Here is a 144,179-nt window from a genome sequence, read left to right on the forward strand (position 1 = left end):
AGAGGTGGTCTTTGATCATACCAAGCTGGAGGATTTTCTTGATCAAATCAATCTACCACAGATCTCAGAAGATAGTGCTAGGTTGTTAGCTGCACCTATCACGCTGGTTGAACTTAGAGAGGCGATTGCGGATATGCAACGGGGCAAGGCTCCCGGATGGGACGGCATTCCACCGGAACTCTATCTTGCATTCTGGGATGTACTCGGCCCCTTATTACTCTCAATGATCTTACACTCAATCAAAGAGGGCAATTTTTCTAGAGATGTCAATATGGCGCTTATATCTGTTTTACTCAAGAAGGATAAGGACCCCACCGAATGTGGCAGCTACAGGCCCCTAAGTCTCCTCGGAGCCGATCTTAAGCTATATGCCAAGGTTCTAGCCACCAGACTTCAAAAGCACATGACATCTCTAGTTCACCCTGATCAGACCGGCTTCATAAGAGGCCGCCTGGTTACTGACAACATCAGACGGTTACTGCACGTGATTAATGCCAGCAAGGATATTGCAGCCCCTACAGCGGTCATATCCTTGGACGCAATGAAGGCATTTGACAGATTGGAGTGGTCTTACTTATGGGCAGTTCTCAGAAGGATGGGGTTGGGTGAGGGTTTCATTCATATGATCAAAGTTCTATACACTGAGCCTTCGGCCATGATCTTAACGGGAAAGTTCTGTTTGCCACTCTTCTCTGTCTCGCGTTCTTCCAGACAGGGTTGTCCTCTTAGTCCCGGACTCTTCGCTTTATCCCTCGAACCCCTAGCTCAATACATAAGACAATCCCAAATTATGTCTCCTATTTCAATTCAGGGCACACATCATCATATTAGCTTATACGCAGATGATGTACTCCTGTTTATGCAAAATCCCTCCGTCTCTCTACCTCATCTGCTCGGCGTGATACATGAATTCGGCAGCCTATCCGGCTTTAAGATCAACTGGCCAAAATCTGCTTTTCTTCCACTTAATGAGCCTGCGAAGGCTACCATCTTACATGGCAAACATGCTTATGGTGGAGCACTTTAAATGTCTCGGGATTGAAATATTCCCCACTATTGGCCAGACGGTAAAGTATAATTACTCCAGCTTGGGTGACAGGATTACGAATGACTTTAACAGATGGTCCAAATTAAAAAATTCATTACAGGCCCGTGCGTCAATAATTAAAATGAATATTTTACCCAGAATTAACTTTATCAGCTCCATGCTCCTGTTACCTCCTCCTGTTGGTTACTGGCAGAAATTGCACTCTGCCTCGTATAAATTCGTTTGGAACAATAAACGCCCGCGCTTGAAGAGATCAACTGCCCAAAGGAGTAAACTCGATGGGGGCTTAGCATTTCCAGACTTTAAATATTATTTTCAGGCTTTCTCTCTGAGACCTTTGATCACTTGGTTTGATGCTCAAGCAGCTGTATCTTGGCGACCATTGGAGGAGAAGTTGGTGTCCCCATATAGACTTCAGGATATTGTGTATACCAACATATCAATTAAACAATGTAAATTAAGATTTGGCCCTTTAATCACACATGTGATCCAAACTTGGCGTGACACTCAGAAAGTGGGTACAAACCGCCATCAATGGCACACGCATTCCCCTCTATTTAATAACAATCTTCTCCTTATTGGACAACAACCTATTAGGTATCCTAGATGGGAAAAGAAAGGCATCCACACATTGGGGGATATCTTTGATAACTCTGGCCTCCGATCTTTCCAGGATATATCCAACGGATATGATCTCCCCGGAACCTCCTTTTTCTTTTATTTACAAATAAGAGCAGCTCTGAAGGCTCATGGCGTGCCATGGGATGCTCCACTAGTGCATCACCGCTTTCACAAGTTATTTTATGACAAGGAGACATCGAGAGGCTTTGTCTCTGACTTTTATCGCCATTTACTCATGACCTCGTATAAAGAGCTCCCCCTGGATACGATTTGGAGAAAGGATGTTCCGGAGTTGGATGTAGATTTTGATTGGGATGCAGTCTGGGAAAATGTTCGGTTATCCTCACACAACCCAGATCACCAACAGATTCATCTAAATTTTATTCACAGGACTTATTTAACCCCTAGACGATTGAATTCAATGGGTCTCAGACCTGACTCTCTATGTACCTTGTGTCCAAATGGCGCCACAGGTACATTTATGCATATGTACTGGGAATGCCCTCCTGTTGTGATTTTTTGGGAAAATTTTACATATCAGCTCTCAGACATTTTCTCTCTAACCATACCTGCATCTCATTCTGTATTATTACTGAATGATCTCTCTAAATTACCGACCTCTATACAGGTGAAAAAACTCATTTTGGCCGGCCTCACAGCCGCAAAAAAATGTATTGCCTCACGTTGGTTTCATCCAGATAGACTCTGTCCAAAGGTATGGTTTCTCACCTACCTTGACGTGATCTATTTGGAGATATCCACGGCACGTGTTATAGGGGTTAGGGAATCTGATATCGTAATTTGGTTGGCTACAGTGGCAAAGTTGAGGGAACGCATATAAGTTTGGAAATGTTTGTTTTGATTCTTGTTTTTTTTTTTTGCTGAGTGATGTATTGTGATGTATTGTGAGTGTGACTCATGTTGAGGTCCTGGGTGAGCGGGGGGAGGGGGGGAGAGAACGAGCGAGTGTCCATGTTAGGATGATCACTGTACAGTTGTATCAGTTGTTGTCTTGTCATGTGGTGTTGAGTTACTGTCTTGGGAAGTCTTTTTATGTATTGTTGTTGTTGTATTGTGATATGTTTTGTTTCATGTTGGAAAAAAAGAAAAGAAAAAGAAAATAAAAATATTTGATAAAAAAAAAAGGATGTTGACCGTCCGACTCCTTCTGCTTGCTGTCAGGAGGGGGGACTGGTTCACCTCCATAGACCTGAAGGATGCGTATTTTCACATCCCCATTTTCCCTCCTCACAGGAAGTTCCTACGGTTCCTGTTTCAGGGCGTAGCGTACGAGTACCACAGAATGCCGTTCGGTTATTCTCTGGCTCCCCGCACATTCACCAAGTGCGTGGCGGCTGCTCTGGGGCCATTACGTCGTCGGGGGATACGAGTCCTGTTCTATCTCGACGACATTCTACTCCTCAGCCGTTCAGAGGAGGTTGCCAGGTCTCATACTCGGCTGGTGGTGGAATTCCTCACCAGCCTGGGTGTTACATCCCAATGTATATATTCCCCAGTGTGTGTCTCCATGTGTGTGTGTTCTCCATTTTGTTTGTTTCCTCCCTCCAGCCATTGTTCCCTTCACCATTGGTCAATTCTTCCATTATTGCAATACAGCACCGATTGGTGGATGGCTTCCGACTCCAACACTCAATCCACACCACCCAATCATGGATCACCCCACACCTGTTAAAACATGGCTTCTCACTTCAGTCTTTCTCTCTCTCTGGCATGAGGCTAGGCATGTTGTGTTTTTGGTAAACCTGTAACTTTGACAGTATTGCATTTCATTTATTGCCTTTGGTGCTTAGTAGTAATTTCCTTGTGTGTGTATGGCCACAGAGAGAGCATTGTTAGCCATAGTCTGTTTTTGTATATATTCTGCTTTTGTTTCTGTATAATTAATGTGTTTTTCTCTCTTTCTCAGGAAGCACAGATGGGGTGAGCTGCCATTTCCTTTGGACATTGTTTTCTCCTGTTTTGGTTAGGTAAGAGTAGTTTAGGTAATGTAATCTCTTTTACCATAGATTAGATTGTGTTTATTTGGAGTATAGTGGTGTTTGTTTGTTGTTTTGGCCTGGGCTCACCCCTGAGCTACATGTGCTTCCTTTGCCTCTATTCAATAAATATCATTGTTGTTTACAAACCTGGTCCATCTTTTCTGTCAACCAACTGTTATGTTACAGCCCTTTACCCTTAGACTCACAGGGGTCGTAACATAAATGGGGGCTCTGCCTGGATTTTGTAACCCGTGTTCAATTGTTGGTTGATGGATTTGGTGAACTGTGTTTGTTTACACTTGTATAGTTATTAATTACTTTGTGTAAAAATGGCATTTGTGTAAGAAAAAATAATGGCAGTTAGTACTTTTGATCTGGGGAGATTCTTGAGCAATCCTACTTGGGAAGCGCTAGATAGCTGCCGCAAGGCAGACTTAGTGGAGATTGCCACACATTTTAAACTCTCGGTTCAACAAAAGCATCTTAAGCAGGATATCAGGTGTCTTGTGGTAGATAAGCTGTTGGAGCAGGGGACGCTTGTTTTACCTGCGGTCTCTGATGAACATGCAAGTCCTCCTGGTGAACTTACAGAAGCACCGCCTTCTGAGGAGCAAGCCCATGGTGCTGAAAAGGCAGGTGTGAACGTCACATTGCCACATTTTCACTTGACCTCTCCTGTGTCAACTGGGTCTCGAGAAGGGGCCCAGGTCAAGGTTAGAATAGCCCGTCTCCAGATGGAGGCTCAGGAGAAGGCACAAGCACGTGAGGCGGAGTATCGGCTTCGTAAAATGGAGCTTGAGGCGGAAAATGAAAGGGCTATTAACATCCGTAGGTTGGAGCTTGAGGTGGAAAAAGAGCTCAGACTGCGGGAGTTGGAGCTGGGAGTCCAAAGGAGTGAATCCAACTCTGCTACACCGACTCCTCCACAAGGCCCGGGTATGTCCTCCTCCACAGCTTATTCATCACACCCTTTTGATATAAGTAAACACATTGCTTTGGTGCCTCCGTTCCGAGAGACAGAAGTTGATACTTATTTTAATGTGTTTGAGCGTATTGCTGCTTCATTGCGCTGGCCAAGAGAGGTCTGGCCTTTGTTGCTTCAATGCAAATTGACTGGTAAAGCCCAAGAGGTTTGTTCAACACTTTCCCTAGAAGATAGTCTATTGTATGATACTGTGAAGGCTGCCATCCTTCGTGCATATGAGCTTGTGCCCGAAGCTTATAGGCAGAGGTTTCGCAGTCACAAGAGAGCTGTCAACCAGACCTTTGTAGAGTTTGCTAGAGAGAAGGGAACTCTCTTTGATAAATGGTGTGCAGCAAGCAAGGCCTCAGATCTTAACTCTCTCAGAGAACTCATTCTATTAGAAGAGTTTAAGAATCGTTTGCCAGAGCGTATTGTAATTTACCTGAGTGAGCAGAAAGTGTCCACTCTGCAGCAAGCTGCTGTATTAGCTGATGAGTTTGCGCTAACCCATAAAACTGTGTTTGTAGACAGGCGTGACTCGTTTCCCCCCCATGATTTCTCTCAGAGACCTTCTGTCCCCAACCATTCAGAATTCACACACCCCCGACCAAAAATGTCACCTCCACGCTCAAAAGATGAGCGGACATGTTACTACTGTCATAAATCTGGTCATGTTATTTCTGACTGTTTAACATTGAAACGTAAGCAGCAACCGTCCTCTCAGAACTTTAGACAACCCAAAGGGGTTGGTCTGATTAAAATGGCACCTGATTCCGATCAACAGATGCACAATGATCAGGATGTTCTCGATCCTTGTTTCAGGCCATTTACTTCCAAGGGTTTAGTTTCCTTGACAGGGGATCCAAAAGATCAGTGTACAGTTCAGATCTTACGAGATACTGGAGCCTCACAATCCTTTATCCTCTCTGATGTACTACCTCTGTCTGAGAAATCTTCCTGTGGTTCTAGTGTCCTAGTTCAAGGTATTGAGATGGGTTTCGTGCCAGCCCCGTTACACTGTATTCATGTACAATCTGATTTGGTCACTGGTTTCTTTAAAATAGGGGTGAGACCTTCCTTGCCAGTTAAAGGCATTTCCTTTATCATGGGAAATGATTTAGCTGGAGGACAGGTGAACGCTGTGCTGGAAGTGTTGGATCACCCAGACACAGATTCTCTGCCTGATGACTTGTCACAGAACTTCCCTGAAGTTTTTTCTGCGAGTGTTGTCACTCGGGCTCAATTGAAAAAGAGAGGTGATGAAATTAATTTGTCTGACTCTGTTTTTGCTTCAGCCTTTGTCAGGGAGGAGTTGCTGGCTCCAACTTCTGATACCGCTGACAAACCACCGACTCATAGTAAGGTACCCCCACAGACAACTGTAACTAGTTCCGACGCATTGAAGTTACCCGTTACTCGTGAAATGCTAATTACTGCCCAGAAGGCTGACCCTTCTCTTGCAAAATGTTTCTCTTCTCTTGAAACAGAACAGAGGAGAGAGTTGCATTCTTATTTTGTAGATGAAGGAGTTTTGATGTGTACATGGAGGTCCCATGGTACTAGACTGGCAGAGCATGCACAATCGGAGATAGGGCTACCAGATCAGGTACCAGACTGGAGCACTGTTTATCAGATTGTTGTCCCTGCAGTTTATCGTCAGCATGTACTGTTCTTGGCCCATGACCACCCTTGATCTGGACACTTGGGAGTCACTAAAACATACAACAGAATACTTCAACATTTCTTTTGGCCCGGTTTGAAGTCCGATGTAGCACAGTACTGTCGTACCTGTAGTACTTGTCAGATCACCGGAAAGCCAAACCAGGTAATTCCACCTGCTCCCCTCTGTCCTATACCAGCGGTCGGTGAACCATTTGAACATGTCATAGTTGACTGTGTTGGTCCGTTGCCAAGGACCAAAGCCGGCAATCAGTTTTTGTTGACAATAATGTGTACCGCCACCCGTTTCCCTGAGGCTATCCCTCTTCGCAGAATTACAGCGCCTGTAATAATTAAGGCTTTGACGAAGTTCTTCTCCACGTTTGGACTGCCTAAGGTAGTACAAACGGACCAAGGCACCAACTTCCTGTCTAGGTTATTTGAGCAAGTGTTACAGTCCCTGGGTATCCGACATATAGTGTCCAGTGCCTACCACCCTGAAACTCAGGGGGCTCTAGAACGTTGGCATCAGACCTTAAAGTCCATGCTGCGTAAATATTGCTTAGACACAGAGAAAGATTGGGATGAGGGTGTCCCCCTTGTTCTATTTGCTGCGCGAGAGACCATACAGGAGTCTCTTGGTTTCAGTCCTGCTGAGCTCGTTTTTGGGCACACTGTTAGAGGGCCTCTGAAAGTTCTTAAAGAACGGTTCATGTCAAAGGGTGCCAGCACACCCACTAATGTTCTAGATTTTGTTAGCCAGTTTCGAGAGCGACTGCATCAGGCGTGCTCTCTCGCAAAAGAAGCGCTCTCTTCTTCCCAGAGAACTATGAAACGGCACTATGACGAGAAAGCTGTTTCTCGATCTTTCCAGCCAGGTGATAAGGTTCTAGTCCTGTTACCTATCCTTGGTTCTGCTCTTTCCGCTCGTTTTTCCGGACCGTATGCAATAGACAAGAAGATAAGTGATACAGACTATGTGGTTCGCACCCCTGATCGTAAACGTCACTCTCGTGTTTGCCACATCAATATGCTTAAACCATATTTTTCCAGAGATAGTGTGCAGGTGAAGACCTCAGACCAGACAGCCGGACTGGCCGTCTCTGCTGTTGCCTCAACTCCAATAGTTCCGGACTCTCCTGACGTTAGTGGTGAGGATGTAGATGGCTTGGAGTTGCGCAATGCAGCCCATCAGGGTGCTAGATTGTCCAACACTGAGATGTTATTGAACCTGCCCACTCACTTAGCACACTTACCTGAGGAGCAGCGAGAGGACATCACAAATTTGATTCAGGCCTACATGGCTCTGTTTGGTGATGTTCCCTCCTGTACTTCTGTATTGGCCCATGATATTAATGTTAACAATGCTGTGCCTATCAAGCAACATGCATACCGTGTTAACATCACCAAGAGGGCCATGATGCAACAGGAGGTTGACTATTTGTTAAAACATGGTTTAGCCAAGCCAAGTTGCAGTCCCTGGAGTTCACCTTGCTTGTTAGCTCCCAAATCGGATGGAACTCCTAGATTTTGTACTGATTTCCGAAAGGTAAATGCTGTCACCGTGCCTGATTCCTTCCCACTGCCCCGCATGGAAGATTGTATTGACAACCTTGGATCTGCCACCTATGTTAGCAAACTAGATTTGTTAAAGGGTTACTGGCAGGTCCCTTTGACCCCCGTGCCTCGGAAATCTCGGCGTTTGTTACTCCTGACAATTTTTTGCAATATACTGTAATGCCTTTTGGAATGCGTAATGCCCCGGCCACTTTCCAGCGACTGGTGACCCTAGTCCTGGCTGGTGTTCCAAATTGTAATGCCTATCTCGATGACCTGGTTGTCTATTCGACCAACTGGCGTGACCACATGACAACCTTGCAAACTGTCTTTGACCGCTTAGCTGGAGCCTCCCTGACCCTTAACCTTGCCAAGTGTGAGTTCGGCAAGGCTACGGTTACCTATCTTGGTAAGCAGGTAGGACAAGGCCAAGTGCGTCCGGTGGATGCAAAAATATCTGCAATCACAACTTTTCCAGTGCCTACTACTAGGCGGGAATTGCGTAGATTCCTTGGGATGGCTGGGTATTACCGTGGTTTTTGCCGGAACTTTTCTTCTGTCGTCACTTCTCTCACTAGCCTGTGTAGCCCGTCCAAACCATTCATTTGGACAGCTGGTTGTCAAAATGCATTTGATAGTGTTAAAGCTCTCTTATGCGGTTCCCCTGTTCTCTCTGCTCCAGATTTCTCCCTGCCGTTCCAGCTGGAGGTGGATGCCAGCGGGGTGGGAGCTGGAGGGGTGTTATTACAGGAAGATCATGATGGTGTCAGTCACCCGGTTTGTTATTTCTCCCGGAAATTTAACAAACATCAACTAAACTATTCCACTATTGAAAAGGAGACTTTGGCTATGTTGTATGCGTTGCAACATTTTGAGGTGTATGTCGGTTCGAGCGTATTACCAGTGGTAGTATGCACCGACCACAACCCATTGGTTTTTCTGTCGCGGATGTACAACCACAATCAGCGCCTCATGCGTTGGGCGCTCATAGTGCAAAATTATAACCTCAGCATAAAGCATAAGAAGGGGTCTGAGAATGTGTTGGCGGATGCTCTGTCTCGGAGTTAAATCTCTCGTGCTGTCGACTTGTTCTATTGTATATTGCTGTCGACTTGATCTATTTTTGCTGTCTACTCGGTCTATGTTGCTGTGGACTCGTTTTATGTTGCTGCTAGTTTTTTCATAGCTCTTTGTTTTGGAGTGCATGTTATCTCGGGGATGTTATCTCGTTGTTAAAGGGGGAAAAAAACATGTTTTTTGTCTTATGTATGGGGGTGTTACATCCCAATGTATATATTCCCCAGTGTGTGTCTCCATGTGTGTGTGTTCTCCATTTTGTTTGTTTCCTCCCTCCAGCCATTGTTCCCTTCACCATTGGTCAATTCTTCCATTATTGCAATACAGCACCGATTGGTGGATGGCTTCAGACTCCAACACTCAATCCACACCACCCAATCATGGATCACACCTGTTAAAACATGGCTTCTCACTTCAGTCTTTCTCTCTCTCTGGCATGAGGCTAGGCATGTTGTGTTTTTGGTAAACCTGTAACTTTGACAGTATTGCATTTCATTTATTGCCTTTGGTGCTTAGTAGTAATTTCCTTGTGTGTGTATGGCCACAGAGAGAGCATTGTTAGCCATAGTCTGTTTTTGTATATATTCTGCTTTTGTTTCTGTATAATTAATGTGTTTTTCTCTCTTTCTCAGGAAGCACAGATGGGGTGAGCTGCCATTTCCTTTGGACATTGTTTTCTCCTGTTTTGGTTAGGTAAGAGTAGTTTAGGTAATGTAATCTCTTTTACCATAGATTAGATTGTGTTTATTTGGAGTATAGTGGTGTTTGTTTGTTGTTTTGGCCTGGGCTCACCCCTGAGCTACATGTGCTTCCTTTGCCTCTATTCAATAAATATCATTGTTGTTTACAAACCTGGTCCATCTTTTCTGTCAACCAACTGTTATGTTACAGCCCTTTACCCTTAGACTCACAGGGGTCGTAACACTGGGTTTTGCTGTGAATTGGGAGAAGAGTACCCCTCTTCCCAGTCGACAGGTGGAGTACTTGGGCTTGACATTGAGGTCGAGGCCCATGATTGCGACCCTCTCGGAGCAGTGTCAGGGGGTTATCCGTCGCACGCTCTGGGGTTTCCGTCTGGGAGGGACGGTTACGGCGCTGCAGGTGATGCGTCTGCTGGGCCTTATGTCGGCTGCTCACATGGTGGTTCCTCTTGGCCTCCTCTTTATGAGGAGGATACAGAGGTGGTTTGTCTCTTTGAGAATAGATCCGGTGAGGGACAAAAGGAAACGGTTGACGGTTCCTTTGTCGATATGGGGAGATCTCGCCCACTGGGGGAGGCTGGGTACCCTCTCCATTGGGGTCCCCATGGGCAGCAGGGGCTCACACGTCACGGTCTTCACCGACGCCTCTCTCACGGGTTGGGGAGGGACGTGTCGGACCCATGCAGTGGGGGGCAGCTGGACAGGTCATGCTGGCTCGGCTGCCCTGCATATCAATGTGTTGGAGTTGAAGGCGGTCTTCCTGGTCCTCAAACGGTTCGACCACCTGTTGGTAGGCAAACACGTTTTGGTCAGGACAGACAGTATGACGGCGGCGGCGTATATCAACAGGCAGGGTGGGACTCGTTCCGCCCGCCTGCTCCGGGCGGCGCGCGATCTGTGGCTGTGGGCATCCCGCAGACTGCGCAGTCTGAGGGCGCTCCATATTCCTGGTACGGAGAATGTGGGGGCAGATATAATGTCTCGGGGCGGTCTTCGTCACAACGAGTGGGAACTCCGCCCCGACATAGTCAGGCAGATCTGGGATCGGTTCGGGGAGGCCTCGGTGGATCTGTTTGCGTGCCGACGCTCTCACAAGTGCCCCTTGTGGTTCTCACTCAGTCGGGCAGATCATCCCCCCTTGGGGGTGGATGCCTTCTTGACCTTTCCATGGCCGCCCGGTCTTCTGTACGCCTTTCCTCCTGTACAGCTGTTGAGTCAGCTGTTGGAGCGGATACGGAGGGAGCGCAGGACGGTGATCCTGGTCGCACCGGACCGGGGCACGTCAGTGTGGTTCCCGGTCTTAATCCAGCTTCTGGTCGCTCCTCCTTGGGTCATTCCGTGGTCAGCGACGGCCCTCTCACAGCGCAACGGATTGTTGTTCCAGCCTCCGGTGTTGGGTCAACGCCTGGTGGTGTGGCTGGTGGGAGGGTGAGTCTGGAGGGGATGGATCCCTCGGTGGTTGATACCATCCGGTGTGCGCATGCTCCCTCCACTGTCGCGGTTTACGCGGGCAGATGGCGTGCGTTCCAAGAGTGGTGTAAGGGGGGGGCTGGGACCCAGTCTCCTGCCCCTTGGATGCTGTTCTGAGTTATCTCCAGTCTCTTCTTGGTAGACTGTCGGCTTCGACGGTGAGGGTATATGCGGCAGCTATATCCTCCTATCATGAGGGTTTTGAGGGGACTGTTTTGTTCAGCCACCCTCTTGTGAAGCGTTTTCTGCTTGGCGCTCGACGCGTTAAGCCGGTGCAACGCTCCTTGGCTCCGACTTGGGATCTTCAATTGGTCCTCTGTCGGTTGTCCTTGGCCCTGTTTGAGCCGCTCGAGCAGGCGCCGTTGGGACAGCTGTCCTTCAAGACCGCGTTCCTACTGGCTGTCACTTCCGCTAAACGCGTAGGTGAGCTCTGTGCTCTCTCGGTACGTCCAGAGTGCCTGTCTTTTCTGACCGATTGCGGTGCCACTCTGCGACCTAATCCTGCTTTCGTGCCTAAGAATATCCGGAGTTCCTTCCGCTCCCGGGGATATTGTGGTTCAGGCGTTTCGTCCTCCTCCTCACACTAGTGAGTTAGATGCAGGCCTTCACCTGTCATGTCCAGTCCGTGCTTTGGGGATTTACCTCAGCCGTACTCAGGACTTCAGGGTTACCGACCAGCTTTTTGTCGAAGCAGCGCCTGTCCCATTGGTTGTGCGAGGGCATTACCCTCTGCTACACGTTGGCTGGGCAGGATCCCCCTGGGGGCGTCAGGGCGCACTCCACTCGTGGGGTGGCTGCTTCTGCCGCTCTCCTGGGTGGGGCCTCGGTGGAGGACATCTGTGCTGTGGCTTCATGGTCCTCCCCGGGCCCCTTTGTAAGGTTTTACCTCATGGACATGACCGGGGGTTCTGTCTCCCAGGCGGTTCTGGGGTCTGTGGCCTTTCCTGCTTCCCGTCCTTTGGTAGGGTAGCAGGAGTGTATGGGTATGGGCCACAGTGTGTTGAGTCACACGTGGTTCCGCCTGTACGGTGTGTTCAAGGGGTTCTAGTTCCCTCTTGTTCGCATTCAGGTGGAGTTGACTGCGCCCCCCCTTCATTAGGAAGGATGGGGTGACAGGGCTCCCCGCACCCCTTGATGTGGGCTTACGGGTCCTCAGGGGGTACATCTGTCGGGTCTCGCGTCCGCTCTTCCCCATATCTCATAAGGCTCAGAGCGGGACGCGATAAGCAAATACGATATATAACGATAGGTTATGTAGATAACCTAGTTATATTAGTATTGGCTGAGCGTCCCGCTCTGCGCGGCCCTGAGTTCCCTCTTGAGGGATCTTTTCCTGGAACGGGATTTGGCGAGGAAGGGTGTTTGGTGACCAGAGTCATGGTTATATGGGCTACGCCTCCATAGGGGCGGGGCCCCATACAGGTGTGGGGTGCATGTAGTTGTTCGTTGGGGATACAGTAGGTATCATAGGAGATAAGGGGTATCTCATAAGGCTCAGAGCGGGACGTTCAGCCAATACTAATATAACTAGGTTATCTACATAACCTATCGTTTTACCTTTTGAGGATATTAAAGAGGATTTTGGTATAGATAATAAAAACGTCTATAAATTCCTACAGATTAGACATTGTATATCGTCATCAATGGGAGGGCCAAAGTGTGGCGCGCTTATTGCAATTCAAGAAATATTTTGTAAAGGATGGCGTAGGAAAGGCGGTGCGTCAAGATTCTTTTTTTGTATTTTATTTTTTTATTATTTTTTAAACAAACATATAAACAAACATGACAACACACGATAAGATATACAAGCATTAATTGTCAGGGCACATCCAATGAGATCACCTTTTAGTTAGTTGTCTTATATAAGATATACCCATAATACCTGTTATCTAAAAAAAAAACTACACACATATGCTCAGCTCGAACCCCCCCCTCCCGGACCCCACCTTGAGAAGTACCTCCACTATCCCTCGCACCTAACCAGACACTACCATTATAAGCTAGCTTTTATTCTCTCCACCACTTCTAACCACATTGACATTTTGGATTCATTGAGACCCAGAATTCTTGCTGTAGATATTTCATGGTAAATTACATCGAGATATGTAAGATACCTTACATATGCGAGGTTTGATGCTGGTAATAACAACACCAGCTCACAAGCCTCGGCAATGGGGGGGGGGGGGGGTCGGCTGCTGATGGAGGCGCAGTGTTCAGGGTAACAGAGCATGAGGTGAGGCGGACCTTTAAAAAAGTGAATATCAGGAAGGCAGCAGGTCCAGACGGCATCCCCGGCCGCGTCCTAAAAGTCTGTGCCGACCAACTGGCCCCAGTATTCACTGACATATTTAACCTGTCCTTAGAACAGGCTGTCATCCCCACCTGCCTGAAGAAGTCCACTATTATCCCTGTACCCAAAAAATCCAAGCCTGCTTGCCTCAACGACTACCGCCCTGTAGCTCTCACCTCCATAGCCATGAAGTGCTTCGAGAAGCTAGTAAAGGGCTACATCTGCTCCTCCCTCCCCATCAACATGGACCCCCTGCAATTTGCATACCGCCCCAACAGGTCCACGGAGGACGCCATATCCCATGTGCTGCACACAGCAGCATCACACCTGGACAAGAGGCAGGGGAACTATGTGAGAATGCTATTCATCGACTACAGCTCGGCATTCAATACCATAGTCCCCTCCATACTCATAGCCAAGCTCAGGGACCTGGGCTTGGGCTATGACCTCTGCCAGTGGGTCTTGGACTTCCTGACTGGCAGACCCCAGGTGGTGAGAGCAGGCAACTGCACCTCCTCATCCATCACCCTCAACATAGGGGCCCCCCAGGGCTGTGTTCTGAGTCCCCTCCTCTACTCCCTGTACACACACGACTGTGTGGCTCAGCGGAGTAGCAATACAATCGTCAAATTTGCTGACGACACAGTGGTGGTGGGCCTGATCTCTGCCAACGACGAGAGGGCCTACCTGGAAGAGGTCAAGGTCCTGGCGGGATGGTGCCAGGAAAACAGCCTCTCCCTGAACGTCAGCAAAACAAAGGAGATGATTGTGGACTTCAGGAGGTCGGGGGTCAAGGACTACAGCCCCCTCAGCATCGACGGGGCACCGGTTGAGAGAGTCAACAGCTTCAAGTACCTCGGAGCCTACATATCCGAGGACTTGACATGGACCACACACATTAACAGTGTGGTGAAGAAGGCACGACAACGCCTCTACTTCCTCAGGCGCCTAAGGAAGTTCCAAGTCAGCCAGAAGATCCTTAAGAACTTCTACTCATGTACAATAGAGAGCATCTTGACCGGCAACATCACCTCCTGGTTTGGGAATAGCACTGCAAAAGACCGAAGCAGACTACAAAGAGTGACACGTGCAGCCGAACGCACAATTGGAGGGGGGCTCCCCACCCTCCAGAACATTTACTACAAGCGTTGCAAGGGCAAGGCTAAGAGAATCATTAAAGACTCCAGTCACCCGAACAACTGCCTCTTTGAACTGCTGCGGTCAGGCAAGCGATACCGGAGTCTCAAGGCGAGCACAGAAAGACTCAGAAGTAGCTTCTATCCCCAGGCCATCAGGCTGCTAAACGAACAATGAATGAACACTACACAACAACAACCACCAAACGCACATAGCACACACATCCACACGCACACACTCACTTTAAACAAACACACTGTAGCACCCACTCCACACACTTTATAGCACACACCCACTTTAAACAAACACACTGTAGCACCCACTCCCCACACTTTATATTTATGGACGAAGGATTGCACTACAACTCGTACACCTTACTGTAAATTGTACCTAAAATTGTACCTCATCCCATTTCTGCTTTGCACTAGATAGTACTGTACATTAGTACACTGCATAGTATTGTGTATTGTATATTATATGGTAACTCAGAACATTGTACATATGTCTATACCGAACACTGTGACCTCATTCTCTTCTTCTAAATTCATGCTATATTATGTTATTATGTTATTTGATACTATCTTGTCTAGCACAGTCTCTGGAGCGTAACAGTAAGAAGCATTTTGTATGAAAGTATTCTGTACTTCTGTATGACAACTATTAAAGAACTTGAACTTGAACTTGAAGAAACCAAACTTTACGGCAAATTTTTTCCGGTTGAAACCAGCGTGATGCGATCAGCTTTTTGGCTACTGTGATACCCGATAAAACCAATCTCTTTAGCTGTGGATTCACTGCAAACTCAAAAACATCATTCAACAGCAATACCGAGGGGTGTACAGGTATATTCCAAGATACGAGTTTTGATATTTGTTGGGTCACATCTTTCCAGAATGCCTTAACTGGTGAGCAGTCCCAATACATGTGCATAAATGTCCCTTCGTCCCCATTTGTACATTGGGTGCATTTGGAATCTTGTTTGAGCCCCATTCGGCACAGTCTTATAGGAGTCAAGTATGTCCTGTGAATATAGTTAAGATTGATTTGTTGATGATCCGGGTTCCTTGATGTAAGTCGGACATTTGCCCAGGCTCCTTGCCAATCAAAGTCATTTTCCAGGTCTGGTATATCCCTCCTCCAGACAGAGTCAAGTTGGAGGGTTTCATACGAGGACGTTAGTAATTGATGATAAAATTCTGAAACAAAACCTCTCGATGTCTCTCTTGCGTAGAAGAATTTGTGGTATCTGTGGTGTTCAATTGGTCTGTCTAATGGAACACCGTGAGACTTCAAACATAGCTCTAACTGTTTGTGAAAAAGCCATGTGGACTTGGTGAGATAAAAAAATTTGCGTATTTCTTTATCACTACAAAAACCCTGTTTGTTAAAAACATCCCCTAATGAGTGTATGCCTTGCTCTTCCCATATAGGGAATCTTATAGGTCGTTTTCCAATTAAGAGAGCATTGTTATTGAATAAGGGAGTATGATTGTGCCATTTTTGTGGGTTAGGATTTTTTTTTCAAAAGTATTCTACTCCGACTTATATAAATCAGAAATGACCTTCGATCAAAACAAAATGGACACATTTCTTAATCAAATTATTCTCCCTAAACTTTCAGAGGATGACGCTAAACAGTTAGAAATACCGATCACACTAGAGGAACTCAAGAAGGCCATAACCGCAATGAAAAGTGGTAAGGCTCCTGGAAGAGACGGTTTCCCATCAGAAATGTACCTTTCTTGTTGGGACATAATTGGCCCCTTATTACTAAATATGATCTTATACTCAGTCAAGGAGGGGAACTTCCATAAAAATGACAATATTGCACTCATAACAGTCCTCCTTAAAAAAGACAAAGACCCCAACGAGTGCGGTAGTTATAGACCTTTAAGCCTCCTCGGAACAGATATCAAACTGTACTCTAAGGTATTAGCCATCAGATTACAAAAGCATATGACGTCTTTAGTTCACCCGGACCAAACTGGCTTCATAGGAGGCCGCCTGATCACTGAGAACATAAGACGTATACTGCACGTACTTGATGCCGACAAGGAGGACACCATACCTAAGGCGATGCTGTCCCTGGATGCTATGAAGGCCTTTGACAGGCTGGAATGGTCGTATCTGTGGGCAGTGCTAGAAAGGATGGGGTTAGGAAAAGGATTCATCGATATGATTAAAGTATTATACAAAGACCCATCGGCCATGATTACAACAGGCACAATCATCTCTGAAATATTTCCGGTATCACGCTCTGCCAGACAGGGTTGTCCTCTTAGTCCCGGACTGTTCAATCTATCATTAGAGCCTTTAGCACAATATATAAGACAATCCCAATCCATAGAACCTATCGTAATCAAGGGCACACAACAAAAAATGTGTTTATATGCGGACGATGTAATATTGTTCATGAAAAACCCCAACACCACATTGCCTCATCTGCTCAAGTTGATTGAGGACTTTGGTGATTTATCAGGATTTAAGATAAATTGGCCGAAGTCGGCTTTCCTTCCACTTAACACCCCTGCAAAAAAAGATACAACCCTCCCAGGACAGATACCGATGGTAAAACATTTCAGATGCTTGGGAGTGGAAATATTCCCTACCATAAGACAAACGGTGAAGCACAACTACACAAAAATCCAAAACAAAATCAAAGACGACCTTGATAGATGGGCAAAACTTAAAAACACAGTACAAGCACGGATATCAATAGTTAAGATGGATGTACTACCTAAAATCAACTTCTTCTGTTCAATGCTACCATTACCCCCTCCAGAGGGTTACTGGAAAAGATTACACTCCTCCACATACAAATTTATTTGGAATAACAAACCACCACGTATAAAAAGATCCACCGCACAGAGAAATAAAGCAGATGGTGGCATGGCATTTCCAGATTTTTTCCTATATTTTAAGGCGTACTCATTAAGTCCATTGACAACATGGTTTGACTCCCAAGCATTAGCATCTTGGAGAAAAATAGAAGAAAACATAGTAGCCCCACATAGACTGAAGGACATAGCATACACTAAACTACCAATCAAGCACTGTGAACGAAAATTTGGCCCCATAATTACTCATGCGATCCGGATATGGTGCGTCAAGATTCTATGATGTTATAAGAGAATACAATGCACCCAAGTTGGCGGGTCTGAGGCTGAGCTGGGAGAACGATGTACGTGAGGATATTACTGAGGAAATGTGGGAGAAGCTGGTGTCCAAATGGGGTAAATTCTCTCGGGAGGCACAATCACAACTTATCTTTTACAAAGTGTTGAACAGAAGCTATTGGACGCCTAGTAAACTGGCCAGACTAAAATTAAGGGACAGTGACATCTGCTGGAGATGTGAGAAGGAGACAGGCACTTTACTATATATGCTATACGAATGTGAGAAGGTCCGGAAAATGTGGGATCAAATTGTGATATTCCTAATTAAGGTTCTGAATGTGAAGATAAATAACTCCCCAATGGCATGTGTTTTGGGTATAGTACCGAAAGGGATTAAACTGCCTAAATACCGGGGAATGTGGTATAGAATGGCCATGATATCAGGATGTAGAATTGCATTACGACATTGGAAATCACCCGTTGATATTACTTTTAAAGAATGGATGGAACTAATGTTCCGGACAGCATCATATGAAAGGGTGACATATAGAGTCGCAGGGAGAGAGGATATCTTCGCTGAGGTATGGGACAGTTTTCTACACCTGACTGAACGGTCTGGGGACAAATGATTAAGGTGGGATTACAATGGTATCAAGGATGAATGTGAAAAAGGGGATCTGATCTGATGGTACTTGTACTTTATATTGTATTATGTATGTATATGCATAGATTTTATGTCCGGATGGTGTATCTATGGAATGGCCACCGTCTCTATCACACTCTCATATGCGCATGTTTAGCCGCATACACGTATCTAGGATACACATATTCGTATGTAGATTTACACACACTCATATGCACAAGGCTGAGATATACATGCCAGGGGCACACATACATGCACATACTCATTTATAGGAAATAGGCATACACACACGTACATATACACATAGTTGAAGCATAGGCTCTCACTTACACATATGGGGGATATACACATACATAGGGGACACACACATACGTAGCTGAGACGTACATACATATACATACCTGAGATACACACTCACATAGGGGGCAGAGGCACACATGGATACGAGACACACACAAGAGGTAGGAGTACAGTCACACACCAGAAAGATGCACACACACACACGTATGAGGCATGCACACATACTTACGTGATGCACGTACCCACGTACATATATCTGAGACACACATGCATGCATGCTCTCATGCACACCTACATATATCTGAGACGCATTCTCTCACATGCAATATGGAGAAGGATGGCATCCCGATAGAAGATGCAGCACATACCTGCTCGCAGGTAGATCGGTCTACATGTAAAGTATGTGCATCAGGGATATATATGCACAATGTATAGTATTTTTTTTCGTAAGTCTTTTTTTAATTTCCATGTCAGTTTTTAATGTATTTGTATGAGTCTTTTACATGTTTTGTATGTTCTTACAAAAAAAGAAAAGGGCAAATCTTGGACGTTGCATATTGTGATGTGGAAAGATATGTGTTGAATATTGGAGAGATTTGTGCAAAAAATATATATAAAAAAAAAAAAAACAGATAAAACAAACAAACTAAAAAATAATACATGAGATAAACTAATCAAAACTACTAAAACAGATGACAAAATAAAGAGTTCGGCAAGGAGAGTGAGCGAGAGAGAGGTGAGCGTTCTTATACATAATGTCAACATGTAGATTATATATATATATATCTATAATGGATAATAAAATGTATCGTATTGTATAGAAAAGAGACCTGAATGTCTTCTTACTTGTTCTGACTTTACTAACTTACATTTCTGTCTTTACACTTTCATCAGGTCAAACTTCTTCTACAATCTTTTTTTTTTTTTTTTATGTTTTCTCAATGTTATCCTAGACCTTTAGCACTCAATAGCTTGCAGTGGGCAGTAGCCATTGGGACATCATCATTATAAATGTTTAGTCATACTGTATGTGAGGTGCTACACCTGAACTAGATCCAGAAATCCAGCTGGAGAACTAATGGCTGCAGAACTCGAGAACTATTAGAAATGTCCGACCACTAAGTGTGTCTGACTCTTAACCACCAAAACCTGCATGGACTATAATGTATGATGTATATCATGCCAGTTAGGGTACAGACCCTCATCTTGTCTATACTGTTTACTTTGAGTCATAGTATATATTCATAGTATATATGATGCCTATATGTATTGTAACATACATTATAACCGATAGGGCATACAGACCCTCACCTGCGCCTCTGTTTATTTTTCTCATATTTTTATATTCAGTTTATTATATTGTTTACACTGTTTATTTTTCGTATTCTTATATTCAGATCTAATTTGATTGCCTATGTATGTCTTTCTTCTATTACCTTGCCCTTACCTGTACCACCCCCCCCCCTTCCCCATGCTGCTATGATGCCCGAATTTCCCCAAGAGGATCAATAAAGTAATATCTTATCTTATGTAGCACCCACTTTACCCACTTTAGACACTTTAACACACTTTATATTTATTGGTAAAGAGATTTGCACTACAACTCATACCTCATTGCACCTTACCCTGGCCTAAGTTGTACCTCATCCCATTTCTGCATACTGTATATTGTATTGTAACTCAGTTACTGTCTCTCCACTCTGCATTGTATATTGTATATATGTATATTGAACACTTTTGTTTTGTTTACACTTGTTTACATTTACATTTAGTCATTTAGCTGATGCTTTTATCCAAAGCGACTTACAAGTTATGTACGACAAGTCATCAGGAAGGGTACAACTCTATGTAGGTTAGTTTATTAGGACAAGTGCATGACAGTAAGGTTAGTTAGGGTTAGATTTTTTAATTTTTTTTCATTATTTCAGATAATGGTTGAACAAGTGTGTCTTTAGTCGACGGCGAAAGATTGGACGGGATTCATCTGTCCTAACTGGGGTGGGTAGTTCATTCCACCATTGTGGGGCAAGGACTGAGAATAGGCGGCTTCTCTTTGATGAGCCTCCCGGAGCTTGGATAGGAGTAGGTCTGAGGCGGCCAGAAGATGCAGAGCGTAGGGGTCTTGAGGGTGTGTAGTTAGAGACCATTGACCGGAGGTAGGCGGGAGCGGTTCCCTTTGCGGCACGGTATGCCAGGTCGAGGGCCTTGAAGCGGATACGTGCAGCAATGGGGAGCCAGTGCAGGTCCCTAAGAAGTGGGGTGACATGGGCCGACTTCGGTAGGTTTGAGATCGTTTACGTACTTGACTTTCTATTTTATACTTATTTTATATTTTTATCTAGCACACTCTCAGGAGCAAAACTGAAAGAAGCATTTCATATAAAAGTATTCTGTATTTCTGCATGACAACTAATAAAGAAACTTGAAACTTATCATTAGACTGCACTGAGTGATATTCACTGACTGTCCTAAGCTGTCACTCAGGAGCCCAGCAATAGGGGGGGGGGGGGTGACTCCCTCAGGGGGTCGTGAGATGATGTTGGGAGGAAGGTTGGGGTCCCATTAATAAGATATGCAAATATATTATTCTTTATGTAAATCTTTGGTAAAGATGTATTTTAAATCCCTCCTGCAGTTATTAACACTTTGACTGCCTAAAAACGCTTTACAGCGTCATTGCTGGCCATGCTAAAGTTGCCGGGGGACGCTGTACAGCGTCCTTATATCAATATTTCAAAAATCTGGAATCGGATTCATATTCCCCCTCCGCTGGCCTGAGGTCCACCAGCAGGACCCACTGAGCTCTCTGGCGGTTCAGGAGCGCCATCTGGTGGCCGATCGGCGCAACCGCTTAACAGGAAGCGCAGTAGAGGTTTTGCTGGTCGGCCCTATTACTTCCGGGCACTCGGTATTGGTTCCGGCATTCTAGCTTGTCACTCTACATAGCGATCGATTGCCAATAACTCGATAAACAACATGATTTGGACGTATATACCATTATACAAGCTGGAGATGGACCGGGTAATAATATATCCCATAATGATAAAATTTCTACTCGACGATGATCGCCCAACGGCGCGCGGAGACTGGGGTGAGTTTCAGCGTGTAACGTTACCATCTTCGATACTAACTGCTTTTATCAACATTTGACCCACATTAGATGATTGGTATAACGCTGCCCACGGAATTATAAACGCCCCCTCGCCCATCCGGTCAACATCAGATGACGTGTAGTAACTTCTAGAAGTACGTCTAGTTGGAATTTTTTATATCGCGCTGATTGCCATCAAACTGTATTTCATCATCAATATAATGCATTTGGGGCTATATATCACGTTCTGGAGAAAGTTGCAGAAAGAGATGAAAACATACTTATACATTAGACCATACTTTACTATGAATATGTGAATGAAAAAGTTTAACGTTGCTACACAATGAACAATACATATAGGACTTTGAATGGGCCCTAATAATGGCAATGTAGCAATAGAATTAAAAAAGTTATAGCCCTGCAAAGAAGGGGACTTTCTCCATAGACAAATAGCGCTGGCAATCTATGGTATATCATTAATTTAACCAAAGGCAACCAAAGTGTTAATGAAGTTAGACAAGATTAATATAGAAATCATTCCTTGGTTGTTAATCAATTAGGGGTTAATTGTCTTGCTCAAGGACACTTTGACACACTACCCGGGAGGAGCGGGAATCTAACCGGGAACCTTGGGATTACCAGACGACTGCTCTATACCCCCTCGCATATATATTGCATATATTCAGATCCAGATTCTTTATTGCCTATATTTATTGTAGCGTATAATATAAACGACAGGGCATTCAGACCTTCATCTGCACCTTACAAGGTACGAGATCAAATTGTATTGCTATATTTATTAGTCTTTCTACTATTACTATACTACTATCATATGTATATATTTTCTGTTAGGATCTCTCTGGGTAACAGTACTGTATATTTGCATATCGTATGTCACAAATGTAACAGTACTATATACCTGTATGTCATGTATGTCCCTAGGGCCTATGCCATAAATGTCATGATGTCATGTATGTTGATATGTCATAAATGTCAAAAAAGTCTTTCTCTGGTCTGCATCCCCTTAACAATTGTGTGTATTGAGCCGTACTGTATTGTACCCATTCTGCAATCTGTTAAATAAAGTTTTCATTCATTCATTCACCCTGCCCATACCTGTACCTCCCCTCCCTCCCACGCTGCTATGACGCCCACATTTCCCCAAGGGGATCAATAAAGGAATATCTTATATTATCTTATTTTTGTAGGATTCTTTCTCATTGTGTTTTAAAGCCTTTCGGTGCACAAGGTATAATTTGGCCAGCCTTGTCACAGTGGGTGGGAGGCGAGCTCATGAATAGGCAACTCTGTTTAAGGGGCGATTTGGAAAAAAGGTTGAAAATCAATGAATCAGTATAGTTTTTGTGTTTGTTCTTTGATTTCTAGAACTCTACAGGTTTCAACGATCAGCAGCATTAAAGAAGCCAACAGCCCGCATAATCAATATAGAATAAAGTAACATGGATCCATACATTCAATGGTTAAATTAAGGCTAATTTACAATACATACACACACTATAAGCCTTGGAGGGCTTAGTTCCAGGCGTAATAGTTCTGTGAATGAGGAATCCCCATTGAAAGATTAATCCGTGGGGCTACACACACACACAGTGTTTGTACAGTGTCTCCTCCCCCCCCCCCCTCAATGTACAGTTTTGCTTGTTTATACAGTGTGCCCCCCCCCCCCCCAACCACCTCCAATGTAAATTACCCAGTATGGTTGTCAATATCCCAATGTACCCAACCCCCCCCCCCCCCCACCCAACCTCCTCCAATGTACAGTTTCTACGTCAAATGTATATACTCCCTTTTCTTGACTCCTTCTGTATCACAAACAGTACTGTATTTGCAAATCTGGTATGTCATAAATGTATAGATGTAGCAGTACTGACTATCTGTATGTCATGTATGTCATATATGTCCTGATGAATTGAAAATGGGGGACCCTGATGTAAACAAGACGAAAGTCTTTCTCTGGTCTGCATCCCCTTAACAATTGTGTGTATTGAGCTGTACTGTATTGTACCCATTCTGCAATCTGTTAATAAAGTTTTCAATCAATCAATCACACACGATTTGAATCCTAATTGAAAGCGCTATAATATATCTAACAATATTTTGAGTCCATGCAGCCATGTCGATGTATGACTGTGTCTGCATAGACGCCTTGGATGGATCGATATTCCCATTGATTCAATGTGATGCGCCACAACATCCCATTATCGACATATTTATTATACACCCCCCACCCCGCAGTTTAGGGAAACAATGATTGCGATTTACAAGCTCATAAGATGACCTCAGAATGTCATTATTTCCCCTCCTCTCCACGATCAACCAAGCTGAGGGTCTGGCTGCACCAACAACTGTGTGGATGGATGTGTGTCTCCTCGTTCATCAGGAATAACAGCAGCGACATTCACCGCGCAGGAGCAAAATGGACGCAAATTAATAAACGTCGGCGCTGGGATGATATAATAAACTATATATAAAAAATAGCTAGCTATATCTACCGAATTTGTTTAAAAAAAGGAAAAAAGAACAAGGTGTTTCGTGTTACTGTTTTGGTGAGATGTTATTCTGCGCATGATGACGCGCGGGCTCTGCGCTCCGCCCGGCCGCCGCGCTGCTGTGCAGGAAGTATGTTGTTGAATCTGTGGAGGAGAGGGGAGAGAAAAAAAGACCCAACGAAGACCCGGAGAAGAAGTGTCGGTGGTTGTTGATTATTTCGGGGGAAATAACAATAACCATGCCTTAATCCGCGAGCCTGCAGACGTTGCATCTTCAGATTCCGCGTCGTTCAGTCCGCGGGCGCAGAAGCCAATTGAGGGGTAAGTTTGAGCCGCGGAACGTGTTTTAAAACCGAGGTTTTCTTCCTCATCAATGGGCCGTGGCGTTACCCCAGTCGAGATCTTTGTGTGTCGCTCCGGTGCTAACGGGCTGTAGCGAGCGAGCTAACCCTCTGCTCGCTGTGTTTTTTTGGTGCCATGCACGGGGCGACATTTTAATGATTAGGAAATCCTAATATTTCCCGACTAAACACGCCTTTGGCCGGTGTTTTTTTGCAAATACATAGTAGTTTACCACTGTATTTGCGTGTTATTCGCAGTTATTATTGCTTTGGGGACTTCCGTTTTCCTCTCCTTTTTTTTTAGCATCGTGGGGGGTAGCTAGCTAGCTGCTAATGCTAACGTGAGCCCGGCCGCGGAACAAGCTGCAACACTTCACATCCACACCGTGCGTTATTGTTACCAGGGCCCGCCATGTCCCATTTTTCTATTTGCAGTTTTGAACAAGTTCTATACAACGATTACACACCGCATTGAATTGGACCAGTAATATGTATTAATTCAATGTGAATAATGTTCACACTTTACCTAGCTAGTAGCCAGTTAGCGGGCTTGTGTTTGCACAGCTAGAGGAGCTAACGTGCTAACTAGCCTTGATAGCATGGAAGCTAACTAGCCTGTTAGCATGGAAGCTAACTAGCCTGTTAGCATGGAAGCTAACTAGCCTGTTAGCATGGAAGCTAACTAGCCTTGATGGCATGGAAGCTAACTAGCCTGTTAGCATGGAGGCTAACGTGCTAACTAGCCTCTGTTAGCATGGAGGCTAACTAGCCTGATAGCATGGAGGGTACTAAAATGGCTCTCTCTCAGGAGCAAAGCCATTTTCAGATGGACGCGGGGTCTCAGTGAAAGTGTGGTTGAGGTCTGGAGGTGTTTTCGCGGCACATCGGGGGGCGTGGGGGTACATTGTCGGTAATATATCGAGGAAAAAGGTTGTATTACGGGTTATTAAAATGCTCACACCACCGATGGTGTTTCTCTGTTGCACCCTGGCCGGCCTTGGTCGCCTGTAACCGAGGCGGCCGCAGAGGGAGAGCCCTCGGTAATGTCGGCCGCCTCGACGGTGAAGATGCCCCGCTTTGTGTCCCGACTGTCTGACAAAATGCACGCTGTCGGGCTGAACCCGGTGGAGAGAAGAGACCAGCTTCAAGGTCAGAAGCCCTGCGTTTATGATCTATCTATCATCTGTGTCTATGATAAAGGGGGTATTTTTGGTCGTAATTGTCTTTTTTTGGTGTGCACTTTATATGAATACACGTTGAAGCCGGGGATCTCTCTCTCTTGATTCTCTGGAATCAAAACAACGCATGTGTAAACAGAAACGGGGGGCCCGGTTATTTATGCATCGAGGGGAAATATCACGAAAACCACTGCTTTTTTTTTTTTTTTTTTTTTGTAGATTTTAATCCACACAGGTATACTAATAATCAAGAGCACGGATTCGGAATCCAGTCGACTGTAAAATTGTGTCGAAATTAAATTAATTTCTGCTTATGCGTTTTTGAGCCAAACGGTTTGTTTACATTATCTTAAGCTGCAAGCTGGCAGGGAAAAAGTTGTAGGGGGGGGGGGGGGGCGAAAGGATCTTGATTGGTCGTTGGCGAGAGGCCTGATTCAAATCTGGTTTGTGAATGAAATGTTGTTGATGCAATTTAGGCCACAATTTGATTTTGAACGGTATCTCATTATTTTGTCAGTTTTTAATAGTTGGCACGTTTCTATTAACATTATTGCTTGCATTGATTTTACAATTTAAATTACTCACTCAAATGTATTCCATTATACATAACGCAGCAATGTTATTTCACCCTATAATTTTGTAATCAAGGATGCACTAGGCCTAACCTTGAGATGTGATGCATTTTGACAATGAGGTGTTGTTTGTATAGAAAGCTTTTTAATCAGATTGTATGGGCCTAGATGTGACCCCCGCTCTCTCAAGTGGGGAGTTGCAATTTTGTGGCATGTGGTCAATTCTTTTTGTGGTACCAGACCAGTACTGTGATAATATTCTCTTATTGCATCTGTTTCAAGCATGTTAATATGATCTATTGGTGAAAAATAAGTTTCTATTTCGGACACAGACCAGCTTGGGTTGATGCAGTCAAGAGTTGAATCAACCAGTCTGGAGCGTTGATGTATGGATGTGATTTTTATTGTTCTCCCTGCCTTTCATATCAAATTCCTGATCCAACTTCTGGATGTGCATACACTACTATCGTGTCTTTCTAAGTGACCCTGGATAAGGATGTCCGCTAAATGCTCCAAATGTGTAACTTAATCTGTGGCGAATTCCAGTTGAGTGGCAGCATTAGAACCATTCCAGTCCGGCAATACAGACCTGTGAGGGCAACCACATAGAGAGAAGATAAGAAACTCCCCAGAAGGCTTTAGGTAACGAGCATGTGTGCTGCTTTCTCACGTTTTACATGATTCAGAGCACTGCTATCAGTTTTTCCAGTCACAGGATCTGCTCTATGGGCAAGTTTTCCACCAAACTCTACATGCAGGGTGTACGGCACTGTGGTGATCCATATGGACTGGAATTTAGCCTAGATATTGTTGGCTTTTGTGGGGATATCCCTGTAGCTTGGGTGTCTGCCCATATGTGCTGCACTCCTCTGTAGCCTGAAGACAGATTTAGCCAGGGGGCCTGTCTGTCTGTGCTATGTTCAACTGTAGCTTACACACTCTTTTTAGCCAGGGGCCTGGCCTATCTGTCTGTCCTGCACCTCGTTGTAGCCCCACAGACTGTTTTAACCATGGTGCCAGACTGTAAGGTCCTGCCTGGTGTCTGATACTCTGTTTTAACCATAGTGCCAGACTGTAAGGTCCTGTCTGATGTCTGATACTCTGTTTTAACCATAGTGCCAGCCTGTAAGGTCCTGCCTGATGTCTGATACTCTGTTTTAACCATAGTGCCAGCCTGTAAGGTCCTGCCTGATGTCTGATACTCTGTTTTAACCATAGTGCCAGCCTGTAAGGTCCTGCCTGGTGTCTGATACTCTGTTTTAACCATAGTGCCAGCATGTAAGGTCCTGTCTGATACTCTGTTTTAACCATGGTGCCAGCCTGTAAGGTCCTGCCTGGTGTCTGATACTCTGTTTTAACCATAGTGCCAGCCTGTAAGGTCCTGCCTGATGTCTGATACTCTGTTTTAACCATAGTGCCAGCCTGTAAGGTCCTGCCTGGTGTCTGATGCTCTGTTTTAACCATAGTGCCAGCATGTAAGGTCCTGTCTGATACTCTGTTTTAACCATGGTGCCAGCCTGTAAGGTCCTGCCTGGTGTCTGAGGGTGCTTTCTCACTCACTCATTCGGGTCCGTTCCAGTCCGTACCGTCCTCATTCCGGGTCGGGTGCGAACTTCCCCTCTCCCTCTCCCCCCTCTAGTTTGTGTACACACTTCAGTCTTGGTTCGCTCCGGGTTCTGTTTTTACGGTTTGCGTTTTGAGCTGGTGTACGCTTGCCGTAGGCGATGATGTCACGCTCAAATGTAAACAGGAAGAGTGTTAACACGGCGGCGGAGTCTAGTATAGCCACTGTAGCACTTATTTTTCAGCAAAGAACGTGCAATAAACAAAACGGATACATTCACTGTGTGTTCTGCCTCATTTGTTGATGAAACAAAACTAACATCAACACAATTGAACACCAAAAACGGAGTTTAGTCTCATCGGCGCAGAGTTTGTTAGCTTACATGCTAACGTGAATGGAATATGCCAGTATAACAGTATAGCATTGTGGCTAGTAGCTAAACGCTAAGCTAACGGCTAACGCTAGTTAGCTTAGCCTGTTCAGCAGCTAACATCCCATCGCTCGTGGCAATTATATTGCATGTCATTGATCTACTGGTCGACCACGGCCGACTGGTTGGGCACCACTGGTCTAATAGAAATAAATGCATTCGAACAAGAAACCAATGTATAGACATAGCAATGGCAAACAAAATTGCCAGGCCTAATGCGAGCCAGGGAAGTCTTGTGCTTGTAACGTGGCTTCATGTTTTCATCCACTGAGCTGTGAGGCTCCACATGCTTGTTTTTGGTTGAGGTCTGAACTCTCAAATTGCCCATAAATATCGTTTTTGTGGGTATTGTCCAGTTGTTGCTGTGTGGTTTTATCTGCCCAAAATTCAAGCAAGCATGAAAAGCATTTCAGTAACAACGTTGTGTGTGTCATAGTGCCAGCCTGTAAGGTCCTGCCTGATGTCTGATACCCTGTTTTAACCATAGTGCCAGCCTGTAAGGTCCTGCCTGATGTCTGATACCCTGTTTTAACCATAGTGCCAGCCTGTAAGGTCCTGCCTGATGTCTGATACTCTGTTTTAACCATAGTGCCAGCATGTAAGGTCCTGCCTGGTGTCTGATACTAGAGCTGCCGCGGTATTGATTATTTCCTTACCGCACAAATTTGCAAAATATTTCCTACCGCCGCGGTTATTACCGCATGCACACAAAAAAAAAAAAAAAAAATTTGAATGCATTTTTTTTTAGTAGTAGTCTACTCTTTATAGCATATAGCCTGCCTCTAGTCTAAATGTCTATTTTTAGAGGATGACTTTGCAGCATGAATATTGTTTGGGATTCGGCAAGCACGCATTAGTTATTGAAAGTGAAACACTGATTAGAAGTTTACCCTCTGGTCGTGCGCCGTTCACTCGGTGTCGCGGGCAGGGGTGGTTACCCCTAACCCCCCCGACCCTTTCTTATTATTATTACTATAAAGTTACTACTTTATAATAAAGGCATTCGTTTTGTGGCATTAACATTATATAGTTATACGTTCAATAACATCAGCGTATTTACCGGACAATAGCAAGGCAAGCAATACTCTATTCATATCTCAGTTCCTTTCTTTGCTCAGAGCGTGCTGAGTTGTCTCATTCTGCGGTCTGTTAATAAAGTTTTCAATCAGACAAGTGTATAGAACGAAGGGCTTTTATTATAACATTCGTTGCAGACAGTAAAATCATTATGTCTCGTTTAGTACTCCTTAGGAGCGATCGTAGTCCACTCCGGCGGAGAGTTAAAGCTAACGTTATTAGCCGTGTTGTGATGATCTGACATTCAGGAAGTAAAAACCTAATACGCGCTTGCCGATTGGTGGTAACACACTGCATGACGCTACAACGTGTGACGCGTCTCTCTTCTGACCAATCAGTGGTCTGCAATGTTTCACGTGACTTTTCTGGTACCCAATAGGGTCGCTTGGAACCTCGATAGATGAGTAGGGTATATCTGCAGAGCCGCAAGCCCAACGAGAGGAGGGTAATTTATTATTATAAAAAACAGCGGTGACGCGGTATTCAGCCTACTCTGCGGTGGCCGTGATGTAACAGCGATACCGCGGTAATGCGGTAATCGCGGCAGCTCTATCTGATACTCTGTTTTAACCATAGTGCCAGCCTGTAAGGTCCTGCCTGATGTCTGATTAGGGATGCCCCCCGGACCCCGGTTTTAAACGGGAACCGGTACTATATTAGAAAATACCGGAGTATTTATAAGCTCTGACGTCCTCGGTACTGCTATCGATACTCTAGAGAAATTATTATTATTATTATTATTTAAAAGTTGCGAACGATCCTCTCTCTGTCTCTGCACGAGAAGCGAGCCGCAGCCAGCGAGTCTCCTCGCGAGTCGCTCGCTAGTGCTACACATAGACATACGGGTCCTACATACGGGTACTCCTTAATGAAAGTGTCCCCGACGCCCCGTGCTATAGCGCTCTGCACACAGACAGCAGCTCTGCATGCACTGAGTCGTGATCATGGCGGATAGAGCGAAGCGTTCTAAAGTATGGATATACTTTACAAGGGTCAATGCCGACAATGCACGTTGCCACAAGTGCAACAAAACATTTGCCAGTAAGGGTGGCAATACGAGCAAATCAATTTATCAAAACATCTGTTGGCAAAACATGATATTAGTGTGCAGAAATGCGCGTATTCGACTGCCTTGCGCGCAGTGTTCCATCTGCATCCACTGCAACCGTAACCGTAAGCCAAGATACGGAGTTGCCTAGGCTAATAACGAATTATTACAAATAGGCTAATAAACAAAACAATTGTTTAGCTACAAATACTACAATCTAAACTTTTTATAGATCGTCAAGCTGAGGCGTCAGCCACTATGTCCCAGGCCAGTGAGCCCAGGGCCACCACACGTCATCCTCCCTCTACCTCCCTCCACCACCCAAAGTCCTTTCTCCCTAGCAGCTAGAGGAAGGATGACAGAGGATAGGGTGAACGAGTGTCACAGTTCTGTTAGCATTTGTTGTTTATTATAAAAAGTCTATAATTCAGAGTCAGACACATTTAAAACATTGTTGCTGCTGTTGCTGAAGAAATTATATTAATTTATTATATTTATTTATAAAGTTATATAAAAGAACATTGCTGTTGCTGAAGAAATTATATTTATTTATAATACTTATTTATAAAGTTGTATTTATAAATAATAAAGCAATGTTGATTCTGTTCTTAATTAATTGTCTTTTTTTCTTGCAAAAAAAGAACCAAAAAGAACCGATAAGAGTATCGATAAAGTACCGAACCGTTAAGCAGTATCGATAAGAGTAGTAGTATCGATAAAATCCTAACGATACCCATCCCTATGTCTGATACCCTGTTTTAACCATAGTGCCAGCCTGTAAGGTCCTGCCTGATGTCTGATACCCTGTTTTAACCATAGTGCCAGCCTGTAAGGTCCTGCCTGATGTCTGATACTCTGTTTTAACCATGGTGCCAGCCTGTAAGGTCCTGCCTGGTGTTAAATACTCTGTTTTAACCATGGTGCCAGCCTGTAAGGTCCTGCCTGGTGTTAGATACTCTGTTTTAACCATAGTGCCAGCCTGTAAGGTCCTGCCTGGTGTTAGATACTCTGTTTTAACCTAGTGCCAGCCTGTAAGGTCCTGCCTGATGTTAGATACTCTGTTGTTTTAACCATGGTGCCAGCCTGTAAGGTCCTGCCTGATGTTAGATACTCTGTTTTAACCATAGTACCAGCCTGTAAGGTCCTGCCTGGTGTCTGATACTCTGTTTTAACCATAGTGCCAGCCTGTAAGGTCCTGCCTGGTGTCTGATACTCTGTTAACATAGTGCCAGCCTGTAAGGTCCTGCCTGATGTCGGATAGTACCATCTAACCTGGAGTTAGACAAGAAGATGCATACCTTTTTTCTTCTCTGTGCATGCAGTAGGAGTAGGAAGACGCGCACCGTTAGCCTAGCTTAGCGTCAGTCACTGGAAGTAGGTTCCTCCATTAGCCTAATTCCCAATGTCTTCCTACTCCTACTGCATGCACAGAGAAGAAAAAGGTATGCATCTTCTTGTCTAACTCCAGGTTAGATGGTACTATCCGACATCAGGCAGGACCTTACAGGCTGGCACTATGTTAACAGAGTATCAGACACCAGGCAGGACCTTACAGGCTGGCACTATGGTTAAAACAGAATTTCCCAAAATGTTGGAGTTTTCCTTTAAGACTTGCCTCTAGGCCTATATGCTGCACTGCAACCTACCTAAACCTAAAGGCGCTCCCATAGTCCAGCAGACTGTACACAGAGCAGACTCCGCGGAGGTCCGCGCGGACTCTTTGAGCCTTCATAGTCGAGCGGACCTCCGCGGACCAATTTCCTACATGTCACGCGCCAGTTTACACAATTGTCCCCACGCTGTTCAACTTCTGTCATGTCGTCGTCATCCGATGTCAAAATAAAGAGTTATCTCCGTTTCCAATATTTCGATAATAAAACGGGCAGTTTTACGCACTTGAATAACAGGTATATAGGCAGCGAGATGCAATGTACTGTATAGGCTTGAGGTGGACAGCGCTGGTGCTGAAATGACAAACACGCATTGCATGAAATAAAAGCACCAGTTTTATTTCAAAATATTGGAAACTGAGATAACATTCAGTAGAGTGAAGTGACTGGTTTCATGGGAAATAAAGCAAATGACCAATCGGAAGCTCTAATTTTTCTTGTTTACTTCCTGAAACTCCGCGATCAGGGCTCTCGTTTTCCGAGACACCAACTTATTATAGTCTCTCTTACCAATAGCAATAGATTTTAGAACACCTAGATTTATCGATAGCAATAGTAATATAACGTTAATGCAACAAAACGAATGCCTTTCTTTGTTAATCATAACGTTGATGCAGTAGCGTATGTCGGTGTGTTGGCTGTAACGGACATGACAATAACATAACGTGTACACATTAAAATTGCGATAATCTATTCTAACATTTTCAAATCGATGCAGTTGAATTTCCCCCTTAGGATCGATGCATTGTTACACCCCTACACCAAAGTCACTGGCCCACTGTGTATCTGTGTGTATAATAACTTGGCTAGCGTTATCAACAGCAGAGGTGGGCAATGGGTCCAGCTGCAGCACCGGAGTGCAAGCGATGTGATGTAATTGGCAGACTCGACTGTCAATCAATGGTCTACCTGACACGCAAACTCAAACAATGTTTCTGTACTGGAGGTGTGATTGATTGATTGATTGAAAACTTTATTAACAGATTGCAGAATGGGTACAATACAGTACAGCTCAATACACACAATTGTTAAGGGGATGTAGACCAGAGAAAGACTTTCGTCTTGTTTACATCAGGGTCCCCCATTTCAATTAATCAGGAAAGTGTACAGTAGGAAAGTGTACAGTATTTCAATAGGCAACCCTGAAAGGATTATTTTTCTAGAAGAGCAACACAGCCAAAACAGACAGTGGAGCTGTTTGCAGATAGCAAGCATTTTGACTTATTGCGTGGTGGCGATGTCTCGCAGATAATACAACTACAAGTATGATTATATAATATATATTTTATTTAAAAAAAAAATTGTATATATAAAATATATATTGGCAGGTAAGAAATATGCTTGGCGGGTAGACTCTTCCCATCTACCCGCCACTGGCCGGTGAGTCAAAAAGTTAATTTCGCTCCCTGATTATAACAGACTGCTGTTTAGTGTCGGACCGACTGCCCACATACGCGGTCTATTTTATTTCAAGTCAGCAGCAGCACGGAGTATCGAGGGACTTATTTTATTTGGAATATATTAATGACTGTATACGCAAAAGTAGCATAGTTTTAAGTAATACTATTATAAATCTACATGCCTTGAGGATGACATTCTTTATATAGCCTGCCTATCAATTGTTTTAAAGCTCAATAAACTATGACCGGAATTAATCTCATTTGTCCGGTAGATTGAAATCTTGCAGGTCACGGAGACCGGCAACAATTTTTTCTAACGGAAACCCTGGTACAACTTGATTGACAATAGTTTGAGATCAAGGTCTTAAATGGCAACAGTATATATATATATATATATATATGTATTACTTTTTCTTTTTACAGTGTAGTGTCTACGTGGCCCCATTTCCACCTGGTGTGCATCCAGATTGTTTAGATGGAGCTCCAAGCCAGTAAACAGTGTTTCCCATAGTTTGGGAAATAAATAAATAATGGGCCTAAAGGACATAAAGTGCTCTATTGCGAATATGTCAATTGTGTAACTAAAGGACTGAATACAACTTAAATACATATTCAATAACGAGCTGGGCTGGGCGATATGGCCAAAAATGATATCACGATATCGATAACTATATCATATCACTCGATATCTATAATTATCGATATGGTTATAAGTATTTAAAATTTATTTTTTATTTTTTAAACAGATGTATGTTTATTTTGCAGCAATTCTTTGTCGTTGCCGCCATCTTTAGTGTTACAGCCCCTCACACTCCAGTAGGGATGGGTACCGTTCACATTTGAACCGATACGGTACCGGTACCTGTGAATCGATACCGGTACCCAACGGTACGTTTTTTTCTAGGGGTGCACCGATATGAAAATTGGCCACCGATACCGATACCGATTGTTCAACTAACACAATCGGCCGATACCGATACTTGTGGCAAAAAATAAGTATTTGTAATTTTTTTTTAATATTTTTTTAATATATATATATATATATATTTTTTTTAAATATTTTTAATGAAACTACTGTATATTTGTATGTGTGTGTTTGTATTTGTAGGCCTCTTTACTTACTTAAAAAAAGGAAACATCAAGAAATATGTTTATGGTATCACTATCCCTCTCCCAGTATCGTCTGGCGGCCTGCAGAGGGATACTATTTTCTCAACCAGAGCTTTCAACCAATGCAATGGAACCATTTTGATTGACAGTCAATTCGGCCAATTACGCCACACCGCTAGCACCCACCTCCTGCTGTTCTTACCACCAATCGGCAAGCGTTTATTCATTTTCTACTTCGGGGCATGCCGCCTAGGCTTGGGCGGTATGACGGTATTACAATATACCGGGGTATTTCGAAATACCGACGGTATTGAAAATCAATACCGTTGTCACCGTCAAAATCACAGATGCGCTTCAGCTTCTATTACAGTGAAACTGAGTTTTGAGTGTAGTGCACACACTGAGTGTAGTGCACACACGCGCCAGCAGAGGGCGAGACCAGTCTAGTGGAGCGAGTGGGTCACAACGGTCTTCACGTTTTACGGTAATGTAAAGTGCTGTGAAAATACCGTAAAGCGTTGTGACGAGAGTTGATGTGTGTTGTTGTGGAGTGGTGCGCTGGTGGAGCAAGCAAATACTCTGTCCCTTATTATATGTGAACTAAAGAGTACAAGGTTTACACAACAGCCCCCACCCGCCTTTTTATTGTATTTGTATCGTCCTGTACTATCCGCTGTCGGCTGTTTATCTCTCTGTGAGCTTGATTAATTAGCGTTAGCTCACGCTAAGTAGCGTTAGCTCTGCGGCTAATCTTAGATTACCCTGAACTAAATCAATCATATCAATGACTAGGTATTCGAGTAGTTTTCACTGCACATATAAGTAGCCAAACAACGGGAGCATTTCGGGAGCATATGACCAAAACCCAGGCAATTTCTAGCCCTTAAGGAATCAAATAGTCTGCCATGGCTATAGGCTAAGATGCTAACGCTAAAATGGTGCGGGCTTCTACCGGTGCGGGACTACCATTCTGAGAGCTGACGATGATTTGTTTACTTGGTTACACGTAACCCCCCCCCCCCCGCTGATGAAAATGAACGTCATACCGTCAAATACCGTGCACCGGGGTGTTATAACATAAAGGTTTGCCGGTGTGAAAAAAAGGATACCGCCCAAGCCTAATGCCGCCATTGATCTGCTTGCGAGAATGCGAGTCAAACTCAGAACCACAACAAGCTAATACGTTAGCTGCCCGGCAGTGCCCGCCGACCAGCTCTACAGGATGGCCAAACGAGACACAATGATTTTACTGCAACAAATGTTATAATAAAACAAAGCCTTTCTATACATTTGTCTGGTTGAAAACTTTATTAACAGATTGCAGAATGGGTAGTTGGGTACGGAATGGAACCGAGCTATGAACGGCTTGCTTGCTATCTTCGGGTAAATACTATGCTGATGTAATTGAACGTGTAACTAACTATATAATGTTAATGCCACAAAACGAATGTTTGTGTCATTTTAACAGCAGATACTTTCTTAAATGCCATCCTCCCGACAGAGCGGTGTTGATGGGGAGCTCTGATGGGTTCGCTTGGTTGTGTTATTAGCATTGAACAGCTAACCGAAAGCTAGCGTTAACTAATGTTAAAGGTTTAGCCATAACGTTACGTTGGCTAAAGTTGGGGCTATTCATAATCCAGCAATAATGGCTGCAGACCTGCAAGCAAAGTACAGAAAGTTGGCAAAGGAGTATTCCAACGTAAATCACATTTTCACCAGTAATGTTAGTCTTCTGCCTCCCGGTAGCTCATGCTAGCGTCGTCACTGAGCGACCACCTCGCGTACACAATTAATGACATGTTGCGGACAGCCATATCGGTGACTATGTTTAGCTTTTAGTGCCAAATGATAAGAGTCTGAAGCGGAGTCTCAAAAGAGAATGTTGAATATTTAGTAGTAACTTTGATGCAGTAGCTTGTGTGGGGGTAGTTGGGTACGGAATGAGCAACGGAATGGAACTGAGCTATGAACGGACTCGGAGTAATGCCTTGCTGCTATGGGTAATAATAATATGCTGATGTTATTGTCTGTGTAACACTAACTATATAACGTTAATGCCACAAAACGAATGCCTTGTTAATCATAAGTAGTAACTTTGATGCAGTAGCTTGTGTGTGGGGGACGCCTATTGCTTAATAACAGCGGAGCAGTGCTGCTTTTGCTTCCGCGTTTTCCCTGATTGGCTGCGACACGCCCCGCGGCAACCGCAGAGCGGAGCGGCAGAGCTTGCGCAATTATGTAACCGCCCTAATCCGCCATGATTTTCATTTGGCGCTTCAGCTCACCTGGCAGAGCAGCGGTCCTGCGGTCCGTTGTTGACTAGTTCGAATCCCATCAAATTTCTTTTTTAACGTGATTTTTTTTTTAACGTGTATTCTTTCGCCGGTTAAGGTTAGGCATGGTTAAGGTTAAGGTTAGGCATTGTTTCGGAGTTGGTTAAGGTTAGAACGGTTAAGTTTAGGCGCTGTTAAGGAGCTGGTTAAGGTTAGAGTTTGTCTTAGAGACTGCCTATTTCCGCACTGCCGCTCTCCCGCGTTGCCGCGGTCACATGGTCAAATTGTCACATTCTTGCACTGCTCCGCTGTTAAAAAGCAACACGCGTGGGGGACGGCAGGCGTTGTGCAGGTAGGTCGCGAGTGAACTTTTTTTCTTTTGCCTTTTGACGCTACACAAATTGATGGTTATTTATCAGCGACTGCTATCGGCACATTTGAGCTTATCGGCCGATAGCAGTCAACAAGGCACTTACCCGACCGATATATCGGTGCACCCCTAGTTACTACTGGAGAGAATTCAGTGCATCAGTGCAGGTTACTACTGGAGAGAATTCAGGGCATCAGTGCAGGTTACTACTGGAGAGAATTCAGGGCATCAGTGCAGGTTACCACTGGAGAGAATTCAGTGCATCAGTGCAGGTTACTACTGGAGAGAATTCAGGGCATCAGTGCAGGTTACCACTGGAGAGAATTCAGGACATCAGTGCAGGTTACCACTCGAGAGAACTCTGCATCAGTGCAGGTTACCACTTGAGATAATTCAGGGCATCAGTGCAGGTTACCACTTGAGATAATTCAGGGAATCAGTGCAGTGCAGGCATGCCTGGTTTTTACCGCACAGCCTTGATGTTGCACGTACTCTCAACGAAACAAACAAACTCGGTTACGTGACCTAGGGGTGGACGGTATAAACGGTATGAATTTGCTCTACGGTATGGATTTTGACTATACCTTGTAACCGGTAGCGCAGCTCTAAAATAGCAATGACGTCATGTAACCACAGCGCGACTATTTGGTATTTGCCCCTAAGAATAGATAGAATTAGTCATGGATAATGGATATGTGCAAACTGTAAAGTTATTTAGGAGCACAGAGGCTTCCTCGCAGTGGGCGTGTCAACACACAATTGTCATTTCATAATAAACACAGAAGCAAACAAGCTCTTGAAGGCTGTGTGAAAACTTCTCTCGCGAGTTGCGCAGTTTCTATGTGTAATGTAAACTCTGCGACGAGTCCAATGGTCTAACATGCTTTGCATCCTCGCCATTCTGTAATGCCCACGTCGCGCTAAAACCTTATGTAATATTAACTGTCGATGTAGCCTCAGCAAGCTAACGTTAGCTGGCTCCACGTTAGCTTGCTCCACGTTAGTCCACTCCTACTGTAGCAGCCTGTTGATGTATTAGCCTCAGCAAGCTAACGTTAGCTCGCTCCACTCCTACTGTAGCAGCCTGTTGATGTATTAGCCTCAGCAAGCTAACGTTAGCTCGCGCCACTCCTACTGTAGCAGCCTGTCGATGTATTAGCCTCAGCAAGCTAACGTTAGCTGGCTCCACTCCTACTATAGCAGCCTGTCGATGTATTAGCCTCAGCAAGCTAACGTTAGCTGGCTCCACTCCTACTATAGCAGCCTGTCGATGTATTAGCCTCAGCAAGCTAACGTTAGCTGGCTCCACTCCTACTATAGCAGCCTGTCGATGTATTAGCCTCAGCAAGCTAACATTAGCTCCACTCTAGCAGCCTCCTCCCTCCCTCTCTCTCTTACTCTGTCTCCCCCATCCCTCCCTCCCTCTCTGCTAACAATCCTGATTCGATTCTTGAACCTATTTAATTAAAAAGGAAGATATTGATGGACATTAGCTATAGTATAGCTCAGCAGCTGTAACAGAATACCAGCTGCCATACCAGTGTTTTACCCCTTCAGAAGCATTTATATAGACATTTTAAGAAGTTAATATACCGTGATATATACGTTACGTCTATGCTTCAAATTATACCGTGATATACATTTTAGACTATACCGTCCAGCCCTAACGTGACCTATACCAGCTCTACCTTTTATTATAGTTCCATCTTCTATAAAATGGTGCTCAATCTATTATTGAATATGTATTTTAAGTTAACTCTCCTTGCCTCATATTTGATTCAGTGCCTTTGATATCAGACATTGATATCAAGAGCTATCTGTAGCTACTGCTAGCCGGCTAGATGACGTTAAGACAGAACTTTAGTTCAATGGGACATTTCGTTTTGAACAGCAAACTAACGTCAGCTAACGCAAGCTACCGGAGGTATGAACATGGACTACTAGATTTTCTGGATCATTTGTTGATATCAGGAGCTATCGGTAGCTAGCCGGCTAAATACCGTTACCGTGTGTGTGTTGAGGAGACACAGAACAGAGGAAAGGAGAGAAACTAGCGCAACCATAAATGACAGCAAAACACAGTAGATACTCTCACACTGAGCTGAAGTGAAACGAGTGCACATAAATTAGGTAAATAACATGAATAAAATGTTTAGTTTCTTTCAGGGGGCGCCGTTGGGGGAGGGTGGGCATAGTTTTAACCCCTAAACTAGTGAAGCTACCAGGGTTTCCGTTGTCGGTTGTCCGGTAGTTACCGTTTTTTTACCAGGAAAATCTGTTTAAGTGCGACATATTTAAATCTCTCCGGTCATAATGTGCTGTGAAAATAATTCCCTCTAAGCACAACGGTCTTCATTAGATAAACCAATAGATACAAACATTGTGTATGACAAAATAAATAGGGATGCCCCGATCACGTTTTTTGCCACCGATACCGATCACCGATCGTCGTGAGCCATATCGGCCGATACCGATCCGATACCGATCGTTTTTGATTAAAAAGAAATTAAAAATTATTTTATATAAAGTTTTTTTTTTTTTTTTTTTTTATAAAATATATATATTATATAATTAGACTTGTACTTGTATTATCTGCAAGACATCGCCACCACGCAACAAGTCAAAATGCTCGCTATCTGCAAACAGCTCCACTGTCTGTGTGTACTCTAGTAGCCCAGCTCCAAAAAGGATTCTCCGGCGCTGCAGCGGGACCCTATTGGTAACGTTATGCTTTGGTCATTTCACATTCAGCAAGCCCTCAGCTCGAATACGCATTAAATCAATGTTATAAGACATTGATATCAAGAGCTATCTGTAGCTACTGCTAGCCGGCTAGATGACGTTAAGACAGAACTTTAGTTCAATGGGACATTTCGTTTTGAACAGTAAACTAACGTCAGCTAACGCAAGCTACCGGAGGTATGAACATGGACTACTAGATTTTCTGGATCATTTGTTGATATCAGGAGCTATCGGTAGCTAGCCGGCTAAATACCGTTAGACAATGCCTACTAAACGTGAATAGTTGACTGGGTAATTTTGTTTAAACAGTAACGATAGCTAGGTAGCTAACGTTAGCGCAGGTCGAATGCACTACAGACTCGAGCAGAGGAGCCGCACCTCTTTGTTTACAAACTCTACACGGGGGCGGGCGGGGCTAGGGAGGAGGAGCAGTTTGCAGGTCCTGTGCGTCTGAGACAAGCGAGTGAGATATCCACTTGATCAGTTTCCGCGATCGGCGAATATGACTCATTATCGGAATTCCCCCATCGCATATTTATACTGATTATCGGCCGATAACGATCGGTGGCCGATCGATCGGGGCATCCCTAAAAATAAATATGGGCTGTTTTAATTTGTGTGAATTAGGGGTGGACGGTATGGTCTAAAATGTATATCACGGTATAATTTGAAGCATAGACAGTAACGGTATATATCACGGTATCAGTGTTTCTGTTAGAATAATTTTTTTTGCCTGATAGGCAGGCTATATAAAGAATGACATCCTCAAGGCATGTAGATTTATAATATTTTAACTTAAAACTAGGCTACTTTTGCGTATAAAGTCATTATATTCCAAATAAAATAAGTCCCGAGTCGAGACTCCTGCTCCCATTGCAAACAGCGGGGCTGGATTTTGCTAGAAGCATATGTAGCTGCAGAGCCACAGAGTGAATTGAATTGAATAAGAATTGAGACAAAGGTGCCACTCATCCTCAGCTTTAAGAATTGACACATGTGTCAACAAATTGACACACAAAATGGTGATGGGGGGGCGCTGTTTGACGGGCCTGTGACCAGACCTGAAAGAGCCCCTGGCTCTGCGGCTCTGCAGCTGCATGCTATTCGCAAATCCACTGCTGCAGCCGTCCTCCCGGCTCCCGCTGCTGCCGTCGTTATCATAACACTACACACATATCGTAATGTTTACAGCAAACTGTAGTTGATCACCAGGTATGTTTTATTAACGTAGAATAATTCATATAAGAAAAACGATAGGGAAATATCTTACCTTTCTCCACTGGTTAAAAATGCCAGGAACTGAAATTGAAACTTGCTGTGCGCCGCAGTGATATGTGTTTATTATGAAATGACAATTGCGTGTTGACACGCCCACTGCGCGAAGCCTCCTAAATAACTTTTTTCAGTTTGCACATATCTATTATCTATGACTAATTCTATCTATTTTTAGGGGCAAATGCGATTGAAATAGTCGCGCTGTGGTTACATGACGTCATTGCTATTTTAGAGCTGCTGTACCGGTTACACGGTATAGTCAAAATCCATACCGTAGAGCAAATTAATACCGTTTATACCGTATACCGTTTATACCGTCCACCCCTAGTGTGAATAGTTGTTGCGAGTAGGGCGATATGGCCTCTAAATGATATCGTGATATTTTTTGGCCATATCACGATGCACGATGTATATCGCGATATTTTGACATTTCCTCTAAAGCACTTAAAAATGCTTGATTTAACCCTTTGATGCATACAGTCACACCAATATGATGATTATAATAAGTCCCTGCAACATATGTTTGCATTATTAAACCATGAAGATGCTTTAAAAAATAATTAAATGAAAATGTACTAAGAGTAGTCTACTGACACACATCTAAGACAATTTATATAAAAACTCTTGGGCCTAAGACTTTTGCACAGTACTGTGTTTTCTATCCACTTTAGCCAAACACACACACATATATATATGTATATAAAAAAAGGGCAGATATATATATAAAAAAAAAATATATATATATATATAATCTGCCCGTCGCTTATCAATGACTCATTTTCCAGTCAACATTGTCGAAGCGGATTTTTTTTTTATCGGTTCATTTCCGTTTGATAGCATCTTGAAAAGCCCTCGTTTTCAAGGAAAATAAAAATATTCCATAATAAACGGAATATTCTAGAATACACAAACGTTAAAATCTTTCGGCCTATTTATGAATAGTTTTCAAATAAACGCTAGATTATCTATAGTATATGTGTACGTATGCACGCTATATAGGCGATCTGATATATTTCCTGATCGCTCGCACAGCCAAACAGTCACATCACACATAGGGGAAAAGCTTATATCTCCGTGAAAACAGGTCTGATTATACTAAGACTGGTAAAATAGATTCCTTACCTGAGATCAGATGTTATCCAAAAAGATTATTCCAATTCCTGATCGCCATTCCAAAAATCGAACCTTTTATTGATCCAACGCTACATACTGTAAACACATATTACACGCTGTTCTGATGGTCCACAATGACTGGGATCATCTCCGGTTACATGCGTGAGAAGTAAAATGTGGATTCCGGATTTTTTTTTCTCATCCATTTTCATTGAGTCCATTCCAAAAGGGTGCATTACCATCTGGGAGACGATAGGGGGCGCTTTTTTCACATCTGAGCTCCTGATGGGGCGGGTTTCCCAACGGTAGACTCGGTTGATGAAATATGAATTCAGATCGCTAATAAAAAGATTTTCACGCTAATTGTCGTGGTGGGCATTCAGGGGGCGGGCTGATAACACGTGTTATGTCGTGGCTGGCATCCAAAGTGTTCATATCGGTTATCGGTATCGGCCACAATTTTCACATCGGTGCATCACTAGTATGCAGTAAAGGAATATATCATCAGCCAATGGACATATGGATCTACCAGATGGCGATCGATAACTGGGAACTCCTTTTTGGGATCCAACCGGCCACAGGTGAGAGCGATTTGACGTCAATTACAGCCGATCGGGCCTTGCTCTCATAGCCATCCACCCGGTCAGCGAATAAGGCTACTGAGGCTAATGCCGTTATTGGTAATCAATAATCAGAAACTACGTCCCCCCCCCCCCCTTTCATGCATTCATGGTGGACCATGATACCGACCATATGCATTTTGAGTATTAATATAGGCTGCATTATTGCTTTATCCTTCAGGACACCATGAACAAACTATCTGGAGGCAAATCTCAACGACGTAGGATATTATTATTTCAAGAGGGGCATTCCTTTACCTTTTCAATTAATTTTCTAAATCTACAGGCTGATTTTGGGGGTGGTCTTTTAGGTTTTTATGGGGCAAGTTCAGTAAATTCTTTCGTTTTAATGTCCTTGCGTTGACATTGGAGTTAAGAGTGTTTTTGCATGAGCCTTGTAGCTGTAATCCCAGTTTCACGGGTCATTGGTGAACTTCCTGTGGGCATTTCTTAAACCCAGAGCTCCTGTTAATTTGCTATCCTGCCCCCAGTTCTTTCATCCCCCCTTATCCACATCATAATCTACACATAACATCTTTATATACAAACCCACCTGCTAGGCCTCTGCTCTTCAGGCTCTACCAGGCCTCTGCTCTTCAGGCTCTACCAGGCCTCTGCTCTTCAGGCTCTACCAGGCCTCTACCAGGCCTCTACCAGGCGTGTGTTTCTAGGCCTCTGCTCTACCAGGCGTGTGTTTCTAGGCCTCTGCTCTACCAGGCGTGTGTTTCTAGGCATCTGCTCTACCAGGCGTGTGTTTCTAGGCCTCTGCTCTACCAGGCGTGTGTTTCTAGGCCTCCGCTCTACCAGGCGTGTGTTTCTAGGCCTCTGCTCTACCAGACATGTGTTTCTAGGCCTCCGCTCTACCAGGCGTGTGTTTCTAGGCCTCTGCTCTACCAGGCGTGTGTTTCTAGGCCTCTGCTCTACCAGACGTGTGTTTCTAGGCCTCTGCTCTACCAGGCGTGTGTTTCTAGGCCTCTGCTCTCCAGCAGCTCCACCATTTTCTACTCTAATCAAAACCCCTCACACCTTCACCCCCCCCCCCCCCTCTTCCTACTCCCGCTTTTCTTTGAGCGGCAGGAACCCCCTCCCCCCACACACACTCCCACGCACACACACACACTCCCAACCTGGGCAGTCTACCACCCACCACCCCTCCTTCTTTCACTCTCTCTCGCTCTGTCTCCTTTTCTCTACCTCGCTCTTTCTCTTCTCATCCCCCCTTCCCCCTATCTACCTCCCTCATTATCTCTCTTTGTCTGTCTGTCTGTCTGTCTGTCTGTCTGTCTGTCTGTCTGTCTGTCTGTCTGTCTGTCTGTCTCTCTCTCTCTCCTCCACTCACCACTGAATTCATTTGGCCTGGTCAGTGTAAACAGCAGCTGACGGCGAAGCATAACGGAAATGCTGTTTGTGTGACGTTAGGCCCATCTGGCAGCTAGAGCCCTCTCTCTCTCTCTTTCTCTTTCTTCTCTCTTCTCTCTTCTCCCTCTCTCTCTGCTCCTTGATTGACTCGAATAGAGCGCTGGGTGGTCGGTCCAGACGGCCTGCAGACCAGACCAGAGGCCAGGGTTACGGGTGGAAAGGTGCCCTTGGGGTGGGTGTGTTCTTGAGGGGTGGAGCTGTCGCATGCTGGTGGTCTCGAGGGGGAGGGTTCATGTCATGAACCTGAAATTGTGCTTTCAACTCTTTACTTCCACTCACAGATGACATGTTAGGCCCATGTTCCTCATCACAAGTCCAAGAGGAGACGGTATGATGCCACATCTCATCGCTTTTTCATACTACAGCAGGGAAAATGTACACAGCGTTGACGCATCACATTTTGTATAAATAAAAAAAGATAAGGCCTTAACACTTTGAGTGCCACGCCGGGTTTTCCTTTTTACCCCCTTGATGCCACGGTCCACCCCCTAATACGGCCAATGTGTATTAGTATGAACGACCAGCTAAACTGAAAGCAATGTGGAGCGCTGGGCTCGAACAGGTGAGCCCAGCGTCTCCGCATTTGTGGCGAGCGCCTTGCCCACTACCAGGGACCGAAACTAAAGCCCGCCGCCCGCCAGGGGCGGTCTGTTTTTACCTTTGGCGCATGACACTTAGAGGGCTGCCCGGCGTGTAGACGTGTAGTTCATAACCATAGATATCTATGTTCATAACGATACAAGTGTGCGAGTACAGATTATAGCCGCTCGTCTTTTTTTTCCTCCGCCGCGAGATCGTTAAAAAACTACAAGTCCCACATTGCACTCAAGTCAACGGTCCAATCACAGTAGAGTGACGTGACTGGTTTCATGAGAAAAAAAAGCAAATGACCAATCGGAAGCTCCCATTTGGCTTGTTTACTTCTGTCTGCTCTAGTCTATATCGGACCTCCATGAACTAACGTTACTGTTTAAACAATGACCCAGTCAACTATTCACTTTTAGTTTAATACATGACGAGGCATTGTCTAACGGTATCTAGCTGGCTAGCTACTGATAGCTGCTGATATCAACAAATGCTCCAGCAATAGTCTACTCGAGTGCATAATACCTCCGTTCCCTCGTTAGCTAGCTTAGCTAGCTCACGTTAGATGATCCATCTGTCCCAGTAAACTAAATTGTCTTAACGTTATCTACCGGGCTAGCAGTAGCTACAGATAGCTCCTGATATCAATGTCTTATAACATTGATTGAATGCGTATTCTAGCTGAGGGCATGTTGAATGTGATTTGACAAAAGAACCGTAACGTTCTAAATAGGGTCCAGCTGCATCGCCGGAGAATCCTTGCATGCTGAATGTAGGGTCTAGATGAATATAGGGTCTAGCTGCAGGGCCGGAGAATCCTTGCTGGAGCTGGAGGCTACTCAAGTATACACACAGACAGTGGAGCTGTTTGCAGATAGCAAGCATTTTGACTTATTGCGTGGTGGCGATGTCTCGCAGATAATACAACTAAAAGTATGATTATATAATATATATTTTATTTAAATTTTTTTTTATATAAAATATATATATATATATTTTTTTTTTAATCAAAAAAATTTTGGCAGGTAAGAAATATGCTTGGCGGGTAGACTCTTCCCATCTACCCGCCACTGGCCGGTGAGTCAAAAAGTTAATTTCGCTCCCTGCCCACTACGCCACGTAGCCGCCCTCGGTCCACTCCCAATGTTAACGTTAATATCGCCTAATCTATGTTTTAAATTATGGCTATGTGTCTAATCTGCCCGTCGCTTATCAAAGACTCATTTTCCAGTCAACATTGGCAAGGCAGATTGTATTTTTATCGCTTAATTTCCGTTTGATAGCATTTTGAAAATCACCAGTTTTCCGGGGAAAAACAACACATTCTATTATAATCGCCTTTTACTGGAATATTCCAGAACGTTGTCATTTGTCGGCCTATTTATGAATCGTTTTCAAATAAACGCTAGATGATCGATAGTATATGTGTGCGCACGCACGCTCGTGCCGTGCGCTGATAATCACTGATGTTATTTCCTCATGGCTTTTACAGTCAAAACAGCTATATCACATATAGTGGAAACGCTTATATCTCCGTGAAAACGAGTCTGATTATCCTAACACTGATAACATAGCTTCCTTACCTGAGGTCAGATGGTATCCAAATGGTTTATTCCAATTTCCGATCGCCATTCGAAAAAAATCGATAAATGTATTGATCCATCGTGTGTACAGTATAACCCATATTAGCCGTGGCTCACAGGCTCCAGAATGAACTCTGGTAGACCCCGGCTGCATCAGTGAGAAGTAAAATGTGGAGTCAGAAATCCATTCTCCCATTCACTTTCATTGAGTCCATTCCAAAAGGGTGATTTACCATCTTTTTAATAAAAAATAAAAATAAAATAACTCTAATATTCTCGGGCGTGGCACTCAAAGTGTTAACGAGACGGAGGTACACATTTTTTTTCTTGGCTAATATTAAAGGAAAACTCCACTCCAACATTTTGGGAACCCTGGAGTTAGACAAGAAGATGCATACCTTTTTCTTCCCTGTGCACGCAGTAGGAGCAGGAAGACGTTGGGAACTAGGCTAATGGAGGAACCTACTTCCAGTGACTGACGCTAAGCTAGGCTAACCGTGTGTGTGTCTTCCTACTCCTACTACATGCACAGAGAAGAAAAAGGTATGTATCTTCTTGTCTAACTCCAGGGTAGATGGCAAATAAGCTAATTTCCCAAAATGTTGGAGTTTTCCTTTAACAATAATTATTTTTATAAACGATAATAATTGACCCGACGTGAAGTCCTGATGAAATGCTTGTTCGCGGAGGTGGTATTGTCAGCCATATTTGACCATGTTCACCTTCCATGGTATTGCACTGCACACTTTAGAACTGTATAGTAATCTTTATTTTAGTCATCTTATCTTATTCTATGCAAAATGTATTGTATATTTATTATTGGAAGCGGCAATGGTCGAGTGACCACAATAAATATAATTTCACTCTTCTTGCAGTAAAGTACTGAACTGACTATAAAGGAATCTGAATCTGTACCGTCTCCTCCAACGCCTCCCTCAAGCTGTGCTCTGAGGTCAGGCCAACACAGTTCAGCCCAAACACCAGCTCTGAGTTCCTGCCGTGGATGTGGCCCTGCTGGTCTGTAGGTCCTGCTGGTCTGTAGGCCCGGCTGGTTTGTAGGTCCTGCTGGTCTGTAGCCCTGCTGGTCTGTAGGCCCTGCTGGTCTGTAGGCCCTGCTGGTCTGTAGGCCCTGCTGGTCTGTAGGCCCGGCTGGTTTGTAGGTCCTGCTGGTCTGTAGGTCCTGCTGGTCTGTAGCCCTGCTGGTCTGTAGGTCCTGCTGGTCTGTAGGTCCTGCTGGTCTGTAGGTCCTGCTGGTCTGTAGGTCCTGCTGGTCTGTAGGTCCTGCTGGTCTGTAGCCCTGCTGGTCTGTAGGCCCTGCTGGTCTGTAGGTCCTGCTGGTTTGTAGGTCCTGCTGGTTTGTAGGTCCTGCTGGTCTGTAGGTCCTGCTGGTCTGTAGGCCCGGCTGGTCTGTAGGTCCTGCTGGTCTGTAGGTCCTGCTGGTCTGTAGGCCCGGCTGGTTTGTAGGTCCTGCTGGTCTGTAGGTCCTGCTGGTCTGTAGGCCCCGGCTGGTCTGTAGGTCCTGCTGGTCTGTAGGTCCTGCTGGTCTGTAGGTCCTGCTGGTCTGTAGGTCCTGCTGGTCTGTAGGCCCTGCTGGTCTGTAGGTCCTGCTGGTCTGTAGGTCCTGCTGGTCTGTAGGTCCTGCTGGTCTGTAGGTCCTGCTGGTCTGTAGGTCCTGCTGGTCTGTAGGCCCTGCTGGTCTGTAGGTCCTGCTGGTCTGTAGGTCCTGCTGGTCTGTAGGTCCTGCTGGTCTGTAGGTCCTGCTGGTCTGTAGGTCCTGCTGGTCTGTAGGTCCTGCTGGTCTGTAGGTCCTGCTGGTCTGTAGGCCCGGCTGGTCTGTAGGTCCTGCTGGTCTGTAGGTCCTGCTGGTCTGTAGGTCCTGCTGGTCTGTAGGTCCTGCTGGTCTGTAGGGCCTGCTGGTCTGTAGGTCCTGCTGGTCTGTAGGTCCTGCTGGTCTGTAGGCCCTGCTGGTCTGTAGGCCCTGCTGGTCTGTAGGTCCTGCTGGTCTGTAGGTCCTGCTGGTCTGTAGGTCCTGCTGGTCTGTAGGTCCTGCTAGTCTGTACTGTAGGCCCTGCTGGTCTGTAGGTCCTGCTGGTCTGTAGGTCCTGCTGGTCTGTACTGTAGGCCCTGCTGGTCTGTAGGCCCTGCTGGTCTGTAGGCCCTGCTGGTCTGTAGGTCCTGCTGGTCTGTACTGTAGGCCCTGCTGGTCTGTAGGTCCTGCTGGTCTGTAGGTCCTGCTGGTCTGTACTGTAGGCCCTGCTGGTCTGTAGGTCCTGCTGGTCTGTAGGTCCTGCTGGTCTGTACTGTAGGTCCTGCTGGTCTGTAGGTCCTGCTGGTCTGTACTGTAGGTCCTGCTGGTCTGTAGGTCCTGCTGGTCTGTACTGTAGGTCCTGCTGGTCTGTAGGTCCTGCTGGTCTGTAGGCCCGGGTTTCCCCCCAGGATCTTCCCATGATCATATATTTTGTTTCATTGCATAGGGCAGGGATTTCAGTGTGTGAAGTATGATGAAATAATTCCGTGAAGGAAGATCATACCTGTTATTTCACTGTTTTAAAGAAGTTGTCTGACTGCAACTAAAGATGAGATATTCCTTTTATTTATCCCCTTGGGGGAAATTCGGGTACTAAGTCTATTGACTTCTGACTATAGTCGAAGTGTTTTCCCATCAACTGAAACTGCCGTCTTAATTCCTCAGGCCTGATAGCGTTAGCTTAGCTTCCCTCAGGCCTGATAAGCTTAGCTTATATAAATGGCTGTTTGGGCCTACAAAGGGAGGACTGACTTAACGGCAGCTTTACCGGGCCGTCTTGTTTGATGCTTCAGAGATGACGAAGCGGGAGCAGCCGTCATGTCGGTCCGTCAAGGTGTGTTGCAGCTCTGCAGCGTCCGTTGTATGTGGGCTTGTTTGTATCCTTCGCCTTCCCTCGTTCATTTCCCCCTAAAACGTGAAGTATTTCCAAACGGCACTCCTGTTGTTTCCTCTCGTTGAACCAAAACCGGCCGCGGAAGCTCTGCGTTTGCCGTCGTTAATGAGCAAACGCCATAACAAGAAGAACCCGCAAATTATTACTTTCAGCCGGAGCGAAATGAGACGAGTACAAGAAGAGAGGACAGCTCTGTGTGAGAGGAGGAGGCGGGGCTATGTGGGCACTGTAGCATTGTGTGTGTCGCTGACAGACGGGAGCGAGAGGTATTGATATTGAGTATTGAAACAGTTTCAAATATTCAGAATCTATGTATTGACATATTTTTATTTTTGAAAACACTACAATATACCATTGAAAGGGAAATTATTCTCAACTTGAGACCAAAGCCATACAAATTATATTGCAAATAGGGGAGACGGTGGCTCAGGAGATAAAGCGGTTGTCTGGTAATCAGAAAGGTTCCGTTTAGATTCTGGCTCCTCTGGCAGTGCGTCAAGTGTCCTTGAGCAAGGCACTTAACTAGGGATGCCCCGATCGATCGGCCACCGATCGTTATCGGCCGATAATTAGTATAAATATGCGATCGGGGAATTCCGATAATTAGTCATATTCGCCGATCGCGGAAACTGATCAAGTGGATATCTCACTCGCTTGTCTCAGACGCACAGGACCTGCAAACTGCTCCTCCTCCCTAGCCCCGCCCGTACCCGTGTAGAGTTTGTAAACACAGAGGAGGCGGACCTCCTCTGCTGAGTCTAGATAGTGCATTTGACCTGAGCTAACGTTAGCTACCTAGCTATCGTTACTGTTTAAACTAGTGCTGTCAGGCGATTAAAAAAATTAATCTAATTAATTACAGGATTTGTAATTAATTAATCTAATTAATCGCATTTTAATCGCATAACCATTTTATGCCTGATATTCTATATTATATAATCATATTTCAAATTGCATGTGTCCGGATGGCAGAATTCAGTACTGTATCTACAAAACCTTCTGTTTAATCATCTTCCATCTATTAATTTGCTTAGATTTTTCAGGTCTGGTCTATTTGAGCATGGTGTTATTCACAGTCAAAGATAACAAAAAAAATATTGATATTCTCATTTGGTTCATTACAATTTACTCAAAATAAAATTTTCATTCAATCAATCACAGCGCAGATTGAGTGATTGAATGAAAATGTTATTAACAGATTGCAGAATGGGTACAATACAGTACGGCTCAATACACACAATTGTTAAGGGGATGCAGATCAGAGAAAGACTTTCGTCTTGTTTACATCAGGGTCCCCCATTTTCAATTCATAATGAATTGTAAGTAAGGGTGCAACTTGCACTGTGCAATCCATTCTTTGTGGATCTAGCCCACAGTATTTCTGACACTGGGAATACATTCCCTGAGATTCATAGATGTCCCTAGAATCAGATACCAAGAACATGCAAATGGACCATATTTAAAAAAAAAAATCTGTAAATGTGTATTCTACATTCTTATGGAATGAATGAGATACAAAAAAATATATATATATAAAAAATAAAATAAAAATGTAATTAATTTTGAGTTAATTTTCATAACGCGATAATTTGCTGTGTAATTAATTAATCTAATTAACGCGATAAACTGACAGCCCTAGTTTAAACAAAATTACCCAGTCAACTATTCACTTTTAGTAGGCATTGTCTAACGGTATTTAGCCGGCTAGCTACTGATAGCTCCGGATATCAACAAATGCCCCAGAAGTCTAGTGGTCCATGTTGATATCTCCGTTAGCTTGCGTTAGCTGACGTTAGTTCACCGTTCAAAACGAAATGTCCGATTGAACTAAATAGTTGTCTTAACGTCATCTAGCCGGCTAGCAGTAGCTACAGATAGTCTACTCGAGTATAGGTCCAGGTGCAGCTCCGGGGAATCCTGGCCGTAGCTGGAGGCTACTAGAGTACACACAGACAGTGGAGCTTGTTGCGTGGTGGCGATGTCTCGCAGATAATACAAGTACAAGTCTAATTATATAATATATATATATTATAAAAAAAAAAAAAAAAAAAAACTTTTTATATAAAATAAGTTTTAATTTCTTTTTAATCAAAAACGATCGGTATCGGATCGGTATCGGCCGATATGGCTCACGACGATCGGTGATCGGTATCGGTGGCAAAAAACGTGATTGGGGCATCCCTACACTTAACCCCTAACTGCTCCCGATGAGCAGGTGGGCACCTTGCATGGTTGCCTCCGCCGTCATGTGTGAGCGAACGGGTGAATGTGAAGCACAAGTAATAAAGCGCTTTGGATAAAAGCGATATGTACATGCATGCAGTTTATTTACCATCGCTAGGGCTGTACAGAATGTCATTTTTTAACATTTGAAGCTTCTAGTGAAGCATTCAAACGAAGCTTCGAATGTCTGTAAAAAAACTTTTTTTTTTAATTAAAATTTTTTGTATCCTCAAAGTGATTAATCTGATTAAATGAGTCTTTAAAAAAATTAAATCAACTTTCTTTAATGAATATAACAGTCAGTTTCGTCAACAACATAAATAATCCAATAAGGGCACGGTTGGTACGAAAGTGATGGTGACGTCTTATAGTATAATATTATAATATTAGTGTAGCCTAAACTTTATCTGCAACTATGAAGAAAAACCCCATTGGTTTAAACCAGTGGTGCCCAACCAGTCGATCGCGATCGACAGGTAGATCGCGGGCTGATTTCAAGTAGATCTTGATTAATAAAATTTGATTATTAAAAAAAAACATTTTGTGAACAATTTTGGCTGGTAGCTCTCGGGCTAGGTGGTAAATAAAAAAGTAGATCTTGGTTCAAAAAAGGTTGGCCACCCCTGGTTTAAACAGATTGAATAGACATACAAAAAAGATTAAAACTAATTATTTTAGTACTTTTTTTAAATTTTTTATTCGAATGTTGATTTAGAATTCGAATGTCAACATTATGATCGAAGCTTCGAAGCATTCGGTACAGCCCTAACCATCGCAATATCGGCCCTCACAGTTCAGACAACGGGATGAGGGGTGAGGAAGAAAGACACACTTGGTGGTAGAGTTGTTAAGATACAGATACCAGTATCGGAAATGCCGCCGATACTGCTTAAAATGCTGGTATCGGTGGCGAGTACCCTCTAATTCTGCGCTCCGATACCATATGACGTAATTTATCAACAACACTGCGGTCTGCTGAGTGAGCATTATAAAACAAACGTGTTTTTAACCGACCGTGAATTAAAGTGTCAATGCTGTTTGTCATTTTAACAGCAGATACTTTCTTAAATGCCATCCTCCCGACAGAGCGGTGTTGACGGGGAGCTCTGATGCGTGCGCTTGGTGGTGTTATTAGCATTGAACAGCTAACCGAAAGCTAGCGTTAACTAACATTAAAGGTTTAGCTTTAACGTTACCTTGGCTAAAGTTGGGGCTATTCATAATCCAGCAATAATGGCTGCAGACCTGCAAGCAAAGTACAGCAAGTTGGCAAAGGAGTATTCCAACGTAAATTACATTTTCACCAGTAAAGTTGGTCTTTCCATCTACCGGTAGCTCATGCTAGCTAACCTAGCTCACGTTAACGTCGTCAGTGATCGACCACCTCGCGTACACAATTAATGACATGTTGCGGACAGCCATATCGGTGACTATGTTTAGCTTTTAGTGCCAAATGATAAGAGTGAGGCGGAGTCTCAAAAGAGAATGTTGAATATTTATTGTGCAAAAATCACAACAGATCCTCTGCTACTTAAACGGAGCCTTGTGGAAGCAAGTGCAGCAACGAATAATGTCCATGTGGAACTAATGTGCCAACAACCTTTCCGTGGGTGAACTCATTGAGATAGTTTTCAATTACTGATACTAATACTAATCTATACAATCACCTGTTGTTGAATAAATACCATTACTTTATAGTTATTACTAAAAAACAGTATATATAAAACAGTAGCTGTGTAATTTTTTTTATTTTTTTTATTTTTTATTTTTTTTAAATATAATTTAAAAAAAGACTTGGTCAGACGTTCCCAATAGTCCTCGAGTTCTGCAGCCGTTGCTTCTCCTGCTGGCAGCAGTTCATGCCCACGGTTGTTGAGCCTGATGACCGCTGGCAGGAACTTAAATAAATTAGACCAGCGGTGCTCAACCTCTTTCATACACATTCGGCTGTGGACCCCCCCCCCCCCCCCCCCCTTGTATAGGACTGTCTTAGGCACCTTAGAGAGAACATTTGTTGTTGGACATGGTTAGGTTAAGTCTAGAATTCCATAGCGGTCTGGCTGAGAAGATAAGACGCTCACTCTTATACAGTATATTCTCTCACTGGACTGACTTTTAGTGAATTAAATAATCAAATGAATCCCTACAAGTGGGTGTTCCCTACTCTGAATGCATGCACAGAGAAGAAAAGGGTATGTATCTGCTTGTTTAACTCCGGGGTAGATGGCAAATAAGCGAATTTCCCAAAAAGTTGCTGTGTTCCTTTAAAAGAACACACCAGCATTAGGGTAAATGTGCTTCCAGTCTTCTCCAGAGTTAGGCCCCGTTTAGACGGAAACGCTAGCAGGTGAATCCGCAAAAATATTTTTTCGGATGTGCCTTTCGTTTATACGGAAACAGCGTTTACGGGGTGAAACCGTAAAAAAGTGAGACCACCTTCCAGGGTGGAATTCCTAGAAACGCTAAACCTTTGCGCTCTCATCTAAACTGTCAAACCGCATAAAACGATGACGAAAGGGTTGTCTTTCCAGGTCTCTCTTAATTGTTCCCGTCTTGTCGTCTAAACCAGTGGTTCTCACCTCGGGCGGTTCGGACTCAGGGGGTCACAAGATGGTTTTGCGGGGGTTGGAAAAAGATATACAAAAATTATGTTTATAATCTTTGGTATAGATGCTTTTTTCTCATGCATTTATTTGAGTGTTAAATTGTTGGGTCTTTACTTTCACAATGTATTGTGATTAGGGGTGTAACGATGCATCGATTAATCGAAATGCATCGATTCTAATGTTAGAATCGATGCATCGATTTGAATGTTAGAATCGATTATAATAATAAAAAAAAATATATATATTTAAATTTTTTTAACACATTGAGTGCCAGCAGGGGGCGCCAGAATTAGCGCTTGAATGCCAGCCTTTTTGGGCAGATGTTCCGATATTTCATGATTTTCGTGGAGCTATTTCTATATTATGGCTATGTGTCTAATACGCCCGTCGCTTATCAATGACCTGCTTGCAGTCAACATGTACGAAACCGATTGTTTTTTCATCTGTACATTTCCGTTTTATACCGTTTTGAAAAACTGATGTTTTTGGAAATTTCCAGAAAAAAAAAAGATTCTGTGATAATCGCCCTTTAGTGGAATACACAAAACACTGTCATTTTTCGGCCTATTTATGAATCGTTTTCAAATACACGCTAGATTATCGATAGTATATGTGTACTTATGCACGCTAGAGAAGCGGGCGGAAAAATCGATTATCTATTTCCTGGTCAGCACACACACACATACACAGATAGGGGACACGTTGAGATTATGTGAAAAAAAACTCTGATTACCCCAAGACTGGTAAAATTGATTCCTTACCTCACCATCAGATGTTCTGCAAAAAGATTATTCCAATTCCTGATCGCCATTCCAAATATCGATCGCGTTTATTGATCCAACGTTAGGTACTTGAAACACATATTCCACGCTGTTCTGAGTGTCTACAATGAATGGGATCGGCTCGGGTTACATGCCTGATAAGTAAAATGTGGATTCCGGATTTTTCTTTTCTCATGCATTTTCATTCAGTCCAATCCAATGGATGCATTACCATCCGAGAGACGATAGGGGGCGGTATTTTCCCTGTTCGAGCTCCTAGACAGTCCCAATGGTAACGTGAGGCTAGATTGATGAAAAATGAATGGAAATCGCTAATAAAAGCAATAACCATTAAATAACGAGATTTCTCGTCCTTGGCACTCAACTCATGGCATGAACTAACAAGATTTCTCGTGGCTGTCACTCAAAGTGTTAATGTTTTTTTTTTGTGTATTGTTTTTATTGACCTATAGTCCATTCATGCTGAGCGAATCAGTTCCCCCAGCCACATTTGTGTATTCAAATTCTTTTGGGGAATTAACTGATAGAAAATTTATAGAAAATTAGCAGGAGTCCTCCAGTAGGCCGTTAACTGTAGCTGCTTGGTGCAGAGCGAGGGCCGTTTACACCCGCGGTACCGTACGCTTGGTGCAGAGCGAGGGTTATCTACACCGCCGTACCGTACGCTTGGTGCAGAGCGAGGGTTATCTACACCGCCGTACCGTACGCTTGGTGCAGAGTGAGGGCCGTTTACACCCGCGGTACCGTACGCTTGGTGCAGAGTGAGGGCCGTCTACACCCGCGGTACCGTACGCTTGGTGCAGAGCGAGGGCCGTTTACACCCGCGGTACCGTACGCTTGGTGCAGAGCGAGGGCCGTTTACACCCGCGGTACCGTACGCTTGGTGCAGAGTGAGGGCCGTCTACACCCGCCGTACCGTACGCTTGGTGCAGAGCGAGGGCCGTCTACACCCGCGGTACCGTACGCTTGGTGCAGAGTGAGGGCCGTCTACACCCGCGGTACCGTACGCTTGGTGCAGAGCGAGGGCCGTCTACACCCGCGGTACCGTACGCTTGGTGCAGAGTGAGGGCCGTCTACACCCGCGGTACCGTACGCTGCAGAGCGAGGGCAGTCTACACCCGCGGTACCGTACGCTGCAGAGTGAGGGCCGTCTACACCGCCGTACCGTACGCTGCAGAGTGAGGGCCGTCTACACCCGCGGTACCGTACGCTGCAGAGTGAGGGCCGTCTACACCCGCGGTACCGTACGCTTGGTGCAGAGTGAGGGCCGTCTACACCCGCGGTACCGTACGTTTGGTGCAGAGCGAGGGCCGTCTACACCCGCCGTACCGTACGCTTGGTGCAGAGTGAGGGCCGTCTACACCCGCCGTACCGTACGCTGCAGAGTGAGGGCCGTCTACACCTGCGGTACCGTACGCTGCAGAGTGAGGGCCGTCTACACCCGCCGTACCGTACGCTTGGTGCAGAGTGAGGGCCGTCTACACCCGCGGTACCGTACGCTTGGTGCAGAGTGAGGGCCGTCTACACCCGCCGTACCGTACGATGATCAGGGAGCTTTGGCTCTGCTGCTGCACGTCAATTCTAGCACTATTTCCAGGTACAGCCAGGCCTACCGGGAGGCCCACACTGGTGTGAGTGTGAGTACACCCCCTCAGGGGGGGTGTGTTTTGGGAGGTGGGGTTTGCTACCCACCCCGGGGGGGGGGGGGGGGGGGGGGGGTTTGGAGGTGGGGTTTGCTACCCACCCTCAGTCAGGGTGTGTGTGTGTGTGTGTTTTTGGGGTGGGGTGGGGTGTGTTTTGAGGGAGGTTAGGAGAAGTCTACAGGGCACCTCTGCTGTACTGCTGCAGCCTGGCTTGTAGGACAAAGGTACCTTACCCTCAGCGGCAGTTTGTGTGTGCATGTATGCGTGTGTGTGTGTGCTTTGGGGGTTGGGGTAGGGATTGCTGTAGTAGTCTGGAGCTGTGTTATGGACAAGGCTCTGTGTGGTTGCAAGGTTTACTTTGAAAACATAGGCTAATCCATTACGGATTACTACTTTTGCTGCAGAAAATTGTAATCTGTATCCCAATCTATTGAATTATTCACTAGGATAATGTGATTATTTTGGGTTCTATAAGGCTGTGGGTCTAGAGTCCTGGGTCAGGGGGGATTTGGAAGGGGGCACGGCAGAGGGATTGTCGAGCTCTGGGGTTTTCAAAACGAGGCAAAACCGAGCCTCTAAGGGGCCTTTCTCACTCACCAATCGGGGTCGAATCAGCGGCCCCGGGGACGAGGGGGAGTGTTCTCACTCAGACGGACACACCCCTTTTGGGTGCGAAGCGGCGCTGATTCGGAATACCCCCCGCCAGGGACCGAAACTAGAGAGCGCCACCCGCCATTTGCGCTCAGTTTTTACGTTTGGCGCCTCCCACTGAGACGTCTGAGCGCCGTGTTGCGGGCTATCAAATAGTCATGTGAAAACCGAAAATCATGATCCAATTCTTTAGCGGAGTTCTCACTCGCTGTCTCAGCACAGACATGAAGCGCGCACCGCGCACTGCTGCTGCTGCTGCTGCATGTAAACAGAGGCTATTGCCTCCGAGTCACCGTGACGTTAGTTAGCACTGCTGATGCTCCTCCTACCCCTGTATGCCTGCATGTAAACAGAGGCTATTGCCTCCGAGTCACCATGACGTTAGTCTAGTCAGTGTGGGACCTTCGTGAGATAACGTTAGCTACCGTTACAAAATGACCCAGTCAACTATTCACTTAGTTTAATACATGAGGCATTGTGTAACGTTATCCAGCCGGCTAGCTACTGATAGCTCCAGACATCAACAAATCCTCCAGCAATAGTCCAGTGCATAATACCTCCGTTGGCTAGGTAACTAGTCACTACGAAATGTCGCAGTAAACTAAATAGTTCACTGAGGCGTTGTCCCAACGCCATCCAGCAGTAGCTACAGATAGCTCCTGGCATCAATGTCCTACAACAACAACATGCGTATTCGAGTCCCTGGTTTACATCGCATGAGTGAGGGGCGGGCTGCTGAATAGGGTCCAGCTGTAGCTCAGGAGAATCCTTTTGCATGCTGAATGTAGCGTTTAGGGTCCAGCTGCACCCCCGGAGAATCCTTGCTGGAGCTGGAGGCCACTCGAGTATACACACAGACAGTGGAGCTGTTTGCAGACAGCGAGGTGGCGATGTCTCGCAGATAACACAATCACAAGTATGATTATATAATATCTATATTTTATAAAAAAAAAAATTTATATAAAATAATAAAAAAAAAAATGTTATCCAAAAAAAGTTGGCAGGTAAGAAATATGCTTGGCGGGTAGATTCTTCCCATCTACCCGCCACTGGCCGGTGAGTCAAAAAGTTTATTTCGCTCCCTGCCCCCCGCTGAACCTGGGACGCATGAAATAGGTGGTCTCGGGTGCGGGCCAGTGGGAGCGTGGGGCGTGACACACACAACGTCGTTACTGTAATGCTTTTCATGCTTGCTTGAATTTTGGGCAGATAAAACCACACAGCAACAACAGGACAATACCCACAAAAACGATATTTATGGGCAATTTGTGAGTTCAGACCTCAACCAAGAACAAGCATGTGGAGCCTCACAGCTCAGTGGATGAAAACATGAAGCCACGTTACACAAAGCACACTTCCCTGGCTCGTATTAGGCCTGGCAATTTTGTTTGCCATTGCTATGTCTATACATTGGTTTCTTGTTCCAATGCATTTATTTCTATTAGACCAGTGGTGCCCAACCAGTCGGCCGTGGTCGACCAGTAGATCAATGACATGTAATATAATTGTCACAAGCGATGGGATGTTAGCTGCTGAACAGGCTAAGCTAACTAGCGTTAGCCATTGCTGTCTACTAAACTTTCTTGTTCGACTGCATTTATTTCAATAGACCAGTGGTGCCCAACCAGTCCGGTAGATCAATGACATTCAATATAATTGCCACGAGCGATGGGATAATGTTAGCCGCTGAACAGGCTAAGCTAACTAGCGTTAGCCGTTAGCTTAGCGTTAGCCGTTAGCTTAGCGTTAGCCATTGCTGTCTACTATACTTTCTTGTTCGAATGCATTTATTTCTATTAGACCAGTGGTGCCCAACCAGTCGGCCGTGGTCGACCAGTAGATCAATGACATTCAATATAATCGATGCGAGCAATGTTACTAGTAAAAGGCTAAGCTAACTAGCGTTAGCCGTTAGCTTAGCGTTATCGTTAACCCTGCAAAACGCTCAAAAGCGGACTCTACAACAGAGTTCCATTCGTGAGAAAAGGGGGGTGGGTTATATTGACGAGGCTTGACAACAGAGGTTCAAATATAACTTCATATTTATTGGTTATTTGTTCAGCATCCAGTCTCCAGTCTCCGTGTTAACACACTTCCTGTTTACATTTTCGAGCGTGACATCATCGCCTACGGCAAGCGTAAACGCTCAAAACGCAAACCGTAAACACAACCCGGAGCGAACCAAGACTGAAGTGTGTACACAAACTAGAGGGGGGAGAAGGAGGGGGGAAGTTCGCACCCGACCCGGAATGAGGACGGTACGGAATGGAACGGAACCGAATGGGTGAGTGAGAAAGGCTCCTTAGAAAAGGCTTTTCTCAGTGTGGCCTGAGGGTGGAGGTATTTGAACCGCCACAGAAAGGATCGAAACCAGTCACTTGTTTTTCTTTACATTTCAGGCACGCCGGTTTACAAATTAGCTTGGAATGTACAGTGTGCTTACATAGCTGTGAGAGGCGCACATGCAAAAAATGTAAACATGCGCAACGCGTATGTGCATGTGAAATGAGCAGCGGTTGGAAGGAACTCTCCAAATGTATATGTTTTGCCCCAGCGTGTAAGCTCTGCTGTGTGTCATGCTGTAAGAGCCAGTAGGTCACCTTAAATCCATGATCTGGAATTAGTTTGAATTACATCAAACTTTTATGTAATCTGAATCCTCTATATAAACCTCATCCCTTTTTTTTATCCACTTTTTCTCCCATTTTCTATATATTTCTTTCTCCCATCCCAATTTCGTATCATCCAATTCAACCCTCCCCTGTCACGAACGCTGTTTCTTGCCTCCCACAAGCCGGCTGCAATGTGGACTAAGTCATACATAGCACAAGTCCCCTCCGGTACTTGAGGTAACGGCAGTCGCATCTTTTCACCTGCGCAGCTCGATCTCTCAGTGGCGAGGAGTAACGCGTGGGAGGCTCACGCTGCCCCCGACACTTCCTGATTCTACTGCGCAGGCGCACCAACCGACCTGTAGGAGTTGCTGTCCACAACGCCCGATCCCCACCCATCAGTTTCCCTCCCCCTAATACTAGGGATGCCCCGATCGATCGGCCACCGATCGTTATCGGCCGATAATCAGTATAAATATGCGATCGGTGATCGGTGATAATGCTTTATTTTCGCCGATCGTCAAAACGGATCTCACTCGCTGAGTTCTGTCTCAGACACCGGGAGCTGCACACAGTGCTGCGCGTCTGCTCCTCCTCCAGCTCCTCCCGCACGCATGTAAACACGGGTCTAGTCTAGTCTAGTGGGACGGGACCTCCATGAGCTAACGTTAGCTACCGTTACAAAATGACCCAGTCAACTATTCACTTTTAGTTTAATACATGATGAGGCATTGTCTAACTGAACGGTATCTAGCCGGCTAGCTACTGATAGCTCCTGATATCAACAAATGCTCCAGCAATAGTCTAGTTATCTAGTACTAGTGTATGATACCTCTGTTAGCTCACGTTAGCTTAGCTCACTGTTCAAAACGAAATGTCCCATTCAACTAGTGATGCACCGATGTGAAAATTGTGGCCGATACCGATAACCGATATTAATATTGCTGTTCTGGCCGATACCGATATTTACCGATGTCGATATCTGTGTATAGAAAACACTTTTTTATGATAATCAAATAAAGAGCTATTTTCCAAAACGCATAATTTTTTTACTTTTGTAACTTATTTTCAGAAATGACTGATATTTTGAAACTATTTAAGGCCAAAACATGTAAAAAGAAAAAAAAAAGATTAAAAAACTTTTTTTTTATATCGGCCCTATCTTGATATCGGTCCGATACCGATGTGTTAAAAAAACGGCCATATCGGCCGATATTATATCGGCGGCCGATATATCGTGCATCACTACATTCAACTAAATAGTTCACTGAGGCGTTGTCTTAACGTTATATTTCCGGCTAGCAGTAGCTACAGACAGCTCCTGATATTAATGTCTTATAACACTCATTCGATGCATATTCGAAGCCCGGCTTGCGTCGCAGTCACTAACGGGGATAGCTGAGGGAGTAGGGTATATCTGCAGAGCCTAGGGTAAATCTGCAGAGCCGAATGTGATTTGATCAAAGCAAGAGTATACACACAGACGGTGGAGATAGCGAGCATTTTGACTTGTTGCGTGGTGGCGATGTCTTGCAGATAATACAACTACAAGTACAAGTCTAATTATATAATATATATATTTTATATAAAAAAAAAAAAAAATTATATATATATATATTTTTTATTAATAATCAAAAACGATCGGTATCTGATCGGTATCGGCCGATATGGCTCAAGGTGATCGGTATCGGTGGCAAAAAACGTGATCGGTGCATCCCTACCTAATACGGCCAATGTGTATTAGTATGAACGACCAGCTAAACTGAAAGCAATGTGGAGCGCTGGGCTCGAACAGGCGAGCCCAGCGTCTCCGCATTCGTGGCGAGCGCCTTGCCCACTATGCCACGTAGCCGCCCTATATAAACCTCATCCCTAAAACAATTATTGTCATCAGTTTGGATAGTTGTAATTTGCGTATTGCCTCTGGACAGACAGCAGAGGCAAGCCGCTCAAGCCGCCCAAGCCGCTCCACATTCGCTCAGCGCTCATCGTCATTTGCGCATCAAGCGCTCAGCGCTCTGGCCTGCTCAGCAGATTTTTTTTTTTTTTTTTTTTGGAGCATGATGTATTAGCTTGATTTGACCAAACTACAACAGTCTGCACCCCCTGGGCCCCTTAACAATTGTTTGTATTGAGCCGTATTGTACCCATTCTGAAATCTGTTAAATAACGTTTGCAACCATTCTACTAGCTTTACTATGCTAATGTAGCTAGCCTAGCCGCAATGCTAAGTGTTTATACTGGCAGATCCCATTCACGTTAGCATGTAAGCTGACAACGTCAGCGTTCTTTTTGTGAGACTAAACTCTCCGCTCTTGGTGGTACATTGTGTTGATTGGTTTCGTTTCATCAATAAATGAGGCGGAACACAGTGAATGTATACTTTTTTTTTTATTGCACTGTTTGTTTCTTGCTGAAAATAAATGTTGCTAAATACTAGTTCACCCGAGTCCCGAGGTGATTTAAAGAGGGCGGATTTCATTTCTGTTTTGACTTAGCAGGATGTGTAGTGAGCGTGCCGTTCACCCTTCTGATTGGTTGAAAATGGCCTTCATGTTTGAACTACATCGCCACCTATTTGCTTTGGCATTGTACTACATCTATATTACATCAACTTTAAACCACTGTGTGATCGTGTGCACTGAGCGGCTCGGAGCGGAGGAGAGCTCTCGCTCCGGAGTCACTCTGACCCATTTTAAAGCCCACTCCGCGCTCACTTCAAAATCCACCCGCTCCGCTCCGCTTACATGCTCTGATGCCTTCAGATGCCCATCCCTAGAGGTTAGTCCAGTGAGTGATAGGCAGGCGGAGGGTAAAATAGTGGCTGACTCTCTTTATTAATACAAATGTTACAAAAATGTAAATTTGAACAAAGGCCTGACATGTTGACTCATATTATTATAGGTGATTTAATAAAAGACAGGTGTCATACCCTGGCATGTTAACTCATATTATTATATAGTTCATTTAAAGGGGCACTTCACCAAAAAACAAGGCTGATTTATTTTGCACATAAACTCAAACGCATCCAAAAACTAGTTTTGCACATATTCATTTAGTTGGACCAAGTTATTGAGAGTAATGAATATGAGAGTTTGAATATGGCCACCACCAACCAGTGATGTCATCAGGGACATTGAATCCTTGGGTTGTGTTAATTACAGCTCCGTGAAATGACGTAGATGGAAAAATAACACCTTGTCTTCGGCTGCGGTTAGACTGAGTTTCGTTTTCAGATGAGTTTCACTTTTCCAGGTCGCAACGTAGCCGGTAGGCGAGTCACACTTTTGTTTTGTCACCTGAGCACAGTGATGTAGTACACTGCCAAAGCAGTAGGTGGCGAACATGAAGGCAATTTTCAACCAATCAGAACTTGAATGTGCCAATACACTTCCTGCAAAGAAAATGTCAACAAGGCGCCGCCATCTTTAAATGCCTATTTACCCAATGCAGCACTTATTTTTCAGCAAAGTGTAATAAAAGTGCAATAAACAAAACGGATACATTCACCGTGTTCTGCCTCTCATTTGTTGATGAAACAAAACTAACATCAACACAAGTGACCACCAAGAGCGGATAGTTTAGTCTCAAAAAGGATCGGCGATGTTGTTAGCTACATTGTTAGCTACATGCTAACGTGAATGGAATATGCCAGTATAACAGTATAGCATTGTGGCTAGAAGCTAACGCTAGCTCACGTTAACCAGCCGGCACCAAACTGATGATATCGGGAGCTATCAGTAGCTAGATAACATTAGAGACAACGCCGTGTGTATTAAACAAAGGTGAATAGATGACTGGGCCATTTGTTTAATGCTTGTTAAGATTGAAAGAGGAGCTTGAGCTAACAGGGTCCGATAGCTAACGCTAGCTCACGTTAGCCAGCTGCAGTGCTCATGCAATCGGTAATGCTAGCAGAATGAATGGATGTAAACTTTATTTAACATATTGCATAATGGGTACAATACGGCTAGGCCTGCCACGATAACACATTTTGCTGGGCGATTAATTGCCCCCGAAAATATCGCGATAAGCGATATTATTGCGACCGGTTAGAGAATTTTTTTGAGACATTTATTTCCCAAAACTTTTATTTTGAAGCCCACCGCTCCGTCTTTTCCGGTTTAAGACTTTTATTTTGAAGCCCACCGACCGGACCGGAAGTATTGTTGTGATTATCCTAGCCGACAACTTGTCTCGTCCGGTTGTGTTTTTTAGTTTTAACGTTAGCTACTAACGTTAGATGCAGCTACTACAGGCAATCAACGATGAGGAGGAAGCGTCAAAGCAGTATATAATAGAATAGCTGTGGTGCGTAGGCACTGCAGCACGACTCGAAAACGATCCGTTATAATAAATTAATTCATGTTTAACTTGTCCCCGTCTCCAGTGCTTTGACTAGCCCCACCCGTTCATTGTAAACAATGATGCATGTAATTGTATTAACGTTATTCTGTGTTATTCTAACGTTACACTACAAATAACGCTACTTGGTTAAAAGGAGCAACACTATTGAGAAATGTAGTTAAGCTATATGTGGCGTTGCTACTGCCCCACGGAGCTCCCGTGCTGTGCTCTGTAGTAACGCCAGCGGCCAACCCACACGGAGAGAGACTGCAAGGGGCACTGGTTCCGCCTCATTAAAACAAACGCGCAAATAGCAATTAATCGCGCCCGTCAAAATCATTGCATTCATTTTAATTATCGCGGCAATTAATCGATTTATTGCTTATCGCGGCAGGCCTAAATACGGCTCAATACAAACAATTGTTAAGGGAATGCAGACTGTTGTAGCTTGGACTGGGGTCCTTATAACAATAACTTGACAACACATGGTAGCTGCAGCTATTTGGGACAGCTCTGTTGTCACCGGAAGGTATCTACTGCGCATGGGCGGTGAGCAACAACGGCTCCGCGCAGATTACACGACACGTTGTTGGCGAGTTTTGGCGAGGAAAACACCTTTTCAGCGTTCCCGCAGGGCAACGCGTTTTCCTGCCAAAACGTCATTTCTATCTAATAGGGACAGCAAACGTATTCAAACGAGCACAAAAACAGTGTGTAACAAGGGCCTTAGAGGGACTGCTACCTTATCATTTCATTGAGCTGTAATTAACACAACACAAGGTGGCCATATTCAAACTAATTTACTCTTGATAAGAGATAAGATATTCCTTTATTGATCTTCTTGTGTCATATCAGCATGGGGGAGGGGGGTACAGGTATGGTCAGGGTAATGGAAGAAAGACATAAATATAGGCAATATAATTTTATCTGAATATGAGAAATATAAACTGTAAACAATATAATTAACAAAATATAAGACTGTCAAACTAAATGAATGTGTGCAAAAGTGTTTTTGAAGCGTTTTTGGAACGCGTGTGAGAGATGTGCAAAATAGATCTGCGTTGGTTTTGTGGTGAAGTGCCGCTTTAAGACGGACAACCAACCAGCCTGCCCCCCCCCCCCGTGCTGGATGGGATTTGAGCAGGCGGCCTGCTGCTGTGCAGGGCAGCGCTGGTCCTCTCTGTTCTGCAGAGGTGCCTCGACGTCACGTGGCACCAGGAACAAACAGCGGTGTGTCAATATTGGAGCTCCATGATAGCCGGAGCCGCTTGCAGGAGGACGGGCTCAGAAAACCCTGCTATTACTGAGACAGTATTCAAAGGGCCTGCAGATTGTTTTATTGTTATGCGATTAGTCTGTATTTCATTTCAAACCTTTTATTTAAACTCAAAAGGGCAAAAGAGGTTTCCCGATGATACAGAAATGAGCATTGATACCTATAAAAATTACACGGCATATGAAATCATCACAAGATGAGACAAAAGCAAGGATAACGAATCAATTAAAACACGTACAACTTGATTGATAAATGTTGGAGATCAAGGTCTTAAACTCTGCCTCAGAGAGGAGAATCTCAAACTTTAAGGACGGTTGGAGTTCATCCCATGAGCTAGAGGGGCATCATAGCCAAATGCAGATTTACCCTGTTCAGAGCAAACTCGGGGGACCTTGGGACCAGGCAGTCACTAGAATCGGTTCCATAGGTCCCAAAACTCCAAAACAAAAAAAATAAAGAGGTAGCTTACCAGTAAGGGCTCTTAAAAATGAACAAATGCCAGTGTTTGTTGCACCTGTCCATCAGAAAGGGCCAAACAATTTTCTCATAAAGGAGACTGTGATGAGTGTCAAATCTATCTTTATTGGTGAATCTGAGGGCAGAGTGACAGACAAGAGTCTAGGGCTGTCCCCGACTAAGGATTTGTATGGTCGACTAGGATTGGCCAAAATTTGCCGTTAGTCGACTATTGGTCGACTTAAAAAAAAATTAAAGGGGCGCCCCAGTGGCGAACCACATAGCGCGCTCAGCCGCGACACGGCCGACCCGGGTTCGACTCCCGAACCCGTTGTTATTTGCCGAATGTCTTCCCCCCACTCTGTCTCCCATTCCTCCTCTGTCTCTCTCTACTGGACTGCCCAGTAGCAATAAAACGCCAAAAAATTTATCTTAAACAAAAAAAAATAATAATAATAATAATCTTTTAATTTTTAATTTTTATTTAATTTTTTTTAACTTTTTTATCATTCCATTTGGGCTGTGGGGGGTGCTTAATGACTGAACGCTTCTTGTGCGCTGCAAAAGCATGCAATTGGTCCACTGATGGATACATCTTGATTAGGGATGCCCCGATCGATCGGCCATCGATCGTTATCGGCCGATAATCAGTATAAATATGCGATCGGGGAATTCCGATAATGAGTCATTCGCCGATCGCGGAAACTGATCAAGTGGATATCTCACTCGCTTGTCTCAGACGCAGAGGACCTGCAAACTGCTCCTCCTCCCTAGCCCCGCCCGTACCCGTGTAGAGTTTGTAAACACGCTGAGTCTAGATAGTGCATTCGACCTGAGCTAACGTTAGCTACCTAGCTATCGTTACTGTTTTATTTTCGCCGATCGTCAAAACAGATCTCACTCGCTGAGTTCTGTCTCAGACACCGGGAGCTGCACACAGTGCTGCGCGTCTGCTCCTCCTCCAGCTCCTCCCGCACGCATGTAAACACGGGTCTAGTCTAGTGGGACGGGACCTCCATGAGCTAACGTTAGCTACCGCTACAAAATGACCCAGTCAACTATTCACTTTTAGTTTAATACATGATGAGGCATTGTCTAACTGAACGGTATCTAGCCGGCTAGCTACTGATAGTAGGGGTGGGACAATACATCAATCCAGATCGATATATCGATCTATTATCAATAATCAAATAGGATCGACGCAACGTAAAAAGATCGATTCATATTGCGATACTCTTATTTTGAAAATCCCCGCGAGTCATATCCGCCGGCGCCCAGTATTGTGAAACTCCGTGTAGAAATTACAGCAGTGTTTGCGTCTGCTGTAAAGCACTACAGAGCGTCTATTTTGCGAGCCGATATAAGTCTGTGCAGTTTTTTCCCCGCAACGGGTCAAATGCATATAACAGGCGTTGCATCGTCGCCATTCCTTTATGCCAACGTCGCGTTAAATATCTAAATGAACGTCGCGTTGGCTGCTAAAAGCTAAGCAGCTAACCGTGAGAGAGAACAGGAGAGTGGAAAAAAGGGGACTTGGAAGGAGGAGGGGTGGGGGCTGTGGGGGACTGTGTGTGTGTGTGTGTCTGTGTGTGTCTGTGTGTGTCTGTGTGTGTGTTAAAGCTCAATATATAAAAACAAAAGTGAACAGGAGGTCTATTTGTATTAAAAACAATAGATTGTTTTTCATTTAAATGTCTGGAAGAGCTCAAAAATAAATACATCAATTGATATTTCCGTAGCCTTTTTTTAGTTGATCTAAATGTGACTGATTGTGTTAAATGGGCACATAATATCGCCTCATATCGATCGCAGACACCTGAATTGAATCGTATCGTATCGTGGCAGACTTTGTGATATCGGCAAATATCGTATCGTTGTCCAAAGAATCGATATCGTATCGTATCGTGATGAAACTGATGATTCCCACCCCTAACTGATAGCTCCTGATATCAACAAATGCTCCAGCAATAGTCTAGTTATCTAGTACTAGTGTATGATACCTCTGTTAGCTCACGTTAGCTTAGCTCACTGTTCAAAACGAAATGTCCCATTCAACTAAATAGTTCACTGAGGCGTTGTCTTAACGTTATATTTCCGGCTAGCAGTAGCTACAGACAGCTCCTGATATCAATGTCTTATAACACTCATTCGATGCATATTCGAAGCCCGGCTTGCGTCGCAGTCATTAACGGGGATAGCTGAGGGAGTAGGGTATATCTGCAGAGCCTAGGGTAAATCTGCAGAGCCGAATGTGATTTGATCAAAGCAGAGTATGTACACACAGACAGTGGAGATAGCGAGCATTTTGACTTGTTGCGTGGTGGCGATGTCTCGCAGATAATACAAGTACAAGTCTAATTATATAATATATATATTTTATAAAAAAAAAAAAAAAAAAAAATTATATAAAATAATTTTTAATTTCTTTTTAATCAAAAACGATCGGTATCGGATCGGTATCGGCCGATATGGCTCACGACGATCGGTGATCGGTATCGGTGGCAAAAAACGTGATCGGGGCATCCCTAATCTTGATATTTGTCTAGTCTAGTGCAGCGTTTCCGTTAGAACATATTCGTGCCGGTCTGAGTGTCCTGCAAGATTTCTATCCCCGGACATATTCCTGAAATTCCGGTCAGAGTTTTAAACAGCAGTCTGTTATAATCACATTTTTATGAGCTAACGAATTCCGTTATATTGGACATTTGTATTAATTACATCAAGCGAAGAATGAGAAATTGATTTGCAGAATCAAATTAATTACTATCTCTCGCCTCCCAAGTTAGTGCGATACGCTGATCCAGCATCAAGCTCCCGCGCCGCAGGCTCGCACTGCAGCAGCTGTCACACGCACCCCCAAATGAATCTCGAGTCGACATCGCTTCACCTCGTTGTATCAGACACGTCACACACATCATAATGTTCAACTTCACACACAGCAAACTGTAGTTGATCATCACATTGCCTCGTTTGCTGCAGAGAGCGAGAGGACGAGCCACATGCTCGTAATGCGTTTGTTGATTTCATTATAGCCTACATTTAGTTATAATCAATTATATGCATTACTATGTGAGACGGCAGTCAACCAACAGTTGCATATGATTAAAAAATGTCAACACTTACTCACCCCGTCTCGTTCTGCCTATCCGTTTTGTACCTGCGAGGCTGCGAGAACAGCGGGTCATCTGGTTGGTTCGACTTTGATAGATACCCATTGCATTGGAACAGGTGGACTTCTGCGAGGCTCGCAACGGTAGCAGCAGACTGGGGATGCTCTTTGTGGTTCAATCAATAAAGTGTACTTTGTGTACGTTCAATCAATGTTATCTCTCGTACATCATAGACGCTAGACTACTAGACTATAATGTCGTACCTCAGCCAGGAGAATTTAACTTTCCACTCGGGCCGCCGCCTGAACGCTCGACATTTGTTTATTTTCCGCGGGAGCATCGGCGGTCTCTGTGACTTCAGAAGACTCATCTTCGTTGTCAATGTCATTATTATTAGACCTGCTTGTGCTTGGTTTCATGAAATATTTGTTAAGTTTAGCTTGTTTGGCCATCTCTCTCTCGCTCGTATACCTGTTTGTCGATATGGTGGCTGGCCAGACAGACTAAAAAAAAAAAAAAAAAAAATTCACATCCGAGCGGCGCCATCCGCGCTTTATTAGAGCGAAGCACAATGAAACAAGTGTAATGATTGTTTCGTTCATCGCATAGGCTATTTAATTTGAGCCTATTTTAATACAATTCAAATAATAAAATTGTGCTTAGACTAGAGGAATTATTTTCACCGGACATTATGACCGGAGATATTTAAATATTCGGACTTCAACATATTTTGCCGGTCAAATACCGGTAATTACCGGCTAACGGAAACGCTGGTCTAGTGTGTTCATTAGATGGGTGAAATCCTCTTTCAGTGCCTCTGTGCCTGTTTTCGTAGGCAGTTAGCCTCTGGTATGCGTGCCATTAGCGTTAGCCACGCTTCTAGGCCTCTTTTCTTTTGGAAAGAATGATGATAAAATATATTCGACTAAGAGGTTGGCCAGTCGACTACGGCTCCTTTCGACCGATTAGTCTACTTAATAGGGGTCAGCCCTACAAGAGTCCAAGGTATTCATTTAAATGCTTTCTCTGAATCATACATTTACATTTCATCATAAATAGAATGTATATCGCAAAACCTGTAACCTCAAGGCAATTAGAAATGTTTAACTATATGAGATCTTACCATTTCACTTACTTTGATTTTTTTTTTTTTTTTTTTTGGAAAATGTCATATTGTCACTGTGACCCTTTGGGCCAATCGCCTGCTACCTCCTGTGACTTATGTAAATCACTTTATTTTTCTTTTCATGCTCTGATGAAGGCCATTAGGCCTTTGACATTTCCTCTAAAGCACTTAAAAATGCTTGATTTAACCCTTTGATGCATACAGTCATGCCAATATGATGATTATAAGTCCCTGCAACATATGTTTGCATTATTAAACCATGAAGATGCTTTAAAAAATAATTTAATGAAAATGTACTAAGAGTAGTCTACTGACACACTAATAAAAAAATGTATTTACATCTAAGACCATTTATATAAAAACTCTTGGGTGCCTTTTTTCTACACAGTACTGTGTTTTCTATCCACTTTAGCCAAACACACACACACGCATATATGTATATACAGGGCTGTACGTTAACTTTTTTTGCACATAGCACTGGTGCTACAGAGGTTGATAGTTTTGTAGCACAGGCCAAAATCTTGTAGCACGAGTATAAAACGTCTCTAAAATCTCTAAAAACAACCTCAAGTAGTGCAGTTCATTACTTAAATAGGTATGTGACTGGCAAGGGACATGAATCTTGCATACAGGGCACACAAAATCCAAACTTTAACAAGAAATGATTTCAGACAAATTCTTTCTTTATTTGCCCATAATGTAAAACAAAAAGAACAAGGACATAACCGATATGAAGCAGTCCGAGACCAGGCAGCGCTGGTGTGGACTCAGATTACAGAGAAAGCTAGAAACCAACCTAGAAACACCTAGAAACCAACATAACAAATAGATATAATGCATACAAACACCTGTACATATTTGTGGAACCAAATAAATGTATTATTATTATTATAATTATTCGTGTGTGTGTGTGTGTGTGTGTGTGTGTGTGTGTGTGTGTGCACTGCACACATGTCACAGTTCCAGCATCATATCTGCTGGCCACTTTTTCAGATCCACACACACACACACACACACACACACACACACACACTATTGCATTAATCAGAAGTACAAGGAACTCTGCATGAATGAAAAGGGCTTTATAAATAAAATGAATTATTATTATTATTACCTATTTGCATATTGTCTCTTTATTAGATAGATAGATAATAAATACTTTATTGATCCCGGAGGGGAATTTAAGTAGCCATACGATGGAGTTCTTTTTACAGAGTAAAATTAGCGGCTTAAATTTAGTGAACAGCATTTCTTCCTTGGCGATGCAATATGCCACATTCATCTTAAACGTTACCTCACGGAGATCAGCATCATCCGCTCTGGTCGTCTGTTTACTCAGCGAGTGCAAGAGGGTGCCGGCCCGCTCAGGGTTTTGTTTAGAGTTGAAGGCATCCCGGGCAAGAATGTGTCGATGGGACGTATTATGCTTGCTAATATTATCCCTTTTTAGGATATTGTTACTTTGTTACCCACGACATGTGGATTTTCGGCACCAGTGACAGAATAATAGCTGCTCTTCCTCGTTAAAAATAAGCCACGGAAAATCATTTTTCCACTCTGCGTTATATCTGTAAACCTTAATCTTTAACGGTGGTCCCTCTCGGGCTCGTTTGGGGTTTTGTACTTCTTTTGGATTTAAAACCTTAAAAAAGCGCTTCATCTTGTCAGAAACTGTCTGTCACTGTACGTTGAGCTCGCACCTGGCTGCCTCGGCTCGCGGGGATATTGTTCGCTAGGGATTATGGGATTTGGTGTTTTGATATGGACTCTACGCGAGACGGGACATTGTTTTTAATCGCACGAGACTACAAGTACCAGGTGGATAGCGCCGTGGTCCATTCATTTACCGTCACACTTTTTTTTTTTTTTTTGCTTGCGCCACGGGCCATCGCACCCGTGCTAGTGAAGTCAATTCATTCATCGCACAGACTGACGTCAGTGTCGCACGTGCGGCACCGTACAGCCCTGTGAATTGAAAATGGGGGAACCTGAGGTAAACAAGACGAAAGTTTTTCTCTGGTCTGCATCCCCTTAACAAGTGTGTATTGAGCCGTACTGTATTTTACCCATTCTGCAATCTGTTAATAAAGTTTTCAATCAATCAAGTTAACTTTGAACCTCGGTTGTCAAGCCGCGTCAATGTTGTGTATGCATCTGGGTGGCATCACAACAGTGTTCACTGTGCCTTTTAAGACGGCACAGTGGCCTTACGACAGTGCTGTGAAGTACCGTCAAGTGTTGTGGTAACGTCAGTTGGGTTGGTGTGCTGTTGTGCACAGCTAGCCCCTTTCGTGACTGCGATGTGCAAGCCAGGGGCTTTTGAGCATGAAATAAAATGTCTAACATTACGTCGTAGTCCGGTGCGTTATAGACTATAGTCATAACAGATACACCTACATGGGGCTGGCTGCTTTGAGCACACGCGCACACGGGGCTAACCCTAACGTTAGCTAGCAAGCAGCTATAGCAAAAACGCGAACTAGAAGCGAACCACTGTATACAGTTCCAATAGACTAACATACACCTCTGTGATTTAAATGTGTCCTTGCCTTAGACTCGAAGGTTGTACTAGGGTTGGATGCAGTTCCCCGTTGGTCAGTCTGTCTGTTTTCCATCTTCTGCTGTGTTTAACGTTATCTGTTTGCGAGTGCTTCCTTGACTGATGACTAGTACCGCGGGACTTTTATTCAACATTCTATATTTCCGCGGGTTGGCGAGTACTGCAGGAACTTTTATTAAACATTATATATGTCCGCGGGTTGGCCAGTACTGCAGGAACTTTTATTAAACATTATATATGTCCGCGGGTTGGCCAGTACTGCAGGAACTTTTATTAAACATTCTATGTCCGCGGGTCTTGTGCAGTGCTCTCGTGGCACTGTCAACTCGCCTGGCGAGTGGTCTTCATGAATTATGGGATTTGGTGTTTGATATATGGACTCTACGCAGACGGGACACTGTTTTTAATCGCACGAGACTACAACTACAACAAGTGGATAGCGTGGCGCCGTGGCCCATTCAACTTAATACCGTCACTCTTTTCTTTTTCTTTTTTTGCCACACGGGCCATCGCACCAGTGCTACTGAAGTCAATCCATTCATCGCACAGACTGACGTCAGTGTAGCACGTGCAACATATATATCGCACTGTACAGCCCTGTTATATATATATATACACACACACTACTGTGAGAAAATAATAATCACACAAGGGGATAATGGCTTATAGCAGACTTAATGATTTTAGAATATTTCAGATAATGAAATTAAATGTTTATATCAACTATCCAGTTAGTATTTAGGTATACTGTCTGTAACGTTTGGCTACTTTAAATCATTGAATGTAGAGAGAGAGCGAGAGAGAGAGGGGGCGAGAACGAACGAGAGAGCCAGCCCCCCCCCCCCCCCCCTGGTTTTGTTCTAGGTTCGCGTTTTGATCGTCTAAGCTGCCGTAGGTGATGACGTCACACTCGAATGTAAACAGGAAGAGTCTAACACACAGAGATGGAAAGTGGATGATATACAGAAACGAATAACCAATAAATATGAAGTTATGTTTAAACTTCTGTTGTCAAGCGTTGTCAATATAACCCACCCCCTTTCCTCACGAATGGAACTAGTGTGGAGTCCGCTTTGACCGCTTTTCCGCCGTCCCTGCTACACTCCGGACCACTACACTAACGTTAGCCTAGCCCTCGGTGCATCACAGTCACGAAATGGGCTAACGTTAGCCTATAGCTCCGCCGTCCCTGCTACACTCCGGACCACTACACTAACGTTTACCACCATTTCATGTCACGCACCACCTAGAGCAGTGCTTCTCAAACTTTTTCTGTCAGGCCCCCCTTTGGCGGACCAAAATATTTTGGCCCCCCCCCCCCCCCCCCCTCGCCCCAACAAAATAGTCATGAAATGGGCCATGTTTAAATTTATTGAAATAACACCAATATCGTGACCTTTCAAATTGGCCCTATATTTTGTTTTCAGAGCTGTCATGGATGAAAAGCCAGCTTCACACAGATATACTGTATGTGGTGCTGAATGGTATCAACACCTTAACTGCTGCATCATGAGTAGAGCCATATGAAATCTGCGATCACGGAATCGCGGACGGAATCGCGGAATTGAGCAATAAAAATGGAATTACCTGTAAAACGTGGAATATTGCAGATTTTGCCATAATTTGGACTGTAATTCCGTTTTCGGGATAACGGTGGAACGTTTGGTGCAAAGCAAACATGACCGGGACGCTAAAGCGTGTTACACCGCGCGCGTCACTTCCACACTGCTTCACAACAACACAGCAATGTCCAAGCGTGTAGCTGCTCCGGTATTAACAGCATCCAAAAAGCTACGAAATACCACACTAAACCCTAAATTCAGAGCAGAGCAGTATCCTAATGACTTTTATGCCTCCGGTGATAAGGTGTTTTGCTAATTCTGTCAACGTTCCGTGGACTGGACCCGCAAAAACACTTGCGACACTATTGTGAAATAGCTATAACGTTAGGTCATGATAGCTTCTAGCTAAATCTAGTGCACCCATCCATTTGTTTAATGCAAACGATTGTCATTATACACTGCCCTTTATAAACTAAATACACTTAAATAGCTATGTAACGTTATAGGACTATAGATGGAAATGATAGCTTCTAGAAGTTCTAGCTAAATCTGGTGCACCCATCAATTTGTTTAATGCAAACGATTGTCATTATACACTGCCCTTTATAATCTAAATAAACTTAAATAGCTATGAAACGTTACAGTACATAGGACTATAGATGGAAATGATAGCTTCTTGCTAAATCTAGTGCACCCATCCATTTGTTTAATGCAAACGATTGTCATTATACACTGTCCTTTATAAACGAAATAAACTAAACTAAAGGTGCCTAAATTATGCATTACTATATTTCATCACAATATAATAGATATAGCTAGGTTACTGACATTGTCATTGTGATAATGTCAGTAGTAGCTAGCTGTATCTATTGTTTACACTTGAAATATGTATTTTTATTTTGTCACAATATTAATTGAAAAATATTGTGTAAAATTGAACTGTATTTCTGAGTTGCAGCACTTAAAAACATTAAATGGACTGTTATATCTTATTCAATTGTGGACATTTATTCATTCCCACTTATTAGACACTATTTCTGATGGTAAAATGAGCATAAAAAGCAAAATACAGAATTCTGAAATATTAAAACGGAAAAAAATGGAATTTGGGAAAAAATAAAATGGAATTTGGAAAATAATAAAACGGATTTCATATGGCTCTAATCATGAGATGCTTGGTACTCAGCACCACACTCTGAAACTAGCTCTCTAGGTGGTATCAGATGAGATTTCAAAGAGTTCTTCCCAAGAGTTTGGATGGAGATGTAACTTGGTGATCCTTTTCTGTGTTTTATTAAATAATGATTTTCAGATTTTGAGAAATGGTATTTTCATGGAGAACAGTGCAGCTGCAACAGACAGCACTTTAGTGATAATTTTCTGGAATCAATTTTTTTTTTTTTTTTTTTTTATAAATCTCAAGGCCCCCCTTGTCATGCCTCTGCGCCCCCCCTGGGGGGCGCGCCCCCCACTTTGAGAAACACTGACCTAGAGGGCGCTTACGCACCACAAGGGGTGCGCGCACCACAGTTAGGGAACCACTGGCCTATAGCTCCACCGTCCCTGCTACACTCGGGACCAGTACACTAACGTTAGCCTATAGCTCCGCCGTCCCTGCTACACTCGGGACCAGTACACTAACGTTAGCCTATAGCTCCGCCGTCCCTTCTCGAGGAAAGCACTGCGAGTGTCTCTCGGCCGCGGGCGGCGCCATATAAACTAATACTCGATGTTCGCGATATAGTAGTACTTAGGGATGGGTACCTTTCACATTTGAACCGATACCGGTACCTGTGAATCGATACCGGTACCCAACGGTACCTTTTTTCGGTACTTTAGTCTCAAGAAATTTAATTTACCTACCTCAGTCGTAAAAAAAAAATCCAAACTTCAAATAACTACAATTTCGACAGTTTTCGGCTCGTCATTGCTCCGACTGCTTTGTTGTTGAATCAAGTCAAATCCTAGGTAAGGATATATTGTGCGTGTGAACGTTGACATGAAAAGAAAAAAGTAAAAAAAAAATGATTTTTTTTTTTTTTTTATTTTATTTCGGTTTCTCACTTGATTCGATACTCGGTAGTACCGACGTGTTTCGGTTCGGTACCTCAAAAGTACCGAATTCGGTACCCATCCCTAGTAGTACTACATCTCGGGTAGAACAATCCGCGATACATCGAGTATACTCGATATATCGTCCACCCCTAGCCCAGACCTGACCTGTAGGCGTCGCTGTCCACAACGCCAGATTACCACCCACGACTTCCCTCCCCCTAACTCAGCCAAACTAGTTAGTATGACGACCGGCCCAAGCCGCAGGGCAATGCTGACTCCGGGAGTCGTGACCGCAGCCTCTTGCATTGGTGACGAGCGCAATCTCCGCTACGCCACCCGACCGCCTTGGCATGTTTATTTGACATATGGGCCGCCAGAATAAATTGGTGAAATTGTGATTAGTCAACTTTGTCCTGAAGATATGTGTGTTGCCTCTTTACCTTTTAATGTTAGTTAATAGTGTGTACATTCAAGATTGCTATTCATTATAGCTCTAAATGTGAGCGTATTCAAATGGGCCCCCTCCGATAATCTTTATTTTTGTTTGTGATCACACTTTGAAATTCACTTTTCAGTAGTTTTTATTGTATCGAACCCGTTTAGCTCTTAGCATAATTGCACATTGAATTAGCCTACATAGTATTGCTAAGTCACAGAGCCCCAGGTGTCAGTCGTCAGGCCAGATATTGAGGCTTTTTGTCTTTTATTCCTCTTTTTACTATTATTCCTCCAAGTGTGCGATTGTGTAGCCTAATAACACTACTCACTTCAAGAGTGCTAAGGGAGTAGGTAAGACATGATTTCTAATGAAAGACATGGTCTGTTCTTACTGAGCTGCGACTCTAAGCTGATGCTACAGTTGCGTACTGCTAGGCTAAAACACTCCTCATTAAGTAAGGGATAATGTATAGCTACAAGGTCATTGTCGCAAAATAATTGACCAAGACTGCGTTCTGGAACACCGAGGTGCCGCGCCGAGGTGTTGCAAACGCAGTTAAGGTCAATTATTTTGCAACAATGTCAGAGTATAGCTATACATTATCCCGCTTATTACAGGGCTAACTTACTAACAATATACCTAATTCATTTTACACCATCGACAAGACGAGATCAAAACGCGGTTGTTCTGTTGCTGAACAACTATGACTCTGGCGTCGGCAGGTGTGTGCTTGATTGCACCTGATGCAGTGCAGCTGTGCATGGTATAACGCTGCGAGAGTCCGGCTGCGAGGCGTTGCCCCTCGCAGAGGTCGTTATTGCGCGTTGCCCCTAGCAGCGGTGAATTATCAAGAAATAATTGGCCGCTGCTAGGGGCAACCTTGCACTATTGACCAATCACAATCAAGCATTTTGGCGAATTTTTAAACGCCATGTAATAATAGTAGTTAATTAACTGATTGACTAATAAATTGATTAAATAATAATTATCGAGTAAAAAAAATTACTGCATCGATCGGTGGCAGTTAGGTAAATGTTACAAAGCGTCTGGTGGATTGATGATTTTTGGATTGTGGTTGAACAGAATAAATGTTCTATCTTGGAAAAGCACTGTCTGCTGGCGAGATTAAGTACTTGGATATAGAAATTTGCTATCGAAACGGCATTTTTTCAATATTGATAGTATTGAAGCAATTCGACCGACACCATAAAGGTATTGAATTTCAATATTAATAATAATATATATAATATTATTTATTATAATACAATATCCACACCTACTCATCTGTTTCTTTTGTGTGAAAATGAATAGTTTAGATCCACCGATTAATCGACAAAATAATTGGATGAGTCGATTACTTAAATAATGGTTAATGGCAGCTTTGACTAAGGGTACTGAAAGGGTACGAGTGTTTGTATTTGACCAACGAACAGCGAAGGCCTATGGGGGCTGTTGATAAAGCGGTGGTATTGTGAAGGTTATGTGGGATTTAAAAGCATGGGTCATTCTCTCTCTCTTTACACTATCAACAAAGGTGTGTCCCTGTAGGAGAGGCGAACACAGTCCTAGGGCTCAGCATGTATGTAGGGTGGAGCTAGAGAGGCTAAGGCCTTGTTTTTTGTGATGAGATTAGTTATTATTCCCATTCTCATCTAAAATCACATTTTATTTAGCGTAAACATTCTGCTATAATATACTTTTATTGACTTGGAATGCTATAAACATTAATGTGTAAACGGTTTAAAAACACAAAGAACATGCTACTCTTTGTTTTGTTCTGACAAATGTTTTGGAAATTATCCTTTTATTCCTTCCTTAATGTAACCACTTCCCTCTTTACTCTTTTCTTTTGTTTCCACAGTGTCACCCCATTGGCTTGTGTGACCCCAGGCCCGCCTCCTGCCTGCCAGGGAGGGCCCTGATTGACAACACCACATCTACAGAGCTTGGGAGAAAATTGGTGCAGCCACACACGGCTAAAGAGCTAAGCCCCAGTACCCCCCCCCCCCCCCCCCACATCTATGATCACGGTTCATTACTACGTCGTGAACCGTGAATTCTCCTAACCAATTCCAATTGGAGTACTATGGCAATGCATGATATGAGCCGTGCAAAGGGATTCCCCTGTAAAGAGTGTGATATGGTTTGCCCAAGTACCCCAAGTCTACTAGAACATATGAAAGCACATTATCAGCAAGAAGAAACCGGACGTTTTGAGTGTGAACAGTGTGGCCGTATTTACAAACACGCAGGTAGCTTGGCTAATCATAAGAAATCTCACGAGGTGGGCTCCTTCCAGTGCCCCGTTTGCACCCGTACTCTTCCCAACGCGGTGGCCCTGAAGAACCACCTGCGCATACACACCTTGTCTCCCAGCAGCGCACAAACCGAAGAGGAGAACGAAGAAGTAGCCGAAGACGGCGGCCACGACGAGAGGGACTACACGCTAGCCCAGGACCTCTCTGACGGGTTCACTCGCACACATTTGAACAATAGCCACAGTATCCTGCAGAGTCACGAATCGGAAGACCACGGAAAGAAAGGCTCCCCCGGATCCGACGACGCCTGGGACAGGCCGTTCAAGTGCGATCAGTGTGACCGGACCTACCGGCATCACGGTAGTCTGGTGAACCACAAGAAGTGCCACCAGCAAGGGACTTTTAAGTGTTCTGTTTGTTTCAAACAATTTAGCAACCTGGCGGCCCTCAACGGCCACGAGCGCACCCACTCCAAGTTCAAGACGCCCGGGGCGTCCATGGTGAGCAGCAGCAGCCTCCACGGCCCGGAGCGCAGCATCGGAAACCAGTTGGCCCAGAGCGACGACTCAGCCTCTTGCTTCTGCCATCTGTGCCAGGTGGCACTGCCGAACAAGGCAGACTTTCAGGAGCATATCCTGCTACACAACGCTGCCTCCTCCTCGTTGGGTCTATCCCGCAGCTTCCCCGGCATCATGCCTCACAACCTGAGCGCCATCCGCTCTCCGGCGTACACCCCGGCCCTGGGGGACCCCCTCCCGTTGCCGCCCTTGCCCAGTGAGAAGAGGGGCCCTTACGATCCCATGCTGGGACCGCCCGTCAACAATCCCATCTACACCTGCGCCTACTGCGGCGCGGGACACCCGGACCTTGAGAGCCTCAAGGTGCACTACCTGACCCACGACCCGCACCCGGGCGCCCACGGCCAGGACGGCGGCGGCGGCAACTCCATCCTCAACTCGGACGGGCTGGGCTCCGGTGCCCAGGGTTCCGTTTCCTCTCCTTCAGGAGGCCGAGTGCCACAGGCCAACTCCCCGGACGACGGGGAACGACGCTTCAAGTGCAGCGAATGCGGCAAGAGCTACCGCCACGCGGGCAGCCTGGTGAACCACAAGCGCTCCCACCAGACGGGCCAGTACCAGTGTACCATCTGCTGTAAACAGTATCCTCACTTAGCAGCGCTACACAGCCACCTGCGCAGCCACAAAGGCCGCCCCTCCAACCAGCCCATTGGTAGCGACAGCAATGACTGGCTCTCTTCAGAGCCGTTGACCCTGGACTCCCAGCAGAGCTACGTCCAGGAGGGTAGTGGTGCCACCACTCCCATCTCCTTGCCGGGAAACCTGGGTGACCCCGCCCAGTTTGTGCCCGACGGTGGCCACAGCAGCAACCTCGACTCCCTGGAGTTCCACGACCGCTTCGACGGGAGCTCGCTGTCCCAGAGCAACTCGGCACATCGGCAGGCTGACCGGCACATGTGTGCAGATTGTGGCGAGATGTACGGCGACATATCCGGCATTAAGTCCCACATGTGCCCCCGGCGTGGCCAGCAGCAGCAACAACAACCGCAAGGCAACATGTCCAATGGCTTCATGGCACAGGGGAACATGAACTATAACAGCCCTGGTGCGACCTCGCTCTCCTCAGGGGGCCAGAGCAGCATGAAGGAGGGCAGTAGCCAGCGTCAGTACGCCCAGAGCGGAGTCAAGAGAATGGGCAACAACGATAAGGAGGAGGACGACGACGGAGAGGTTTACCAATGCTCAGTCTGCGGCAACCACTACGCTAGCCTCAGGGCCCTAAGGAGCCATTTGCGCAGCCACGCCAACAACCCATCGGCCTCTGGGTCCTCCAACCTGGAGCAGGACTGGAGGATGATCTGCTCCACCTGTGGACAGAGCTTCGCCAGGAAGCAGGACCTGTTGAACCACCAGCTGGTCCACGGCCCCCAGCGGCCGGACGGACAACCCCAGGCCATGGGCAGTAACCCCGCCAATGGCAACGACAAAATGGACGGCCGTAACCATATCTGTGTCGACTGTGGCATGTTCTTTGCCGACCGCCACCACTTGATCACCCACCTGTGCCCCGGGAAGAACCGCGCCGGCACGCTGAGCAAGCAGGGTGTGAATGGAGCCAAAGGGATGTCTGGAGGAGAGGGGGGCAGCGGCGAAAGCCGCGAGGGCGGTGGTGAAGGGCGCAGGTCGATGGGCGACCAAAGCGACAGGCCCCACAAGTGCGACCAGTGTGGGAGAGGGTACAGGCACCCCTGCTCCCTGCTCAACCACAAGAAGTCCCATAAGACAGGTGTGTTCCGCTGCCTGGTGTGCCAGAAACGCTACTACAACTTGCTGGCACTCAAGAACCACCAGAGGACTCACTTTGACCTGAAGAGGTAGGTCTCTAATTCTGCCCGAATTTCATTTTTTTTTTTTTTTTTTTTTATATAATTTCACTGAGAATGTAAAGTTATGTAGCCTAATTGGTGAACTGGGTCATTTATATATAACAAAAAAAATATCTATATATATTAGGGCTGTCAGTTTATCGTGTTAATTAGAATAACTAATTACACAGCAAATTTAGGAACAATTTATTGGGGGAAAAAAGTTTCAATTTTATCTCATTCATTCCATAAGAACGTAGAATAAACATTTATAGTCTTTTTTTAAATGGTCCATTTGCATGTTCTTGGTATCTGATTCTAGGGACATCTATGGATCTAAGGGAATGTATTATTTCCCAGTGTCAGAAATACTGTGTCTGTTACTAGGCTTTGAGTAAATTGTAATGAACCAAATGAGTATCAATTCAAATTTATTTTTGTTTTCTTTGACTGAATAACACCATGCTAAAATGTACCAGACCTGAAAAATCTAAGCAAATAAATAAAGGGAAGATGATTAAACAGAAGGTTTTGTAGATACAGTACTGAATTCTGCCATCCGGACACATGCCATTTGAAATATGATTATAGAATATCGGGCCTAAAATGGTTGTGATTAAAATGCGATTAATTAGATTAATTAATTACAAATCCTGTAATTAATTAGATAAATTTTTTTATCGCCTGACAGCACTAATATATATATATATGTAGTATAATTGGTCTTTGGGGGGGGGGGGGGGCATCCCAAATAAAATGTGAATGTGTTTGTATTAATGAGCCATGGAAATGGGGTGCTTTGTTTTGGCAACTCTAGATGTAGTCTTCTATGACCAACATCCTAGAAAAAAGGCGTCATCTTATTTTTGGGGTCTGGACTTTTACATTCACAACAACAGAAAGCGGCAAGCGAGTTCCCCAAGCGAGCCACTCTTAACACTTTGGGTGCCAGCCGCTTTAGCCATCTTTGTACTCTGGCATAAAAAAAAATATTGTTTGGTTTCCTGTTGGTTGTCAGTTAACACATTCCCTGCCACGCAATTTGAGCATCTTATACCACTCTCTGCCAGCACTGTAAGCCTATGGAGATGTTCACATTCTTTGCAGGGCTATAACTTTTTCGCCATATCGCCCAGCCCTAGTCACACACACACTTGCCCAAATTACGTCATCTACACGTTAACGGTACTGCTATCGGTAAGTTAGTCTATGAGCGGATTAGCTACGGAGCTAACAGAGTGTACCATCCATCTGCGACAACGCAACAGTGGCAGCAACAGTGGACACAGAGTAATGTTAACGTTATGTCGAGTTCATACTACACAACACGTATAAACTCGACATAACGTTAACGTTACTCCGTTTCCATGAAGTGTTTAATTAGCAGCAATCTGTTGTTGAAAATGTAACGTAAACCGGAAATGGAATGCGAGGACAGGAAGCCGTCATGAAATCGTTGTAGTCATATTGTAGTCTTTTAGTCTTATTAACTAAAAGATTTTAACAAAATAAAAAGCAGCAGCACATAGCACAGTCATGTTTGCTATGTATTTCTTTCTTTAGGGGAGTAGGACATTTGTTTCAGTTTTAGCATGATGTTTTATAGATGGCTAGGTTAAACAGGTTTTAGTTTTTAAGAGGGGATTTGATTGAAGTTTATTTCAAGTATGCAACACAACAAACAAACATCAAGTACAGATCTAGCCTTAAGCCATTCAAATAATAAATGTATACATAAATAAATAAATGGTTACAATATATAATCTAATAATCTAAATCTAATCTAATATATAATCTAAAAAACAAAAGGCTAAAATGCTAAATATATAATCTAAGAATCCAATAATCTAAATCTAATATATAATATAAAAATGCTAAATGCATGAGTCTTTTGTCTTTAATGTTAGCTTGCAAACTCAAATACTGTCTTCGTAAGCCTCATAATGAATTGTTTGGGGAAAAAAGGAAAAACATTGTGATGTGTATCGCCGAAAGGTCAGAAAATATCGTGATATCATATTTAGGCCATATCGCCCAGCCCTACGTTTTTGCGTGTTATACCGTGGTGAATATTGTATAGTTCAGAGTGATCCTGGCTAATTCCTGGTAACTGTGTTATGGAGCAATACGTGAATTTAGCTAAAAGCGTTCGCGTTGCTCGCCTGGCCACGCTACTATTTCCAATTCAAAGGTATATAATGGGTATTATGTTTCATCATGAATGCATGAAAGGGGGGGGGGGGGTAATTTTCTGATGCTTTGATCATCAGCAACGGCATATGTTTTGGAGTACGTTACATATGATCGTTGCGATCGATGTGAAATCATTGTTGGATCAAAGTAAGATTGATGTCATATAGTGCTTACCTTTACTAGGAGGTATGCCAAAAAGAATATTCCAATTGTCTGATCGCGATTTCCAGTATTGGTCCCTGACATGAAGTGGCACAAGATATGCCTCAAGTGTGCTGAAGGTCGGATGAAGTGATTCACTTGGCTTGGTCTAAATTCTCCTCCCGGACCATATACAATGTAACACACAGTGTGAAATAAGGTTTCAAAGGGTGGGTGAAACTGCCACCTAGTAGGATGCGGCCAGTATTGCGCTTTTGGGATATCAGAATGATTTCCTATGGTAACACCGAGGTCCGTGAACTAGGGATGGGTACCGAATTCGGTACTTTTAAAGGTACCTACCGAAACACGCCGGTGCTACCGAGTATCGATTCACGTGAGATCCAACGGTGCCAATTTTCGGTTATTTATTTAGTTTACCGCAAACCGAAACCACACGTTAAGCGGTTCAGCTTGTGCAAACCCAGCATTGGCACTTTGTGTGTGTGAGAGAGCGTGTGTGCGCGAGCGTGAGAGAGAGCGTGAGAGAGAGCGTGAGAAAGCATGAGCGAGAGTGAGAGAGAGAGAGAGAGAGAGAGAGAGTGAGAGAGAGTGAGTGTGAGAGAGTGAGAGACTTACTTACTAAGTGTAGTAAGATGACTGAGGCCCACTAACATACGCTTAGGAATGGGTACCGTTTACATTTGAACCGGTACCTGTGAATCGATACCCAACGGTACTTTAGTCTCTAAAACAGACCTGGGCATGACCGGCCCGCGAAAGATTACATGATAATTTTTTATTTTTATTTTTTTAACTTTTTTATTTTCATGTCAACGTTCACACGCACAATATACGCTTACCTAGGATTTGACTTGATTCAACAACAAAGCAGTCGGGGCAAGCCGAAAACGGTCGAAAGTGTGGTTATTTGAAGTTTGGATTTTTTTCCCCCACAACTGAGGTAGGTAGATTACATTTTTAGAGACTAAAGTACAGAAAAAAGGTACCGTTGGGTACCGGTATCGATTCACAGGTACCGGTACCGTATCGGTTCAAATGTGAACGGTACCCATCCCTACTGAACACACAACTGCAGGGCAAGGGCATTTTTGCTCATGAAATGCATAGCCATGTGAAAGCCTTCATGACAAAGTTGCAATTAATTTCAAGGCAACTAGGCAGCAACAATCTCAAACGCATGAAAACCCTGAAAGAAGTCAAACCATCAGCTGATCACCGGCACAGGTACTCATCCATGTTGGGAGCACTGCATGATGAATTTTCAAGGCGTTTTCAAGATTTCAAAAAGGTTGAGGATGAAATGCAGCTGGTTTCCTCTCCCTTTTTTTTTTTTCTTTTTTTTTCTTTTTTTTTTTTTTTTAAACTTTGGCCATTCCCCTGGCTCTTTTATACGTTTATCGCATTTATTCTGGTCAAGGATGACTGACAGAAACAGGCTGAAAGGGTTCAGATGGGGGGGAAGACACTCTGGGAAAGGCACGGCTGCAGTCCGGGATTCGAACTCGCTAAACCCCAGATCCGTGACGAGCACGGTTGTCCCCGGCGCTGAAATAGCTCGCGGTACGTGGTGAGCTACTGGAGCTCCCCGGTTTCCTCTCCCTTTACCTGCAGTGTTGATAGTTGTTCAGCTTGAACTCATTGACCTGCAGTCTGATTCACTACTGAAAGAGCACTTTAAGTCAGCATCACTGCTAGAGTTCTACTCTGCTCTCAAGGAGGAGATCTTTCCAAACATGAGGAGACATGCTCAGAAGATGTTGATTCTCTTTGGATCCACCTACATATGTGAACAGACATTCTCAGTCATGACGTTTACCAAGTCCAGGTACAGATCCTCTCTCACTGATGAACATCTGGCAGCTGTGCTTCGCATCTCCACCTCAGACATGCAACCTGACTTTGATGGACTTGTTAAAGCTCAACAGACTGGATTTCTCACACTGAATGAAAAAAAAAACGGAAGAACACTCAAATGTGGAAATATAACAAGTGAAATGGGACACTTGATATTTTTTTTTTTTTTTTTTTTGCACAGTTCTGAAAACATTAAATGTTTAATATAGGCATGTAAAGTAAAAAAGGCTACAAAACTGGGACACTTTTCTTTACACAGTTCAGTGACATGTCTTGTTTATTTTGGCTATAAGATGATGTGATGTCTTTAGAAAGCTAAGAAAATCCTTGTTTCAATAGTATATGAAACTCAAAATGCCTGTTATTAATGTTTCACATTTTGTTTATCATTTTGGAAATAAATTCTATTTGAATAAATTCTATTTTTGAAAGCTAACCTCACCTTTTAATTGCCAAATAATAACATACACTCTTACCAGGGGTCAAAACAATGCCATTTACTGCTTTTTATATAGAAATAAAATGTATATTATGCATAATTGAGTTTGGAATTTTGGCCCGGCCCTCCAACATATTTTCAGTTGCTCATTCGGCCCCCTGGGAAAAATAATTGCCCACACCTGCTCTAAAATGTAATCTACCTACCTCAGTTGTAAATTCTTTTTTTTTCAAAACTTAATATTTAACACTTTGATCGCCAGGCTTAAATTCATAATTTACCATCATTTGCCAGCCCTATTTAATATGGAGAAGTTCCCCTTCTTTGCAGGGCTATAACTTTTTAAATTGTATTGCTAAATTGACATTACTATGGCCCATTCAACGTCCTATATCTATTGTTCAGGGTGTAGCAACGTTATACTTTTTCATTCACAGATTCATACAAAAATACGGTCTAAAGTATAAGTATGTTTTTATCGTTTTCTGCAGCTTTCTCCAGAACGTGATTTATAGCCCCAAATGCATTATATTGATGATGAAATACAGTTTGATAGGAATCTGCGCGAGATAAAAAATGTCAAATGGACGTGCTTCTAGAAGTTACTACTGATCATTTGATGTTGACCAGATGGGGGGGGGGGGGGGTCGTTTATAATTCCGTGGCCAACGTTATATGATTAATCTAGTGTGGGTGATATGATCATTAGAGCAGTTAGTATCGAACACGGTAAAAAATAACGTTGAATCTTACCGTAGCTTCCTCATAGCGTTGGGCGATGAGCGTGGAACAGAAATGTTCCTATTATGGGATGTAGAAATATGCGATCCATTTCCAGGTTGTATAATAGTATATACGTCCAAATCATGTTGTTTATTGAGTTATTTGCAACCGATCGATGTCCAGTGTATCAAGATGGAGTCCCGCTAACGATAGCGAGTGCCCGGACGAAATATGGGAGAGCACCACTTCCGGCGCATCACTTCCTGTTTGGGCGATCCGCCGATCGGCCACCAGATGGCGCTCTTGAACCGTTGGAGAGTTGAGAGGGGATCAACAGTATATCTCAAGTGTCCGGGGGAGAAATATGATTTCGATCACAGATTTTTTAAATATTGATATCAAAGACGTGGTCCAGCGTCTTTGGCAGAATAAGCATGGCGGGGAGAGACGTGTCCCAGCGTTTTTGGCGATTAAAGTGTTAATAAATAAATAATGTATCATTATTACTTTATTATTATTTACATCTTACTCATGTAAAGCACTTTGAATTGCAATCCCCTGTATGAAAGGTGCTATAAGGGCTGACCTTCGAAGCTTTTTTTGGCAATCGAAGCTTCGGGGCCGAGCTTCGATTTTAATTCGAAGCTTCGGGGAAACAAATTTAAAATATTTTTTTTATATATATATTTTTTTTATTATCTTATGTTGTGGGACTTGTACAGCACTTTGGTAAACTTTGTTGTTTTTGTGCTCTATAAATAAAGTGGATTTGATTAATTAATTAAGTAGCCCCTTTCGTGACTTTGACGCAGCCAACAAGGTTTCACTCGGCTGCGCTGCCTGGGTGCAGTGGGGCTGCTCTCACAGCCAACGACATGACATTACATAATTATGTTGCAACCTTCGTCTATCAAGCAAACAATTATATTATTTTTAATTTATAATTATATCAGACAATGCACCTACAAAAAAGCAGATGACTACAATTAAATTAGCCAACTTGGTAACACATTAGTCATAGCAGCATAGGCATAGCCTTATTAATGTTTTGTGTGGCGTCGCCGTCGTGTACAACGATACTTACGTTTTTTAGGTGATTTGACAAAGTTGTTGTAGAGTTGTGATATGCCATTTTCTTCTGGCATATCTGGCACTTGGCTGAAATTAAGAGTTGGATAATATCGGTATATCGGTATCGGTAAAAAAGCCAATATCGAGCATCCCTAGTTATTATTATTTATTTAGAACAACATGTGTATATATATATATATATATATATATATATATATATATATATATATACAGTCACACACACCTTTAAATAAATGTTATGTTTATTTAATTTTTTTTTAACAAATTAACAAAAAAAGGTACACCTATATATTTAAATACAAAATAAATAAAGGTATTGTATTTTACAAAATAACAAGGGTAAACAAACCACTCTAGCAGCAATGAACTATTCTGCTGATAAAAAAATTGTCAAATACACATCTATATATTTAAATAACAAATAAATGAAAGTATTTTACAACTGATTAAACAAACAAACAATCTAGCAGCAATTAACTACTCTGCTGCTGAGCAGTTATTTTCGCTCCACCCCCGCTTTGGAGAACCCGCTCTGTGGTGTGTTTGGTCTTACATAACAGCCTGTGGCTTGTTTACCGACGTCACATCCGCTATTCTTCCGTCTACTCTTAGCCTACGGAGCTAACGTTATGTCCGACGATTAGCTAACGTTAGCTTATTTAATAACGTTAAATAAGTTACAAATATGTGAAACTATATGGAAGGAGTAAGCCGACCGCTAAAAAGAACACCCACCGCGGCAGCACGAGCACATAATAAAAATAAAGTTTCGAGGAGTGGAAGTTTGGAGATAGTAGCAGAGAGCAAGAGCAGAGGTGGAAAACTGAGCTACACTTTCTAACAACCTGCCCACTGTACCAAGATATCAGAGACTCAACAACCTGCCCACTGTACCAAGATATCAGAGACTCAACAACCTGCCCACTGTACCAAGATATCAGAGACACAACAACCTGCCCACTGTACCAAGATATCAGAGACAAGTATACTCCCCACGAATTGCCAACACCCAATTTGATGTGTGTGACTGACTGTATATATATATATATATATATATATATATATATATATATATATATATATATATATTTATGTTTTAAATAAATAATAATAATAACTTTATTTGTATAGCACCTTTCATACAGGGGATTGCAGTTCAAAGTGCTTTACATCAGTAAGATGTAAATAATAATAAAGTAATAATACATTATTTATTTATTAAATATTAAGTTTGGATTTTTTTTTTTTTTTTTACAACTGAGGTAGGTAGATTACATTTTTAGAGACTAAAGTACAGAAAAAAGGTACCGTTGGGTACCGGTATCTATTCACAGGTACTGGTACCTTATCGGTTCAAATGTGAACAGTACCCATCCCTACCGTGAACCTGTAATGAATTAAACTTTAATTTGGAGTAACATGAACTTCAATTTTAACGTTAATATCGCCTAATCTATGTTTCAAATTATGGCTGTGTGTCTAATCTGCCCGTCGCTTATCAAAGACTATTTTCCAGTCAGTGCTGTCAAGGCAGATTGGTTTTTTATCGCTTCATTTCCGTTTTAGAGCATTTAGAAAAGCACCCGTTTTGAGATAAAAAAAACAGTTAATTCTGGACCATTCTATGAAAATCGTCTTTTACTGGAATATTCCACAACGTTGATATTCGTCAGCCTATTTATGAATCGTTTTCAAATAAACGCTAGATGATCAATATTATACGTGCACGCAAGCACATTCGGGCCGCGCACGGATAATCGCCGCATTGATTTCCTCTTGGACTTTTACAGTGAAACCGAAAGAGCCCATTTCACAAAACGGCTTATAACTTCATCAAAATTAGTCTGATTATCCTAACACTGATAACATAGATTCCTTACCTGACATCAGATGGTATCCAACTGGTATATTCCAATTCCTGATCACCATTCGAAAAAATCGATAAGTGTATAGATCCACCGTGTGTACAGTGCAGTACATGATTCCGCGGGTCTCAGAGGCTCTAGAATGAACTGTGATAACCCCGGCTGGATCAGTGGACTGGAAAATGTGGAGTACCGGATTTTTTTCCCCATCCATTTTCATTGAGTCCATTCTAAAATCCCTTGTCATCTGGGAGACGATATTGGGGGGCGCTTTTTTCCACATATGATCGCCGGCGGTGCTCGTGTATATTCGGGTAGGCTCGCGTGATGCAATATGATTTCAGATCCCAAAAAGAAAAGAAAAAAAAATCCGAGAAATCTCGTGAGTGGCTTTCAACCACATATTAATAAACCCGAGATATCTCTTGTGTGGCAGTTAAAGTGTTAATGTTTAAAAAAAATTGTGTATTGTTTTTATTGACCTATATTCCATTCATGCTGAGTGAATCAGTTCCCCCAGCCACATTTGTGTTTTCAACATTCAAATTTTTTTGGGCAATTAACTAATCGTGGTCAAATGAAGAGATTTCATTATGCATTGCATCGTTGCCTGAAGAATCGTAATCGAATTTAATCGCTGTAAGGTCGCATCACCCCTATTGTCCACACTTGTGGGAGGCATCAGTGGGACTTTGCAAAGAGTTCCTTTTTTTTCTAGTGTGAGTTAGCCCTGCCCTATTTGGTTGGTTGTTCTACAAAAGTGTTCCCACCCTCTAGCGGCCAATTTTCACCATTGGAGGATGAAATTTGGCATGGAGTTCACGTTCAGTATTTGTGAGGTTTTATTCCTGGGTAGTTTGTTAGCTGTCTATTACTACCTACTATGCGAATATGTCTATACTACTTTTTTTTATCCACTTTTTCTCCCATTTTCTATTTTTCTCCCATCCCAATTTTCGTATCATCCAATTCAACCCTCCCCTGTCTTTGCACGCTGTTTCATGTCTCCCACAAGCCGGCTGCAATGTGGACTAAGTCATACATAGCACTAGTGTTGTCAAAAATATCGAAACATATCGATACATATCGATGCTGAATATTTAAAATGGTTTCGATACTCATTTCCCGAAATACCGATACTTTCTGCAGTATCGGTACCAGCTGGCGAGTGTTCTACCGCAAGTTGTTGACTCGCTGTTCAGAGCACGCTTGCCCCTCCGGCTCCTCCAGCCCTCCCCCTCACAGAGTCACAGAGCCGTCTTCAGTTTGTAAACAAAAATTTTAGCTGAAGATGGCAAATGCAGAGCCTCCGCAACTTGTGCTTGTCGATAAAGAAAACAGCAGAAGTGCTGTTTGGAGGTACTTCGGGTTTGAAGTAAACAACGAAGGACAAGCTAAAAATGCACCAATGCTATTTGCAAGCGGTGTTACAGAGCAGTGGCCAACGCGGATCTCTCCATAAAGAAATGAAAGAGGTTCGTGACAGCTGCTCTTTCAACGTCACTGTGACTGAAGCATTAAACCATTAACTCTAGTTTAATACATGATACGTTGTCTACTGATGGCGCATAATATCAACAGCTGATTCGTTGTAACGTTACAGCTTTCAGCTAACGTTAGCTAATGCTAGCCGTTAGCTTAGCTGGCCACTTTTATAATTACTGCATGGAAACGGAGTAACGTTAACGTTTAAACGTTATGTCGAGGTCATACAATACTACAGTCGACATAAGGTTAACGTTACCCCGTTTCCATGAAGTGTTTAAATAGCAGCAATCTTGTTGAAAATGTAACGTTACTAAAATGCTTAATGCTCCGAGCATAGTCAACCGACCTGTAGGAGTCGCTGTCTACAATGCCCGATCCCCACCCATCAGTTTCCCTCCTCCTAATACTGCCAATGTGTATTAGTGCGGACGACCAGCTAAACTGAAAGCAATGTGGAGCGCTGGGCTCGAACAGGGAGGCATATCTGTTCGAGCCCAGTCTCCAGTATTCGTGGTGAGCGCCTTGCCCACTGCACCACGTAGCCGCCCTATGTCTATACTACTTTTCAGCGTTATTGGCCACCATGCGCTGACCGCCAAGATCGCTGTACAGCGTTTTTTAGATCAATATTTCATTTTTTCGCCATGGCATTCATAATTCATCCACCCGATGCCCTAGCGGGACCCTAGATGGGACTGCAACGGCTCAATACCGCCGCCTGGTGGATGGTTGGGCGAGTTACACTCTTGCAAAAACCGTAAGTGCCATTGGTGCATCGAGGAAATTCCTCTGGCAGTCACATCTCGCTACGAGACTCCTGACGGACACTATAGTACATATGGATCGTTTTCTAAACTTAATAATCTATATGATTTTGGCGTTTATTGCGCCATACAAACCGGAAATGGACCTAGGCGATCGGCGTCAAATAATTGGGATCTTTCACCGCCAGTCTCATCGGCCCACGGTAAGGGGACAGTAACGTTATTTTCAGTCCGATTGTGCGTTTCCTTGTTTGTAATCAGTCTGATCAATATATCACCCATACTACATAAAGCCGTTACTGATGATCAAGGAATTATAATCGCCCCCCCCTTTCCTCCACGCATGATTAAGCATAATGTATACCGATCATATACATTTGAATTTTTTAATATAGCGTGTATGGGAAAAACGGCAATCTATAATCTATCATATGCGTTTGGGCCTATAACTAGCGTTTTTGGAATTACAGCAGAAAAGATTAAAAACATACTTATATTCTCGAAGGTATTAACCCTTTTTCTGCCACGCTTATATCCATCCTTATACCATCCTCTGCCAGCTCTATTTGTCTATGGAGATGTTCCCCTTCTTTGCAGGGCTATAACTTTTGTAATTGACATTACTATGGCCCATTCAATGTCAAGTATCTATCGTTTAGGATGTAGCAACGTTCTACTTTTTCATTCACATATTCATACTAAAATACGGTCTAAAGTATAAATATGTTTTTATCGTTTTCTGCAGCATTCTGCAGAACGTGAGTTATAGCCATAAATACATATATTAGATCATCAAATGTAGTTTGATACCGATTGACGTCAGATTAAAAAATTTCAATTGTACAAGGTCCTAAACGTCATGCCTCATCTGCTGGTGACCGGAGGGGGGGGGGGGTTATAAGTCCGTGGCCGACGTTAAATCATTTATGTAGTATGGGCGATACATAGATCAGAGCAGTTTATATGGATAATAATAATCAAACACGCTGAAACTCACCGCAGCTTCCTCTGACCGTTGGGTGATCAGCGTGGAGCAGAAAGATCGCTATTATGGGATGTTGATATATGCGATCCATTTCCAGGTTGTATAATACTATATACGTCCAAATCATGTTGTTTATCGAGTTATTGGCAGCGGATCGTAATATGGGTGAGCACCACTTCCGGCCGCTCACTTCCGGTTTTGGCGATTCGCCGATCGGCCACAAGATGGCGGTCTTGAACCGTTGGAGAGTTGAGAGGAGATCAACAGCAAGTCTCAAGTCTCCGTGGGTGAAATATGATTGCCATGACAGATTTTTGAAATATTGATCTCAAAGACGCTGTACGACGTCATTGGAAGATTAAGCATGGCGAGCAATGACGTCTAAAGTCGTCCTTGGCGATTAAAGGGTTAAGTTGAGTCTTTTATCCAAAACGACTTACAAGTTCTGTACAAGTCAGCAGGAAGGGTACAACTCTGGCAGCTAAGGTAAGGGTAAGTGATATTGTTCGTCAAACAGTGTCGAACTTGAGTGCTACACTCTTAACACATTGATGGCCATTGGGGCCCGTCTAATATAATGGTAGAGGGCCAGCAAATGTAAACAGACGTGGGGCTGTTTGTAGAGCTAAATCTATACTTTATAGTATTGCTATCTGTCCATTCTCATTGTCAATTGGGACCATAAACCGTTAACAGTCTCCTCCCCACCGTATGTATATATTCTCTCCCCACCATATGTATATATACTGCGATCTTTCTCCCGGGTTGGTGTGATCACATGACTGACAAAGCCGTGCCGTGATAGGCCAGAAGTCAGTTCGATTGCATCCAGGCTCGATTGCTTATCCTGTCTGGGTAGCCCGGATGATGGTTTTTTACATCGAATTCTATACACCGCAATTATGCATCGAATTTTTTACATCGAATTTTATACACTGCAATAATTATGCATCGAATTTTTTTTACATAGAATTTTATTATGCATTCGAATTTTTTACATTGAATTTTAAACACTGAATTTTTATTTCACATAGGTAAATTCGGAGCAAAGAAATTCAGATACATGATTTTCAAAGTAATTATTTTCAATGCTATAAATTTGGTGTCTGAAAAAATTCAGATACATGTTTTCAAAGTAATTATTTTCAATGCTATAAATTCGGTGTCTGATACAATTCAAATACTTCTGTCACTCATTTGCTTCCATACAAGTTCACAATAAGGAAATAACATGACTTCTACTGGTGTATCATTTGTAATATTAATTAATCAATACATTCATTGATCAATAACCTACGTATTATTACCATGCCATTTATATTAGTTAAGTTATTAATCTAAGTTAGTTATTCATTTATATCCGCTGCTTAATATAGCCTACATAAACTAATTTGTCTATCGATACTCTCATCAATCGACAATCTTGACGTTGCAATACTGCACGCCTTTGAGGTTAACTGGTGAAAAAAGTTTAATTGCTAACGTCAGCAAGCTAGACCATAAGCGCTAGTACAGTCGATAAAGAACAATCAAGACAGTTTTCAAATGTCCAATCTAACGAATTTAGTTTGCTTATAAAATGTTAAATGTCATAACAGATGGCTGTTAACACTTTCAGTGCCGGCCATTAACATGGTAAAGCATGGTTAAATGCCAGCACCCACTTCAATGATAGCGTTGTGAATGCATAATCTCTGTCTTAAATTATGGCTATGTGTCTAATCTGCCCGTCACTTATCAATGACTTGTTTGCAGTCAACATTGTCGAACCGGATTGTTTTTTAATCGCTTCATTTCCGTTTTATAGCATTTTGAAAAGCCCTCGTTTTCAAGGAAAATATAAAGATTCCGTGATAAACGGCATTTACTGGAATATTCTGGATACACAAAAACGTTGTAATTTTTCGGCCTATTTATGAATCGTTTTCAAATAAACGCTAGATTATCGATAGTATATGTGTACTTATGCACGCTATAGAATCGGGCTGAAATATCGATTATCTCACTTCCTGATCGCTCGCACAGCCACACACACACACATGCGGCACACGCTGATATATAGGTCAAAACAGATCCGATTACCCCAAGACTGGTAAAATAAATTCCTTACCTTAGATCAGATGTTATCCAAAAAGATTATTCCAATTCCTGATCGCCATTCCAAATATTGATCACGCTTATTGATTAGTGTTGGGTACTGTAAATACATAATCCACGCTGTTCTAATGGCTGGCGATCACTTGGTCTCTTCAGTTGGCTTGACGGAAAAGTAAAATGAGGAAACTGCCCCCCCCCCCCCCCCCCCCCCCCCTCGTCAGTCTAAAGTTATGGGGTGCAGTTACACAGGGAGAGACGATAGGGGGTGGTATTTTCCCAATTGAGCTCAGAGAGAGTCTGCAAGACTAGCGTGAGGCTCGATTGATGAAATATGAATTCAAATCGCCAAAAAGAAAAAACGACACAAACGCTATATAGCTTTGGGGGCACTCAAAGGTCGGCATGAACTAACGACAAAAAGCGTGGGTGGCATTCAAAGTGTTAATGTATTGGCGACGTGCACAGGGCCGACTGCCCACAGACGGGCCGTCAGAATGTTCATGTGGGAGAAATAAATAATAATGCGTTAGATGCCAAACTTATTTTCATTGTATTGTGCTGCATGATGACATACATAATCAAATGTCCAATCTAATTGTTCTATTCATTCGAAACATATTTAGTTGAGTAAATAACCTCAAGCACTCATTGCTTTTTTCATGCACACTCATTTGTCATGTTATTCAATAGGCAGTGTTCTGAAATAAGTTCATCAGTAGTACCAAATTTCTCAGTTCTCCGCTTGATATAATTAATCAAAATGTCCAATCTATTGGAAATTCGTTTGCTCATAATAGCCTACTGCTGAATAACAGTACATGGACAAACAATTATGTTCCATGATTTTATTCAAACACAACCTGCCTATAAATCAATTAGTGCTATCAATTAGTTGATTTAAAAACTGCAGATCTGTAATGTCTAATTGACTAATAAAGTATTGGTAGACTAAAACCAAACGGACTGAGTAAGTGACTAACTCTGCAAAGGGGGGAGTGGGGCAGTCCAAATGTAGCTGTATCATTTGTACTAATGAACCATGCAAACGGAAACTCTAGATGCAGTCTTCAATAAGAAACTACAAAATACCAAGGCATCTGCATGAGAAATTAAAAAGCCTTTAATGTAATCGATGATTAAAATCCCAAGATTGATCTTTTTAATCTACGCCTTTTCTCAGTGGTGTGAAGATTTCCACTGAACATTACTTCCTCCTGCTCTGCAGACATCGCTAGTTTTCCTGATGCTGAGTTTCTGCCCAATTATAACGGAATTCACACAGTCCACCAAATTACATATTTTGATGGTGCTCCCCCCCCCCCCCCCTGAAACCAGCACCATCAAGCCTAATCGAATCAATATTGAATCGAATTAAATTTAATCGGGTAATGGATGCCAATACCCAGCCCTAATAATAGTTGACCCTCTATTTGAATAAGCTCACGTTTTCCTCTTACCTTGGTTTTAGTTGACATCAGTCGAATTTGATTAAAGACAGTTTCTTAGTCTTCTCTCTCTCCTATCCCACCTTGCTGCAGGCACAAGTGCGAGGAGTGTGGCAAGGCCTTCAAGATCCAGAAGCAGCTGATCAACCACCTGCGTCTCCACGAGGAGCACCGCGCCAAAGGCCTGATGCGCACCGGCCCAAACGGTTCCCGCTTCCAGCAGCCGGGGCCATCCCAAATGCAGAACATGAACCGAGCGGAGACCTCCAAGGGCCACGGCATGGGGGTCAAGTATGCCCAGCATCAGCAGCAGGGCTTCAAGAAGCCCTATTCCTCCGCAGGAACCTCCAGGCCCCAGAAGTTCGACCAGTCGGAGGGCGGGCGGCGGCCCTTCTCCTGCGAGGAGTGCGGCAAGACGTACCGCCACGCGGGCAGCTTGGCCAACCACAAGAACCTCCACAAGATCGGAGAGTACCACTGCAACGTCTGCAACTCCACCTACCCCAACCGGCTGGCCATGAAGAACCACCTGCGGCTCCACTTTGCCCAGAAGAAGCACAACTGCCAAGAGTGCGGCAAGGGCTTCCGCACGCAGAAGCAGCTGGCCACCCACACCACGGCCGGCCTCTGTAAGGGCCCCCAGGGGCCCGGGGCCCAGATGGACTTCGAATGCGACGGCTGCTGCGAGGGCTTCACCACGGCCGATGAGCTTGCGGCGCACGACTGTCCCGCGCAGCACTTGCCTTCCTCCGCTGCCTCCGTCAACAGCTCCAGCCTCAGCATGGAGGGCCGCGGGGTCGACCTGGACTCCGACGAGAGGCCCTACGCCTGCGACCTGTGCAGCTGCGCCTACAAGCACGCCAGCTCCCTGCTCAACCACAAGCACACCCACAAGACGGGTGACTTCCGCTGCAACTTCTGCGACAAGCCCTACACCAACTACATGGCCCTGCGCAACCACATGCGCATCCACACGCAGCGGAAGAAGCACATCTGCCACACGTGCGGGAAGGCCTTCCGACTGGCCAGGTTCCTCCGCAACCACCAGAAGGTCCACGAGGAGGGCGCCACCCCCTTCGGCTGCCCCAGCTGTGGGAAGAGCTTCCAGGGGAGGTCAGGCCTGGCCAGGCATCGCTGCGGTGACAACCAGGTAGGCATGGAGGGCAGGAGGAAGGCTGCTACACCCGCGGGCGAGGGCGAAGAGTCTCGGTACACGTGAGTTCTCGTCTGTTGTTTGTGATTCTTCGAAGTTGCAAAAAAAAATAAAAATAGTGAAGATCAATTTAGGTCTCTACATGTCTATTACAGGTATATGATCTCCAATCCGGCTTCCTTGGGACCATACGCGAGCCGGAATTCGGATTTTTCTGAAGTTTGGACAAATTGAATTAGTGGAGAGACCAGATAAGTCAACCCCGTTTGCTTTCAGTTAGCATATAATATCATATATATAGCATTTTTTTTTCTTAGGCTTGCCTCAAACATTTTCTATTCAGATGTCTTGTTTTCTGTCTTGATTTTCTCTTGCCAAAACCTACAGATAATTTTATTGACACCCATTTTAAGTAGTTTTAATGTAGCAATACAAAGTAAACGTAATGATTTTGTGTGTTCCTTGTACTTGTTATGAATTTGTAGTGTTTTTATTTGTTTGTGATTGTGTCTTATAATGTAGTATACTGGCCAGTTGCTAGAATATAACTATATTTTATGATTTTCTTTTCTAATTAGGCCCAAGTTATTCACTATGGCTTATGGCTCTTGTATTTTGATTTCTTGTTCAAAGTAAGCCTGAAGTCATAGGGATGAAGCTAGCTGCACTGCACATACCTAGGGGAGTTGAATGACTCTTGCGACCAGCCATATAGGCAACTCCTAGTACATGTTGGTTTTAATCCAACACAAGGTAGATCTTTGAGTTTACTTTTCAGGGGGGGTATTTCCTCAGTCAATACTTAACATGCAAGATGGGGGAGGTGTTACGTTTGACGCCATACGTAGGGTTTTTACACCTGAAAGATGCTGTTTTTGAAGCCTTTGTCCAGTGTGTGCAGTGCAGGAAGCTGCTGATTACATCCCCCAGTCCTTGATATTGTTTGTCCATAGCTTCTCCCCTTACCCCCCCACCCCCCCCCCACCCACCCTCTCCAATCTTCTCCCCCATTACCCCATTATGTAGACCTCATGGCTTTAATTGGTAAACCACTTTTATATAGTCAGGTTGACAGCTTTTAAAGCCGGATTTCAGATCATATACCTGTATGTGCTAGATGTAGATATACACAAGAGAATTACTTGGTTTACTTGTTATTTTATTGTTATTTATTTAAAGATAAAGTGGTAACCAACAATTGAGATCAAGTATAATAGTGAAAGGCGGTGTTCCGTTGATAATCTCCCCCCTCGTCTTCCGCCCCTCCCTCCCTCCGCCCCGCCCTTCCTCCCACCTCTCTTCTTCTTCCTCTCTCCACAGATGTGATCAGTGCGGCCGCTCCTACCGTCATGCCAGCTCCCTCCTCAACCACAAGAACACCCACACCGTCGGCATCTACCACTGCAACGTCTGCCTCAAGACCTACTCCAACCTGCTCGCCCTCAAGAACCACCGCCGGATCCACTCTGAGACCCGGCGGCACCAGTGCCACGACTGCGGCAAGTCCTTCCGTGTCTCCTCTCAGCTCCACAACCACCGGCGCGTCCACCAGAAGCAACGGGAGCTGACCTGCCGCTCCTGTCAGCGGTCGTTCCCCACCCAGGCCAGCTTCAGGCTCCACATGGAGATCAGCCACGGCCAGACGCCGCAGCCCCGCCAGCCCAGGTCCCAGCAGCCCCGGCCGGGGAGCTCCCAGGAGCTGGGCTGGGGGTCCGGCCTGGACCTCACCCTGATGCAGGCCCAAGGCGCGGGCCACCACGGGGCGGGCAAAGGCCGAGGCCGCGGCGCGTCCCTCAAATCCCACGTCTGCGACCAGTGCGGTCGCTCCTACCGCCACGCTAGCTCCCTGCTCAACCACAAGAACAGCCACAAGACGGGCACCTACTTCTGCAACTCCTGTCAGAAGGAGTTCCCCAACCTCATGTCCCTCAAGAACCACCGGCGCATCCACACCGAGCCCAAGCGCTACCAGTGCCCCGACTGCGGCAAGTCCTTCCGCGTCTCCACCCAGCTCATCTGTCACCGCAGGATCCACACCAAGGAGAAGCCGTTCTCCTGTCAGCAGTGCGACAAGCGCTTCTCCTCCAAGTCCAACGTGAGGCACCACATGAAGGTGCACTGGAGCGGCTCCACGGCGCCCCCTTCCATGGCCATGGGTGCGCCCAACTTCCTGGGTATGCCTGGCGGACCCTTCATTTAGCCTGTGGGGGAGGAGGCAGGGAGGGGGGGGGGGGCGGGACGAGCCGGGGGGGGAAGGGGGTGGGGTGGAGGGGAGCCAATCAAATGCCAAGGTTTCTGGAGGTGCCAAAAAGTTTTTTTTTCTTTTTTAAAGAGTTCTTCCTCCGCCTCCTCCGTTTCCTCCTCCACCCTCCTCTTCCTCCTCATTCTTCATGTGTGGCTGTGCTGTGAGAGTGTAGGTGTGTCTAAAGGACAGGTTGCATGGCTTACACTCACACTCAGGCCCTGCATGCCACGCCACGCATACACACTCACACACACACAGAGGAGGGAGAACACAAAATGGACGCCATGTAAACACAAGGGAGAGAGGATTCAAAATGGATGTTACGTATACACACAAACACGCGCACCTCTGCCACCTTGATTTGTCTGGCCTGTATTGAAATAGTGGCCTTTCTAAATGGACCCTTCTATAAGGCCCTTGAACTGTAGTTCTCTGATACCCCCCCCCCCCACACACACACAGCGGACATATTTGTAGTTTCTATTGTAACTACATGGACTACTGCTGCTACACCTGCCTGGGTCCGTGAGCATGTTGCTCTATAGAGCTGACAGGTAGACTCCTGGGACAATGGGCTTGTCAAAGCATACAGTGCTACCTTTGTCTTGGGTGGGGGATCCTGGTTGACGTGTAGTTAAGAAACCAGGCAGGAAAGACTGTCCTCATGTAATGACAGACAGACAGGGCAGGGCCAGGTTGTCAGGTATACAGGTCTGACTGACGGACAGACAGACTCACAGACAGACCGGGCAAGGTCAGGTATACAGGTCTGACTGAGGGACAGTCATATGGACAGACCGGCCAGGTATACAGGTCTGACTGACGGGACAGTCATATGGACAGACCGGGCAGGTATACAGGTCTGACTGACTGACTGACTGACGGACAGACTGACAGACCGGGCAGGGTCAGGTGGTCAGGTATGTAGGTCTGGAGGTCTGGAGGCACACAGACATTATGATGGTGTTGAAACACCCAAGAGGGGGAAAACGCATCTTGTCCGTTTCAATTCAAGGGAGCTGGTATTGATCCAATGTTGAGGTCGCTTTTATCGCTCTCTCTCACTCTCACTCGCTCTCTCTCTCCCCACACATCACATTCGACACACCATCCCATACGTGATGTTAATGATGATGTTGATTATTGTTGTGATGATGATGATGATGATTTTTTTTGATGAAAGCCTTTTATCGTGGCCTTTGTCACAATGTTTCAGACCGTTGATATTTTGAGTCCGGTTTTTAAAAAAACAAACAATTTAAACCGCATCTTTATTTTTTTTTGGAAGTGTGAGCAATACATAGCCAAGTGTAAGAGCCGTCATGTGAGCATGTATAGATCTGACGACAACGGAGGAAGTTGTGTTTTTCCTTTTTCCTTTTTATATATATATATATTTATATATATATATATATAAATACATGCAAAACCGGTTTGAAGAAACAAAGCTGTTGATGGGAGAGAGAGAGACGACGCTTTAGGACTGAACTGGTCTCTTAAAGGTTCTAACCAGTTTTAACTTGTGTGTGTGTGTCTTTGCAGCACGAAGATGAGCTTCGAAAAACCTTGTAGTCCCCTTCCCCACAGACGACAGCCTGACTCTTGATAGGCTGCCTCTTTATGACATCACACTTGTAGAATTCCTTCCTTGTCGCACCCACCCGGCCCACCTCCCATTTATTTTCAAAACTTTCTTCTGGGGCAGACTTGTACTTTTAAAAGGCGCCACAAGCCCCAAAAACCAGCTAAACGTGTATAGACCATTAAGTGGTGGTGGTTACGCACACAAAAATGGAGGGAACAAAAAAAAAAACATCAAAAAAGGAAAATAGAAGAGAGAAAAAAATACCAAGGAAAATGTATATTGTTACGCCCATGCCGGCAAATTTATTTTCTTTCATTTTTTTTTAATCCTGTATTGTAATCGTATTTCTGACTGTATTATTTACAGTACCTCTTTTATAAGAAGAAGAAAAAACGACAACAGATCCTTGTAGTAATGCATTTATTTATATTATTATTATTATTATTATTATTAACACTTGTACTGGACAGAGATAGTCTTAGAATTATGTGAGTTTAGAGCTGTGTTGTTGTAAAACACCCCCCACCCCCCTACTACCCATAATCCTCTCCTTCTACACTTCTACTTCCTGACATGGAGCCAGAAAAGATGGACTCCTCCCCCACCCCAAAAAAGAGAAAAAAAGAACACTTGCTTGTTCCACAGGACTGTCTTCTCCTTCCTGTTTTAAACTCTGGGTTTTGTCATGCATTGAGAAAAGAAATATGAAAAAATAAGTTGTTCCTGTCTCTCCTAATATCCTTGTACCGGTTTAAACACAAACAAAAATGAAAAGAGAAAAAAGAAAAGTGAAAACGTACCCAGGACACAGTTCTTTTAATGTGTGTTTTTGATTGCAGTACAGATGAGAAGTTAAGGAACTTATTACCGATGATGAATCTTTTTAATTTTTTTTAGCCTTTTACAAAAGTGATGTTGTGATGTTCTCTCCCACTCTTTCTCTCTCACTATCTCTCTCTTTCTCACCACCTCCTTTTTCTCTTTCAAATTTGACTGGGACTCGTTTATTTTTGTGTTTTTTTTTTTTTTTTTTTTTTTTTACTTTCCCCTCCGTCTTCACGAAAAAGCAAAAGGAGCTCCGGCTCGAAGGGACGACTCTGTGAAACGGTGCTTTTCAGTCCTTCGTCATTTGAAACAATTATTTTTTTAATTTTATTTTTATTTTACACTTTTATGGTAACCTGTATTTATTAGTGTTTTTTTGTTTTTATTTTACCTTTTTATTATTTAATTGCGTTTTGACTATTATCGGAAGCCTCTCTGTGTGTGTGTGTGTGTGCGTGTGTGTGGGGAAAAAAAATAACAAGTTTGTCAAAGGTTTTTTGGGAGCACAGGTGCTAGTTCAAGTCAACCGTTCAGTGACCGTTAAGTGCTGTAGGAGTTATGTGATCTTAAAACCTAGAACACAGAAATAACTGTACATTATATACACTTTTCTCCCCTTTTTTATTTTTGGCATTTCTTTCCCTCCACCACACTTTACAGTTTTATTTCTTTGGTTTCTCTCTCTCTCTGAGTGGACACTTTTACCCCTGCTTGCATTTCGAGTAGTTTATAGATGAGAAGAGAAAGAAAAAAAATATTGGTTTTTGAACAAGTATAACCCTCTTTCATTAAGTTCTAACTCTTTTCTTTTTTTGTTTTTGTTTCCATGCATATATATGTAATGCTTACTATACACTTTTATAAACTATGTTTTGATAATTCATTTCTTAACAAAACTTGTCCATATACTATAACCCTTAATGCTGAGTACTGAAAATAAATAGCTGGAAAAAGATTGAAAATCAGTGTTGTCAATCTGCTCTCCTTCCACCGGCACCCATGCGGTAGGACAGACAGACTCACGGGTAGGTCCCACTAGAAAGATGACACGCTGTAGACAGTCGATTATATATTTTAAAGGGATGGTTTTGAATTTGGGACATTTTAAAGCTGCTATAGATGATATTCAGCCGCTAGATGTCACACTAGAGCACCATTTATCCAATCGGGTGCATTCCACGTGGGGAAATGGGAAGTAGGGAGAAGGGATACACGCATGCAACTTGTAAACATTCATATTGGACCCGCAATATTTTTTTAGACTATTCAATTCATTTTTGGGGGGGAATGTAATGTTTATTCCTCACCTTTCTAAAAGCTCAGTGGATGTATTTTTCTTTTGAATGATTACATAAATGTTATCTTTAACCCTTTCTCTACCAAATGGTTAACCCTTTCACTGCCACACGACAGGGTTAACCCTTTCACCACCACACTACAGACGGTTAACGGTCTAGTGTGGTAGTGAAAGGTTAACCTTCTGTAGTGTGGTAGTAAAGCGTGAATCTGACCTGCGCACCCTACCATGGGCAGCCCTGTTCTAGACCATCGGTCCCCATCTTGGGGTTTAGATCTTCCTGCTGGAGGCTCCAAAGAGGTCATAGGGGGCATTTTAGGAGCTACACTGTATCTGTAGTTGAGCCACTAATGCAAGTCATGAGTTTGTTTTCACTGGATACCTCACACTGCATATACTGTAGTAGGGCTGCTTGATTATGGCAAAAATCATAATCACCATTATTAAACTTTATTACTCCTTGATTTGAGAATATCATATGCGTTTATTGTACTTTAACACTTGCGTTTCTTCGTGGTGCAGCCACGACTGTTAACAAATCTTGCACAGTATTTGATCTTGTTCCAAGTCCAAAACCAGTGTTTTCAGACAATTTAATTTGAACCTTCTTGACCGAAAGGCTGCTTTTCTGTCGGCTTCTACAAAGACGTTTCAAAGTACCTGAAGAAACGTGCTGTGGCTCCATCCTTCCCCTCAACACCAGCTGGGCTGGGCGAGGGTGAAAGAAGGGTGCACTGCATTTACAACACAAGACAAAATGAGAGCAACACGGCATGTGGCACAATAATAGTTGTATCTCTATTATCTTGTTTTCATGATCGTGGGAAGCCAAAATCTAAATTGAAACGTGATTAATCACCCAGCCCTACCGTATAGCTCCATATAGATTGTTTAATCACCAATGTTTTGACGGAGAACTGTCTTCATCGGGGTATGAAAGCAGTTCACAGTTGAAACATTACTGATGATGTTTATAGTGCTGGTGAATCTTGGGCTGAAAGGTAATAAACGCATCTCTCCATCACATGGTATCAACATATCGTTCCAAAGAAATGGACGATGGAAAGCTTCACCAACTGGAGTTTCCCTTCAATGGTTCTCAACCTGGTACGAGTGAATCTGGTTATAATCCCACGTGGTTTTACTTGTGCGTTTTACCCTTGTTGATTCCTCTACAGTTGATACAGTATAGGCAGACTACAGCAGCGTATTGCCTTGACCGCCCCTTGTTGCATCATCGCGAAAGGCTTTTGAGTTTTACACGTGTGCTGAACTGGACCTTGGGAGTTTTACAGATGCGCTCAACTGGACCTTGGAGCTACAAGGCAGTGGTTCTCAAAGTGGGGTTCAAGGACCCACAGGGCTGAATGAGGGGCAAAAACGGTGAATGGTTCAATTCCACTTATTTGATTCACTAGAGGCCCAGAGAATGAATAAGAACCACAAAGTTTTACTATTGCCTTGTCTCCACTAGCCAGGCTTTAGCTGTGCTGTGGCCTGTCTGGCAAACGGTGAGCGTCTCCATTGTCTTTAGAACCTGGTCAAACCTGGCCTGACCTGTTGTATCATCACAGCTTAGCTTGTGTGCAACAGTTGGTGGTTTTGAAAATTTGTAAGGGTCCCTAGGCCTAGCAACCGGAGAGTTTACAAGGAATGCAAATGGAGACGCAAACCCAACCATACTATATTATGCTAGAGCTAGACCATGACTAGCCCCAACCAGGCTGAACATGGCTAATGGAGACGAGGCATTTGTCCATGGTCATCGACACCCTCCTTGACGGTATACAGTTATGGGAAGTGTCTTCTCAGATGAGGGACAAAATGTCACCAAATGAGGGGGTGTGGCCTGATGTGAATCAATGTGGTCCATGACCTGATGCAAGTTTGAGAAGGAACCACTCAGGAGGAGCGAGGTAGGGTTAGAACCGATAAACGGGCAACTTTCCACACTAATGGAGATGGGCAATATTGCCTTCAGGAGAGTTTAGTATTATTAAATGGAATCAAATCATTATGGATGAGATGGTGGGTTAGAAAGGCCTCAATTAAATTAGTTTTTTCTTTTTTTATACAAATTGCCCACATTTATTGCCTCTGAATATTGCGTGTGTATCGTTGCCTTTTAGATGGAGTTGAGCCGCTTCAAAAAGGCCAGAATCAAACTGGTCCCCTCACCTCTCTACTCCTGAAATATCTGTTCCACACACACATTCAGAGAACAGGGATAATACCAGATCATGTTTTTTTTCTTCAGAGGTGTTCTAAGGGCGCCTTGATCTATAAATGTGTCTAGCAAGGAGCCCTTTGATATTATGTACCCTTGAAGGCTGTCTTACCCAGGACAGAAGTATCTCGTATTTTATTGAGTTCTAATAATGGAGCGGTACACGGGGGGGGGGGGGGCGACATTGGAAGTTGAACTGCTTCATCTAATTCATACCAACATGGTGCTACATATCAATCACTCACATTGGCAGAGGTATACACTCTGTAGAGACCACACCGAGCATTCACAGTCCAGGCTTAGATTTCTGGGTGAGCTGTAGAGACTTCCCTTCATTTTCTCCAGGTTCTCAAGAGTAGGAAATTCATGTTGAATTTGAAAGGAGTACCGCTATTCTAGCTACTTCACTTTCTGTACATCTTGGTCATCAGACGGTCTTCGGGGGACTGTAGAGACCACGCCAGGCGTTTTCCAGTTCAGGCTGGCATCTGTGGGTGTTCTTTTTCAGAATGTTGCAGATCAACATCCCTTTCATATTTCTCTGCTGTTCTCCGCATCCTCTGCCTCACGTTCTCATCTTATGGTTTTTAAGTCCCGTCGCGTCTCCTGTCCTGTCTCTGCACGTACACAATAAAGATTTGTGCTTGATGGAAAATATCTGATATTGCTGATGTAATGTAATTTACACACTTAATGAAATGTATCCTGTCATTGTAAATATTCTGTGGAAGCATGAGGTGTTGTGTCAGTCATGATCATTGAGTTTATAATGGATCATTAAAGGTGCTATAGATAACATTCAGCCACTAGATGTCGCACTAGAGCACTGGTATGCGTGCCATTAGCGTTAGCCACGCTTCTAGGCCTCTTTTCTTTAGGAAAATAAAAATATTAATATATATTTTTAATTATATTCAACTAAGAGGTTGGCCAGTCGACTACGGCTCCTTTCGAACGATTAGTCGACTAATCGATTAACAGCCCTAGTTCATAGATGTACATTATTCCAATTTAATGATAATTGATATGAGTTTGAGTTTCACTTTACTAAAGGTGCTATTAATAACATTATTTTTTTGGATAAAATAATTTTATTTTCCATTTTTCTATTTAAACGAAACACAATACAGTAACAACAATAATATACAAGACATCACAGGACAGTACTTCAGCAATAATAGTTATAATAACGACAAGACAATTAGAAATAATACAAATAATAAATACAGAATATAAAAATCGAATTATATTAATAACATCTTTATGTAGAGTAGCATTTATGAGAAAAAGGTGTGTAATAAAAGTTGCTTTAACCCCATAAAACTATTTATTAATAAATGTATCATTTAAAAAAAAAAAAGTTGGCGGGTCCAAAATAAATGTTGCGTCCATGTATATCCTCCCTACTTCCCATTCCCCCACATGGAATGCACCTGATTGGATAAATGACATGCTGGTGCTCTAGTGAGACATCTAGTGGCTCAATGTTATCTATAGAAACTTTAAAGCACCAATCTCCGTTTTTTGGGGGGAAACGGCGCCTTCTATAGTTTTGTTACTAAGGCTGAGACGCTATGCCATTTTGAAGAATAGATAAATTGGGGACAAAATTATTGATAAATATAGATTTTTTTATTATTCTGCATGTGTAAAAAAATATTAAAAATTATAATACTTTTCTGTGGGTTCTTAAACATTTAAAAAATTATTATTTAACGTTAGTTTGTGTGTGTGTCACGTGCACTCACTCGTTTTTGCAATGCTGTAGTTGTCCCACGACACACACACGTTAAATAATAGTTTAAATTTTTTTTAAGAAAAAAGTATTAAAACTTTTTTGTGTTTTATTTTTACACAGGCAAACAAATCGTTAAGTGAAGCCACTTATCGATTTCACACAGTTATCGATAAGTGGTCTCAGCCTTATTTGTTACCATACACACTGAAGGCTGAAGGAGCTACCGACATTGTCTCAGTGAGAGTGAAACATTACGCTAGCAAGGTGAATTATTAGAGCTTGTGATTATAATAGGAACAAGAATGTTTTTGCAACTACAGAGCATATTGATAATAAACGGTTATGAATTGGCCCCCTCCGCAACACCCATGTTGTCATTCTGTGTGGTGGTGGTTTCCAGAAACCAGAGATTGGTTAGAGAACCAATAAATCCAAGATAATTAAGAGCCATAACCCTTGGAGTAGGCAAAACCGTATTCACAGAGGCTCCGCTCTCTAAAGCCTTTGTAGATATACGCAGGCATGCAGTGGTGGTCAAACGCGGTTAAACGCCGTTTAGGCTACGTCACTGAGGCAGAAGTGCGCGCATCCTATTATTATGCAAAGTCTAGGTGATAAGTGCCGGCCGGGGTATACGGCGCGACGACACAAAAATGACTCGTTGCGCCGTATACCCCGGCTGGCACTTATCACCTAGACTGTGTGTGGAGTGTTGGGCGTGTGTTATGTGACAAAAGACCGCCCGTCTCGTCCCCATCTCCGCCTCATGAAAGAGGAGAGAGACGTGTGCGTGGGTGGGAGCGCGCGTGCACGTGGCGTTTGGCCTTGGCCCATATTACAACTGCACCACTGGATATACGCATAATAACGTGATCATTTGAATCCAATCATGATCCGAACATGGCCCACTGACTACGGCTCAAACTCCTGAGGAATTCAAACCATTTTGATTAGCGATATGGAGATTCTGCAGAACATGTTCTTTACCCAGATATGAGTCCACACGTTCACTTTCACCAGTAGCTCCCGTGGTCGCCGATCGTGGTAGAACGAAGACATTTCTTCTGTGTTTTCTCAAATCAAATCACGAAGAAGGTGTAAACAACACGAATGGAGCCAACGGTACAAGAGCTTTTACTTCTATTTACATTATATTCACGCAAAGAGGAACCGTTCTACGGCAGGTCCTCTCTCAATGTAATTTGGTATGAAGCTTTTAATTTGAACTAGGACCCATGCAGGCCTCCTGGGAGGGAATCAAACCGTGTAACACGCACGCATTTTGTCATTGTTTTGCTTTGTCTTTTCCACGGCACCGCAGGCGCATGTTCACACTGTTCAGCGAGTCTTCAAATTGGAGCCCATTGTTTCTTTTCAACAGGGATGTTAAACCTTTTTCATGGCATTGAACCTCCCCCCCCCTCCAAGCTCGGTCTCGAGAGACCATGCCTTCCAGTGCTCCGTCCTCCCACTGCCTTCCACCCACCTCCTCTAGAGACCCGGACGACTTTGAGACTAGTTCAGCTTTCTTAACCCCGTCAGGCGTTAACGGTCTCACGTCAGATTTAGAATTCCGACGGCTGACCTTTCAAACGACGACGTCATCAAATGGCCCACTGATCATTGAGTTGTAACATTCCAAGAGAAACCTGAAACCGGAAAGGGTTCAAGTGGATCGCGACCTCAAACGTGTCGCCAGGCCTGTGTCTCTGGTCGCTGTGCACCTTGAGAAGAGCACAGAATCCCAGGGAAAGACCAAACTGAATTTGGGTCACGGTGGCAGACTGGATTTGAATCCAACAGACTTGCTCTTTTGAAGCCGAATCCCCCTGACCTTGCAAGACGAGCTTCTACCAGTCCTACAAAAGGGAATTCATCAAAGCCCTTTGTTTTATCTTTGCCCTTTTTCATTTATTTGTTTCTTTTCTGCCTTTTATCTCACCATATTAGTTTGGAGTTCTTTTTTTCCGTCCACAATTCGTTTAAAATGTATACGTGGACATTTAAATGAATCATTATACTAACACACGCAGCAAGACACACAAGCTGAATACAAAGAAGGAAGGATTTCTATATTCCAAGATCATGTCGCAAGTTAATCTGAAATCTCCGTCTCTCTCTCTCTCCTCCAGATCTGAGCCCCGCGGATTCCACCGGCAGCACCAAGAGCTACGCGTGTACCCAGTGCGGTCGCACCTACCGCCACGCTAGCTCCCTGCTCAACCACAAGAACAGCCACAAGACGGGCACCTACTTCTGCAACTCCTGTCAGAAGGAGTTCCCCAACCTCATGTCCCTCAAGAACCACCGGCGCATCCACACCGAGCCCAAGCGCTACCAGTGCACCGACTGCGGCAAGTCCTTCCGCGTCTCCACGGCGCTCGTCTGTCACCGCAGGATCCACACCAAGGAGAAGCCGTTCTCCTGTCAGCAGTGCGACAAGCGCTTCACCTCCAGGTCCAACCTGAGGCACCACATGAAGGTGCACTGGAGCGGCCCGTCTCTGTCCCGGGGCGCCTCCTCCGCCTTCCTCACCATCCCCTCGCGACCGTTCCTCTAAAGACACGCCGTGTCCCACCATCCTAACCGTTCCTCTAAAGACACGCCGTGTCCCACCATCCTAACCGTTACTCTAAAGACACGCCGTGTCCCACCATCCTAACCGTTCCCTTAAAGAGACGACCTCCGCCCCGTCCACCATCCTAACCGCTCCCTTAAAGAGACGACCTCCGCCCCGTCCACCATCCTAACCGCTCCCTTAAAGAGACGACCTCCGCCCCGTCCACCATCCTAACCGTTCCTTTAAAGTTATTATGACCTCTGAATCCACCATCTTAAGGCCATCCCCTCTAGACATCCGCAGCGTGGAGGTTGTGGTAATCCACTTAAACCCACAGAGAATTAGTTGCTGCCTTAAATAAAACATGTGCGAGCAACTGTAAGGATATGACCTCACCGCGCCTTCATGGTTTATTCTCTAAACATCTACGGTTTTGTGGCTCAAACAACCCACAGGAGAGGGGACATGGGCTTAGGGGCAGGAAGAACTCTTTAAAAAAAAATTATATATATTTTTTTATCAGTATTTTGGATTGTTTTTGGACATGAAACTCCCATTGATCAGCTGTCATCATTGTCTCAAGACCTTCATCCCCATATCCCAATTGATATGAACATAAGGAAGTTTGTGTTCTGGAGACGAGGTGCTACCTTGTATAAAATACGGACTGGTGCGAAGCAAACATGAGTATCTCACCTAAGCAATGCTGCCGCTCCCTTTCCTCTCGATATAGGTTTGTGGGGAAAAAGGGAAAGTTTATGTTCAAGCAGGCAGTTAGTTCCAAAAGGTGAGTGGTGCTAGCTTAAAGCAGTGGTGCTAGCTTAACGGAACATGCTAACTTTTGGGGAAATTAGCTTATTTGCAGTCATACAAGAAGATACTGTACTTCTCATCTCTGTGTGTGTGCAGTACAGAGATACCTACAGTATGCTAGCTTACACAATGACTTGAAGTGGATACGGACCATTAGCCTACCGTCAAAAGTAACAAAATACACTTTCCAACTATTCCAAAACTGTCTCATTTATATGTTTTGACTTATGTACCGCCTCGGCCTCCTCTGTGAATTCTGGTTAAAATACGGTTCTGGATCTTGGTTTGTCCAGAATTCATCCATGATTAGCAGTCGTTCTTCTGTAGGTTAGCTGGTCACATTGGTTTTGTTGACGGAAGTTACAACAGGGTTTTAGAGGTGCTGCATGCAATCACTGCACCCAACAGGTGGTTGTTTGTCAAGAAAATTTTGTTAGTTTTGACGGCGGGCTAATGGTTTGTATCCACTTCCAGTCATTGAGTGAGCTAGCCAGCATGCTGCAGGCCTCTCTCTCTCTGCACTGAACGCACAGAGATGAGAAGGCTATCTATCTTCTTGTCTTGACTCTAAGGAAGACGGAAAATTAGCTAATTTCCCCCAAAGTTGGCGTGTCCCTTTGAAGTAAACCAGCATGAGCAAACTCATCTGAAGGACCCTCCCATTTTACCTCCGTCCCGGCAAGGATACTAATACTAATATTTGATGGTATGTTCATGAGCCCATCCCTGCAGTTCCCCACTCACTTCCATCTGACAATTCGATCTCTTTCATGGAGCTCCAATTCTCTTTCCTGTAAAGAATCCCTTGCGACATGTTGGCCGGCTCTGTTTACCCTTTAACGGTAAACGGGGCACCAAGGTTCTCTCACCTTTGACATTGAATAAGGACACTTATGGTCGTCGTCGTCGCCCCCCCCCCCCCCCCCCCCACTGACTGCGAACGGCGCTCCCAAGTTTCTCCACTGACAACAGCGCTCTCTCCGTTGTCAGTGAACAGGATTGTAATGGTTTCTCTCTGTGTACAGTAAATGGTGCTCTAGGATTCCCCTACTGACGGCGAACAGTGCTCCGAGATGCTCTCTCCATTGACACTGAATAGAGCTGACGTTCTCTTCATTTACAGCAGACAGGACCCTGTGCTGGGGTTCTGAGTTCCTCCATTGCAGGGGCTTGAATGGGCTGGGAGGGGCTTGAATGGACTGGGAGGGGCTTGAAGGGACTGGGAGGGGCTTGAAGGGACTGGGAGGGGCTCTGTGTTTTGCCGTTGACAATAAACGGGGCTCCTAACAGTTCTTTCTCTCCGGTGACAATGAACAGAGCTCTTAAGATCTTATTTCCAGATAGGAATTCGGCCCCCAAAGTTTCTCTCTCTCTGAGTCTAAATGGGAATCTTGAGGCCCTTTGGTGGCAAATGTGGTCCTGGAGGTCTGCAGAGGTGGAGCTCTGCATCTGGTCTGTCAGCAGAGGTCGAAATATCCTCTCCTGAGCACCGTCTCTCTCTCTCCGACCAGAGCGATGAAGTGGTCAACATGGTGGTTCTGCATCCTCTGTCACATCACGCCTCACATGTCCCTCCTCTTCAGCAGGCTTGACTATCTTATCACACATGTGGCTGACTGTCGAAGCTGTTGATCATCCTCTCCGCGTCACTCCTGATGTTTGACCGGTGAGTTTCACCGAATGGGTCTCGGCTAACATGGAAAGGGTACACACACAACAAAAACAACAAGCAAGAAAACCTGTTCTTTCAGGAGTCGTCAAACCTCCCCAGAGTCTGACAGACATTCAGTCCAACAGAGGGAGATCTCTGGGGGTTTTCCGAGGTTACCGGAGGTGTCGCGATCTCCCCTTTCCACCACCTCCACCGCCTCCTTCTCCTCTTTGACCTTCACCTCCCTCGGTGGTCAAGGAGCAGACCAATGGAGTGGAGTTGATTCAGATGTAAAATACCACAGATCAAGTGAATGTTGTGTAGCCAACACAACCAACTGGGCAGTGTACATATAGCATCCACACACCTCTGGCAGCTACATAACCCGCTGAGAGAGGAGAGCAGCTGAACTGACAGGCGGCTCTGCGCTGTTTCACATGTGAGCTGAACTGAAGGGGCTCTGCTCTGTTTCACATGTGAGCTGAACTGAAGGGGCTCTGTGCTGTTTCACATGTGAGCTGAACTGAAGGGGCTCTGCTCTGTTTCACATGTGAGCTGAACTGAAGGGGCTCTGTGCTGTTTCACATGTGAGCTGAACTGAAGGGGCTCTGTGCTGTTTCACATGTGAGCTGAACTGAAGGGGCTCTGTGCTGTTTCACATGTGAGCTGAACTGAAGGGGCTCTGTGCTGTTTCACATGTGAGCTGAACTGAAGGGGCTCTGCGCTGTTTCACATGTGAGCTGAACTGAAGGGGCTCTGCTCTGTTTCACATGTGAGCTGAACTGAAGGGGCTCTGCTCTGTTTCACATGTGAGCTGAACTGAAGGGGCTCTGTGCTGTTTCACATGTGAGCTGAACTGAAGGGCGGCTCTGCGCTGTTTCACATGTGAGCTGAACTGAAGGGGCTCTGTGCTGTTTCACATGTGAGCTGAACTGAAGGGGCTCTGCTCTGTTTCACATGTGAGCTGAACTGAAGGGGCTCTGTGCTGTTTCACATGTGATCTGAACTGACGGGGCGGCTCTGCGCTGTTTCACATGTGAGCTGAACTGAAGGGGCTCTGCGCTGTTTCACATGTGAGCTGAACTGAAGGGGCTCTGTGCTGTTTCACATGTGAGCTGAACTGAAGGGGCTCTGCGCTGTTTCACATGTGAGCTGAACTGAAGGGGCTCTGCGCTGTTTCACATGTGAGCTGAACTGAAGGGGCTCTGCGCTGTTTCACATGTGAGCTGAACTGAAGGGCGGCTCTGCGCTGTTTCACATGTGAGCTGAACTGAAGGGCGGCTCTGCGCTGTTTCACATGTGAGCTGAACTGAAGGGGCTCTGTGCTGTTTCACATGTGAGCTGAACTGAAGGGCGGCTCTGCGCTGTTTCACATGTGAGCTGAACTGAAGGGGCTCTGTGCTGTTTCTTGTGGTTCCAACTGTTTTTAAACTGGTGTGTTTCTTGCAACCCGACGGTTACCTTATTGTTCTATTATAAAACGTCAGCCTGGCTCTTTAAAAGGGATAGTTCTCTAAAAACTACAACTCATTATTCCCTCTCTCTCTCTCTCCCTCTCTCCCTCTCTCTCTCTCTCTCTCTCTCTCTCTCTCTCTCTCTCTCTCTCGCTCTCTCTCTCTCTCTCTCTCTCTCTCTCTCTCTCTCTCTCTCTCTCTCTCTCTCTCTCTCCCCCCCTCCCTCTCTCCCCCTGGTGGTTGTCTTCATGTACAAAGCTAATGCTCAGGAGCCATATTGTTTTGTCCCTGAAGAGAATCACTGAGATAAACAGGTAAAAAAAAAGAAATTACCTACTTACCAGCTACTTGTAATGTCCCCTTTCAGAGATGAGTTTGTTTTTCCGGTGAACTATTCCTTTAAATCAGCGTTTGTGTTTTCAGCATCATTATTTGTATATTACTCGTTTTCTTTTGGGTTTCTAGGCACCTGTATTTTAAATGACGTGCCTGAAGTATATAGATACAAGGTTGTGGTGCAAAGGAAAATAAGAAAAGTAGAATGAAAAAGTGATCATGTGATCAAACAGTATGTTCTTTGCTTTCACTCGATGTTGTAATCCACCCCACGGCAGCCATTTTTGGGGCAGCCATTTTGCGTCCTTCCTGGTTTGCGTCGATACACGCAGCACACACAGTCACACCACGGCGTACAGCTGAGCGGCTAGTGCCGCTGCCGCTATATCACTATGACTGTTAGCATTACAAAGTTACAAACTACTATCTTACAATATACTGACAGCCATGTGAATTTCACCGAAACTCCGCCCACTGTCTGTGTGTGTGTGTGTGTGTGACCAGTTTAAATCAGTCGGGTATGCAAAATTGTACAAGTGAAAGCGGTCGATAGAAATGTAGCAGTAGACTGTTGATGGTGTTTGGTTAGGTCATATGTATGCCTTTTTTGTATATTCAAACTGCAGATCATTGTAGAATGCATTTATTTATATCGACTTGTAATGGTGGTGCTATTAACAGGACAGTTTAGGACCCCCTGGCGATTACGTTTGATGAAAATGGCTTTAAATAAATGTCTCTTCCTCAAAGAGTCAATCAGCCACTAAAGTTGAAACATTGGTAAAAAAAAAAAAAAAGCTATAATAAGCACCTGCTTTAAGTTTTTAAAACACTTTCATGTAATCCTACTATTAAAATGATCCCAAACATTAGAACTAGTTGAGGGAAACTCAATTAATCTTCCCAAGCATTCAAAAGGCCTTGGAAAGTTGAACTACTTTACTCATTAGAAGGTGAAACAAGCACTTCATTATTTTGTAGTGTTTTATTTGAAACCTATTTGTTGTTAAGTTCTGGTCTGGTGATCATCCACGGCCCACAGATCCATTCTACAGCTTGTACCGACGAGGACGAAGCCACCCCCACACCCCAGCTTTAACCCTTTCACTACAGAAGGTGAAAGTGTTAATGAAGATATCAATGTACACCAGGGACATATCCCTCCTACATACAGTACATGTACACATAGTCTTCTAAACACATCTATTTCTTCAGAGAGAGGTCAGAGGTCAAAGGGTGGCCTGCAGTGCCACGCCCCTGGAGATAGGAGAGGTAGGAGGATGGAGAGAGAGAAGGAGGAGGATGGAGAGAGAGAAGGAGGAGGATGGAGAGAGAGAGAGGAAGGCAGGGTGGACGGAGGGCGACCGGTTCTCATTTACTTTGCTTGCTCACATAGTTATTGTTATTAGATAACAAATGAAAAATGACAATATAACTCTAATTTTATCTAGATGTCAGATTCAAGCAGAATTCAACTAAAGTAAACGCCATCCATTGGCTTCCTACTAGAAACGATGTGACGCATAGGCCACGTTTTTAACCCTTTCACTGCCACACGACAGCCGGTTAACACTTTACTATCACACAACCGACGGCGATGCTCCATCATTAGCATCATTAGCTCCGCAGCCGCGGAGTGTGATAGTAAAGGGCTAACCTGTCGTGTGGCAGTGAAAGGGTTAAGAACATGGGATTTGTTATAAACTGGGAGTTCTTTCAGTCAAACCACAAAACCACTGGCATCAGTGTTTGGTTTATGAGATGAGGCTATTGGAAGCAACTCTTAGCATCATGCTAAACATGCTAACGGTAGTCAACAAAGGCTAAGTCACATGTAAGTCAACCAATGGGACACAGGGCTACGGCACATGCTCAGACTGGTGGAGTGTTAAAGGGACCAAATTGGAATGGACATTTTAAAGACAAATTTTAACTGTGCCATGTGTTATACCACAATATTTCACAGGATATGATATGATGGCAGTGACATCTCCTCCATGTGTTCTCCTTGGTGATCAACAGGAAGTTATTGTATTATTGTATCAAAAAACACAATTTTGAATAAAAAACGAATTTGTATTCATTAAAATAATTATGAGATGTATTTTGTGCTGCAATTCCAAATGAAAAGACGTGGTTCATTTGAATGTATTTTTAACGTTCGAAATCGCAGCGCAAAGTACAACCCTTGTGATTTTAAACGACAGCCTGGTAGACGACACAGTAGCACGCCATAAGAACGGCGTCTGTGTGTTTTCCCGCCAAAAGCAGACGTGACCACGACAAAAAGCCAAAGTATCCGGATTCACCCCTCATCACTTCCTGTGACGTAGAGTTCACCCCTCATCACTTCCTGTGACTTAGAGTTCACCCCTCATCACTTCCTGTGACGTAGAGTTCACCCCTCATCACTTCCTGTGACTTAGAGTTCACCCCTCATCACTTCCTGTGACGTAGAGTTCACCCGTCATCACTTCCTGTCACTTAGCTTCATCATCCTCATCATCAGCTGTCCTGTAGGTAGGCTACTTCATTGTTGTACTTTATTCTCATGGTTATGGACAGTTCAGTCCATAACCAGGCCAGTGATCAAAGCGAGAAGCAGGCCAGCCAATACTTTGTTGACAATATTGTCAAGAGAAAGATCCCAGAGCTACCCTGAGGGAAGTTGAACGTTGTCTAATTTTTATTGTATCATTCAAAGGGGACATTAGGATTTCCCTGCAGGAAAAACAAAGGACAAACATTTTTCAGAAACAATAGAGAATTTCTATTGGTTTTAATGTTTTTTATTGGTTTTTTGTAGTGGTTTCTATTGAAATGTATCCTAATGGTTTCTATGGGTCATCCTAAATGAGGATGATGTTGGAATATGTCATGTCCAACAGATATTGCACCATTAGGACAACCGATATTGGCTTCAGTGTTTTCATAGACAGTTTGCGTGCGTGTGTGTGTGTAAGTGTGTAAACTGGGATAGTCCAAGTCTGAAAAGGTGGGGCCTTACAAAAAATTTAGCTTTTGGTAACCATGACTGTCCTCTACTGGTAGCCATGTCTGTCCTCTACTGGTAGCCATGTCTGTCCTCTACTGGTAGCCATGTCTGTCCTCTACTGGTAGCCATGTCTGTCCTCTACTGGTAATCTTGTCTGTCCTCTACTGGTAACCATGTCTACTCTCTACTGGTAAACATATTTACCCTCTACTGGTAACCATTTGCAAACTAGTGGGATCGTTCGGTTTATTCCATATATACAGTATACAGTACATAATAGGCTACACCACATATGAGCTGCAGGTTTGCTGCAAACGTGTCATTCTGTGTTTTGTCAACAGCGGCGTTCATTCTCACCAGACATAACATCTATATCTTACTGACCAACTTACCTCACTGCCGTTCTCTCTTTCATTCTAAACGCTTTAGGCGTGTAGAAGCATCTCTCCGAACACACAGCCTGGTCTCTACAGTTTCTAGAAGCATCTCTCCGAACACACAGCCTGGTCTCTACAGTTTCTAGAAGCATCTCTCCGAACACACAGCCTGGTCTCTACAGTTTCTAGAAGCATCTCTCCGAACACACAGCCTGGTCTCTACAGTTTCTAGAAGCATCTCTCCGAACACACAGCCTGGTCTCTACAGTTTCTAGAAGCATCTCTCCGAACACACAGCCTGGTCTTTACAGTTTCTAGAAGCATCTCTCCGAACACACAGCCTGGTCTCTACAGTTTCTAGAAGCATCTCTCCGAACACACAGCGTGGTCTCTACAGTTTCTAGAAGCATCTCTCCGAACACACAGCCTGGTCTCTACAGTTTCTAGAAGCATCTCTCCGAACACACAGCCTGGTCTCTACAGTTTCTCGTTGCTGGGGTTATTCGTGAGGCTGCAGTACAAACAAATAGCTTTGTGCTTCCTGATACCTGCGTGTATATGAACACCATTCTCATCCCGTATTCCATGCCAGGAGGGAAACAGACGATTTGAAGTCTTGCAAACCTGCACTATAGAACCTTTTCATTTAACCCTTTCACTACCACACTACCAAATGGTTAACCCTTTCACTGCGACAATACAGAAGGACTGCCACTCGACAAAGGGCAGTACAGAAGGTTAACCCTTTCACTACCACACTACAGACGGTTAACCGTCTGTAGTGTGGTAGTGAAAGGTTAACCTTCTGTAGTGTGGTAGTGAAAGGCTTAAAGGGGACATGTACTGCTATTCCTAGCACTATTTGGGCAACTTTACACAATTCCTGTGAGTGTATTGAAGACATTTGTACGTTTCTTTTCAAAAAAATGCATTGTTTTATATTTCTAATCAAGTACTCAAAACCATCATTTTTCAGCTTCAAGATTTCAGGCTGTTATGGCCTGGCTCCGCCCATAAGCACTTTGAGTGACAGTCAGTCCACACAGTCTGCGACTGGTAGACAGATAGAGAGAGAGGGAGGGGGTGGGGGTGAGAGAGAGAGAGAGAAAAAAAGACAGGCCGTTCTTTTTTTCTCTGCCTCGTGCTGCGCGGCAGCTTGTGGGGGGGGGGGGCCTTCCTTCCTCCCCCAAGTGCTCCTGAATGCTCTCTATCTCTCTCTCTCTCTCTCCCTCCAGAGTGCATGCAGAGTATGAGGAAGTGGTTTCCACTCGCTGTGTACAGTCAGTCTATGTAGATTGTGGGCGGGCATTAGCTACAACCACAGAGTCAATCACATCACTGTCTGCTACCCAGAGCCTGAGAAACGTTATTCAGGCCTTCAAATCAGGATGGCCTAATTTACTGGAGAAGGAAATGATCTGAGCTGAATCAGAGCAATCCGCCAAGATGGTATTTAGACACTAAAACACATTGATACGAACTCCTATTACTATAATACAATGCTAGAGACTGAAAAATGACATTTATAGTACATGTCCCCTTTAAGCATAATGGCTTCTGTAGAAAGTTAAACCACTGCGTTGAGTCGAGAAAGAATCATCCCAACAGCGACGGTGAAATCGCTCCATACAATCTCTTCAGCTCTGCAGATTTAAAGTCATAGAAAATCTTAAATCTAGCTGTCTCACAGATTTAATATCTTGCTCTTGGAATCACCCCATCCCATTTACATTTTCTACAGATGTTTTATCATCCATATGGAGAACAGATCTGTACCATTGAATAGTTAACTATCAGATGTTTTGTGTCTGTGTGGAAATTCTGCTTATTTGACACAGATTTTAGTAGCGCTGTCCTCAACTACTAGAGACGTTCTCATCCACACATGCACAGAACATTAAATAGAGACTAACTAGCCACATCAAAACCGAATTAGTTTGTTTTGTTCTAATAGTGAATATTTTTTTTTAATTATCTTTTTCCTCATTCTTTTTCCGATTTTCTCCCAACCCAATGTTAGTCGTTATGCCAATTCCCAATCCCCTTCCTGGTTGTTGCGCACTCTACCCCCTACCGTCGGTCCGGGAGGGCGGAGACTATCACATGCTTCCTCCGACACATGTGTAGCCAGCCCACCGCTTCTTTTCACCTGGCAGCGCGGACTCTCACTGGGAGAGTGTAACGTGTGGAAGGTCACACTACCTCTCCTAGATCCTTCCCTTGCTGTGCAGGCGCCCCGACCGAACTGTAGGAGTTGCTGTTTACAACGACCAGGACCCACCCTCGCCGGGTTTCCCACCCGCTAACACGGCCAATTGTGTTAGTATGGACGGTCGGCCAACCCGGAAGCACCACAGCTGGATTCGATCCCACTGTCTCTGTGGTGGTAGACTGCACTACCCGGCCGCCCTCTTTACTTGTTTCCATGGTAACTACAATAATACCCATATGCCTCTGCGTTTGAAGACCAGTCTTGAGCGAACGCTGCAGAGCTGAGAGGATGACTTTACGAAAGCCCAAATAGTCAAAACAACAGACATATTATTTGAATTATAATATTCATGATTACCTGACCAGTTTTCATGTTTTCAACGTTTTTGTTCACGGCCACAATGAAATCCTATTCACATCAAAAACCTATTTAGTTTGTTTTGCTCTAATATTCTAATTGTATTTAATGTTATGTCTTTGTTTACCTTTTCATCACTTCATCATATTTTATTTCTTGTTTATTTAGGCGAGATACCTTTTATCAGCCTCTAGAGGGGGTTTCATCTCACCTGAAAAGCTGTTTCACTCATTACTTCTGCTCTGCGTTTAAGGGGAGGAGGAGCCACATCTAACGAGTAAAGTCTTCACTTAAAATATACTTTATTGAGTTTTTACTGAAACATAGTATTTTGTTCAGTGAGGCTGGTTTTACTAAAACACAGTATTCTATTCAGTAAGGCTGGTGAAGTGAAGACAATGATTTGTCCCATTGTGTGAACAAAAAAAAGGTTTAAAACCACCACCCATATTGGTGAAGTATCTTTGAAATAAAGGCTGCTGATGAGTGATCATCTAGCCTCCTAAGTCACAGTAAAACGTCATTGATTGTGTGAGCTGTAGTCTTAGATCAGTGCTCTTATTCTGAAATTATTTCTGTACCGTTCACTTTAGCTATACTCGCAACGGCATCTTTTTATGGCATCTATTTTTCTTTTCCTGTAAAGACCCAGCCTTACCTGCTTCCTTTCCTGCTTCCTTGCCCGCTTCCTTTCCCACGTCCTTACCTGCTTCCTTATCTGCTTTGTCGCTCGCTTCCTTATCTCCTTGGCTTCCACTCATGTTCTGCTGCTGATATTGTTATCACCGAAAACCCTGTACATATATATAAAAGAAAAAAAAAGATCTCCAAGTTGTATCTTCATGTCTGGGCCTGGTGCTTTAAAGGTGTATGACTAGTTGTTGGTATAAGGATGTCTCTCTCTCTCTCTTCTTCTCTTCGTAGTCTGTGTTTGTGCATCTTTCACTTTCCTCTGCATCAGCTGTTTTGAAATAAAACATGTTTCTACACTGTATGTATTTACTCTCCTCTATTGAGCCTTGAGAACGGGGGGGCCTCTTCTTCGGTACCAACTGGGTTTTCCATCAGGACCGGATCACGTGGGTCTGAGCAGCGCCTGCCTCCGGGTCCAGAGACGTGACGGAGGAGAGATGTTTAGATCGTCTACGTTGTTTAATAAAAACACCTGGGGTTGTGCCGTTCGGTTGTGTAACAAGGTTGAAACCTTGCCCCTTGGTGTGAATGAACTCCTAAGTCAAATACCCCCACTTTGCCACCTGAATCGATGCTTGTCAGTCACGTGTGTGTATTAGCCTTGACCCCCCCCCCCCCTAGGTGCCAGTTTGCGAGTATAGCTAAAGTGAACTGTACAGTAAACTACACCATGAGATTTCAGCTTGCTTAGAATAATGTAAATAAAATACGAATCGACCACAGGAAAAAAGGTACATAATGTACTTTATGTTATAGCCATAAGTAATATATTATTAACGTATTGTATTGGCAAAAGTCCAAAACAAACGCCACAACCAGGAGTTGAACCAAATATCATTGCAGTCACGGGCGAGTGCGCTCACCACTATCTAACTGTGATTATAGTTAGAGTTGAGGTTAGTTTTAACATTTGCTTAACGGTTATGGTTTAGATATAAAGTTAGGGTTAAGGGTAGGGATTTTATTCCCAGCAGGGGAACTTAAACCTTTTCTGAAAAGGTTTACATTTTTGAATAATGTAATATATTACTTACTTTTAATACGTGCAAATGTTACATTTTTGATATAATAAATGTTGTATCACATATTTGTTTTTAACTTAACTTTTTCTTATGTTTAAGTTCCCCTTAACCCTAACTTTATGCCTTAACCATATAAAGATAAAACTAACCTCAACTCAAACTATAATCACAGTTAGATAGTGGTGAGAGCACTCGCCCGCAACTGCAATGATTGTTGGTTCAACTCCTGGTTGCGGTGTTTGGTTTTGGTCAATTTGTTTTTCCTGTGGTCAATTAGTACTTTATTTACATTTTCTGATGAGACCATGTTGGAGATTTCAAGGAACTTATCCAACACATGAAATGGTCAAACCGGAGAAGTAGAGGCAAAATGAGAGAATACTATATTGAGCAGGGATGCCAGGGTAAATGGTGCATTAGGGTAAACGGTGCATTTATATAGTTATTTTGTCCAAAGCGCTTTACAACTCATGCCTCACACTCACCCATTAATTCACACACTGGCGACGGAGGCAACCATGCAAGGTGCCAACCTACTCATCGGGAGCAATTAGGGCTTAAATGTTTTGCTCAAGGACACTTCGACATGCTGCTTGGGAGGAGTGGGAATCGAACTAGGAACCTTCTGATTACCAGACAACTGCTCAGTATCAACCGTTCCTTCTCTGTCCGGCAGACTTTCCTTTCTATCGGTGGAAATTGTCAGCGTGCGGCGCCCGATATTCAACCAGCGTTGGTTCAACCATCAATGAGTTTGACCTATAGGTGAACATTGGGCACTTTGCTCTGCGCGGTGAAGCATTGTTGCGCAGTCACTACATTAGACATTAGCTAGCTACCAACAATCAACTAATTAAATTTTAGCTACCAAATGTTGCAGCTAACGCTAGCTATTGTTAAACAATCATCTTTGATTAACACTAGCTAGTGTTAGCTGTAGCATATAGCACATCTAAAGTTTTGTAGCAAATGATAGCGATAATGCTTACTGATAGATTTCGTCATAATCAGCCAGTATCACCTCGTCACCTGTGTTCGTGAAGTTTCTGCGTTGTGTTTATCTCTTACTCCGAAGTCGACCTTCTCATACTGGCTGTACAACGGTTTCATCCCCGTTAATGCAATCCAACTCAAAAAAGATAATTAACGAGACACAGGAAGCAGGATACCTCTCCTGGGCCCTCATTTATCAATGGTGCGTACGCACAGATATGTGCGTAACCCGTGCGTACGATCATTTCTAAGCAAAGTGTGGGACTTATAATTTTGAACGTGTGCTTGACTTTGTGCGTATATCTACGCACAGCTCAGAGCATGCATACCTGGCGCCCAGCGGTAGAATATGAAGACTACAACGTGGAAATAAGCTTCCGTGCATTAGTTTCAACACTGGTGTGTTCTGTATGACCCGTAATTCATTATAGTTAATTGGAAAATAGCGACAGTAGTGTAATTATAATGGGCTCACGTGCGAACAAGAGGTTGGCCTGCTTGTTTGGCACGGGGGGGCAGACGCAGAACACTCAACTCCAAACGCGATTAAATATTGTTTAAAATAAAAAGCTAAATACTATTATTTTGTGTGTCATGTTTCCAAATAAGATTGGTCACAACGAAATGCTTTCTACTTCAATTTGTTGGTTAGAATAGATTACCTCCGTTGAAACTTCACTGAGACTAACACAGTCTATTTGTGAGCTCCCGCACAGACGTGATAATAATAATAATAATAGCTTCATTTTATATAGCGCCTTTCTTTTTTTTTGATCAAATATTTTTATTTTCTTTTCTTTTTTCCAACATGAAACAAAACATATCACAATACAACAACAACAATACATAAAAAGACTTACTCAACACCACATGACAAGACAACTACTGATACAACTGTACAGTGATCATCCTAACATGGACACTCGCTCGTTCTCTTCCCCCCCCCCCCCCTCCCCCCGATCACCCCAGGACCTCAACATGAGTCACACTCATAATACATCACAATACATCACTCAGCAAAAAAAAAAAAAAAAAAAAACAAGAATCTAAACAAACATTTCCAAACTTATATGCGTTCCCTCAACTTTGCCACTGTAGCCAACCAAATTACGATATCAGATTCCCTAACCCCTATAACACGTGCCGTGGATATCTCCAAATAGATCACGTCAAGGTAGGTGAGAAACCATACCTTTGGACAGAGTCTATCTGGATGAAACCAACGTGAGGCAATCAATTTTTTTGCGGCTGTGAGGCCGGCCAAAATTAGTTTTTTCACCTGTATAGAGGTCGGTAATTTAGAGAGATCATTCAGTAATAGTACAGAAGGAGATACAGGTATGGTTAGAGAGAAAATGTCTGAGAGCTGATATGTAACATTTTCCCAAAAAATCACAACAGGAGGGCATTCCCAGTACATATGCATAAATGTACCTGTGGCGCCACTTGGACACAAGGTACACAGAGAGTCAGGTCTGAGACCCATTGAATTCAATCGTCTAGGGGTTAAATAAGTCCTGTGAATAAAATTCAGATGAATCTGTTGGTGATCTGGGTTGTGTGAGGATAACCGAACATTTTCCCAGACTGCATCCCAATCAAAATCTACATCCAACTCCGGAACATCCTTTCTCCAAATCGTATCCAGGGGGAGCTCTTTATACGAGGTCATGAGTAAATGGCGATAAAAGTCAGAGACAAAGCCTCTCGATGTCTCCTTGTCATAAAAGAACTTGTGAAAGCGGTGATGCACTAGTGGAGCATCCCATGGCACGCCATGAGCCTTCAGAGCTGCTCTTATTTGTAAATAAAAGAAAAAGGAGGTTCCGGGGAGATCATATCCGTTGGATATATCCTGGAAAGATCGGAGGCCAGAGTTATCAAAGATATCCCCCAATGTGTGGATACCTTTCTTTTCCCATCTAGGGTACCTAATAGGTTGTTGTTCAATAAGGAGAAGATTGTTATTAAATAGAGGGGAATGCGTGTGCCATTGATGGCGGTTTGTACCCACTTTCTGAGTGTCACGCCAAGTTTGGATCACATGTGTGATTAAAGGGCCAAATCTTAATTTACATTGTTTAATTGATATGTTGGTATACACAATATCCTGAAGTCTATATGGGGACACCAACTTCTCCTCCAATGGTCGCCAAGATACAGCTGCTTGAGCATCAAACCAAGTGATCAAAGGTCTCAGAGAGAAAGCCTGAAAATAATATTTAAAGTCTGGAAATGCTAAGCCCCCATCGAGTTTACTCCTTTGGGCAGTTGATCTCTTCAAGCGCGGGCGTTTATTGTTCCAAACGAATTTATACGAGGCAGAGTGCAATTTCTGCCAGTAACCAACAGGAGGAGGTAACGGGAGCATGGAGCTGATAAAGTTAATTCTGGGTAAAATATTCATTTTAATTATTGACGCACGGGCCTGTAATGAATTTTTTAATTTGGACCATCTGTTAAAGTCATTCGTAATCCTGTCACCCAAGCTGGAGTAATTATACCTTACCGTCTGGCCTATAGTGGGGAATATTTCAATCCCGAGACATTTAAAGTGCTCCACCATAAGCATGTTTGCCGGTAAGATGGTAGCCTTCGCAGGCTCATTAAGTGGAAGAAAAGCAGATTTTGGCCAGTTGATCTTAAAGCCGGACAGGCTGCCGAATTCATCTATCACGCCGAGCAGATGAGGTAGAGAGATGGAGGGATTTTGCATAAACAGGAGTACATCATCTGCGTATAAGCTAATATGATGATGTGTGCCCTGAATTGAAATAGGAGACATAATTTGGGATTGTCTTATGTATTGAGCTATGTATTGTATAGCGCCTTTCAAGAGACCCAAGGTCGCTTTACATAGGGGGGGGAAATAACAAAGTAACAAACATAGTGGACAGACACAACATATATGATGATGGAATTCAAGTTCGCGTTTTTATTGATCACATAGGCAGGCTATACATGGCGTAGGCTACATGGCAGTGAGATTCATTGTTCCTGTACTCTCGTATTATTGTTATAGTATATGCTATTGTCAAGAAGGAAGTACATTATTTTCAATCGTGGCTTTAATTCGTATAGCCGAGAAGCAGTCTCCTATCAGCTTAATTAATCCCGACCCGTCTCAGCCACAGCATAACTGAGACCGGCTATGGAAACAAATCATAAATAGACTACTGTAAATAAAATAGCCTAGGATAGGTTATAGCAGGGGTTCCCAACCTTTATTCCCCAGAGCCCCACGATGGAGACATAGGAATATGATATGATATAAAGGTATACTGGTCCGTCAGCGAGGAGATAGCCCACAGCGGATAGCCATTAAATGCCATTTGAGAATATAGGCTATTAACACTTTGAGGACCGGCCACGAGTTAACTCGGGTTTCGGTGCCATGCGTTGAGGACCAGAGCCACGAGTTAACTCGTGGCAAGTTGTTATTGTTTTATTCCATATTAATAACTGAATCAACATCCCCCATCGACTCTGTAGATCTACCCGCCTCTGTGAAATCGGCGACATGCAATACCGGCCGCTTAATTATTTAAGGTAACCAACTTGCGTCTAGCCACGCCCTCTCCGCTCTGCCGCATTATGCAGCCGTAATTCCCCCTCTTTTAACATCGACGGTTAGCTCAACTGGTTTGCCGCCTTGCTGTGGATCCTGCGGTGCGTTTGTTTTTTTATTTTTATTTTTTTAACATGCATTCTTTCGCCGGTTAAGTTTAGGCATTGTTTCGGAGTTGGTTAAGGTTAGGGTTAAGGTTAGGCATTGTTTCGGAGTTGGTTAAGGTTAGAAGGGTTAAGTTTAGGTGCTGTTTCGGAGTTGGTTAAGGTTAGAGTTTGTCTTAGAGCATGGCAATATTCTTTCGGAGTTGGTTAAGGTTATGGTTAAGTTTAGGCATTGTTTCGGAGTTGGTTATGGTTAGTGTTACAAAGGGTCAGATTAAACCGAATATATATATTTATTGCCTGAGACCCCATGTATAATATTTGTATATCGTTTGATATCCCTTGTATATTCTTTGTACATATACACGGAATATCCCTTTACCTGGTACAGGACAGACCATAATATTCGTTCTCCTATTGGAAGCGATCCCCTAGGCGCCACGGCCATACCCCCCAATGTCTAGTTCAAAGTCACCGCCAAGACATGCCTGGACATGACCGGCTCTGCGCAAGAATACGAGAGAGAAATAAGGCTGGTACTAGATTATTCACCGTACGTATAAATACGTTGCAGGTGGATACAGCAGTTAGTTAACCTAGAAACGTGTTACCCTCAAACGTTAAAGCCTTCATCACGAGTCAACGACCAAGTGAAGTGAGCAACCTTGCGTCTAAATAGAGCACTTATAACCGCGTGCGAATAGGATAGTAAAGTGTCAGAGCTTAGTGGAATAACGTCAAGTTCGACCTAGTTAATGTGAAGTACCGCGCACCGGAGAATCTACACCGGTGAATGCAGAGCCTTTTCCGGCTGGATTATTATATTGCTTTGGTCCTGTGGCTGTTGGAGCGGAGAATCGTCTACACCCACTGCTGTGTGGGATTTACCCGTGAGGAGCATCACTCAAGCCCGTCTCTAGGAGAGGCTGGCTGGCTTTCACCTATGCTGCACGCATACTTGGATTATAGCTGCTGCTTTCGTCTGCCGATCAAGGGAGTAATGTACCGCCTCCCGTAGCTGGAGCTTATTGATTCCTCGGTGATCCAGACTTTGCATTCGAACATTCCTGCCCCCTGCTGGCTTACAACCGGAGGGACCCTCTTAGTATCTCCAGCTGCCCTACTAGTGTACTATATATATAATTCTTATGATACAGGTGGTATTCATTATCTCCTGCGTAATATTCTAATGGACTTACGCTCTTGACCTATTCATGCACATTCTTCGCCTTACAAGCGCGACTCTAATTCTCAAGTAATGTAAGATAATCTTCGTGCTGCTAATAAATATTATTCTAACCCATATTTGTTGTGGAACCGTGTCATTGTGGAGGTGTTCATCTCATATACCTGTGTACTGTATGGCCAGTAGTAATGTACATAAAGCAGTAGTGGTTTAATGATACCATACTTATTAATACAGTCAGGGAATTGTACCCCTCAGTTACAGTTAGGGTTAAGGTTAGGCATTGTTTCGGAGTTGGTTAAGGTTAGAAGGGTTAAGTTTAGGCGCTGTTTCGGAGTTGGTTAAGGTTAGAGTTTGTCGCAGAGCATGGCAATAGAATGCAGCCTATTTCCGCACTGCCGCTCTCTTGCGCTGCCGCGGTCACATGGGCGTCGTGGCCAATCAGAGAAACGCTGAACACAAGTTGGTTGCCTAAAATATTGGCGCATACCGGCCAGATCCTCTTAGGGGCGCCATCGCTCCACTGCAGTATCATTGTGGGCGAATGGGGAAAAAAATTCTTTTACTGTCTAGGGGCGTTTCATATTAGCCTGATCCCAAACAAAGGGCCTGCACCGTTGATCACGTTTCGATTAGCAGATTTCAGCCTGGAATAATGGGATTTATGATAGGCCAATGGACATATTGATCTACCAGATGCCGATCGATAAGGGCGAAATGCTGCCGGCTATCACATGGGCTGACGGTAAGACATTATTAACCTAAATTATAGCCGGATTGGAGCTTGTTGTGAAACGCAAGCAATCGATCAGTGAATGTGGCTACTTGCACAGACACTCTATTGCTAATCAATAATACTAATCGGCGTCCCCCGCCGCCCCCATTTCATCCATAGATGCTCTGGAATAGTCCGGATGATAAGCAGTTTGTTTTATTTCATTCGAATATATACAACAGAAATGCCGTTCAATATAACGTTAGTAGCCTTTAGCGCCATAACTAGCTTCCCAGAAAATATATGAGACGAAAAGTGCGATAAACCTTATATTCACAGCGCTATAAAATGACAACCAACCGATGGATTTTTTTTTCTTTAAGCCATTATGAAGGGACTGTTTATGCACTCAAGTGACAATGAGAATGGACAGATAGCAATAATATAAAGTATAGATATAGCTGTACAAAGTCACATCGGTTTGTTGACAAACCTTGGTCCTCCAGCACCATATTAGACGGCGCCGGCCCGGTCCTCAAAGTGTTAAGGCAAAACGACGGCCTATAGCCTATACATATTATTTAATGTTTTCATGAGCGTAAAGATACAAGGACAACAGTTATGTAAATAACCCCAAGAATGGTTTATTATTTTTTGAGTAATTACCTGTGTAATATTTGTGTTTATGGAATATTTACATTTACATTTATATATAATATGAATATCCAGGACCTTTTTGTTATTAGAATTGATAGAAGCCTGTGTGTGTGTGACTTTAATTTATGTAAATCCATGTCGCGAGGCAGTGTTTTCCGGTCGCTGTCACAGGCTTTTGTTGACAGTTTGACAGTGCATTGCGAGAGAAGGAATACGCAACAAGTTTTAATGGACCCGTATGAGGCCATATCTCTTACGGTGGGAATGTTATTGTTTTAAAAGGAAATGTAATACGATGTAAAAGGATAAATAAAACAGTGATTATACCATCAGTACGTTTATAAGCCACTCAATATACGGGGATCCGTTACAGTAAGAGATTCACCTCTCCAACCGGCAATCAACTGTCTGCTCTCTAACGAGATTACAACTAACCGTCTACTCTTTAACGGAGATTACAACGAAAAAGGACGACCTCCATGAATAAAGGTACATTACGGATCTAAAGGAACACTTTTATGGATGGACAGGACTACTCTTACGGACAAAAGGGATATGAGCAGCGTTGAGTTGAAGCGGTTGTGATAAAGGGAGCAACGGAAAAAGTCAAAACAATGGATGGATCTGATGCTATTTTGCGCGACAAGGAAACAGACACAGAACAAGCTGTCAGACAAGAAAAAAAAGGGACATTGCAAAACAAAACAATGGATGGATCTGGTGCTATTTTGCGCGACAAGGAAACAGAAACAGAACAAGCTGTCAGACAAAAAAAAAAGGGAACATTGCAAAACAAAACAAATCTTGCTGATTATGAGGAAGATAATGATGCAGATTTAGTTAGGCTGTCAGAAAGAGTGCGAATCCCAACGGAAAAAATGCTAGTTTACCGTGAAGATGAACAGAACAAACGGGAAAAGAGACTTTTTAGTCTTTATGAACAGTGGAAAGCCCAAGCACGTGAAACACGGCAAGACCTAAAATCTGACAAAACAGATAATCAATTAGCACACCTTGCAGACAATTTGGAAAAAATGAAATTTGACATCATGAAATTATATGATGAACTGAGAGTCCACGGCACGCCTGACACTGAGCTAAGGCGCAAAGTTGATGCTTGTGCAGCAGTAACGAGTGACATTGTCAAAATACTGAATGAGAGACTGACTGGTGTAAATGGAGAATACGATGCAGAACATGAAGGACAGCGCTTGCGTGAGCTAAGTAAGCCTCACTATGCCCGGTCCATTTTTAGTTCCTCTGCTTCAGAACTGTCTGTGAGTCATTATTCCACACACTCAAATGTTACAGTCAAGCGAGCAGAAGCAGCGGCAGAGTTAGCTGCAAAGGAGGCTGAATATAAGATGCTATTGGAGAAAAAGAGACAAAAGGAAAAAATCAGAGCTTTAGAGGAAGAACACAGGAAGGAATTGGATGAACACAAGGCAGAATTGGAAAGATTACAAGTTGAAAAAGACTTAAAGGCTGCCCAAGCAAGATTTGAAGTTTACGACAGAGAAGTGAAAGAGGAGTCTGATGTTCGGTTTGCCCATGTCTCTCTGCCATTCAGCTCCAATCCCCCTGCAACAATGCACCCTCGCATAGCTGCCCCTCCATCTCCTCCTGTTGATGTAATTTGCCTAGCACAGGCTATCCAGGACAGCATTGCTATTAACAGACTTCCAATGCCGGAGCCTACCGTGTTTAATGGCAATCCAATTGACTTTGTTGAATGGAAGTCTTCATTTATGTCTCTCATAGATGGTAAAAACATTTCCCCTGCCGACAAGCTGCACTACCTCAAGAGATATGTAGGTGGCGCAGCTAACAAATGCCTAGAAGGGACATTCTATCGCAGCGACAGCGAAGCATACGGTGACGCTTGGAGCAAGCTCAACCAGAGGTACGGCCAACCTTTCATCATTCAAAGGGCCTTTAGAGAAAAGCTATCCACCTGGCCAAAAATACAGCATAAGGATGCGGAAGGGCTGATGACCTTCTCAGATTACTTAAACGCCTGTGTGCAGGCCATGCCCCATGTAAAGGGTTTAAATATCCTAAACAACTGTGAGGAAAATCAAAAGTTAATACGGAAGCTGCCAGAGTGGATGGCCTCAAGTTGGAACCGGCAGGTGACAGCGCGTCTCAGGGAGGGAAAGGATTTTCCCAGCTTTGAAGACTTCGCCAAGTTCATGTCTATGGAGGCTGAAACTGCCTGCAATCCAATCACCTCCTTCTTTGCTCTCCATTCAGCTGAATCCAATCAAGACAGACTGAACACAAGGGTAAGCAAAGGAAACAAAGCTAGCGCTTTCAACACACAAACAGTGGTGGAAAATAATCAACAGACAACAACAAAAGAAAGGATCAAGACCCCTTGCATACTATGTCAGGATATCAGTCACCAGCTTTGCAAATGTCCAGACTTCATGAAAATGCAACTGGAACACAGAAGGACGTACGTCAAAGAGAAAAGACTGTGTTATGGATGTCTTAAGCCTGGTCACAGCGCTAAGGAGTGCCGGCATCGCCACACATGTGACTCATGCAAAGGACGACATCCCACCTGTCTTCACAATGACAGCTACAATGAAAGAGCAAAAAGGGAGAATTCATCACGACGCAGTGAAATGGAACCAACACCTGCTCTGTCCCTCAACGTCACCAGTCAAGGTCAGTCAGAAAACAGCTCCATGATCGTGCCGGTGTGGGTGTCTAAAGATGAGAATCCATCCACAGAAAAACTTGTGTGCGCTCTGTTAGATACACAAAGCGACACAACATTCATCGAGCAAGATCTATGTAAAGAACTACAGCTGACTACTTGCCAAGTCAAACTGAAACTCACTACCATGATGGGTGAAAATATGGTCTTTAAAAGTGAGCGGACATCTGGCCTGCGTGTGAGAGGATTCAACTCCATTGAGCACATCAATCTGCCTCCTGCTTACACCAAAGACTGCATACCTGTAAATAGAGAACACATACCAACACACGAAAAGGCCAAAAGATGGCACCACCTCACAGCGATCGCAGACCAAATACCGCCTCTCCTCAGTTGTGAAGTGGGGCTACTGATAGGCTACAATTGTCCAAGAAGTCTTGTACCCAGGCGGGTCATAACAGGAACAGATGATGAACCCTTTGCCATTCTCACAGACTTAGGGTGGAGTATTGTTGGCTGTTCAACACCACACTCTCCACAACTGTCAACCGGTCACTGTCACAGAGTAACCGTGAAGGAGATGCCTGCAGTGACTCCAATGGATGCAATCAGAATCCTTGAAACGGATTTCAGAGACACGCAGGGAAACGACAAAATGGTCTCTCAAGAGGATTTGATCTTTCTAGACAAATTGAAGGAAAACATAAAGATAAACGAACATGGACATTACGAGATGCCACTCCCCTTCAGAGAGAGGCCATGCTTACCAGATAACAAGCAACTTGCTGCTGTGAGGCTCAGTCACCTGAAAAGGAAGTTCGATGGAAATGAAAGTTACAAGAAGGACTACACCAACTACATGAAGGACATCATCGACAGGGGTGACGTAGAGGAGGTACGTACTGAAGGCACCAATGGAGAAAAATGGTACATACCTCACCATGGTGTATATCACCCCCAAAAGCCTGAGCAGCTGAGAGTAGTGTTCGACTGCTCGGCAAAGTACAATGGAAGTAGCCTAAATGAACACCTTCTCGCAGGCCCAGACATGATCAACAATCTCACAGGTGTACTGATTCGTTTCCGTCAGCATGGCATTGCACTGATGTGTGACATAGAAAAGATGTTTCATCAGTTTCACGTCTCAGAGAGGGACCGTGACTATCTACGCTTCCTTTGGTGGGAGAACGGCAACCTAAGCACCCCACCTCAAGAATACAGGATGAAGGTCCATCTTTTTGGAGCTGTATCTTCACCAGGGTGTGCAAACTACGGATTGAAGCAGCTCGCCAAAGAACACAGTCACACACACCCATTAGGGTCTCAGTTCATTACCAGAGACTTTTATGTAGACGACGGTGTTGCCAGTGTTGAGTCTGTTGAAAAGGCCATTCAAATGGCAAAAGAGGCACGTGAGCTGTGTGCAGAGAGAGGTTTACGCCTCCACAAATTTGTGTCGAACAACTGTGCTGTTCTCCAGAGCATTCCCTCAACAGAACTCGCCACAGACATTAAGGCAAAGAATCTCACATTCAACGACACAGCCCTAGAAAGAGCATTGGGAATAAACTGGAATGTCGAGAGTGACTGTTTCACCTTTAAAGTCACATCAAAGAACCAGCCAGCGACACGGCGTGGCATCCTGTCATCTGTCGCCTCCATATACGACCCGCTGGGCTTCGTAGCTCCCTACGTCCTCAATGGAAAGAAGATTCTCCAGGAAATGTGCCATCAAGGAACAGGATGGGATGACCCGATTCCAGAGCAACTGAAGCCACGGTGGCAGAAATGGAAAGATGACCTTGCTAATATGGAAAGGATACACGTAGCTCGCTGCTACCAGCCAGCTGGCTTTGGAAAGGTGATCAAAACACAACTACATCATTTCTCAGACGCCAGCACCACAGGCTATGGCCAATGCACTTACATGAGACTGAAGAATGAAAGAGGAAACATTCACTGTGCTCTTCTTATGGGGAAAGCGCGCGTCTCGCCGCTGAAGGTCACAACAATACCCAGGTTAGAACTTACCGCAGCAGTTGTCTCAGTCACTGTGAGCAATATGCTCAAAGAAGAATTAGGATACTGTAATGTAGAAGAGTTCTTTTGGACGGATTCAAAGGTTGTGTTAGGCTACATTAATAATGAAGCTCGCCGCTTTCACACCTTTGTGGCAAACAGGGTGCAGAAAATCCGTCATGACTCAGACCCCAAGCAGTGGTTTCACGTACCTACTGATGAAAACCCAGCAGACTATGCATCCAGGGGGAAAACAGTAGAGGAGCTGCTCTCTTCTGATTGGTTCACTGGCCCTAGCTTTCTATGGAAAAAGGAGATAGAAATGCCAACCGAGGTGCCGTCAGAACTACCCGTCGGTGACCCAGAAGTCAAAAAGGCTCAGACCTTTCAGACAAAGAGCTCAGAACATGTCAGCCTTGTAGACCGACTGAACAAGTTTTCATCCTGGTCTCAGGCCATCAAGGCAGTGGCGCGTCTCCTGCGGCGTGCAAGAAAAGTCAAATCATGTGACCTCTCAACAGTTGATGAAAGACAAAGTTCAGAGAGACTCATCATCAAGGACATACAAAGCCAAGCATACGGAGATGAGATAAAGCTACTAAGCAAAGGATATCGGCTACCAAGACACAGCAAGCTGCACCACCTAGACCCTTTCCTGGACACAGAGGGTGTGCTTAAGGTCGGAGGCAGGCTCAGCCGTTCATCTTTCCAGAGCACATTCAAACACCCAACTGTCATTCCTCAGAGATATCACATGACAAATCTGATCATCGCCCATCATCATGAAAGAGTGAAACATCAGGGTAAAGGCTTCACCATCAATGAAATTAGGTCCAGTGGCTATTGGATCTGTGGACTGAGCAGAGCTGTCGCAACCTACATCCGTCACTGTGTGACATGTCGAAGGCTGAGAAGGCCTGTTGAAGGCCAACGGATGAGTGACTTGCCTGTTGAACGAACAGAACCCACGCCACCGTTCACATACTGTGGGATGGACTGTTTTGGCCCCTTTTTGACAAAGCAAGGAAGAAAACAAGAGAAAAGGTATGGGTTGCTCTTCACCTGCTTCTGCTCTAGAGCCATTCACATTGAGATGCTGGAAGACTTGTCCACAGACACTTTCATTAATGGACTGAGATGCTTCATTGCATTAAGAGGTGCTGTGCGACAAATTAAATGCGACCAAGGCACAAATTTCATGGGTGCAAAAAACGAACTGAATGCTGCTTTGAAAGAGTTGGACACAGACAGACTGAACACATTTCTCACAGAAAAGCAGTGTGACTTTGTAACGAATGCACCTCATGCCAGCCATGCAGGAGGCGTGTGGGAACGGCAAATAAGAACTGTGAGAAGCATCCTCAGTGCCACTCTGCTGCTCGCCCCTGGCAGGCTCAGTGATGCGTCATTGCGCACCTTCTTTTATGAGACCATGGCTATTGTGAACAGCCGTCCACTCACGGTCGATACTCTAAACAGCCCAAATAGTTTAGAGCCACTTACTCCCAACCACCTGATCACAATGAAATCCACTGCAGCCTTGCCTCCACCTGGCAAATTCGAAAGAGAGGATCTGTATGGACGAAAGAGATGGCGTCAGATTCAATACTTGACAGAACAATTTTGGAGTAGATGGAAAACGGAGTACCTCCACAGCATCATGACAAGACAGTGCTGGCATAACACTAAAAGGAACCTGCAAGTCGGTGATGTAGTCATGGACAAAGATGACACCTTGCCACGAAGCCAATGGAGGCTTGGGAGCGTCTCAGAAGTCATTCAGGGCAAGGATGGACTTGTGAGACGGGTCAAGATCTTGCTTGGAGATAAGGGACTGAACCACAAAGGAGAGCGCAACGGCAGGCCCTCCATAGTGGAGCGGCCTGTCCAGAAATTGGTTTTATTGCTAGAAGCTGTTTAAGCACTATGCATTGATAACATGTGATATTGTTTTGAATTGAATTATATGTTTTGAAGGTTTACTTTTAGTAAAAAGAAAAAGAAAAACATTATAATTTGGTGGGAGTGTAAATAACCCCAAGAATGGTTTATTATTTTTTGAGTAATTACCTGTGTAATATTTGTGTTTATGGAATATTTACATTTACATTTATATATAATATGAATATCCAGGACCTTTTTGTTATTAGAATTGATAGAAGCCTGTGTGTGTGTGACTTTAATTTATGTAAATCCATGTCGCGAGGCAGTGTTTTCCGGTCGCTGTCACAGGCTTTTGTTGACAGTTTGACAGTGCATTGCGAGAGAAGGAATACGCAACAAGTTTTAATGGACCCGTATGAGGCCATATCTCTTACGGTGGGAATGTTATTGTTTTAAAAGGAAATGTAATACGATGTAAAAGGATAAATAAAACAGTGATTATACCATCAGTACGTTTATAAGCCACTCAATATACGGGGATCCGTTACAAGTTATATTAACGATCAAGTTAGTTTACTGTATGCAGGCGCGGGGCTCCGTGTGACATGTCTGTGCCATGCTGCGTTATGCACAAATTACTGTTGCATAATGTAGGCTATGCATATATAATTTATATAGGCTATACCTAATACCAACATCAAAATAGATTGTATGCCTCTACAAATCATATTAAACCATGCAGGTAGAAAATTGATGGAAAATCCTTCGCAATTTGGAATCAAATTGACGGAGAACTTTAATCCCTGGGTAATCAAACTTTAAAAGAACGAAACGAAAAAGGGCATTCATATTCCAGCATGGTTTACTTATTATTAATGACATCAACGCCAAACAGTGGTTAACGGTCTTTATTAGTGTTTGCGCTGCCCAGTGTCTTAATAGTTCGTTAATAGATATCATATCTGACTGTTTCCGACATCACCGTGTACACGTCTGTCAGCCTGTCGCGTATTTCTCCCACGCGTTCGCTCGGTTTAGTCCACTTTTCCACATTTCATGGGGGTGTTTCATTACCGTATATGGTTAATTACGGGCAGTTCTATATGCAAATACTTAAAATCGTGCACGAGCTCGGAGCGTAGAACAAGTGGCATTTATCAACACGGAGTACTTGCAGGTGTGCGTACGACCTGTGTACGCACGTGTGATAAATCCAGATTTGTCTGTGCGTAGAGACATTCTAAATTCTGTGCTTAAGAACGAAAATAGAACACTTTCTAAGCATTGTTGATCAATGAGGGCCCTGGTGTTGACGTTTATTCTCATAAACATACTCTGCACAAGATGAAAACACAGTTCTGAAATGTCCTTGAACAGTCTAAATTCATTATTCTATCGTCTCTTCTGCTTTTAGTCCAATGGTGGTTGAGGCCTCGTTGTTAGCCAAAACCCTTCCCTGTTAGCCGGAGCTAGCGATGTCGTGGCATTCCCGTCCTCCCCCCGCGAGGGGAGGAGGGATCGTTTCAGAGTCTCTGTCACCGCGTCTGCTCGTATCCGCCTTGTGTCTTAGTCTAACTTACCCCGGGAGAAACTCACAGCTCATAACGTCTTTCCCCTAGCAACGGAGAACCCGCCCCCTCTTCCTCGTTACTAAAGTGACACGATACCATGGCAACGGCACTTTTGACCAAAATCACTATAGCAACGGTGATGTTGATATTACCGGCATCGCTTACCCAAAACAAAACGCCGTGGCTATCAGCTGTTTTTTGCCGGCATTGGGGCACAGCCCAAATCCTCTCTCGCTGCTATTAGTCTGCTGCTAACACACACGACTGATATTGTCCTCTTAAAACTAATATCTATAGGTTATTCACCTTATATACACATATGAAAAACCCTACTTTGCTCGGCGCGGTGAAGCATCGTTGCGCAGTCACTAGACATTAGCTAGCTACCAACAATCAGAACTAATTTTAGCTACCAAATGTTGCACCTAACGCTAGCTATTGTTAAACAATCATCTTTGATTAACACTAGCTAGTGTTAGCTGTAGCATATAGCACATCTAAAGTTTTGTAGCAAATGATAGCGATAATGCTTACTGACAGCAAGAGATGATGTTAGACACTTTGCATTGTGGGGTAGAATAGGAGGCCTGTTGACATCCTCGCATGTGTGCAGCCATGGAGACAGAGCGCAATGAGTCATACTCTGAAGACCACGCCCACTGGAGGGGACACAGCCATAAAAAGCTGTAATAGCCCATGACTTACAGTTACAGGCCTTACATATCAGCATGGCAATAGCACCCTGTGTCTACCAGAGAGCAAGGTATATTGACTAACAATATACTATCTCCAAGTTAGAAAAAGAATATACTGTCAATATCTCCAGGTTAGACACACCACACAGGAGGGAGGGAAAGTAGCGTTTATGGCTAAAACTGAGGATGGGGCAAGTTAGCTGCAAGCTAATGTCAGCTTTGTGTTATCAATGGTGCGGTACGTGCAGCTATACGAAGAATACGTCTCCCACTAGGTGAAACGAGGGTTGCACATTTTACAAATCTATGCTCAATATCTTTACTTTACTTTACACTAGCTTACATTGATCTTTAACGTTGAATATTAAGCTTGTATTGCCAAATTTAGATGATGAATAAAACGTTGTAGCTTGTAAACGCACGCACGATGACAATCGGACAGAACAAATAACAACAGGCACTGACCCTCTGCACTGCAGGCTGTTTCTCCCCTCCTCCCTCCCCCCTCCCCTCCCCTTACAGGTGTCGGGTGTCCCTAACCATGAATTAATTATATCATGTTTGTAACAACAATTTTACAGTTTTCTTTCGTTTTCTTGTTCGCCCAATAATGTTAACGAATGGAAAGACACACACACAGACACACACCAAGTTGGTGTGTCACTCACTAACACACACGCCAACCTTTTCCCGCGGACTCACAGCTGATTGAAAAAAAAAAAAAAAAAAGCAATACTTTTCCGGACTGATCATCTGAGCTTCTCTCCAGTTGAACTGCTACTGTGTTTAAATCCAAAATATTGATAAATCCCCTGCCATTGTTGTGTAACATGTCATCTGTTACACTGGATTCGCCTGTTCGAATCCAGCTCCCGGCGTTGCTATCAGCTTGGCTGGCCTCTCACACTGATACAATTGGCTGTATCAGGGGGTGGGAAAGCTGAAGGGTGGGTCCTGGGCGTTGTGGACAGTGACCCCTACAGTTCGGTCGGGGCGCCTGCTCAGCAAGGGTTGGAACTAGGGAGAGATAGTGTGGCCTCCCACACGCTACACTCTCCCCGGTGAGAACCTGCACGGCCAGGTTGGCCTGCCCCAGGCTGCACATGCGTCGGAGGAAAGCATGTGACAGTCTCCGGTCTCCCGGACCAACAGTAGGGGAAAGTACGCAACAACCAGGAAGGGTGGGATGGGAGAAAAATCGGGAAAAAGGAGGGGAAGAAAGATATAAAAAAAAAAAAAAAGAAACATGTCATCTGTTCTCTATTCTTCAGTCTCGGCTTCACTTGCAGTTAAATCCTCTCTACAAGTGAAACTGAAACTTAACAAGCCTAAGTTGTTAAGGGGGCAGTAGGCAATTAATTTACTCAGTGGATGCCTGAACACAGAATGACACCAGTATCACTGACTACCACGGCAAGGCTATAGAGAATTATTCTATTTAATAATAATTATAATAATTATAAAAAAAATATGTCCTGGGGTACCGAATTCGTACAGAACCGTGACAACAATACAGAGGTACATACCGAACCGTGGCTTCTGTGTACCACCAGTAACACCAGTGTCACACAATACAAAGTCTATGGAGAGTGGTGGAATGTTTTCTCCTCTGTGTGGGCGGGACCTTTTTGCGCTCTGTCTCTATGGGTGCATCTACAGTATGCTGTTACTGTGTCCTATCTGTCATATTGTATTGTGGAGAGTCTAAATATGGCCCCATCAAGCTGTATCGACCAAATCATGTCCATACTGCCCCGGCATCCCAATTCTAAAATGTATTGATTGATTGGTCACAATGATTTGACATTGTACTGCAAGTAAGACACGAATACTTGAAGAAAGCAAAGTGTGATGTGGGTTGTTTCAGCAGATTCAATGAGAAGAGAGAGAGAGAAGAATAAGATTTGTTTCAAGTTGATTCATTGAGGGGACAGGTAGGAGGAGAGGTGTTGGTGGGACAGGTAGGGGGAGAGGGGACAGGTAGGAGGAGAGGGGACAGGTAGGAGGAGAGGGGACAGGTAGGGGAGAGGGGACAGGTAGGGGGAGAGGGGACAGGTAGGGGGAGAGGGGACAGGTAGGAGGAGAGGGGACAGGTAGGGGAGAGGGGACAGGTAGGAGGAGAGGGGACAGGTAGGAGGAGAGGGGACAGGTAGGGGGAGAGGGGACAGGTAGGAGGAGAGGGGACAGGTAGGGGGAGAGGGGACAGGTAGGAGAGGTGTTGGTGGGACAGGTAGGGGGAGAGGGGACAGGTAGGAGGAGAGGGGACAGGTAGGGGGAGAGGGGACAGGTAGGAGGAGAGGGGACAGGTAGGGGGAGAGGGGACAGGTAGGGGGAGAGGGGACAGGTAGGGGGAGAGGGGACAGGTAGGGGGAGAGGGGACAGGTAGGGGGAGAGGGGACAGGTAGGGGGAGAGGGGACAGGTAGGGGGAGAGGGGACAGGTAGGGGGAGAGGGGACAGGTAGAGGGAGAGGGGACAGGTAGGGGGAGAGGGGACAGGTAGGAGGAGAGGGGACAGGTAGGGGGAGAGGGGACAGGTAGGGGGAGAGGGGACAGGTAGGAGGAGAGGGGACAGGTAGGAGGAGAGGGGACAGGTAGGGGGAGAGGGGACAGGTAGGGGGAGAGGGGACAGGTAGGAGGAGAGGGGATAGGTAGGGGGAGAGGGGACAGGTAGGGGGAGAGGGGACAGGTAGGGGGAGAGGGGACAGGTAGGGGGAGAGGGGACAGGTAGGGGAGAGGGGACAGGTAGGGGGAGAGGGGACAGGTAGGGGGAGAGGGGACAGGTAGGGGGAGAGGGGACAGGTAGGGGGAGAGGGGACAGGTAGGAGGAGAGGGGACAGGTAGGGGGAGAGGGGACAGGTAGGGGGAGAGGGGACAGGTAGGGGAGAGGGGACAGGTAGGAGGAGAGGGGACAGGTAGGGGGAGAGGGGACAGGTAGGGGGAGAGGGGACAGGTAGGGGGAGAGGGGACAGGTAGGGGGAGAGGGGACAGGTAGGGGGAGAGGTGTTGGTGGGACAGGTAGGGGGAGAGGGGACAGGTAGGGGGAGAGGGGACAGGTAGGAGGAGAGGGGACAGGTAGGGGGAGAGGGGACAGGTAGGGGGAGAGGGGACAGGTAGGAGGAGAGGGGACAGGTAGGGGGAGAGGGGACAGGTAGGGGGAGAGGGGACAGGTAGGAGGAGAGGGGACAGGTAGAGGGAGAGGGGACAGGTAGGGGGAGAGGGGACAGGTAGAGGGAGAGGGGACAGGTAGAGGGAGAGGGGACAGGTAGGGGGAGAGGGGACAGGTAGGAGGAGAGGGGACAGGTAGGAGGAGAGGGGACAGGTAGGAGGAGAGGGGACAGGTAGGGGGAGAGGGGACAGGTAGGGGAGAGGGGACAGGTAGGGGGAGAGGGGACAGGTAGGAGGAGAGGGGACAGGTAGGGGGAGAGGGGACAGGTAGGGGGAGAGGGGACAGGTAGGGGGAGAGGGGACAGGTAGGGGGAGAGGGGACAGGTAGGAGGAGAGGGGACAGGTAGGGGGAGAGGGGACAGGTAGGAGGAGAGGGGACAGGTAGGGGAGAGGGGACAGGTAGGGGGAGAGGGGACAGGTAGGGGGAGAGGGGACAGGTAGGGGGAGAGGGGACAGGTAGGAGGAGAGGGGACAGGTAGGGGGAGAGGGGACAGGTAGGAGGAGAGGGGACAGGTAGGGGAGAGGGGACAGGTAGGGGGAGAGGGGACAGGTAGGGGGAGAGGGGACAGGTAGGGGGAGAGGTGTTTGTGTGAGAATGTTTGAACATTTTGAGAAAAAGAGACCGAGAGAGAAAGAGAAAGAACAATAAGGACCAGGCAGGCATGAGAGATTACACTGAACAATCCTTTTTCTTTATTCATTTTTTGTTATCATTTCAATATGTCTGTCGGGTTTTTTTTTCTTTTTTGAATTTCATTTTCTTTCTTTTTTTTGAAGTTTTTCTTTTTAAATTAAAATTTGACACACTTATAAAAGACAGCATCTGCATAGAGTTGTCATCTTAAAGATCCATGAAGAGGGGAAGGAGAGAGCGTGGGAGTGGGGGAGAGAGAGAGAAGAGGAGGAGAAGGGGTAGCGAGGGGGAGAGGGATACTGGCACGTCACATGAACTAAACAGAACAGCCAACAGTAGTACGAGAAGAGAGGGGGGACAGGGGAGAGGGGGGGGGGGGGGGCGGGTTAGGGGGACAGATCGCTTTTACATTACGCTACGCACACATACACACACACAAAAAAAACGGGACACAAGTTGCATTTCCGGTCAAAGTTGCGACGCGAGAACGATCCGTCCTGTCCTCTTTGTTTTTTTATTTTCCTCGTCTTATTTATTTTTGTCCTCCTGTCTCAGTCTCTCTTCTGTCCTTTTCTCTACCTTCACCCCCCTCTCCTCCTCCTCCTTTCACTCAAGATAAGAGTCTGATCCTTCCCTCTTCCTCCACAGCCGGGAGGTGGAACCTCTATACGTACCACCTTCTAGGACCTGTGTGGGGGACTTTGGAGAACGTTCTAGAACGTCGTGAGGGGAGTTTGTTTTTCGGTGGGAGGTTAGAATGCAAATGGCGGTGCTTCACTGCCTCAGAGTGGTGTAGTAAGCCCTTGGTTTTCTGTATCGCATACGACGTGACTCTAAGACCAGGCCCGGGGTTCGGACCTGCGGCGCCGTTCTGGGGGGGGGGCCTCTCAGCGCTAAGGCCGAATCCACAAACCCGATTCCTAAGGGTTTATAATATGGCACAGAGTGGCTGGTTTTACTAGGATGAAGCCCGCGTCTCACCTGTGCCATAAAAGAGTTAATAAAAATTGGATTCTCCTGCGTCTCTCTGTCCATTGATTTACAAGTGGAACAGAGATGGATCTCTGGGGGGAACGCTGTCCAGACCTCCTCCCGGTTGAGGCTGAAGCAGGACTGTAAGAGTCCTTTGGAAGCCGTTGGTGGAACTATCGCCCGGTAGATCTCAGTAGAATGACAAGGTCTCTTGACATCCGCATCCTTGAGTGACCTTTCCCGTCGGGGGTCTGCTGCACCAGGGAGAAGCGCAGATAAACCCACTGTGTGAATACTAAATACAGCCCACGGCGCTGGAGGCACTAGTACTATGGGATCCAAAACCCTCTGAATTGGCCACTGTAGCCTGGATCCAAGCCCTCTCATAATGCTATGACTCAGTTCAGGCAACTCAAAGAGGTTGGACTGAATGAAATATAATTATGGGATTTGGGGAAAAGCGGGGCAGAGTGGTACCGGTCCAGCAGGCTGGGTTCCGTGCTAGAGGCACCCAGCTGGTGGCGGCGTTGAGGAGAAAGCCTCTCTGAAACCCTGATCTATAAAAGGTTTGGATGGGAATAAGCAGCACAGCACTGTGACACTTCTCTGTCACTGGTGCTATTCAGTGCCATGCAATTACACCCATCTAGATACTTGCTAAGTCCAAAGGTTGGAATGATATGTACAGTGTGAGTTGGTCTAGTCTTACTTCTTAGGGGGGGGGGGCTATTAACTGGTGTAGAAAGTCAGATTTCAGGGACTAGGTATAGACTAATCTCTGAAAGGACAGACTAGAGAGAGAGAGCGCAAGAGAGAGAGTTAGGCTTGTAAATGTGGCCGATCGGGGGTAGAGAGACACACAGGTGGAGAGAGAGAGAGTTAGTGTAGTTCTGCCCTGTGTGAGCGAACAGGGCGATACCAAGGTGATCAGGGGGAGTGGCCTGGAATCCCCTGGAGGCGGGGTTTTATCCTAATATGGAGGGAAGCACTTTCATCAGAGGAGCCAGTGGGTGGAGCCTCTGGAATTCGGATAATGGCAGGGGGTGTGGTTTAGGCTGCACTTACACTGCTTGTCGTTCTTATTTTATTTAATTTTTTTATTTCACCCATGTGACCTTTTTCATTGCTGCCTAA

At 44.3% G+C, this 144,179-nt stretch overlaps 1 protein-coding gene across 1 annotated transcript; it reads left to right on the top strand.

The window, feature by feature from the left end:
• The first annotated feature begins 24,382 nt into the window (after positions 1 to 24,382).
• On the top strand, positions 24,383 to 111,978 carry LOC311240991 (zinc finger protein 646). The gene is made up of 5 exons (XM_084329634.1): positions 24,383 to 24,505; positions 78,788 to 81,576; positions 96,771 to 97,892; positions 99,151 to 100,004; positions 109,880 to 111,978. Exons 2-5 carry the CDS (start codon positions 79,013 to 79,015, stop codon positions 110,305 to 110,307), a joined length of 4,968 nt encoding a protein of 1,655 aa, XP_084185760.1. The 5' UTR covers positions 24,383 to 24,505; positions 78,788 to 79,012; the 3' UTR covers positions 110,308 to 111,978.
• The last annotated feature ends 32,201 nt before the right edge of the window (positions 111,979 to 144,179 follow it).

This window comes from Notolepis coatsorum (genome assembly GCF_963971535.1).
Source record: "Notolepis coatsorum genome assembly, chromosome: 14".
Lineage (NCBI taxonomy): Eukaryota > Metazoa > Chordata > Actinopteri > Aulopiformes > Paralepididae > Notolepis > Notolepis coatsorum.

Excerpts from the sequence above, each read along its gene's own strand:
- LOC311240991 (XM_084329634.1), top strand. The coding sequence starts at position 79,013 with ATGGCAATGCATGATATGAGCCGTGCAAAGGGATTCCCCTGTAAAGAG. Across the intron at positions 97,893-99,150 it reads GGCGAAGAGTCTCGGTACAC|ATGTGATCAGTGCGGCCGCT; the intron begins GTGAGTTCTCGT and ends CTCTCTCCACAG. Across the intron at positions 100,005-109,879 it reads GGGTGCGCCCAACTTCCTGG|ATCTGAGCCCCGCGGATTCC; the intron begins GTATGCCTGGCG and ends TCTCTCCTCCAG.